At 38.3% G+C, this 144,179-nt stretch overlaps 1 protein-coding gene across 2 annotated transcripts; it reads left to right on the plus strand.

The window, feature by feature from the left end:
• Positions 1-21,784: 21,784 nt before the first annotated feature.
• si:dkey-106n21.1 (solute carrier family 23 member 2) lies at positions 21,785-115,664 on the plus strand. 2 transcript variants are annotated; one of them, XM_059334987.1, is made up of 13 exons: positions 21,785-22,854; positions 23,584-23,666; positions 62,503-62,655; positions 72,828-72,985; positions 75,737-75,920; positions 78,757-78,938; positions 82,699-82,816; positions 86,666-86,822; positions 93,526-93,779; positions 105,000-105,164; positions 107,697-107,805; positions 114,776-114,871; positions 114,955-115,664. In XM_059334987.1, the coding sequence occupies exons 1-13, from the start codon at positions 22,833-22,835 to the stop codon at positions 115,137-115,139; spliced, it is 1,866 nt and encodes a 621-aa protein (XP_059190970.1). In that variant the 5' UTR covers positions 21,785-22,832; the 3' UTR covers positions 115,140-115,664. The 2 variants fall into 2 exon arrangements, with proteins under 2 accessions (XP_059190970.1, XP_059190971.1); XM_059334988.1 differs by lacking the exons at positions 21,785-22,854; positions 23,584-23,666 and adding an exon at positions 51,787-51,909.
• The last annotated feature ends 28,515 nt before the right edge of the window (positions 115,665-144,179 follow it).

Genomic DNA, 144,179 nt, shown 5'->3' on the forward strand with positions numbered 1-144,179 from the left:
TATAGACATTTAAAAACAACCTCAGTTGACCAAAGTGCTGTACAGTTATTAAAATAAAAGAATAATAAGAATAAAATCATACACAAATAGTTATAAATAAAAACAATAAAATACTAAAAAATAAAAATAGTAATAAAAAATCAATCCAAAAACAGATAGATAAACAGATTAAAAAATACTAAAACTAATAAAAAATCCTAAACTATTATAACCTTGGTCTGCAGTGCACTAACTCACCTCCTCTCGCATGCAAACAACAACCTGGCTGACCTCAACTTGATCCTGCTCTCTGGAGCTGCAACAGACCCAAAGGAATAATGAGGAATAAAGCTCCTTTTACTGCCGCGCTGAGAGGAAGTCACTAAATGAGGCAGAGGGAGGGGAGCAGTAAAGCCAGAGGCTATCTGTCTGTTTACAGCCCCTCATATAAGAACAAGGAAGAGAGGAACAGTATATTGGAGGCCAGATAGCTGAGTGGTAGGCTCATGTTCTCTGATTTGGAAACAGATGTCCCTCCTGTGTAGCTGGTGCATTTGTGATTTGTGTTGTTTAATGATGACTCAAAGCGCTGGTCATGTTGTAAAATTCCACTACAGGGAAACAAACCAAGCTGCCAAACAAAGCTGCAAGTATTTAAGTTCAGGGCCATTTAACTCTCTGGGCCCACTGTGGACATTTTCAGCCATATTTGTCATTTTTCACTTTTGGTTTGGCAATAATTTTGGCTTTGGTACTGCAAATGACATGATTTTTGGAAGAATGATTTTTTTCTTGATATATTTTGAAATTTCAGTTTTTCTAATGGGTCTATAATACACTGTGTTAGCCTGGGTATACCCATACTGCCTTGCGCGCTCAATTTCATTTCGAACTTGCAGACAGTCTGGTGTCCATGGCCGTTTCTTAGCCCTGTTTTAGGGATCCAATCACAGAACAGGGAGGGACGGCAAGACGATGACGCGTACTATTGGACAGACGAAAGCTTGTAGTTTTCTTACGGATCCAACATGGCTGCAGCAGACGCAAAGCTCTCTTTGGATCTAGCCGTAGACAGTGTTCTAGATAGTTTAGAGCAAAATCTGATTTTAAAAGAAGAACAACGTTTGACTTTACACTCCTGTTTCACCACCAAAAAGGATGTTTTAGCCTTGCTTCTGACAGGATTTGGGAAAAGCCTAATCTACCAACTAGCCCCGCTACCGCTCACTGCTGAATGACATAAGGGGGAAATAAGGCGTAAAAATAAAGAATCTTGCAGAAAGCGAGAACTGGAGAAGCAAAGCAGCAGCAACACTCTCTCATATCAACACTGCCGGTAGACTGTGAGCTGAAACTACAGAGCAGCCAGAGTCAGAACATGCTGCAGAAAAACGTTGCAGAGGCAGAATTGAGCATTTTAGTCTCAAAGTAGAGATGGGCTAGTCTGGCTATGTAAACATCAATTTCTGTCGCTCTACATACGTCATCTGGTATAACTGATACGATTGGCTAAGAGCTACCTACAGACGCTTATGATAGACATTCATAGCGCCCAATAAACAGCCCTGGAGGATCGTAAACCACGCCTCCTCTACGGAAAAATTAATTAGTGGCATCCAGACTAGATCTCATTTGTGATATAGTCTGGCGAAATTTCAATTTTTCTGATCGGTCTATAATACACTGTGTACAAATGTACTACCCTTTCAGACCCTACGGCCTCCAAAAAAATGCTATAAAAACTTTACAGATTAATATCTTTTTTGGGGCTGAAGTTGTCTAAGAGGTTAATGCAGAAAAAAACGTAGAAAAGAATATTAAGCTGAAAAGTGTTTTTGGAGGTGGACATTTTCAGCGTGAAGGGTCTGAAAGGGTAGTAAATTTAAGTGGGCCCAGAGGGTTAAATTCTGTGTGTCACACTTTATGTCACCTTTAACTACCTCACTTCCAGTAGTAGCTACTCAACTACATCACTTCAGGCAGTTAATAACAATATTAATATATTAATAATAACTTTATTTCTATAGCACCTTTTTAAAACAACAGCTTACAAAGTGCTTTGACAGAGAGCAGTTCATCACAGAGGAGAATAATGAGGCCAAAGGACACAGTGCTGACATAAAAACAATAAAAGAGAGCAAAGGATTATTAACAAGACAATCTCAGATACCAAGGAAAAGTAATTAAGTAATAAGGACATAATTAAAAGGTAAAAGGAGGACAATAAATAGTTTAAAATAGAAGTAAGATGGGAAACATTACATAAAAGCAAGTCTATAAAAGTGGGTTTAAGAAGTGATTAAGAAGACGATACGTGCCTCATCACCTCATGCAGCCTGATGGAGAAAACCCAGTCACCTTTGGATTTTAGTTTCAGCTTTGGAAAAGTCAGAAGGACCCGAGGATGAAAGGTCGCAGGTTGGTGTCACACCGCGGTGAGGTGGTGTTTTATTTTGGTGTTTTGGTCTTGTCATTTCCTGTTTTACTTTGAAATAGTAACTCTCCTCTCATTTCAGGTCACTTCCCCTTCCTCGTGTGTCATCTGTCTGATTGTCTCCCCAAATTGCCGATTGTGTTCACCTGGTGCTCCCTTCCCTCCATGTGTTCCTATAGTCTGTGTTCACCTGGTGCTCCCTTCCCTCCATGTGTTCCAATAGTCTGCGTTTTCCCTTGTCTTGGTCCAGTGTGTTTGACCTTGTCAACATACCAGCCCATTTTTCTGGTTCATGCCACAGCCTCAGATTTCCTTGCTTCGCCTTTTTGAGTATTCCTTGCAAGAGTGATTTTTCTTTGTAGTTTATTTTTGTTTTAGCGCTAGAATTTAGCTTCATAGCTTTTCTTGTCAGACGTTTTGTTTCCCTCCCTTTTGGAGTGATTTTGTCTTCATTTGTAGATTCCTTTGTTTTCTCTATCAGGTTTGGATCCTCCCTTTTGGAGCGCCTTTTGTTTGATTAATCTTTTATTTACTAGTTTATCCCCTTTCCTAGATTAGATATCAAGCCCCACTAACTCAGATTAGAAACTTTTAGTTTTATTTATTAGCGTAGATTGTCCATAGTGTTTTTTTTTTTTCTTTTAAGGGTGCATTGTTTTTCCAGGGTCAAGGATAAGAAAGAAATCACACAGAAAGACACAAGGGACAGACATTACATTCAAACAATCATCTTAAAATACAAAAAGTTGTACTTCTAATTTCCAACATCACTTTTGAAGTGTTTTTTGCTTCTGTTGCATTCATTCCTCTCTGAACCATCAAGTGATTGCACTCGATGTGGAGGTGTGTTCTCTCTTTTGTATGTGCTGCAGCAGTATGTGTTCACTTAGCGACCTCCGTTTATTTACAACAAGCACCTGACACCTGGCACAATAAGCGATGCCTGTTTGTTTACAATCAGTGACGGACGCTGTGCACAGTTCTGCCCTACAAAGCCTAACTGCAGTAATTACGCAAAGGGTGAAACTGAGAAAAACTTCATTAAAGTTTTTTAATGTTTTTTAAGTGGCCAGCCAAATTAGTTATAGGTAGTGATAGGTTATAGGTAAGTGATATGACACTTATGTCTGAGAGGCATTTGTTTGTAAATTTTTATTGATTTTTGGGACATTTTTTTCCTCCCATATATTATAAAGGCACAAGAAAAACACTTTCTGTCATTTTAAGGGTGAATTGTTTGCATTATTGAAAGTTTAGAATTACAAAAAGTTGTACTTCTAATTTCCAACATCATTTTTGAAGTGTTTTTTGCTTCTGTTCCTCTCTGAACCATCAAGTGATTGCACTCGATGTGAAGGTGTGTTCTCTGTGTGCTTTTACTGTTCCTCCTGCGAGGCTTAATGAGCTCGCACAGGGTGTGGAGGAATAAGGTTTAGGGATGTTTTAGGTCAATAAAAGCCAACAGCCGACAGCTAATTAAAGAAGCTGGAAGGGTTCGGTTCAGGAAGCTCCACGGCTACGTTAGCCTGCTGTTCTCGCTCCGATTATGGCAGCACCGGTAGGCTGCTAATGAAGTAGCTGTGGCCCAGCAGATGGGAGGCTGCCTAATGGTGGAGGGCTGCGGGGGACGACTTCAAAAGAGCTGCTGAGGAGTGGAGAGCGGTTCGGTGTGGAGGCTCCACTCTGGGCTTTTTTATGGCCAAACAAGAATGTTTGTGTAGCCTGGTTTGTTTAGTCTGCTCAGATAACAAGGAGCGCTTACAATGGCTCTGCTGGGACGAGGTCTGTTTGATCAACGGCCCGGTGAAGAAAACCTGAGTAGAAGTCATTATTTTGGGAAAATAAAACATGCATAATGTTGGTTTCATGGTCCGATTTTCAAACTTTTAGCATGTATTAATCACTTTTTAATGCAAAAAATAGGGGAGACAGAGTCCATACCATACACTTTTACTACAAACTATGGCAATAATACAAACCCTTATTAAACCCTTTTTCTTCAATTTCCTGTTAATTCTATTCCCTGGTACAACTAAAGGTACATTTGTTTGGATAAATACAATGATAACAACAAAAACAGCTCATACGAATTTAATTTAAGAGCTGACATCTAGACATTTTCCATAGTTTTCTTGATAATAACCAAAATTATTATCAAGAAAACCATGGATTTTCACTTTGACTTCAACCATATTTCCAAAGAGTCGAGATGGACCACAAAGTGGGTGGCTCCTGTGGCTCCAGTTAATCAAAAAAAGGGTCCCAGAGGTGGTTCAGGGTGAGCTGAATACAGCGGAGAGGGCAGCCTATGCATAACTTCAAGCCTCAATGTAAATTCTATTGGCGAGTTATATAAAAAAGGACCCCCCTAACAGTTGTCATGAACAGGGAATTTAGCGATAGAGACCAAAACCTTGTTTGTACCAGACTGTAAACATCTTTATTTCTGCTGTTTATTTGAGCATTCACTTAGTGATCTCCGTTTATTTACAACAAGCACTAGACACTCATACAACGCACAATAAGCGATGCCGGTTTGTTTACGATGGACGTGAAGGACGCTGTGCACAGTTCTGCCCTTCAAAGCCTAACTGCAGTAACTACGCAAAGGGTGAAACTGAGAAAAACTGCATTAAAGTTTTTTAACGTTTTTTTAACTGGCCAGCCAAATTTGTCATAGGTAGATAAGTGATGTGACACTTATGTCTACATGTACTGACAATGTCATTTTTATGCAAAAAAATCATGACGATATGTTTGACCTTTGACCCCAAAAATGTAGTTAGTGCACTCTGGTTTTGCTGTAAAAGGTTCTAGGGCTGTAAACATTTTTATTACTGCTGTTAATTTAGGCTTTTTTACATGATTGTCTATGAAGATTGACTCACTTTTGGAGCCAGCCTCAAGTGGCCGGTCAAGGAACCGCAGCTTTTGGCACTTCTGCATTGGCTTCACTCTTCAGCTCTTGTTGCATCTTGGTCCACACGCTGTTTCCATTATATATGCATATATGCACCAGACCTTTCAGTAGTGGATGTAGCAACTGGAACTATAGTGTTTTTAAACTATGACGAGGAAATATCAGCGGCTTAGGCTTCCACAGAGTATGTGCAGTTCCTGTTCAGTGGTTTTTAGTTTGTTTTTATTGAAAACTTAACATTAACTCATACACTAATCAATTGTTTAAATCTTAATTTGAAGCCTTTGGGAAGCAGTTACCTCTCATTATTTTGCTTCTTGTAAATTTTTGTGGTCTACAAAGCCATAACAAGAATAACCACACACACACACACACACACACACACACACACAAGACAGTGCAGACACACTCTAATGCATCCACTTAACATAAAACAAACACTCTGCTTCCTCCTCTTCTTTCTTTCTCTTCCTGACACACACACACACACACACACACACACACACACACACACACACACATGCACACACAGAGCCTCCGGGCCAGCCTAAGCAGGACAGTTACTGAGGTAATGGTCCACTGGGAGAGGCAGCCGTTCTCCCCTGAGCTCCTCCTGCATTATTGAAAGGCCAGTTCATTCATGTCAACAGGAACTTCCTGCCTGTCTAAGCAAGTGTAAGGGATACACACAAGGACCTGTCCGCCTGCACACTCAGTAACCCGAGAATGCCAAGGCCTGGCTAAGAGGAGCCGCCACATCCGCCGCGCCGGACGGACCGAGTCGGGTGTACGTGGGTTGCGTAACCCGCCGGGACCTGACACGCAGACAGCAGCGACAATGGAGTGTTTGAAATTTTCTCTGCTGTGATTAGTGCTGTAGGAAGCAGGGAAAACTGAAAGGAGGCTTCAGTTTACAGGGCTTTTCAGGCAGTTTGGGATGGAGTCTGTGAAGAAGGATAACATGTTTCTAGTGAAAAACAAAAGCTGCAGCAATCCCACACTGAACTCTGAAACCAGTCTGAGAGCCCAAAACCCTACATGCTCAACAAAGTCTACATAACATGAATAATAATCTGGAAATCAGGCCTACACCTAAGAAGTAGCAGCACATTCCTGCTGTTTCACACTTCTCCATGGATCTACAGTTGGTGGCAGTTATGCACCAAGAATGGCAAAGAAGAAGAATGATAGCTGGTGAACATGGATCTCAACATTACACACAATTATTTAGACAATCTATCTATTAAGGGGCACTACAGTCCATAGACACTTTTAAAAAAGGACTAAAAACTTTCCTTTTTAGAAAAACCATTGGTTCCTCCCGTCTAGATGGTTTTTAGAGTATGTATGTATGTATGTATGTATGTATGTGTGTATACTTTTTCTTCTGATTTTAGCAGTTTTTTCCTTTTTTATCCTTTTTATAATTAGACTGTTATGCCTTTAACCTGTAGCACTTTGAGATTTCATCTAATGTAAAGTGCATTACAAACAAAATGTATTATTATTATTATTATTATTATTATTATTATTATTAATAAGTGAGTGCATTTATTTGTCCAACTCACTGTTGCTGGTTTCACAGTGCACAATCTGGATGCAAAATAAGATGCAAAGGGCATCAGGGTTGCATTTAGTGTTCCAGTTAGTCATTGATGTGTTTCGTACGATGGTGTATTAGGGCCAAATATGAAAAATATTAAATACGACCACGGGGGTAATTTTCGAGAAAAAAGTGGCAAATATATGAGATTAAAGTGGCAAATCTACGAGAAAAAAGTGGTGAGTTGAGGTTCCTTGACAAAGACAAAAAACAAATTTTCCAACTTTTTTTTCTCCTAAATCTGCGACTTTTTCTCGTATATTTGCCACTTTAAATCTCATAAATCTGCAACTTTTTTTTCTTGTATATTTGCCACTTTAATCTCATAAATTTGCGACTTTTTCTCAAAATATTACCCCCCTCCCCCGGGTCTATATATTTTTTTTTTCATTCTTGGCCCTAAAACGCCGTTGTAGTTTTGTACATAACCAATAATAATTATATAAATCATTACTCATTGCCTTTAAAAAGTTGCGCCTGCACCTGTTGCATGCTTTGTACATGGCAATCGTCTATATTCTCATATGAGCAAATGGCTTTTTTACTGTGCTGCAAAAAGAGGCCCACTCTCTTTATGTGTAATAGGACAATAACAACAAGATCTCCGGCCTAAACGACAGAATAGTTTGTTTGTCAATACCACCTATAACGAGACATATGAGCGTTTTGCTGTTTGCGGTACAGAGCGGAACGTTCTAAAAATAGCACATGTCATTTTACGTGTATGTTCGTGTTTGTTAAAAAAGTCTGCAGTTTCTGTGAATTTAGGCTACAAAACCACTGATCTAGAGTTACAAAAGACAGTTTAATTCTCAAAAGGTGATGTTTAAATCACAGCGTTTACTTTTGTTTTCACATGGGACATGAACCTCGTTCTCCTGGGTGAAAGTTTGACACTTGTTTAATCCATCCACCCGCCCCGAGTGCAAAATCCGCCAGTTTAACCCTCTGGGGTCTGATATACCACATAACATTTACTATACTCATGTTTGGTATTTGGTATTTTCTTAGCACAACTTCAGCATAATATGGCAATTTTTTTTTTTTTTTCACTTTAACCCACTTTATTAACTTATTGAGCCCAAAAATACACAAAAATCATGAAATCTAAAATAAAATTATACTATTTATGACAATAAAAACCACAAATATGCTCAATGAACTGTTTCGGACCTGAAAAATGTAAACATAGGTTGCAAATATGAAAATATAAATGTAAAATTCAAACATTATAAAACTTGTCGCACTGCTTTTTGGAGTCAGCTCTCAAATCTCATTGTACATGTGTATAGTGACAATAAAGGCATTCTATTCTATTCTATTCTATTCTATGCTAGAGCTGAAGATGTGTACTGAGGGGCTAGGTGGAAGGATAAACTGATGATTGTCAAGAAATAGCATGTAAGTAAAATGTAGCACTGTGTAATCATGTGTGTGCATGTGTGTGTGTGTTTGTGTGTGTGTGTGTGTGTGTGTGTGTGTATTAGGGTTGTCACAATACCAAAATATTTGATACTGGATACCATTTTCAATACCACAAAGATAAAAACAAAGACCCCAAAATTTAACAGAAATAGTTTTATTAACAAGTAAAATGCAACATGTAAAAATTAACAGAACCACAGGTTAAATATTCATAATAAAAAACTGCAACTATGATAATAAGCTTCAGATACTCTACAACTAGGGTTGTCAAAAGTATCGATACTCAAAAAGTATCGATACTTTTGACAACCCTAGTGTGTGTGTGTGTGTGTGTGTGTGTGTGTGTGTGCCTCCTGTCATGTGACTGGAGCTCAGTTGCTGAACATTGATGATGTTTTGAGAGCACGTTGCATGTTGACTCAGAGGTTAGTGAGCAGGCAGCCGTCACATCCTGACTCGGGGGATGAGCGTCAATTTATGGACTCCGGATATTTGATCCCAGTGCAGCGCACATGAGCTGTTGTAGTCACTTTACCCCCTGATTTGAAATGTCTTCATGTTTATCACTGAACTTGTGGTGCACTGGTTATCTCAACAACCCCCCCCACCCCCCCTCTTTGCCCCAGATCGCCTGCCCTCAAAGGATGTCATGGGATGCAGAGGGGAAGCCAAATTTAACCACAACAGTTCACATGACCGCTCAACAAACGCTGCCATTCAGGAACAAGAATCACTACAGCAAGCATGTTTCACTGTGCATGTGCATCCTGTGTACTACTTCGTCATGAGCATTTTTTTTTTTAAAATTCTGCCAGGAAAGGGGTATTTTTACCCCGGTGAGGGCTTGTATTGCAGAAATTTAGTTGAAATTTCCTGCAACAGACTCACACATGATGCTTCAAATGATGGATTTCACAACTGAAAAAGCTGACATTTGTATTTCAGACACAACAGATCAGCTAGATCAAGTTACCCGTTAGTTTGGCTGCACTATGACTGTTACAATAAGGTGGAATGGCTTTAAAGTTATATCTAACTAACTGCACAGGGAGAGGACAGACAGAAAGTAAAACTTCATGCTTTAATGCAGGGGTCTCAAACTTGCAGCCCGAGGGCCGATTGCGGCCCTCGTGACGATATTTTGTGGCCCCCACCTTGATATGAAAGTTTAATGAGAGTTTTATATGAATGGCACTTTACTGTGTTGTGTGTGGAAGGTCCCTTTAATTACTTTTTCATTTTGTGTCTTTTTTAATAATTGTGTGTCTTTTTTGGTAATTCTTTGTCTTTTTTTAAGTAATTTTGTGTCTTTTTTAAATAATTCTGTGTCTTTTTTAGTCATTTTGTGTCTTTTTTTTGTCATTTTGTGTCTTTTTTAAATAATTTTGTGTCTTTTTTGCTAATTCTGTGTCTATTTTGGTCATTTTGTTTCTTTTTTAAAGTAATTTAGTGTTTTTTTCAGTAATTTTGTGTAGTTTTTGTAATTTTGTGTCTTTTTTGTAATTTTGTGTCTTTTTTTTGTAATTTTGTGTCGTTTTTTGGTCATTTTGATACTGCCTCCAGCGGTCCCCAGGTAATTTGAGTTTGAGACCCCTGCTTTATGCATTTTACATCACCAAAAATCATGAACTCAGACAACCCCTTAAGTTGAATCTGTACCTTCGTGTGACACATTAAATTACCAGATCGAACAATTAATGATACAAAAAATGTATAATGTCAGTTGTTGTATGAACCACAACCACCAAAAAGAGTCTTCAAAAAAAGAAACAAATGTCTTTAAATTGGTTCAACTCCTCTCCCACAGCCAGTCACATGGCTTCGTCCAAAACAATAACCAAGAAAAACAACAACAACAACCACAAAAACCATAAATTAATATTGAAACTGACAATTTCTCCCCAGACAATATCAATAAAAGCCCAAAAGATAAACAGCTGATAAATTATTGCCTTGCAAAAGTTGGCCACCAAAGAACAAAAACAAACAAATGCAAGTTAACGACATAAAAACAAAGTGGTTGTGCAGAGCCGCGCTGCACAAAGTGCTTTAAAAGCTGACAGTTTTGTTCCTCTCTGGCTGCCATAAAGCTTTATTTACTCGACCTGTGAGTCGGGGTCACATGCTTGGCCTTTTAAGGCAGCACAGCTCCCATTTGAAGTGGGCCACTTGTGGAATTCCCAGCAGACCTTTCATGTTGTAAAAATTCCTGTGTATCCTGGTAAACACTGAGGAGGTTGACCTCATCCTAACAGGAAGTTCAAAAGGTCCCCATAGATTTGAGGTGGAGCCTTTATACACACACCTGATAAGCAGCAGATTACCGGCTCCGGGAAAGACTCAGTGACCTTTGAAATCCTTTCAGACTGATCATCGACCACACAGGGACAAAGGAATGTATCATCATGATGTGTTCAAATACATTAAAATGATAATAATGCACTTTATTTGTCCCCTTCTGGCAGCTCTGCAGCTACACTGTAAAAAATGTTTAAAAAATATTTTCTAAGTCTCTTCTTGTCCACATTTTTAATGGCTGTCTTTTACTTAACTAACTCATTCAGTATATGGTTTATTAAAATTACTGAGGTTACACTGAAGACAGGCTTTCAGACAGTAATATGCTTTATTTACATTTTTTAAAAATGACTGCATTGTATACTGTAACAATATTGCAACTAGCTTCAGCTCTTTACTGTGTTTTAGTCTACTGTAAAAATCAATGAAATGCAGGATTTTACTGTAATTCAGTATGTGGTTTTATCAACTGTAAAATTAAAAATCGCATATATAAGCATTGTAGACACTTTTAATTACCTTAAATCAAGCAATAGTACACAACTTTTGAAAAACTGTAGAGTACAAATAGTTTAGTCTGTGAAAAAATAAAATTTTCATGTAAAATTAATGGACAAATACCATGTTGTCACAAGGACACAGTTATTACAACCTTAAAACCTAAAAAATAAAGGGACTACTCAATCTGAATTACAGCTTTTGCTGACATTTACATTTAAATTTACATTAGAAAACCCACTCACTTTAATTTTTACAGTTAAGTTCTGGCAACGGTATTTTACCGTAAATTAAACAGATTTTTTTTTTCTGTGTACCAGACGACATGAATGGGATAACTTCTGCTTCCTAAAGCCAAGTCCCCACGGACATGTGCACAAATTAGTAATTTGGCCCCTTAACTGAATAATTTAGGTATTTCAGTTAATCATATTAAGTGATTTGAGGGCATGAATTATTAATTCATGCGTGCAAATGATCAAGACTTTCACCCATGGTAACATATCTGCCTGGTATCACATAATAGCTGCCCCACAGTAACAGCAGGAGGTCATGAAACAGGCTCACTTTTAACACCTGCAGGATGAGTCGTTACTTGACAGTGGAAAAGTCTCCTTCAAGGCCGTAACTGCAGCTTCCTGCAGCCTTTAACCCTCTGGAGTCTCCAAAAGCTCCAAATCATTCAGACTCCTTCATGACATCCAGACTAGAAAACAAAGCAGCGTGGAGCCCTACTGTAAATTTACCTCTAAAGTTCTGGCTGTAAACTCCATGAGGCCAGTTTCAGTTTGATGATGATATACCAAGTAAAACTGGAGACAAGCTCAAATATATTTAGTATAAAATGATAGAACTGGATATAACCCCCTTATATGTTATATTTGCAACCTGTGTTCACATTTAAAATTCTTTATTGAGCATGATAGTGTTTTGAAAGGACTAAAAAAGACACAAAATGACCAAAAAAAGACACAAAATGACTAAAAAAAGACACAAAAAGACACAAAATGACTAAAAAGAGACACAAAATGACAAAAAAGACACACAAAATGACCAAAAAAAGATTTTGATTTTGGGCTATTTTTTGTAATTTTTGTGTGTGTTTTTTGTGTGTTTTTTGTGGTTTTTCTGTGTGTGTTCTGTGTGTTTTTATGGGGTTTTTGTATTTTTTTGTAGGTTTTTTACGTGTGTTTCTGTGTGTTTTTTGTATTTTAAAAAAATTGTGTTTTTTGTATGTTTTTCATTTGTGTTTTTTGTAATTTTGTGTGCGTTTTATTTTTTAACGTGTTTTTTGAAAAAAAAAAAAAAAAAAGATGATCCAGTAGGTCAAAATGACAAAATAACAATCAGGTGAGGTTGAGCTGAAAAAGATGATACCAGCATGGCATGGTAATCATTATTTAAGTTGCATATACAAGCAGAATGAAAAAGAGTAAAAAAAAAAACCTTTTCACTTCTGCCTTCGCTGACCTATTTCAACCTCTCTCCCAGCCTTTGCAAAATGATCTAAGACTGCTGAAGTCAAACATCTGACTCAACATGGCATCACTGCTGAGCGGAAGCAGAGGCTTGTGAGGGACTAAAATATTGATGCTGTGAAAGGAGGCGTGAGTTCCCAGATTTTTTCATGTGCTCGGCTACAGACCAGGGACATGATGCATTTTCAACAATCCGGCGAGGTGATATGTTAGTCTTTCAGCTGAAAAAGAGTTGAAATCTTCAACTTTACATATTATTTGTTTGGTTGGAGAGAAGCTTGGTGAGCTCTAATGTCATGCAGGCAGCGATTTTTATAGAGATTTTCATTTTAAACATAAGAATCTTTAGTTTTATAGAGACTGTATCCCAAGCTTTCCGAGGTTTTTACAGTCATTTTGAACAAGATCGCCACCACCAGTGTTGATTCATACATATTTAACGATCTACGTGTGAAATTTAATTTATGTACATGAAGATTCACACGTCTAATTACAATATGAAAGTAGCTCTGATGAGAGAAAGCAGTAAGAACGTCTGGGCGACACTCAGGCAACGATCTTAAAAGTATATCTGTATTTTTAGTGTACTGTGTTTTATTTTGAAGGACAGAAGTACGGTCCGGGTGTGTTTACAACGGTGATATTTATTTGGCTTACCCAGAAACATCCAATTTCCCCAAAAAAACTCAGCAGCACCGATTGTTTTACAGTGAGGAAATCCAAGTGTTCGATTTGGGATACAGTTAGCTCGCGGCTAATTCACCGCTGTTAGCATCCTTTAGCAGACTCTGATAAACCCGAGGCTAACGTACACGGTTAAAACAATATATGGTTCGAAAGATAAGAAGTTAGACTTTAGTTTAACACCAGTTAATCAATTGGAAGCATAATATGATTATTTTTATTAGTGGTTAATGTGAAATGTTGATAGAATCTTAGCCGAACTTTGTCTGATTTGGGATACAGTTCCACTACTATAGTTTTTTTGTCTAGGTCTTTTATTTGTTTTCACAGCATCGACTCTACAAAGCACATGTGTTAAGGTTTAAAATGAAGGTTTTAGTACCTTTGCACACCTGGGGAAACTTTTCTGACCAGCTGATTATTGAAAATATTAAAGACATAGGGTGATTTGTGATCTATGGGATAAAAAAACATATTATCTGTATTATTTTTCCAGCCTGAAGTTCCTGTTACCTTGAGTCTGGTGGAGCAAGTGATAGATGGCTGACTGGGCATCAGGTTGAGGCTGAGCAAACCAACATGTTGGCCACTCAACTCATGACACCATGTGGCGGCAGCATGCAACTGTCTCACAGGTGTTCCTGTTTGCTATATATAACACACAAATAATTTACTTTTTTAGTCATTTCTAGGATTATATGCATGTAAACAAGAAGATCCATTCACACAGGATTGGAGTGTGATTATACTTAAGTCTTTCTGAGAGCATTTACTTATGGAAAGTTGCATAATACACAGAATGTGAGGCTTTGGAGAAAGTTGAGCTTGTGTAGGTATACGTGTTGTGCAAAAAGAGAGTGTGTGTTTCCAGTAAGTAAGTCTTCATGCATGTAAAGTATATTATATGGAAACTGGCTTATTAGAGGCAGCATGTTAACCCTTATGCCCCCCTCGGGAATTTTATTTGTTGATCATTTTGGCTGTGTTGCAACTTGAGGAATGAATTTTTGCAGGAACTTCTCTCTTTAGTAAAATTTTTTAAATCCATTATTATTAACCCTGACATGTCTTTTATACTCCATTGATGCATTTACTACCCTTCCGTGACCCTCGTGGCCAAAAAAGGCCACACACACAACAACTGCTATGAAATCACCATACATCAATGTTTTTTTCGGATTTTATATAATTATTATATATATCTTATTATATCTTATATATATCTTATTATAAAGTATCTGGCACTACATAAAAAATACTAATGCAATCAAATCAATTTTGTTGCTAATAATTAACATATCCAAGACTCTAACCACCACCAAAACCCTAGCTCCCTACTATTTATTATATGGAAAATAATTCACTTTTTGTGGGGGGTTTTGGAAGAATTTATGGAAAACTTCAAATATATAAACTGGCATTTAAAGGGTTAAATTTCTGAAAATTATTCAATGGTTGGTAGTCTTGAACAAGTCTGAAGTTGTTAAAGAGGTCTATGAAAAAAAATCTGAAAAAAATATTGATGTATGGTGATTTGATAGCAGTTTAAGTGTGCTTGGCCTTTTTTTGGCCAAGAGGGTCACAAGAGGGTAGTAAATTTAAGGAGGGCATAAGGGTTAACCCTCTGGAGTCCATGAAACCACCTGCATATTACTTCTTCATGACATGAAAACATAAAAATGAAGCATTATTGAGCCTTGCCATCAGCTTCCCTCTAAAGTTCTGGCTTGAAACCCCATGCCAGATTTTTTTTTGATGATATTCAGCCAAGTTAAACTGGAGATAATGTCAAATATATTCTGAATAAAAATATAGAACTACATATTATCCTCATTTTGCCTGTTATATGTAATATTTGCAACCTGTGTTCATATTTGCAACATGTTCCAACATTTGTGTGTGTGTGTGTGTGTGTGTGTGTGTGTGTGTGAAACATAATTTTCAAGATCAGATGTTTCTTTTGGGTTCAAAATTTTGAGCAAGTAAGTCAAAGTTAAAAATTAATTATCAGGACATATAGGTGAGGTTGCACTGAAAAAACTGATACCAACATGGCATGGTGAAGATCTTTTAACAGATTTTTAATGGACATAATAGATTTCAGAGGGTTAATAGTCATGTCTTCCACACAGTTACATCATGACTCATAACTAATGCAACTTCAGCTGTCATATATGTCTCCACCAGCTCTCTGTGTTCCCCTGCTGCTCCGCTGCAGATATCTGCACATTATGCAACAGGTAGCTCCAACCACACAGTGTGATAGGTCGGAGAGGCAGCACACCTGCGTGCTGATTTTGAGAACACATTATACAATCAGACTTTATGACATTTATGGTATTTTTTATGACGTGATTACGTGACAAAACTTGTTCTTCTTTCTGTTCTGTACTCCTGTTTCCTCCTCCCTCTCTTTTATTGTGATTTGTAATGCTTGTTTTGTTAACCCTTCGTTGTATGTACCACAAATGTTAACCATGCCATGTTGGTATCATTTCTTTCAGCGCAACCTCACCTAAACAGTCATGGGAAAAAATATTAGACGACCTTTGTTTTCTTCAGTTTATGGTTCATTTTAATGCCTGGTACAATTAAAGGTACATTTGTATAGACAAATATAATGATAACAACAAAAATACCTCATAAGAGTTTAATTTAAGAGCTGATATCTAGACATTTTCCATGGTTTTCTTGAAAATGGAAAATGGCTAGATATTTTTTTCACGACTGTATGACTTGATATTTATTTTTCACCTTGACTTACTGAACCAACATTTTTAACACAAAAAACATAAAACCTGATTCTGAAAATGCTGGTTTTATTCTTTCATCATGCTCAGTGAAGAATTTTAAATTTTTGTAACAAATATAACATCTTAGAGTTAAAATAGGGCGAACATCTAGTTCTACATTTTATACTAAATATATTTGACCTTATCTCCTGTTTTACTTGGCCGATTATCATCAAACAAAAACTTGCGTGGTGTTTCAGGGCAGAACTTTAGAGGGAAGCTGACGGCTGTGAAACACGCTGCTCCGTTTTTATGCCATGAGGTCATGAAGAAGTCATGATTCGTGATTTGATCAAGTCTGCACGATCTGCGACTCCAGAGAGACTCAAGAACAAACTCAGCATTTTTCTAGATGCTCTCGTCACAAACTCTATCATGTGTTGCATTTAATGATGTTGAAGTACTCTTACAGTGTTGTAGTCAAGACCACCGAGACCAAGTCAATTCCAAGACCACAGTGTATCGAGACCAAGACAAGACCAAGACCAGTCCCAGCCGTCTCCGTTCTGCTTTGCAGAATTTACAAGTTGCTGTGTTTTCTTTTTTTTGTAGTTGTACACAAATAAAACTTAGCTTCTACGCAACGGTGGAGTCTGTTCTCCTATATGGCAGTGAATGCTGGACCCTGAAGCCAACCCTGCAGAAGTCTCTAGACGGGTGCTACACCAGAATGCTGCGTGCAGTACTTAACATCAGCAAGAGTACACATGTTACTAACAAGACTCTGTATGAGGGAATACCAAGGTTGAGCCAGAAAATAGCAGCCAGGAGAATGAGACTAGCAGGACACTGCCAAAGGGATCAACAACTGTCAGCCAGCAAACTGGTGCTGTGGGAACCAACACATGGGCGCCGATTTGGGATACAGTTAGCGCACGGCTAATTCACTGGCGTTAGCATCCTTTAGCCGACTCTGATAAACCCGAGGCTAATGTACACGGTTAAAACAATATATGGTTCGAAGGATAAGAAGTTAGACTTTAGTTTAACACCATTTAATCAATTGGAAGCATAACATGATTATTTTTATTAGTGGTTAATGTGAAATGTTGATAGAATCTTAGCCCAACGGTGTCCGATTTGGGATACAGTTCCACTACTATAGTTTTTTTGTCTAGGTCTTTTATTTGTTTTCACAGCATCGACTCTACAACACCATTTAATCAATTGGAAGCAGTGAATGCTGGACCCTGAAGCCAACCCTGCAGAAGTCTCTAGACGGGTGCTACACCAGAATGCTGCGTGCAGTACTAAACATCAGCAAGAGTACACATGTTACTAACAAGACTCTGTATGAGGGAATACCAAGGTTGAGCCAGAAAATAGCAGCCAGGAGAATGAGACTAGCAGGACACTGCCAAAGGGATCAACAACTGTCGGCCAGCAAACTGGTGCTGTGGGAACCAACACATGGGCGCCGGTCTGTGGGACGTCCCACACTAACATATGTGGACGTACTCAAGGACGATGCAGGAGCACAAAGTACCAATGAACTGGCCAGATGTATGGAGAATCGGGACGACTGGAAGCGACGATGGAAGGCTCATCTGAGGACGACCTAGAGCAGGGGTGTCAAACTGATCCAGGAAAGGGCCTAGTGGGTGCAAGTTTTCATTCCAACCAAGCAGGAGCACACATGACTTTAGACACATGTGCTTTAGACCACATGTGTCAAACTGATCCAGGAAAGGGCCAAGTGGCTGCAGGTTTTTGTTCCATCCAGACAAATCAAACAAGTGAAGACAGCCCAGGTGATTAGATGGGTGGAGTCATGTGTGCTCCTGCTTGGTTGGAATGAAAACTTGCACCCACTAGGCCCTTTCCTGGATCAGTTTGACACATGTGACCTAGAGAGACAAAGAATCTTTGTGGTTCAGGTAACCAAATTTTATTACCGACAAGTTGGCTGACATCTTCTCCTGTCATTCACACGCAATTTGTGGGGGCGTGTGAAAGGAGGCGGGAGGGGTGACAGCCGTTAATGGTGACAACAACTTCAAAAGATATATGAGTCATGTTATTGGTTGTACTTGAAGCAATACGATTTACGCAAAAATCACAGTAATGATATTAACAAGTAAATCCAAAAATGCAGAGTTGTAGTCTTGACCGGTCTTGAAATAAAATCTGCTTTGTCCGAGACCGAGACAAGAACGAGTAAAAATGCAGTCGATTCCAAGACGAGAGCTGAAGCTGCTCCTGCCGGCCACATTAAAAACAAGAATACCTTCTTCATGTTCGATGTTCAACCGTGATGTTCAACCGCTGAAACCTTCAAAAAGTGGTCTTGAGACCGGTCTTGAGATCAAGACCGATCTTGAGTACTACAACACTGTGCAGTTGCATTGGCTGCAGACACTGGTTACTAGTGTAAGTCATGCAGCCAAGACAGGCAGCATCAGCAGCAGCAGCAGCAGGGGGGCAGAGGTTGGCAGCTGCTCTCCTGGAAGCACACGGCTATTTGTTGAGTTGATGATGGTTGAACTGTTTCAACTTGCTGCTGCGGCCGCTCACCCTGTGACTGTGGCAACCATAGAAACCACACCGAGTACGACGAAGCAGTAATTTCACTGCTAATTTTACTGAGTGTCTGAGTTCTCTAAATTGGGGCCTGCTCCTCTTCAGCAGCCCATTCAAAAATAAATAACAGCAGTGGGTGAGTGTTGGAAATGTGCACATTATGTTTTTGATCCATTTGCATCTGATGACGCTCATAAGACTGAATCATCTTTCCTTTTTCAAAAAAACCTAACTTGAATCTTGCATGTTTGGCCAATCATATCTATTATGTGGGTAAGAAACATACTGTAATGTCTGAATGACAGTAAATTGAAACATCTTCTGTCAAGCAGCTGAACTGTCACTGTAAATGACAACAACAAAACCGCTGTAGAAGAGGCTGGCATGGGTGTGAAAGCCTCACAACAGAGTCCACCCACTGCACCCAGCAGTCTCCTGCACTCATCTAATTATAGTCTATGTAAATGTGGATTTGACTGTGATCTCGGGGAGCTTTGGAACAATGAATCATATCGGATTTGTGAAGAAGCATGATGGAAAAACAACAATTTAAAGATGGAAAGAGTGAATCACTGCGCACACACACACACACACACGGCTGTAAACATGTCAGGTGAATCATTTCCTTTATAATGTGCCCGTAATCACCATCATTATAAAGTTATGTTGTGCAAACACCTTTTGTGACCTCCAGGTTGTAACGTTGCTCAATGCGGATGAGTCATAGTGGAAAGGTTACACCCGCCAACACCACAAGAAAAAAAAATCCACATTGCTGTGAGTCACTATTGTTACTTCGATCAAGTTACTGTCTCTCAACTTGCTAACAGTAAGAAGGGAAACATGCTGCATGGCAATTATTTGAACAAAAAACCCCTCAAAGATATTTAAAAAAAAACATGAATGCTTGTTGGTGCAAAGACTCATTTCCCGAGGTAACTTGTTAAACACCAGTTAGAGAAAAAGCACACTCTATGTGTGTGTATACTATTAATACATAAAGTTTCCCATCAACTAAAAAATGTGTGGTTTTTAAAAAAATCTTGATTCAAACATACGCCAAGCAAGCTAGATTTGGTTTGTTGCAACTTTGAAAACTCAATCAAAATCCGTAAAAGAAGCCTGCAACTTCCAATGCAGAGTGGATGACAAAAACTCCAAAGTGTGCATTTTTCCAGTTGAAAAGACCAATGAAAAGACGTTCAAAACCTGTTCAAAAGTGAAACTATTTGAAGACGTTGATTCACTGTTAACATTAGGCCATATTTCTCTCTCGATTTTCAATCGAAGAAATTTAACGTGCAAATAATAGAAAAGAATGTGCATAAATATATATATATTTTATGCTGAGAAATATGTGGTGGAACCTTTCGGAGTTGAAGTTCTGTCTTGCACATTCACATAACTGCAGAAAGCAAAATGTCTTAGTAACTTTACATTAATGTAGGCCTATAAGACTACTCCCACAACGGTGTCCTAGAAGCTTCATGTTGGCAGCACACAGTCAATATTAATTACATTCTACATGAAGCATTTAATGCATTGGCATTAAGTCTTCATGTACCACATTGTTGAAACTGCATTTTAGCTGGTTGAAAACAGGTCTTAGATGTTCTGAACCAAATATCCCCCAGTTTTCAACGAGAAATCAACGTTGAAATTCTATTTGGTGCTCACTGGGACTCTTTTTTTTTTTTTTTTTGTAAACAGTTAGTATACTTAACAACTTAGGTCCAAAATAACATCACGGAATAACCACATGACAGACTAAAATATTTAGAAATGCAGGAAAGAGAAAAGAAAAAACAAATATGGACAGCAAATTAACATTATTTGGTATGGTAGGTATGGTAGACAAGTTTTTTGTACTGTTTACATTCATTGATGTAAAAAAGTCATGTAGAATTTACTAGAACTAATTCAATTTAGAGGGACCCTTAAACGCCTCATAAACAACAATCATGTCGCAGTTGAAACATGCTACGCTGCCGGTAGACCTTGAACATATCACGGTCCATCACTCTTCTATATATTGGTTAATCACATCTGTCATTCTTCTTTTTCGGCCAATCAGTGATGAGTATTGTCATCCGAGGTGGGCGGGGCTTAAGTGAACGCAAGTCAGAGAGCACGCGAACGCTAACAGACAAGTCCACTGCCAAAGTAAACCGTTGTTTTAAGCTGAGTAACGTCTGTTAAGTAACTGTTTATATTATTGTCATTTTTATTAGTGATTCAGCGAGAAGAACTGTTGTTTGTAACAGTGTAAAAGGGGAAAATGAAGCTTGTTTGGAGCCGTTATCTCTTAGTAATGTCACTTAATTGGCACAAAAGCAGTGTCATACCGTCAACGGTTGCTAGCTGTCGCGCTCACGAGCTAAGATATGAGCACATTTAGCATTGAGAATGGTCACTACAGGTAAATTGAGTACATGTGGACATTTATAGAATAGGACCTTGGTGTTTGTGGAGTTCTGGTGGTGTTTTTCTGATGTAGCCGAACGAACAGCTACAGAAGAGGAGCTCCGGACTGGCCGTTGCATGGGAGAGGATGCTGCCCGCTACACCTGCACCTGGCCAGGGATTTAGGAGAGTATCCTCTAGCAGCGTGTGGACATCGCTGGAAAGAGGGTTTGCAAAACTGCCAACATCTTTCTGATTTCCCAAGGAGCAGCGAGTACTGACAGAACACTAACATGTGCACCATAAATATTTGTTGCACATGTCTACCATAAATTTAGCTGATAAATTACTGGGTATTCAAGAAGATTGTGCTATAATTCTACTACTTCTTAAGATAAATCAACTATTTGATTTTCAATCAGCTGGAAAATGTATCACCACAAAGCTGAAATCAGGACTGTTTTTCTAAGATCCTGAAAACCTTACATTTTAGAAATATGTAGTTCTAACAGGACAGCAATGCTACAAACATATAAAAGGATGTTGTCAGTTGTGGCGCATTGCTGTAGATTGAACTACCCAACAGTATTGGAAAAGAGTTAAAATTACCACAACCTTACTCAGTCATTCATGATCTGTGACTGCTGTTCAAAAAAAGAGTGATGAGTATAAGCCATGAAACTCAAAACAAGTTAACAAGCTCCTTCCAGAGCATAAATCAGCCAAGCTGGATAGCAAACAATGTGTATGTTGTTATAGGCCTCGAGGTGGTGGCACCCAGCTCACCAGCAAATGGCAGATGTTGCACCGAGCCTTGCCTGGTGTTGGCTCAGTGAAATGGGCTAAATGATCGGCGAACGCACGAACGTATCGGCCGATGCTGATACAAGTAAAAAACGCAAATATCGGCCCGATATATCGGCCGTCCGATGTTTTGGTCGACCTCTAATTCATACTATAATGTAGCTATGTGCACTGGAACGCATTTTCAGTATGATGGTCCATCTCTAAGACCATTTAAATAAATGTCTGCAATGCCACTATCTATTGCTAAATGAGGTGACAAATCGGTGTGGCAATGGCTGATCAAAAAGAATCAATTTGACATTCTGAAGAATGCAAACATTCAAAAAGGCAAGACAAACTACCTTTGGCATTGCCTTGCCAAGATGGGGAGCATTGAAAGAAGAAAAGGGACTGATGGCCGATTCTGATGTGGCTGGGTTTCTCTTGGATTGGTAAGTACCACTACAGTTTATAAATATAAAATGTACTCTACCTAAATTATGCACCATTGTTTCAGGGTAATTCAGTATCATTTGATAGTTATTAGGTTTGAAAACAACAAATTTAGAAGCTAAATTGGACCCTATAGCTGGTTGCTATCTGGTTGTCTTATTTAGTGTGGATGAGCTAGACACAAGCGTTCTATTTATGTGTGGCTTTGAGGTAACATTTATCCTCATTAACGCTATTGTTAAAGTTTGCAAGGTTCCTGGTAGACAGTTATGCAAGATGATTGCTTTTACATAATGTTTGCTGTGAATCAGGGTGACATAATATTAATCAGGAAACACTTGTGTGTCTTTAGTTAGACAGTTTTAAGCTTATATCACAGAATAAAAGTTCTATGGTTGCTTTGACATCATTTAGCCCTGTCACACTGAAACTATGAACAAGTTCATTTAAAGGTGGAAGCAATGACAATACATGGAAATAAATGCAAATCTTTTTCTCCCAGACTCAGAGACAGGGATGTTCAAGACATGGGGTCTGAATCATACACTGGATATGTGGCATGCAGCCAAAAGTGTCACATGGTAAGAACACAGCTGGAACAGCTTTTTTTCCCCCCCTTGGCTTGTTTGGTCATAATGATTGAGATTGTTTTATGCCATTATGGTGAATCACCATTGTCCTTTAGTAGTGGTCGACCAATAAGGGTTTTTTAAGGCCGATACCGATTATTTTGACATCAGTCTTAACCGATCCCCGATATGTGCTGCCGATTTTTTTTAGGGCCGATTCTTGAAGCCGATATTGCCTTTTTTCCCTCTGTTTACATGATAAAAATGACACAATTATAATAAATGTTACACAAGTCTCAATTTAAACAAACAAACAAAAACAATTTTTAACAAAACAAACAGTTGGATTGCAAACAATGTGTATGTTGTTCTAGGCCTCGAGGTGGTGGCACCTCACATGAGTCCACATATTTGATGTGTTTTTCTTTTTTCCGTTGTCAGCACCCAGCTCACCAGAGAATGGCAGATGTTGCACAGAGCCTTGCCTGGTGTTGGCTCAGTGAAATGGGCTAATTGATCGAACGCATGCATTTATCGGCCAATGGTCGATTATAAAAAGCAAATATCGGGCCGATATATCGGCCGGCCAATATATCGGTCGACCTCGAGTCCTGAGGCAAGGAACTGATGAGGATCTCGTTAGCATTTCAGAAGAACAAATAATGTTGATGCTTTGTTGTATTACTTATTCAATCTGTTGAAATACTTGTAAGTGATTTTTGTTGTTTTGAATCAACACAGGCAGGACTGATGAAGGATCAATCAGAGATTTTGACCTGACTAAAGGACGCCCCATCCTGCTCCTGTCACCTCAGCAATTCACAGTAGGTGGTTTTTAACAATTTTACTGCACGATAGTATCCAGCAACAACATTTGTATAGGACAAACACTGGGTATATCCCAAAAACTCTTTAGCACTTTATGAGCACACAGAGCATGTCGGGAGGTCAGAGGTTGAGCTTTATGCTCTCTGTGTGTGTGTTTATTTATTTATTTTTAAGAAGGTTTAATAAGAACTGTGTGTGTAACACAAAACATGCAGTCAGTTTATTTTTTGATTGCAGCTCATTGTAATGTTTGAAGGTTTTTTTTTCTTTCAAGTCTCGTCTCAAATTTGCAGTACACTGGTAGAAACCTCTTTGCCTTCGTGAGTTGATATTACAGCCACACATATTAAAATATTGTAATTTTTTTCATGTCTTTGTTATAAGAAGGACCAGATTCAAATAATTATTATTCACATCACAAACTCACAGAATTAGTGCAGAGCTGGAAACACAGGTGACGTGGGCTCCCACCAGAGGACCCTCTTGAGTGATGTCATCTCATTGCACTGATATATAATTTAGCCACTCTGCCTCAATGAGGTCAGATTTGTAGCGTTTGCTCTAACAAGCATTTGGTTAAAAAAAAAAAAAAAAGCAGCTCATGGGTTTTTAATGATCTGGTGCTTTGGTGAGAGCCAACGTGCTGGGGTAACATGCTGGGCTGGCTTTTCATTGCTGCAGCGTGCGTGTGTGTGTGTATTTGTAAGAATAGTTAATAACTTGAGTTGCTTTGTTGCACCTCGAGTCAAGAGTAAGACTAGGAAATGAACGTGTCTCAGCCTCTGTGCCTCTGGCTTATCTGAGGTCAGACTTGGTAATCTCTGACTGTGTTTGGTGCGTGTCTGAGTCAGATGTTGGGTGTTTCCTGCTGTCATCATGTGGTTTTTGAATTCGAATTTAAGGACAATTAGCGGCCTTAGACTTCCTGCTACCTTCTTTTGTCAGATAATATGAGCACACACTCTGTAATTACCCAAATGTCTCCTCTTTCACATAATCTGTCTTGTTTTACTCACACATGACAAATATGAGACATGTATACCTGTAGAGAATCTGAGTAGATTCTGTAATTGTAAATGTTTTGTTAAGAATAAGATTAGTTGATAATTACTTACCATTTTGTCTTTGGAATGATATCCGAAACCACCTTTAAAAAAAAACTCCCATCATGTTAAATGGGGACGACAAGTAAAACCTCATGGGTTTCAGTTTTCAACATGTGGTTCAAACTCATGGTTTGTTGGTTGGCTGTAAATGCAAAAAAAAAAAGTATTCTGAGGTTTAGGTTGGCGCCAACAAGACGTAGCATGAAATCTTTTAAATGTGCAGCAGTAAAAGCAACTTTTGAATTCATGAGCACCCCCAAAACCCCCCCCCCAAAATTCAAATATTTTTGGGTGAAAATCAGTTCAAACCTCAAATAAGGAGCCCTGTTCATTGTCTATAGAATGACATCAGCTGTGTTTCCATTCCAAGTCAAATTGAATTTCAAGGCAAAATTTTAATGTCGCACTTAAGAAAATGCGAGATTCCAAACAAAGCTTCTTAAACATACTTTGGTCAGAAGATGGCAGTGTAATGTATTGCTGTAGGCTAATCCGCCAGTAAACAGTAGTGGAAGAAGACATTAAGATTAGAATCAATTTGGCAACTTCTAATTGTTGTTTCATGTCAGAGCGCTGATCAGTCATGTGAGTTAAATGATCATTATGTCAGAATTTATTCGCAAAAATCGGTTCCATCTCCCGTTTTGCGCATTTACTATTTTTCAAAAAACACAAATTGGCATAAAAACTTTTCTGCGCATTCTCAAATGTTTTTATTTAGTTTTAATGTTGGTATTTCCATCAAGCTTTTCTCATGCAAATCTTCAAAATGTGCATCGAAATTTGTTGATGGGAACACGACTATTGACTGTAATATCGTATTTAGCTTTGACTAATCTTGGATGAGAAACTTAATTAACCCATTTAAGGCGGGAAAGCATTACCGCATTTCTACCATTAAAATCGGGGGCGCTCTTGCGTTATTGTACCATTAAAGCCGGGAAAGCGGATACGTCGTTTTGTAGTATTTCAAGTTTTTTTCACCTATTTTTGGTCTCTTGGCCAATGAAATGTATCAGAATACATGTGGGAGTGTCGCAATGCAACATGGGACTTTTCAAGAATTTAAATCATGGCGGGAGATGACTATAGCAGAGGGAGCTCAGATATAACAGCTATAAGCTCTCAAATACTTTTTGAATTTCATTTCTATCTGCTACAGAGGCTGAAAAATCGATTATTTAGTAGACGTTGACACTTCTGTTGAATTTCCAGAAAAACTTTAGGTTTTAGAGGAGTTATTTTAAAATCGCCCAGAGGTTTTACAGGCATTTTTTCCAGGCGTTTTAGGCCTAAATGGGTTAAGAGAACAAAGGTATGGAGTAAAAGATGGAGAAGGCAAAAGGGGATAAAAGCAAATTACACAAGCAAGAGGTGACTCAGTAGCATGAGGGTCATACTGAAGTCATTCTTGAGAGATGAGAGGGATTTTCAGCACATGACAGAGGCTGGAATGATGTATATTACGACCCAGTTAATGTAGACAAGGAATGGCTTTGAGGTTCAAAATGCTTTTGTAGTATTTACCATTATTATAAATAAATTAACGTTCAACAAATAATGCAGTCACCCTTTGGAGAGATCAGTACAGAATAGTAACAAAATATACTGTTTGTCTTTCTCGTACAACCCCGTGCTTTTCTTTCTTTGTCATGTCCTTTGAGCTGAATAGACGGTATATTACAGAGTAAAGACAGTGTTTGCTGATGGGAAGCTGCCGGAAGGTCTTTGAGCTCCTCATTAGAGACGCACCAGATGTCTCTGGCCTTTGGTGTGGCACGGGACTTAATGTAGGAATGGGTGGAGGTTTTTTAGGAAAACGCCTTCCAGTCACCACATCAAAGCTCCCAGCCGAGATGTTAATGCCTGTGAGAACTAACCGTCAAAGACAAACTCCGGCATGGGTCCTCCGCTGACGGCTCAGATTGATGGAGGCTCAGAGCTGTTGTGGTGGTGCATGCCAAATGTGGTTCAGGTTCATATGAGAAAATATGACAAATTGTATGAAGGGTGATTGCTTTTATAAATGGTACGTAATATGTTAGTTTAAATTATATATAATTCCTGTGCAGTTATACTCCATTTTAAAACATTTAATTTTGCTGTCACAAGCACTTAACTTCCGACTGGGATCCAATGCTATTGAAAAGCCTTTTCCTGGAACTGAAGTTCACAAATATATATATTTGTGTCTCTTTATTCAAACATGTCAAAACAAAAAGCAAAACAAAAAAAACAATAGGTGTGTTTCCACTGAGTACTTTTCTGAGTACTTTTTGGAAAGAAGTGTTTTGGCTCCGCCCACTAGTTAGTTCCCCTAGGCCTCTGTTTCCATACAGGTACTTTTGTAGCGGCTAACCAACGGGGTTCGAATGTGGCAGGCCGACGCTGCAAGCAGTGTTCCCAACTTTGAGACTTTGTCTCTATATTTAGACTATTTAGGCCCCTCTAGCGACTGTTTTTCAAAAAAGCGAGTAGCGACAAACCTAGTGACTTTTTCTGGTGACATTGGAGACTCTACTTCTTTTCTACTTTCTACTCTTCTTAACGAGTAGCGCCATCCCAAAGCAGTCACAAGTGGTCCAGTCCTCCCGCAGCAGTCTCTTCCAGCTGCAGTCAGAGAAGGCGAATTTAACCCCTCAGTGTCCAGTTTGTACCAGTCCTACCCGAGGCAGGTACTTTCTGAGCCGCTAACCTGTGAAGTTGGGTGGATCTTGGGTCGATCCTTGGGTCACTAGAGGAAAAAAGTACCTAATGGAAATGCGCCTAATAAAACAAAATAAAAGCAAAACAAACAAGAATAACAATACAATTTTCTGCAGGAATTTAGCAAAATCCCAATAAACATAATAATAAAGCTCAATTAAATGAATTAATGACTAGTAAGAAGTGGAGGACACGTGTCAAGTCTCACCCCTTTGTTTATTCAAAGCACATCAGAACTACAAAAAAGGTTTAGAACTACAGTTTAAGTCGTAAGTAGTTTAAACAATTGCTTACAAGAAAGTGATTCTCATTTTTACTTTTAAAGTGTTGAGCAGTGAGTGTCATGTTACATTTGTTCCCAGAATGATCATAAAGAAGTTATTATTCTGTCTTCTATCTGCCTGAAACTGTGAGTTCAGGATGAATGACGAATGTGATTTAAGAATGAGCAAGCAGAGTTTGTAATTATTGATGAGCTTGTCTTAGTTTGTTGTTCAGGCTGTGCGTAACTTGACATAAATATTTATCTGCTCATTTTCTCATGAATACTTCAGAGGCTTCAGGATGTGCATGTGTGTACAGGATAGAAGCTCTTTTCGCATGATTATATTTCTCATCAGGATTAAACATATGCTGCCATCAGACTCTACACCCTGACAAGTGAAATCATGCATAGAAAGAGCTCTTATGTGCTTAAAAACCCTCGGTACCAGAACCAACAAGTTGCATGTGTCACATTTGCAATGCTTACGCACAGCCGTGGGCCTCAGCAGCGATAAAGCCCACACACTGCATGGGTGTGCTTGTGCATGAGCAGGCTTGTTTACATAAGAAAACACCCCACATCAACTATATATGGTAAACAGTTTCCCTTTTAAAAGCCTCTGGTGGCACACTTGTTGCAGGTTAAGAAAAAAAGCTTTTACTGACAATAAGGTGGAAGTCCAGATTAATAAAATAGTACTTTAAATCTTTCGATCTCAAACTGACCATCCAGTTAAATATAAGCAAGGACGTGGCTTGTAAGATTAAACAAACAAAGGGAGAATTGCTCAACTTTAGACTATTTAGACCCCTCTAGCGACTCTTTTTCAAAAAATCGACTAGCGACAAATCTAGTGACATTTTCTGGTGATATTGGAGACTTGTTTCTACTCTTCTTAACGAGTAGCACCATCCCAAAGCACTCACAAGCGGCCCAGTCATCCCACAGCAGTCTCTTCCAGCTGCAGTCAGGAGAGCAGAAGCTGTTAACCCCTCAGCGTCCAGTTTTAAAAGCCTCTGGTGGCACACTTGTTGCAGGTTAAGAAAAAAAGCTTTTACTGACAATAAGGTAGAAATCCAGATTAATAAAGTAGTACTTTAAAGCTTTTGATCTCAAACTGACCATCCAGTAAAATATAAACAAGGACGTGGCTTGTAAGATTAAACAAACAAAGGGCAATCCACCCTGTCAATATCACGTGTAGATGAGAATATTGCTTCTATAATTGGTGAGGTGTGCCTGACAGGAATCATCATCCCTGATAGAGATACTAAATGCCATGATGAATAGGCTTGTCACGATAATCACTATATCGACTTATCCTTCTATATATAAAAATGGACATGATAGTTATTTTCTGGACTCAATATATTGTCGTTTACATGCGTGACTTTTTATGCTTTTTTTGTGTTGTGTTTAAAGTAATGCTGCAAATGTTTGACAGGCAGTATGAATTGCCGAAAAAGGGTTAGGGTTAGGAATTTTTTTGTTAACAGAACCTGAAAGTCTATTTTATTTGTTTTGTTTGAAGTTTATTTATTTATGTTTTATTTATCTAGGATATTTTAATATTTCTTTTCCACATTGCAATTCCGATGTTTAATATTTTCGAGATTAAAAAATTCATTGCTGTGGAGGCTGGACCATGGCGATTTCTTTACAGTTGTATATGTATCTATAATCCCACAGCACTGAAACACAATAACTTTTTAAACTAATTCCTCCTCAATAATCAACACGACCCTAACATGAGAGAGGCAGACATTATCCAACATGCTAAGTGTACTTTATGTGTGTATGAGAGAAGTGAATTCCTCTTACCCCACCTGCCACTTCACCCGTATATGTGATATCTCGTGCAGGGTCATGAAATTGAGTAGGCTGGCAAGGTGCAAGTGCTGCCACTTCAGTGTGTGTGTGTTACTGTGGTCAGCCATATGCTGTAAATAGGAGGCTAGGTTTGCCAAGGGATGTGCAAGACTGAAAAAATTGTATTTACTGGTAGGAGGCAAGCCTTATTATGGACCAAGGAGAAATGTTTGATTGATTTTGTTGGGTTTAGTTTGGTTTTGAGCTTAGCAAGTGTTGTTTTAACAGCATTTTAGCAATTTTATTCCAACGTGAAGCTCGTTGAAATAAAGAAAATCTTAAAACAGTTATGTAGACTAACTGTATACAACAGTTTTTTTGATAACTTTTCAGTCAGATTCTAGCCTGGCTAATGCCAGACTAGATCACAAATGTGATCTAGTCTGGATACTACCAATTCATTTTTCCGTAGAGGAGGCATGGTTTACGATCCTCCAGAGCCGTTTATTGGGCGCTACGAATGTCTATCATAAGCGTCTGTAGGTAGCTCTTAGCCAATCGTATCAGTTATACCAGATGACGTATGTAGAGCGACAGAAATTGATGTTTACATAGCCAGACTAGCCCATCTCTACTTTGAGACTAAAATGCTCAATTCTGCTTCTGCAGTGTTTTTCTGCAGCATGTTCTGACTCTGGCTGCTCTGTAGTTTCAGCTCACAGTCTACCGGCAGTAAATGGACAAGCTGCTGCGGGTCTCTCGGCGGCTCTGCTGTCCTCCGGCTCGCATGCGAAATCACCATGTGTGACAACACGCCATTGTCTTGCCGTCCCTCCCCGTTCTGTGATTGAATCCTAAAACAGGGCTAAGAATCGGCCATGGAAACCATACTGTCTTGTATTTCGAAATGAAATCGAGCGCGCAAGGCAGTATGGGTATACCCAGGCTAGTCAAATTCTGTCTCACCTTTGAGCTGCATATGTTTTTGCCTGCAAATGACAATTCAATGCTAACACAGCAGACTAAACCACCTCTAAAATATATTCCCTGATGTCAAATTTGTCTTATCGGGGCCTACAAAGCATTAAGGCTGATGACCAGTTGCGTATTTTTACTGGATATCGGCCGATAATGAATGGCGCCTGATCTACCAGGGCATCCCAGCACATGTCTATTTTAGTACGTAAAGGAAGCATAAATGGACCTTTTAAAGATGAAGAAGTTTTACTGGATCAAAAGTATGTTCTCTTAACTTGAATGAGGTGTTTGATCAAAGTAGTAGAGGAATAAATTGCATTCCTTTAGCTTTACAAGCAAGCCTCCTGACTGTGCCAGTAGCACAGAACACTACCAAGTGAGAGACAAACCACATCTGAAGCATTCTGCAGCCAGCTCGGCTTCCTGATGCTGGTAAACAGGACCAGTCTGAGCCAGCGGCTGCATCATGTGTGTGTACCCACACCTGGCTGCCAGGTTTACCTGGCGGTCAACATGCAGACGAGTTTGACACAGTGCTACTCTGATTCATCAGGTCTGCAGGTTCAAACTGACACGGTCAAGCGAATTATGGCTCCCGTTCCCGTAATAGAAAGACATCAGCAATCTGAAATGTTCAAACTACGCCACTTCCATTTTGAGCATAACAACAAGGAATTTATTAGCGGATTTAAACCTTTTTAAGAATCCAAAAATGGTGGCCCACTCACACTGATGAGAGTAACTCGTTCACCACCAAAGCTTTTGCATTTTTTTCTGGGCTCTTGTCATAAGCTTATTCCTCTGCATCCCCTAATCTGTGTGTTGGTTCCTATGACCGATATTAAAAATCATATAAACCCGAGTGACCTTTAAAAGATTATTGTGGTATCACATTTGCACACAATTATTAACATGTTTCTTGTAAATTTTTTATTGATTCACCCTGCAGAGATTAATACAGTAGTTTGAAAAACCTTGCTTTCCTTTTTCTTCTCCTACATTTTTATTACCCTATATGTACACACATGCACACAAGTATTTCTACATTACTGGCCTTATTCCCAATGGATAACATTCCCCCGCAGTCATGTGTTCCTGGGTGATGGCCCATTTCTAAATTGGTCTGTACACTGTACTTCCTGCTCATGTGGGACAGAGGCTGAGCTTGACAAACCCGGGGACACAGACAAATCATTCCTTCATAGCGTTTCAATTTTTAAAAAATTGTTTCTTTGTGAATCATTTGATTAAAGGGCATGGAGAAAGCAATCTAATGTGAAGGCAATATATGCATTAAAGGAATAGTTTAACATTTGATGCATGCTTACTTCTTGTTAGGTCCTTGCACATACATTGCCCAAAATGGAAATAACTCAATAAAGACAGTTCTGTCAAGCAGAGATGAGGAGCTATCGAGGTCTGATAAGCTGTCTTCTTTCCAACTCCACACCCAAGATTTCAGTGATATCCCTCGAACAACTTTCTCTTTCCTCTTCACAAAAGGCTTAAACAACTGTTTCACATGTGCAATATTACTTTTTATTAGCTACAAACAGTTTGACGTGTAAAACAGATCTTAAGACACCTAACAGAAATTGTACAGTGTAGGAGACACATTTCCTAAGTTTTAAAATGATGCGAACATTTTTTATTAGATATCTGTCAGCGTTGTTTGTGTGTCAGTTGAAAGACATGGGGTCAGACCCAGCCCAAACATGTCAATACCGTTGGGTGCCGTAGGGCCCAGCAAGCGTTGCAAAACTCTGTCGCCCACATCCATTTGAACCCAGCACAATGTGCCAGTTCGGCTTTAGACCTGCCAATGTTTACCTTTGAGCTAGCAAATGGTGTTAGTGTGTCTGCAGTGCTGGGTTTTGAGGAGGGCACAGTGGGAGGCGTGCAAAACGTCATTTTTGTGGGCGCTTGCCGACATGTAATAGGAAGGATTCTCAGACTGGGTTATGCAAGACGTTAGTCATCATGGCATGATTCATCACTTGGTTCACTCTTTCCGTCTCTTGGCCCCCTCTCTTTCATTCTTTTATTCTCCCTCTCATTGGTCTTAAGCTCCCCCTCCTTCTCTTTCATATCTCTTGGGGGAAGGACAGAAGGTGACAGAATGAGACACTGGCCTCTTTTGACTTCTTTGTGTAAAAAGTTGTTCAGAGTTAAATTAGATCCAGCAAGAAGCAAAAGGAGTTAATAAGTCAGAGGTTTGCTTTGAAGTTGCGTTCAAGTTGTAAGGATGCCATCAGCCCATTGCAGAGACTGAAGTCATAGGGCCAGGTGTCCATATGTGGACATGTATCTTGAAAATGGTCATTTTAAAAATAAATGTACTTAAATTTTTTCCTTACTGACAGTATTAGACCTCTGAATTACCACCTCAAGCTCAAAAAGGTTACTTTCATGCCATCTGTGTGGGTGGGACTAACAAACTGTTGAGTATCAAGGTCTGTCAGATGAAGCATTGGCTATGTCAAAAGAAAAAATCACAAGCCATTTTGTTATCCATCCATCCATCCATTTTCCTCCCCTTATCCGGGGCCGGGTCGCGGGGGCAGTAGGCCAAGCAGGGCATTCCAGACGTCCCTCTGCCCAGCAAAGTCCAGCTCCTCCTGGGGGACCCCGAGTCGTTCCCAGGCCAGCAAGAGATATAATCCCTCCATCATGTTCTGGGTCTTCCCCGGGGCCTCCTATAAGTTTGAAGTGCCCGGAATACCTCGACCGGGAGGCATCCTTACCAGATGCCCAAACCACCTCAGCTGGCTCCTTTCGATGCGAAGAAGCAGCAGCTCTACTCCGAGCTCCCTCCGGATGTCTGAGCTCCTCCCCCTATCTCTAAGGCTGAGCCCAGCCATCCTACGGAGGAAGCTCATTTCAGCCGCTTGTATCCGCCATCTCGTTCTTTCGGTCACTACCCAAAGCTCATGACCATAGGTGAGGGTTGGAGCATAGATGGACTGGTAAATCGAGAGCTTTGCCTTCCGGCTCAGATCCTATGGTTTATTCTTTATGTATAACCCCAACCCTGTATTGCACAGTCAAGTTAGAAACATTTTTCTTTGTTTGCTTTTGGGACAATCTGTTACAACCATATATGTACGCTGCAGTGATGCCACTTGAAATTATAAACAGTTATTTGACCATGAATACAGAAGAAGAACAAACATAGAAATTGAATCAAATCACACATTGAACAGTAGTGAAGAATACTTGGCTTATGAATTGTGTTATTTACTCTTTGGCTGCTCTAGTGGTGTAAATTGGGTTTCCGGCAAAGAGAAATGTCCAAATATGAAAATATTTTTGAATCGAAGAACAAATCTGTTCGAACGAGTGGTTCTCGGATGAGGCCCAGAGACTTTACTTTGATGGGCAGCACGGGTTTATTAACAGCCGTAATTTTAGCATTTGTCATTTTTATAATTTCCATTGTCTGCGAGAACGATGCCAGCCGTGATTAACTCTCCGCACTGAAGTGCGACACCTGTTTTTTTAACCTAATATCAAACTTAATATTAAATCAGTTTGTAAACGCTAATCCCTACTTCCTATCATTTGTATTATGTGTATCATTAATATTATAATGCTTTTAAATAGTAAAATCTAATATTTTTCTAGAGGTGAACATCATGTAGACTTTAAAATATAATTCAGATTTGATTTATCCACATAAGTTATAGAGGTTTCCATACTGCCTTCATAACATCGTACTGTATCAATTCTACTTCACCTCATTCCATCATTCAGCTCTTAAATAACTTTTAAAACCAGACAGCTACAGAGTGATGCACATTGTGTCCTTGCTTAGTTGTCTGCAGCAGTTTGGGAGGTGTAAAGAGATTTGATTTAAGTGTGGGAACAGTCTGCACAGTTTTAGTCATACTGAATGTCCCCTTATGTGCACATGATGTTCTGTAATTCTTGCTGTTTCCTTTCACCTGAAACGAGGTGTCTTGTTGTGTCTTCATGCACTTTACAGAAGGCATTAAGGAGTCCTTGTGCAATACTATAGATCTGGACAGGACACATCAAATAGGTTTGTTTCAGTCAAAGTAAATGCAGTTGGGACCCCCCCACTGCCCCCACCCCTTTTATTCTTATGAGGCGCAGTGCACCACCATTTCTACGTCAGCATCTGTGCTTCATGCACCACTTCCCCCCCCTGCAGCTTGGTAACTATTGTGAACCAAGATCACCAATAACCATTATCATCAAACTACATAAATCATATCACGATATAGTGATGCTAAGATAATCTGTACAGCAGTAAAAGGAGAGGATGTGTGCAGCTTGTTGTAATGCTCGCTCTGCTTTTTTTCATTCTCTATTTTTGTGCCATCTCGTCCCCACTTCACCTGACCTCACCCCCCGTCGCCCCTCCTCTTCTTTCGCTTATGTAACAGGGTGATCACGGCTGTCCACTGAGCCGATGGGCGAGCGAGCTGAATGAAGAGAAAATGATGAATGAATAAGCAGCCATTCTTAATCTCATCTCCCTCTCTCCGCTGCCTGAGATTCTCTGTCTCTGTGTCTCTCTCGCTCTGTGATCTGTGTGTCTCCCCGAGTCATTTTTAGCTCTTCTGTCTTGCCTTTTCTCTTTTTGCATTTCCCATTTTTCCTTCCAGTCAAGCTTTTGTTTCGTTCTTCTCTTTCTTTCATACACCGGCTCTGCATTATAGCAGCATGGGGGCTGTTGCTGTGCAGGATAAGAGCTGTAATCCTAAAACACAGGGATGCAGCACGTGCATGCTCATGTGCATGCATGATTGTCTGCAGGGTACCGGATGTTTCTGATTGCCTTAAAACATGGAAACAGCAGTGGTTTATGGCCGCCGCTCCATCCAGCACCCCCTTTCGATCATCATCAGCACCACCATCGTTATCATCATTGCTCCTTCTTTCGAGTTTTGGGGGAGGGGGCACAGCTGAGCCAATGATGAGGTCATGAGATGGTTTCTCTGCTCATTCAGGAAAACAGCAGCTGGATGAAAGAGAAGGGAGGGAGAGAGAAGACTAGAGAGCCTGAGCGGGAGCGGGAGGGGGAAGCATAAAGCATGCCGTCATCGGAGGAAATATACCCATTCAGAAAAAAACTGGCTTTGACAGAGAGAGAGGGAGGACAATGGAGAGGTATAAAGATGGGTTTATAGCAAAAGCTAGCTGTGTAATAGTTTAGTGGACTCGCAGTTTCATGATTGCAGTGGATGGAAATGGAGGGAGGGTGAAAGAGACGAGAAAGGATTTTCAGCTAAAATTAGAAAGGAGATAAAAGGAGGTGATAATGTGCAAAAGAGGATACACCTTTTATACACAAAACACCCAGTGTTGTGCAGATTTAATTGACCTAAAACAATTATCTTTCTAATGTTAATCAGCATTATGCATAGCTGTGTAGAAGCTGATGAAATGTTACTGATTACACGTTACACATTACTATACAGTAAATTTGAAAGCCTTTGGGATATGCCTTGCTTTGATGCGTCGTACTGAAGAAAGAGGCAAAAACGAAGAAGGCGATATAGAGAGTGAGAAGAGCTCAAAACATGCTGTAATAAAATGGAAAGGTTGTGATGTCAGGTTTTATCCTGTCCTAAACTACCTCATTGTGTAAAACTAACAGGATAAGAAATGACAGCAAACGGTAAAGAAGATTTGAAAGGCGTTCTGTGACTCCAGTGGAACCTCGACAGGCCTAAAGATGTAGTTCATACACTAAACTGACCAGATATTTGCACAGTAACAAAGAAAGTTTTAGTAACGTGTCCACAATCATGTCCGATCAGTACAGAGGTCATTCTCCCATTTTGTCCCCATTGCTGGTTGAATAAACTGGCTGATGGTGGAGGATTAGAAACAGTCACTAAGATGATTTGTTCATTAGGTCCAGAGTGGGCTAATAGCTGCTAAATGCCTAGAACATCAATGTAAACTAGGTCACTCAAACTCACTGAGGCCCGGGGCCATTCATGTTGACCAGTCACTGTAGTTAGGTCAGGTTAGGAGTCCCGAAGTGTGTGTGTGTGTGTGTGTGTGTGTCAGTGTTGGGGTTAAATGGATTGTTCCCTATGGTCTAATTTGTGTCAGTATTGAGTTTGTGTGTTAGCAAGGGGGGGCATAAAACAAAAACATAAACAAAAAATACCAGATATGCAAACAGTGACAGAGAATACCACTACAGATAGTGTGATTAAGTGTTTATAGTGCATGTATATTTGAAAGAGCATCATCAATGGAATAATGATGGAAAGTCAGAAATGAAAAGAACACACACCCATGCACATATTCAATACTAAAAGTCACATGAACACAAGTGCACACACATGCTCGAACAAACATGCCCTCATTTTTGCAAACACAGTTGACACATACAATACATTTACACAGCAGTATAAACATGCACTAAAACCTGTGCTGATACTCAGCACATTTCTGTTCACGTGGCTCGCCAACCTCTGTTAGCCGCAAGGTCCTAATTAGCCGCTCACTCCGGCCTCTGGGCTCTTGCCCATTTCCTGTGAACTCGTGTAAACGCTGAGCCATTACAGCACTCGCCTCGCCTGAAATGTTAATTAGTATCATCTCATTGCTCTGTCTGTCCATTTACTTGACTGAGAAGGAAATTTGAGTAAATGCATTATCTATTGTCAGTCCACATTTATTGCTTAAACAGATGAAACTGCTTTTGCCTGGTGGCCGTTTTGTGTCACTGTTGTGCTGTGAGGGTAGAGGAGCTGACCCCATGGGAGGTTAATTCAATTTTTAGATATAAGCAATTCTTAGCTGCAGTTAGAAGCATAAGCTGCACATGCAAACAGAAGACGTATGCAAGGTACATAAGCTCGGTGATCTCAGGAACTATTTTAATAAAGTTTTCAAATAAAGTTTTTTTTCTGATGAGTGGATGCACATCCATGAGAGGAAATAGAAAAATAGTGCTGTTTGTGTTTATTGGAGGTCTTGAGCCCTGGTGCTCCTTTACTTGTGCAGTACAGTCAATCCATTATGCCTACAGTTTAAAAACTGAAAAAAAAAGATGTTTTGTTAGGCATTTCAGGGTGCTTTTAAAAGTTAAAATAGGAGTTGAAAACAACACAAATTACATTGTAATTACAGGTTATTTTCTGACCTTTCTGTGTGTCTGTGAAGCTCTCAAACTCTCATCTTGGGACATCACTGCAGTCATGACACAAAAGGTAGTGGTGGTTCCCTTTTTATGAATGGCTTAATTCAGATCCTACGTGGTTTTGGTGTAGGATTACTTCAGATAATTTAACACTGCAGTGAGATGTAATGACCTCAACAGGTTATGGCTAGAGATTAGGATTTACCACGTTCGTGCTGTGAATGCACCTTTGTTAACTTTAACCTATGCATGAATGGGGTGTGTGTGTATTCAGTGAAAGAGATTAGAGAAAGCCCTACACAAACAGGGAATTTGTGTACACTGTGATACTCAATCGCTTTAATTACTGCTGAAGAAGTAGGTGAAAGATTTTTGCTGACTTGAGTATGGATTCCGTTATGGGAGTGTGTTTGTTATAGGCCCTGTACACCCATAATTTTTTTGATTAAGTAGATATTTGCTCGTGTTAAAGTAGGGATGAGTAATGCAGAGAATTATTTACTATTTTCTTAGACATTAATGTCTCACAAAGCAAGCTTGTGAGCTAAAACTTGCAGGTGATGGGAATACAGAGGATCTTCAAAATCAAAAGTACAGTAATATAGGACTAAATCTGATGTTGGCGTCATGTCATATCAAAGTGGTGGAAACAGTTTTTAACTTAAAATCACATGCAAATACCCCCAAAACATCAAATAAAAAAATCTAGTTATTCTTTAAAGCACTGATATCTGACTCCACTGACTCAAACAAATAGAGTTACTCACTGTAACCAAAGTCTGTTTTTCTGTTATTGAACCAGATTTAATACATGATTTGTTATATGGTGTTGTATTCTCAAAGCACTGTAATTTTAACCCTCATATAACCAGCTCTGCAGCCATAGAGCCGTCTTCAAGTCCTGTTTAAATCCATGAGTGCTCAAAGTTGTATCACTGAAATGGCCAATTGCTTTAGGGATTCCTTTCAGGACATTTTGAACCCTTTCTGGCCATTTTGTTTAAGTATTTCTGCAACGCTGGAGATTTTGCTTTATTAAATTACCTACAAGAAGTAGTTGATAGGAAAGGGGAAGGGAGAGATATTAGGGATATTAAAAGACAAGCTATTCATTGTATCAAGAAAAGCTATTTTGTTCTATGATTACGATTTGTTTGCACTTTTCTATCCGCTTCAGAAATAAGAAACGCCTTGTTCTTTATAACATATTTATGGAAATATGCATGCCATGTCATTTAGCCTTTTAAACCCCCTGCACTTACACAGATTGCACCAATGATATCAGTCTATCAGAGTCAGTCCCACCTGAGAAGAGATCTGATCAGGTGAGTTTAGTTTAAAAAAAAAAAACCCACCTGTTTGGATGCACCACAGCTATAGTTGTTCATGTTGCTTTGCCCATATTTTGACTGCTTTAGTGCTTCCATTCCCTAAACCTGGAACAAGATTGTTTAGATGTGAGGATCTTGTCTAATTTGCATAGTTATTGTGTTTCTCTGTGTATATTCAGCAGTTCAGTAGAGAACTGTCACATCCTGGCTTAGGATATACTGCCATCTTGTGGACCAAAGAGTTTACAGCTTTTTCTTTTCTTAGTTTTATTTTGTGGTGTGGGAATTATACCTCAGTGTTGAAAACCTATTTCAAACTAAGTTCAGTAATTCCATTTAATTCAACATTGCAGTGGAATTGTAGTTTGGAGTCAAGACTGATATCAGGGAATGGGGAAAATGTCAGTTATTTATCTGAGACTCTGTTTGGTTTATTGTTTTAAAAAGGTTTAAAATAAGAGTCCCATTTCTTTCACCAGTCTAAATAGAGCATAAAAATGTATTACAGGGGCTTAGTACTGGGTATTGTGTTTGTGTCTGTTGAGTTAAGGGAAGTTAAAGCAAAGCAAATTAGTTCCCTTTCACCCGTCATCATTTATATTGCCCTTAGGCATTGCTTATTGGGCTGTCCTAAAATATACCTTTCAAAGGAACAGCTTGTCATTCTTCCTTCTTTTATTATTAGACGGTGGGGGTTACTAAGGCCCCGTTCACACGAGGATGCTTGCGGGCAAAAACGACAAAATATTTTATTGGAAGTGCCTTTTGTTTAGATGGTGACGGCGTTTTGGGGGCTTGAAGACGCAAAAATCTGAAACCACCCTCCATAGTGGAAAAGTTAAATACGCTCCAAAACTCTGCTCAGATCTGCTCACGTCACGCACGTGTTAACGTCACATACATGCTCCAGTACAGGAATATAAACAAACGTGGGATTATTTCCATGCGTCGGACCTTCAAGCTGCTCTGGCAGCTCTAACAAACTTACAGGAGTCTTTCCACCAAATGTACAGGATATGTAGAGATAGTATTAGTGAACAGAGAAGGATCTGTAATTACCTCTGTCACATTTTGGATGCAGCAATTTGTCGGAGGTGAGCCAGACGGCTGTGAACGAGACCTGGGAGATCTAGTGATGGTGGAGAACTTTGTGGAAGGAGTAGCGGATGAAAATGTGTGGCGTGAAAACTTCTGCATGCCCAAAGATGCTCTTATCGCTTTAAGTGATGCCGCATGGAATGTATACAATCGAATTTCACACACTTTTGCGTCACCGTATGCACGCAGATTTCCTCCCGAAAATGCTTGTCTAAACGAGGAATAAAAAGTGAAGATGCGACGCCACTTTTGCGTCTTCTGTTCAGATCGTCCTCGTGTGAACGGGGCCTAAGTTTAAATGCAAAAGATTCACAAGCAAGGTTCCCCCAGTTAAAGTAGTTAGGCCCGTTGGCAAGCACTTTTGATGGGGCGGTGACAAACTGATGTCAGCATTACACAGGGCCCTGTTGTTTCTCTGTTAACCCTCGAGAGTCTCCAAAAGCACCAAAGCATGACTTCTGCATCACATCCAGACTAGAAAACAAAGCAGCGTGGAGCCCTACTGTAAAACTACCTCTTAAGTTCTGGCTGTAAACTCAATGAGGCCAGTTTCAGTTTGATGATGATATACCAAGTAAAACTGGAGACAAGCTCAAATATATTTAGTATAAAATGATAGAACTGGATGAAACCCTCTTATATGTTATATTTGCAACCTGTGTTCACATTTGCAACATTAAACATTCTTTATTGAGCATGAAAGTGTTTTGAAAGTAAAAAAAAAAAGATTCAAAATCACATTTTATGTTGGACTAAAAGACTAAAAAAAGACACAAAATGACAAAAAAATACACAAAATGACCAAAATTGTTACGCGTTATTGTAAACACACAAGACACAAATAAAATAGAGTCCCACTAGAATAAAAACCAGAGTTGAATGACAGAATCACACACAATCACAAAATCACATGATGTTGGTTTTTCTTTGTTTCTTTTTCATTCAAAATGTTGATCTAGTAAGTCAGAATAAAAAAAATAATTATTAGGCCATATAGGTGAGGTGGTGCGGAAAACCCCCCCCCCAAAAACAACACGCCATGTAAACATTTTTTAAGTGGTGTATACAGGCAGGATGAAAAGGATTCAAACATGGACAAAATAGCCCCAGACTTTAGAGAGTAAACACATTTAAAGCCACAGGGCTCTTTTAAACCATCCTCCCAGAACTGTGCCTTTGGTTGAGGTGGATCTTACCATTACTAATGAAATTATTACAAATCTCATTAGGAAATTAACTGAATAGTTGGAAAGAATACATCATACATCTGAATAATAGACTAAAAGAAGAGTGACACTCCTTTTTCTAACTAGAAATGACCCATATGGAACACTCAAAAATATATGATACCTGATCCCATGTCAGATCTTCCAGTTTGTCACAGCAGCAGAGACCTGAGATTTTCTTTTCTCTTATCAGGAGCTTTTCAGATTTCGTTAATCTAGTCTCTGTTCACAGATCTCACAACGAGGTGATACAAGGTTCCTCTATAGCTACATGTGATTGTGTAGTCATGTTATCATCCAAGATAAAGTTCTGTTCTACTTATAACAAGGTCTGAATTCATTTAGTAACGTATAACTTGGACAATGAACAATGGAGGGTCCAACATGTCCCATGATATCATGTTATGTAGTGAAGTGCTCATCCTGAATGATTTATCTGCTCTGGTTCCTGATTGGAAGCATCACACATTGACGTCAATGGCGACACTGGAATGGAAAATAATGCAACAGCGTGCTAAGTCTTCAGAAAAACTTGACTAAGTCTTCTGTAACAGGTGTCAAATAACGCAACACAGCTAGTGTGTTACGCTATCCACTGACAGCCGATTTAAATCTACATGTCATGAGCTAAGTGTCAATAGATTTGCAGTGTTCTGATAGGCTTACAGTGACATTGCTAGTTTCAGTGCAGTTTTAAACAAACTTTTACCATCCATCACATCTGGGTGTATTTGCGAGAAGCTTACACAGAAACTGACTTTTTATCCATTTTTTTTTTCCTTTTAAATACACATTTTGGACATTCTTAACTAGATCTTTTGACTGCATAAAGGACTTTAGACATATGGCATGCATTTAAGTTGTTTTCAAGGAGTCTTCTTCATTACATTACATGTCATTTAGCTGATGCTTTTGTCCAAAGCAACTTAATAAACAATAAGTGCATTCAACCTTGATGATACAAGCCTCAGACCACAGGAATCAAGTAAGTGCATCACTTTTAAGAGCAAACTTTAACCGATACAAGAGTTTATTATTATTTTTTATTATTAGCGACCATAACTTAACCAAGGTATTGTTGGAAGAGATAGGTCTTCAGAGGAAGATGTACAGGCTGTCTGATGTCCTGATGTCGGTTGGAAGCTCTTTCCACCATTTGGGTGCCAGGACAGAGAAAAGTCTGGAAGTGGTTTTGAGGCGAGTAGATCCTGGCAGGGTGGGAGTCACCAGCTGTTTGGCTGATGCAGAGCCAAACAGCTGGCTAAGCAACATAAATATTTTTTTTTTTAAAGATTATTTTTTAGGCATTTTTATGCTTTATTGACAGTGACAGAGTGAAAGGGGGTGACAGAGGGGAAGACATGCGGCAAAGGGAGCTCGGGCCGGATTCAGACCCGGCTCCGCCGCAGCAAGGCCTCAGCCTACATGGCAAGCGATCTACCAGTGTGAGCCACCGTGACGCCGCAACATAAATATTTGAAGCATTGTCTACTTTCATTGCTATATTTGAGTCTGGATGTGAACTGTATCTTGACTGGTTTGCAGATGCATACAACTGCAAGGTAGTTATTCTAATGTAAAAAACAAATAGCAGAAAAATGAAATAGAATATAATACAAATACTACAGCCAGCCTTAGCCAGCCTGTCCAATTAAAACACATTTTGGGAATGATGTGAAGCTTCAGATCCTAATTTTATAGGATCATTGTCAAATTTAGTCTTGAGATGCTGATACATGTCTTCATTACAAGCTGTTTGGACTGCTGCAACTCTCTTTTTGCAGTTAATTCAGAATGCTGCAGCCAGGATTTTGACAGCAATCAAAAAAGAGGCCTTTTAGTTGCAATGTTTTTTTAATGTTTTGTTATATGGTAAACATTGTTGTTTGTTGTATGTTTTCTCTCCCATATTGATATTTCCTTTAACCTGATGTTATTGCTTATTTTGACCAGATCTTTTCCAAATTGCGTCCAAATCAATTCAGTCTAATCAGGTCTTTCGTATTGTTGCCTTGGGTCTGTGTCAGTGTGTCTGTTATCAGAGTGGATCGTGGCAGTCTCATGATAAGCTCTGATCATGTGCTGGTTTGTGCTCCTCACAGGAGAAGAAAAACATATTTTTTAGGATGGAGAGTGTGACCTTTCAATTGTAGGGTAAAAGTTAAGTGTTACTTTCTCTTCAATATTTGCTGCTTATTCCTTTATTTGTGGCACACAATTCATTCAGATTTGGTGGCCCTAACGTTAAACAATAACACGAGTCAGCGATACTTACACTCAAGATCCAGCAACAGCAACTACATATGGAAAACAACCAATATTCAGCAATAAACCTGCTTAATTAAAATCAGGGAAAGATTAGCCCTGTCTAGTGTCTTGGATACCTTGTCCACACATCATCCACCTTGACTCTCCCATGACTTTTGCTACGCTCTTAGAACATCACGTTACTTCCTGCTATGCCTGTATAGGTTACATTTAAGCTGGTCTGCCGAGGACAGTAACACAGCTGATCACTTGCTTACACACGGGTGACTGCTACTCCTTTTACTCAGAGCGTCACACCGTCACAAGGGTCCACGGTTCATTAAAGGCCTGGAAATGAAGCGCTGATCAATTATTTTCGATGGACATCTACTCACATGTTTTATTAGTCACTGTCTGCCGTATCTGTCTTGATTGTTAGGAGCGGTTGGTAATATGTGATGCAGTTACTTTTGACAATGCATATATTAAAAAACATCTGTTGTGTCTTGAGCTAAATCAGTCAATATAAATCAATATACTCTAGTTGTTTTAGTTGCATTTGATGAAGCTACAAAGTGAAACCAAGGATAACTTTCTCAGAGTGAAAGTATTTCCACCTTTTTGGTTTTCTCACGTGAAAGACTGAACCGTGAGAGGCTGATGGTACAAAGAATCTTTTCAGTGCAAGTTCTACCATGTCGAATCCCTCCAGACACCTGCTGTACTGACTTTCAGAAGCAGCTATGTGAAAAAAAAAATCTGAATGCTGCTCTTAAATGTCAAGTGGGAATTGGCAATCATGGGAGAATAATTAACGTGTTTAACTCACCCAGGATTTATGTAAGAGTTTAAAGTCCTACAAAATCTGTTGTTTCTCGCCTATTAAAAACGGACATGAATGAGGTTTATGCATGTGAGCAGAAACAACATGGTGTGAAATACTGTTTACAGTTTCAAAGGGGTCTCTTCATGGTGGGGATGTAGGTACATGAAAAAAGTGATAAATGAGAAAATCAAAGGGTGGCCTTTGAGGGCAGAACAGTAAACGGCTTTGATGTCCATCAAGTTGGCTCAAAGATTGGGCCTCACGCGAGGCAGCATTTCTAAAGAGAACAATCGCAAACTGTTTTAGCTCCCCTTGACCTTTACTCTACATGACGCAATGATATAATATAGACAAGTTTTAGTGGTTCACTTTACAAAAGACATTTGATTAGTTTCTTCATTCAGTTTTTCTTCAAACCCTCTGCACGGTGTCTTCTCTTTGGTCCAGACTTCTTCTGGCTCTGTGCAAGACAGACATAAATTTAAATGTAAAAAGCTAGAAAAGAAAAGACCATGACCTTGATCGAAGTAGGAGTTGAAGAAAATTATGAACTAGTGACTAATTCAAGGGAATACTCAGATTGTTCATCTGTTTCAGAATGATTTTCAGATTATCTAGCAAAGGACTAAACATAATTTGGTAACACTTTCTATGAAGACTACATCTATAGTGCATTATGAGCGCATTCATAGTGAATTATAATGCTCATTATAATCAATCATAATGCATTATGACTGCATTCATAAACACATATAAAGCTTCATGATGCACTATATCAACAGTTATAAATATAGCTTATAATGACTTATAAATCCAAGTGTCTTATGAGTGCGTTAAGTAAAGTGTAACACATTTTCATTCATTTAAAAGAAGCTATGCTGCATCATAAGTCATTTCGTCAGATACCAAATATAGAGAATTACACTAAGATTAGGAATGTAACCGTAAAGCTCAGTTTCAACCTGTAGGGGGCAATCCACGTGCAAATTTTGTCCACAAAATGTATATTTTTAAGATTCACAGATTTGGAGCTCAATCAATCACCAACACTACTTAATACGTAGATATAAGGGTTTATATATGAAAACTTTGGTTTTGGGATTTAATTACAGTTTAAGGAATAAAAACAAAAAAAAACAAAAAAACAAAAAAAGAGAAAAAGACAGTACATTTTTCAAGTGTCCAGTGTGGCCACAACATTCATTGTAAGGTGCCACAGTCGATGACCCCTCTGCTTCCACAGAAATATAAATGTGAATCGTTGTACTAAAGGTTGACACTTAGTTCAAAGTTGAAAGCTACAGTATACAGTATAGTATGTTTTTATATTTGTAGAATTTGTTTTTATATTTGTAGCAGTGGTGGCTTTCCATGCCCGTTGCCTATGTTTGCTACAGTAGTTAATTAAGAAAGAAATGAATAAGAATAAGATGAGAAAGAAATTCAAACTTCAAATATTTCTTCACCACCAGATGGTTGATTAAGACTGTTTTAATTGATTGACTATTGAAATAAAGCTTGAAAAATGTACTGTCTTTTTCTCTCTTTTTTTTGTTTTATTCCTTAAACTGTAATTAAATCCCAAAACCAAAGTTTTCATATGTAAACCCTTATATCTACGTATTAAGTAGTGTTGGTGATTGATTGAGCTCCAAATCTGTGAATCTTAAAAATATACATTTTGTGGACAAAATATGCACGTGGATTGCCCCCTACAGGTTGAAATTGAGCTTTACCGTTACATTCCTAATCTTAGTGTAATTCTCTATATTTGGTATCTGACGAAATGACTTACTGGGGATTTCCACCTGACACGTTACAGCAGCAGCACGTCTCCACAGCGTTTTTGCTGCGTCTGTCAATTCACACCGGGCGCGTTACAGCAGCAGCACGTCAGCTTAGCGAGCCGGCCGTATACACGCGAGATAACGAGATCACGCGATAATCCTGACCATACGGGAGACCGCAAGATCCCGTGATAAACTTTAAACTCTATTTATGCAGTCTATGGATAAACTGTGTGTATAAAGTAAACAACAACAACAAAAACCAACTTACTTTGCTTCTCTGAGGTGAAAGATCTGTTGATCTGACCATCTATCCTTATAAAAACAATATGTTATGTCATAAATGATTGTATGATGTTCCACTTCAACAATCAGTCTCTTGTCTTCCATGTCGCCGATCCTCTGAGACCCTTTGATTGATTGATTGCCGATCTGGTGCCCCGGTCATAACATAATGTTGATGTGAAGTAGTTTTAGGCTGCATGAACTGCGTATTGTGTTTTATTTTGAAAGGGGCGGAAGTGTTTTACGCTGATTCTGAGTCGGACTTCCTGTCTGGTGTGATCTGCTCTGTTGAGATTTACGCGATTTGGCAGCGTCTCGCGGAGAAATAGAAGTCCTACCTAATGCTCGTGTAGAGACGCTGACGTGAACCTCTATATGAACCTCACTTTACTTAAAGCATACATTGATCATTTATTTTATGTTATTTATATTATGGCATCCTATGAGTCCTTATAACAATTGATTGTTGAGGTGTGTGTATAGAGGGGTATGAGTAGTTGTAATGTATTATAAGCCTCATCAGTCAGCCTGTAGTTTATAACCAGTCAAGAGCACTCATAAGACACTTGGATTTATAAGTCATTATAAGCTATATTTATAACTGTTGATATAGTGCATCATGAAGCTTTATATGTGTTTATGAGTGCAGTCATAATGCATTATGATTGATTATAATGAGCATTATAATTCACTATGAATGCGCTCATAATGCACTATAGATGTAGTCTTCATAGAAAGTGTTACCCATAAGTTTATTCCATTACTAAGTTGGAACTTTTTTAGCTGTAAAACAGAAGAAAATAGTTTTTCGGCCCCAACAGCCACCAGTACTGATCTTTTAGAGGGTATTTAAAAATGTAAAACTAAGATCAGTAGTCTGTATTTACTCTAACATTTACGATCACGAAAGCGGCACATCACGGTCTGGCTGGAAGTCGGGGAAAGCAACCTGAGCAGGTGTGTGCAAGGTGTTAGTGGCATCTGGAACCAGCTCTGGGTCCTCAGGTGGAGTAGCCATAAGGCCCTTTTATAGTGCGGTCCCGCAAATGTCCGGCTATATTGCCGTAAAGATCTGGCTGGCTTGCACAGTTAGCTCTGTAGCGGTACAGTGTGTATGCGCTGCAGCGGTATGTGTTCAGTTCAAAACTACTATTCTTTATCCCAGAGGGGAAATTCAGTTTGTCTGGTAACTCTCCAAGAATGAGACAGCCTGATGGCTGTAGGAGCGACGGATCTTTTGAATCTCTCCGTCCTGCAACGAAGAGAGAGGAGCCGTCCACTGCTGTATTTTTGGTCCATAAAGGTTTTGTGTAGCAGATGATCCAGGTATTTCAAGATGGCCTCGAACATCTTGACAGGTCATCTCTCCACCACCTCCTCCAGTGTGTCCAACCTGGCTCCAACCACAGAACCAGCTGGACCAGTCTGTCTAACCGCCTTGCATCTCTGTCTGATGCTGCCTCCCCAGCAGACTGCAGCATAAAACAACACACTACCACCACCACAGACTGATAAAACATCTGCAGCATCTTACTACAGATGTCCAGAGATCTGAGCTTCAAGAAGAAAAAGAGGTGGCTCTGCCCCTTTTTGTAGAGAGCGTCTGTGTTTAGGGACCAGTCCAACTTATTATCCAGGTATACACCTAGATACTTGTAACTTGGCACCACCTCCATGTCCACCCCACAGGTATTCACTGGCTGAAGGGCAGGCTTGAACCTGTGGAAATCTATGAGGTGTTCAGTAGGAGATAGTTCTTGTGACTCCAGTCACTGAAGGCTTTTATCAGTTGTATTTGAAGTCCACTGTCCACAACAGGAATAGAGCCAGAACAGTCCGAGTTAGCGACCTCAGTTTGTTTACAACATGCACCGGACACAGTGATTCAATGTCGGACCACATGAGAGGAGTGTGTAAGACGTCACATGCGACGTCAAATATTCTTGCCGGGATAGCCGATTCATAGTGGTCCCCGTTTCCAACAGTCCCACCAATTTTACGCCTCTGTGACAACCTCTGAAGGCGTAAAATTTTTGGGATTACTCCACATCCCGACATCCGGCTTGTGGCACTTTCATAGTGCAGGCGTTACGGAGCTGTAAATATCGCGGCATGAAACGGCACTATGAAAGGGCCTACAGAAACCAGCTTTGAAGATGAGGGGACGTCAGAGCATCCAGTCAGTGGGGGGGCTGAGGCATGTCAAGGACTTAAAATCTGCATGACAGCTTTAGAACCTGTTTCATGTTGAAATTTCTGTACAAACTGTTTTGGTACGGGAGAAGCGGAGCAATGTGGTTGCCCTTCTGTGGCACCAGGAGAGCCAATGGCAAAGGTTGAACATTGCAGGGTTGAATTGAACTTTGTAGGAGACTGATTATGTAAGAATTATGTAAGAAGCTCCGATAAGTGTTCAAATATTTGAAACATTCTCAATTACATGAATCAACTGGACACTGGCGGACTGTAATGATTGCACCTAAAATTAAACTGTGAGGACAGGAACCGTTTTGCCGAAGAGCCATAGGGCTTGGAGTTTATGAATTCCTGTTCTGTGAAAAACTGCGATTGATATTCGTTCATTATTATTTATATACTAAACAACATAAAAACCTTATAGTATACCACATAGTATGTATGGTGATACGCAAAATGCACCAAGCTTGCCAATAATGAAGGAATTTTAAGCAATATTCTACTCAGTGATGAGCCAAAGCTTTTCTTTTTTTAAGCAGTCATCCATTTTCCAGTACATGCACTGCATTCTACATCTAGTACATTCAACATTATTTATGTAGTCATGGTACAAACTGCTGTGTAATTTAGTCTGCACAAACTTTGTTAAAATTCCTCTGTGAACTGTGAGCTTATGATTCCCTACACCAAATGTACATTTTCCAACTACCAAGCTTAGTAAAGCATCAGTCCTCAGCTGCTCCTAGCCCAGCAGAACCTTTTCTCAATGACGGCCACTCTCATGACAAGTCTCCTTAATGTGCCGTGACCTGGGAGAGAATTGATTTCTCGTTCCTTTAGCAAGAAAATGGTTTCCCATTTGGCATGCGGGACTGTAATGTTAAACATAGTATTCATAGTGTATATACATACTGTAGTGTATATTTTCACATACCCAGAGCATGTCCAATTACTGTGCATGCATGACAATGAGAACAGGGAGGATAAGCACTTGCGGGTCAGATGAGTTATCGGTCGTGGACTAATTTTAAAACTTGTAGAGACTGAGTTAAAGGTTATGTAAGCTCTAAAATATACAAAAAATAGTACGGACTATTCATGTGAAACCTATTCCCTCATCCTAAATTACAGTTACATTTACATAAAATACATAAATTATTAGTCAGTGGTCCTGATAATAGTGTGTGTGTGTGTGTGTGTGTGTGTGTGTGAGTGTGTAAGGACTCAGTAGACTGACCAAAATAATTAGGGCTATAGAGAAGTTAACAATGATTTGAAGTTTTTTCTGGAAAAAAAAACAAAAAACCCTAAACCAATTACCTTAAAATTCTTAAGTGTGTGCCACTAACTATGAACAGAACCTAAAAATTATAAATTGAATGAATCTGATAATACATTCGACAGTTCCTTTAAAATTTAAAGGCCAATTTTTGGGTGACTTTTGCATCAACAAAATATTTCAAATGTGCATTTTGAAGATGAGGTTAGGATGAAAATGCGTAAATAATTTGTAAATAAGACAGCATCCTAAATAGGATAACACTTCTTTGACATTGATTTTTACTGTATAAGTATAAAATATTGATAACCAAACCGAGTAATTAACTACATTTTTCTTAACCCTTTCAACCAAATCTTTTGAAATAGATATACAGAGAATTTGTCAAAACTGAGGTTGAACTTTAATCAAATTTGATCATCTTACATGTTTATTCCTGCCAATGGAAATTTTATTTTGCCTATAGAAATTTAGACCTTTTCAGTACATTTTTACTCATTTGTACATTTCTTTAAATTGTTGAATTTCATCTCCCCCACATTTCAACTTTAGATAGGCCATACCAAATGATGACACTACTATATATATATATATAATATATATATATAATGGTTATCTTACCATGATATTCTTACCCTAACTTTAACCAGTCTCGCTCCTCATGCCTAAACGTAACCAACCAGATTAACAACAGCAACAAAAACAAGGCAAACTGTGACCTTGTGGGGAGTGAGGAGGATCTTTGACCACCTCGGGTGTGAAAAAAAATGTTCAAAAGGTCGAAATCTCTGAACTCTCAGGAATCTCTCAGGAAGGTTCTGGTATTGTCACTGTTGCAACAAAGACCAAAAAAGCCCTTTTGTAGTAGATAATCAGCTGGACAATAGATCATATTGCAAGTGTTGTGCTTTTTATCAAGTATGCATTGTATCAAAACCAATGTGCAGAGCTTCAAAGTGCTAGGATGAAGCACTCATCGCTGTGACTGATCTTTTTTGCCAGAGAAAATGCTATATGCCCTTATTTAGGAGAAGATATCAATTATGTTGTCAATAAGTACTTTGCATTCAGTATCAATGTTAAGGAAATTGGCCAAAATGTATTTTTTTTTTTTTTAAATGGGAAAACATCAAGGGAAAATTGTACTTTTGAAAATTAGTAGACCAGGAGTTTCAATTTCCAAAATGTATGAGTATTTTATCAACAGTTGGGGGTAAGGGAAGAAAAAAATAGAAAGAAAAAGAAAATATTCTTCATTTAGATTAAATTTTAAAAGTTGTAACAAAGGTGCACAATCTCGAATGAACATGAGGTTGTAGGCGAATTAACTGAATAAAGCAGCATTGTAGACATCAAGTTTTGGAGCAGAAAGCATTGATCTGTTCAAGACACAGACTGATACTAATGACAATGTCATCCTCTATAATTGTCAAATATCACAATGTTACATGTGATGACATTGTGTCCATTGTACCACAGGTGAAAAGTTTATCTAAAATGAAGTGACGCAGCCAAGAATCGCAAGAGTTGGCACGCCAAACCCTACACAATGACTGTTATTATCTGAATGTTTTATCTCCAAACATTTGGTAAGAGAAGACCCTTTTAATGAGTATGACAAATTAAAGATTCATGTGACAAACGTGCTTCTCTCCTCTCAAGTAGTTCATCGTCACACAACAGCAGGCACATGACCGTAAGTTAGAGTGACGAAAGCCAACATTGGCTTAGCACCACACCACAAATGTTTCAGAGCAGGAGAGGAGATTACAAAGCTGAGCTACTCATTCATTCTGACTGTGAAACTGGCAACGTTAGGTGCTTCGCAGGGTTTGCTTGTAGTGGAGTCCACCTTGGTCCGGAAACAACTATACACCACCTTGCCTTGTTTTTATCAGAATGCGTCTCACTACAGATGATAAAATAGAGCTGGGACTCAAGGAGCAGGGGACGCTTAATCCTGCATTTGGGGTAAGTGTAGTGTCCTTTTAATTATTTTTTCAGTTTGGCTTTGTGACACCAACAAAGTGTCAAACACTGGCTGGGTGAGGCTTTGAGTTAATTACAGATACAAATCTTTTTATATAAATATATGTGATATAGAAGTTTATATATGTGTATGCTATACTATATATATATATATATATATATATATATATATTCATTTTTTGTTTTAGCTTTTACTTCCAGACCAAGAGAAAGAGTAGTGCAGTGCTGTTTTCTTACATTACAGCTGTAAGAGCTAAAAGTAAGCCACTGTGGAATGTGAAATTACTGAAGTGTGAACTTGCTCTCCAAAGGACGGGATATTTCAGTGGAATCGATTGCATGCTTTCAAAGTATGTGGCACATATCAGTCTTGAGTGTAGTTGAGATGGATCAAAGAGCTCCAAGATTAAACTAAAAAAAAAAGCTCTTTAATAAAAACATTAAACCAGATACAGAAACGGGATAAAGGGTATTGAAGCAGGGATATTTGTGTGCCAGAATGGCAAAAAGGTCAGGCTGCATGGGGTGTGCAAGTGTACACAGCTGAGCACAGCATTAATGTTTCCCCCTTTTCTCCCCATCCCAAATAACTGAAGAATTTGGAAAAACAGGAACTCCAAACAAACAGCGCAACTTCTACTGCAGCTGGACAAGCATGTCAGTCTGTCATCATCTTATTAAACTTTCTATCATTTATTATCCCTGCATTAATGATGACCTGACACTCCAATACAAAGGCCCAATATGAAAGTTCTACCATACTATATATTCAAATATGTTGAATTAGGGTTTAAACATTTAAAATTGAATCATGAAAACTTTATCTGACTGTCAAAGTGAACTATCTCCATTGATTTAATATACTTTAAGCATACAAATATATGCCACAAACTTATTTAGAGCTCTGGGCTCTTTTACATTTTTTTTTTTTAAAGTGAGTTTAAAGTCCCAATTCAGTATGTTTAGAACATGCACCTAAAACTACGTCTATTTGGAGTTTCTGGGTGTTTTTCAGGATATTTTGGGACAAAAGTACATTAAACTGCAGAGATTTATATTAACTATATTAAAATAAATCTTTTATATACAGAAAGTGTATGAGATGTTTAACCTCTATGGTAACAGTTGAATGAATTGGAAAAGTGCTAAAGATTTTCAAGAACAAAGAGGAGAAAAAGGGATGGTTTCAGTTAACTTTACAAGAGCTCTGTCTACAGGTGTTTATTTTTATCGCTAATGCCAAAATGGCTTTATGCTTGAATGCTTAACCAAAATTCACAAACCCAAGCTAGGCCGTTAGCAACATGCTGAGGTCGGCATAACTAGCTGAGTGACATGCAAGTCTGTTGCACTATAATAATATTTTTATAATTAAAATGGTTAACCAAAGTTGCCAGTGGGCAAAGATATTATCTCAGTTCAGTAGAGCATCGTCTGTCTTTAACACGACTGGAAGATACTAAGATGGTCAGTAGCAGTTTCAGAATAAAAGACAGTGTGCATATTAATATTAAAATCACCTCTTTATGGTAAAAATGATATATAAATTATCTAAACCATAATAAAAAGGAAGCAGACAAGGATCCATGTTGCGACCAACAATTACAACAAATGACCTGCGGATGTCTGGAGTGTAATTTTGTAACTGTAGATGGACACCAGACTTAGATACAGGATGTATTTGTCCACCAATGGGATGGGAATGTAAGTCATTTTTTTGCCATTATTTTTCTTTTGCTGTTTGTACAAGTGAGCTTTTGTTGTGCAGTACAGCTTTGAGTGTAGTGAAAGCCAATTAAGGGTTTCAGATATCAACACAGGAAAGAGACAAACTCCAAAAACAATGGCTGTCTTGTAAAACACAACTTCCAACTCTCTGAGTGGCTCGCATCTCGTCTTACGTTTTGGTGGATTTTTCTCTGGATACTGGAGCACTGTCATGAGTGAGTGAGTCTGACTCTTGATCTCCTTACTGGTGGTTGTTTTTGATGTTGGTGATAATTTTGAGGTTTGAAGGTCATTCTAGTTTTTAGTCATTGTAAGCAATTCTGGGTATATGTGAAACAACTGGTGAACATTTTAGATATTTGTGAAAAAATGTGCTAAAGGTTGGAATTATAGTGCTATGCAGTTTTTTGCTGCAAAAAATGACAGGGAAGTATTGTAAACAAAACCAAAGTAAACTGCAAAAATATATAGTAATGGCAAATAAGCAGTATTTTTAAAAAAAGGGGGGGGGGTGTAGCTTATAGTAGATAGTAGGCAAGAACTATATGTGTGTTTGTTTGTTTGCATGAGAGTGGGTGAATCAATAAACACACACTCAGTCACCTGCTAGTCTGCCCGCAGAGCTCCACAGAAAGAACAACTCAGTCTGCTGACTCTCTTGTCAGTTGAAGATGGGAAAGGTAGAGCTTTTTAATAACTCAGTTCTATGTGGGACACCTTTGAGATTCTGGTTTGATAATTTATGTTAGGCAAGGACAGAAGTTAAGCCAACAACAAAAACAGTGACCGAGCACCTTACACATTAAAAAAAGGCAAATGATCAAGATATGTGAGTGGATGCTGCTGTGTTGGCTTTTAGCTTTATTAGCGCCAGACTAAACATGATCTTAGGTTTGAAGCTGATAAGTTGAATGATTGGCAAATGTGATTGTTTGAGGAGGAACTTCAGCTGAATAGTGCACCCTTGACTTAGGGAAAACACTTTAGGCACAGACTACTAGGAACCAGCATTATTAACCATTATTCAAACAGTCTCTGTATGTAAATATTACCTGTGGAACAAGAAAATAGAACAAACAAGACAATGATCTGGTGATGGAATAACCCAACATTTCAGCCTCCAGATTGTGTTGCCAATGACAATACCATTCTTCATATTAACATTCTAAAAATAGTGTTAAAGGAATGTTGAGAGGGTTAATCACGTCATCAGATTAAACACAAATCTAAGTTTAGATGTGCATAAAAGTTCACAGAAACTGCCAACAGAGATGTCAGTCATCTGGAAACCAAAACACTTGTCTTGCTGCTGCAACAGAGCATCATTGAACCAGTCCTTTAGCATTCTTCAGCATGTTTTACAGTCACTGAGGATGAAGTGCCTCTTGAAGATCATCCATGCAGCCAGCAAACTGATTGGTCTTCCCACGCTAAATTTATCCATCCACATTGTCACAGCTGTGACGTGGAAGGCACATTTCAGCACATGATGCTGTGCATAAATAATCACACTGGCCAGCATTAGATTAACCCCAGATTGAGGGCGCTTTCACACCTATCTCGTTTGGTCCGGACTTTAGGACTTTTCAGCTTGATCCGAACCTAAATTCCAGGTGTGAAAGGAACCGCACCAAAGGACCGAAGTTTGGTCCGACCAAAAGAGGTGGTCTTGGTCCGGACCAAACGAACCAAGGTCCAAATCTTTTGTAGTGTGAAAACAACTTTTTTTTATAGTTCGGACCTTCGTATCAATGACAGGAAGTTTTTTTCTTCTTCTGCTCTCGAATTACGGTACAGGAAAAGACTGCCATAACTCGCAGTGATTGCGTGCGGTTTTCTCCCCCTCTCCTGTTGACGGCGATACAGTTTTTGCATGAGGAGGCTCATCTTGCGAATACCAAGCACTCTCACGTATTGCTCATTAAGCTGGTACTGCTGGTAGCAAAAGACCAGCAAAAGTATTACCACAGGTAAAAGGTGGCTCGCTGGATTCATTTTGTGTAAACACGTTAAGGAAGTAACACTGGCGTCAGATGTCGGCCGGCCTAACATCGCAGCATAACCAAAACAAAATGAGCCGCGGAAGTACACAGGGAGATGACGTGTCCAGTAGAATTGTCTTGTAAAGTCCGTTATTCCTTTTGCAGTGTGAAACCAAAACCAACCGGACCAAATGTATACAATGTAACAGAACACGGACCTTGGTTCGGACTTTCAGGTGTGAAAACGCCCTGATTCTAGGGAGGGACCAAAAACCAGTCAGGGGGTTCCATGGGAAATCAGAAATAAAATGGCTTATAACAGCACTGGGCATGATTTACAGGCTGTTGTGCAGTGCCCTGTGGGGTGGGGGTGGGTTTACCATGGGGTTAGCAGCTTGATTGTTGCGATTAGTGTTGGTGATGGCTGTAGTGACCACCATTACTTTACAGATTAGGAAATTACCTACACATTAAGTTTACAACATGGTTGATGAACATATCTGCAGGGTCACTGTCTAGGCAGTCAAAGATCTTCAGGTAAGGGAAAGATCATGGTTTTGGCTTAATATTGAAAAAGTCGTTAGTGACCTGAGGTAAAAATTTACACTGTTATCACTCCAACAAGAGTGCCTAAGGCCAAAGCCTAAGCACAACCACAGACATGACTGCACTTTTTACACTGACTTCCACCTTTGCCAATGAGTGTAAAAAAAACAAAAAAAACAACTTTAGGTGTATTGAAATAGTCATATCATATCTTGACATGGACTATCTACAACATTAAAACACACTTTGACACCAGTAAATCCTCCCAGTATGTGACATTTATTTTTAAATTTATTTATATTTTACTGCTAATATGTGTACTATTGAGTGTGAGAATACACACTTATTACATGGATTTTTGTATCTTTTTTATTTTGTCAATGCAGCTTTTAGTTTCACCCAAATCACACACACCAAACATATTTTACTCGTTAATAATATGTTGCTATGCAGCTTGTCATTTGTTTTTTCTCTCTCCAATGTTATGCATTGTAGCCTTTTTGAATTAGAGTCCAGAGCACAATGTCCAGAGTATCAGGGATGCTGTTTGTAGAATAATAGGTTGAATTTGTTTTCTTTAAAAAAAAAAAAAAAATGAGGGAATCACAAAAGGCATTGAAAAATATTAGATATCTCAAATAAATTACAGGAAAGTATTGTATACAAAACCAAAGTAACATCAAAACAACAGTTATTATGCCTATAAGATTATTTCAATTGCAGAAAAAAATTATAGTAATGGCAAATAAGGAGTAGTATTTAAAAGCAGGGGAAAATGTGGCTTATAGTAGATTATGGTTGGTGTTTCTGCATATGGCAAGAAACCTATGTGTGTTTGTTGCATGCATGTTTGCATGAGAGTGGGTGAATCAATAAACACACTCAGTCACCTGCTAATCTGCCCGTCTCACAGAAAGAACAACTCAGTTTGCTGACTCTCTTGTCTGGTCCTAATCCTTCAGTTGAAGTTGGGAAAGGTAAAGCTTTTTTATAATTCACAGATTTATGTGGGAGACCTTTGAGATACTGGGTTAATAATTTATGCAAGGCATGGACAGAAGTTAAGCCAACAACAAAAACAATGACAGAGCACCTTACACATTAACAAACGCAAATTATCAAGATATGTGAGTGGATGTTGCTGTGTTGGCTTTTAGCTTTATTAGCGCCAGACAAAACTTGATCTTAGGTTTGAATCTGATAAATTGAATGTGGCAGATGTGATTGTTTGAGGAGGAATTTCAGCTGAATAGTGCCCCCTTGACTTTTTTATTTAGTCAATGCAACTTTTGGTTTCACCCAAATCACACACAAGAAACATATTTTCAAAAGGCATTGAAAAATGTAAGATGCAATACCCCAAAACCTAAAAAAATAAAACCACAAAGCAACTGTCCAGGATGTCCAAGTGAGAAAATATGCTTGCTTTCTTACTTGGTATGAGATAAATGGTAGAAATAATAGTTGTGGACACCTCTCCTGTGGTTACTGGAGTGCAGGTACTTAACCACTAGATGGAAGCAAATGGCTGTGTAATTTACCGTAGCAAATTCCTATGTCCACTACCTGCTAAGAACTTTAAGACGTGAGAGTGAGTCACTGTCAGGGAGGAAATGCTGTGCAGACAGGACCGCATTAGCATGCTCTCTCTCTGCCATGTGACTCTAGTGGGAGACAGATCCAACAGTGGGATGTGTACAACGTGGTGTTTTCTCTTGTTTGAAGTGCTGACTAAATGTCAGACTCATCCTCTGAGACACAGCAGGTTTCTGGGCGAAGGCTATTGCATGTGGCTTTGTTCCTGGTTATGAGACCACAATGTGAAATATCATTAGACTCACTTGAGTCTTAATTTGATCTTTCTGCTGGCTCTAGTGGGAAATATTTGAGGCCTCCAATGAGAAAGATGATGGTGAATATGAAGAAAGTTGTCAGAATGTCTTTGATCGCTAATGTTAAAAATTTGAGGGCTTTATTCTACACGTGGTGCAAAGCTGTGCACAGTGCTAGTTTCAGACCGACGCAGTTGCCATTTTCACTGCCGGCGCCAACATTGTACACGTGAACGAATTGGTCATAAACTAAGGTGTGGTCCAGCTTATTGTGGGTATCAGTTAAAGGTATCGGGTCCTCTGCTCCTCTTTCTGAATGAAATAAGGCATAGTATTCTTCAATATGAACTGCTCTTTTTTACACACTTATTAAACAAAGTCTTGGCCCCATACAAAATGTATCGATCCAATCCTGAAGGAATGTTGAAGGGGGAGATGTCTTTGCACCTCCCCAAAAATCTGCGATTCAAACGTAAAAGCTAGATTTGCTCTGTGAAAACCAGGTAAGGGCACTGAGAACTGGCTCCAAATTAAAACCAGTTCTGCACTTCAGATTTCAAAGGAATTATTAGAATATTTTGATTTGGTTTTGTTTATCAGTTCCTAAACACTTACACATTGATGTCTTGGCACCATGGAGGAGCTTTAGCCATCTAAACAAAATTAGACTTTTGTTTTGAGAAAGAAAAAATTGATGGGAAGATCAATAAGAATTGCGTGCACACCAGTTGGTTGTGCGCCATGGAGTTCAGGATTTCTCAGTGTATTGATCTTCTTTTATTTATATTGACCGCCATTTAACCTATTAAGTAAGTATGGTGTCCTCTGTCCAGGACTGTGAGAAAAACATGGAAGACTACTGGCCAAATCAGGCACTTGGCTGTTTTTATTTACTTACCCAACGTATGGACCCTGTGTCTTTTTGCTGGTGTGTCAACACTTGGCCTGCAGTAGCCTACGGCAAAGAGAGAAAAAGAATGAACAATTAATATTGAATCATATTATTTAGTAACCGCAGCCAGCGGTGGTGGGCGGTGTGCAAGATCAGATCCATGAGGGAGGAGGAGAAGAAAGATGCTTAGTCATTTAATATGTCACTACTTAATCTCTCACCTGTTCAACCTTTAAAACACCTCTCTGACACTTCAAACAGACACTTCCTCAATAGAGTTGATACAAACCCTTTGCAAACTGATCTGTCCCATGTGGGCTGTATAAGAGGGAACTGACCTCTTTGCGTTTCAATACAGCCCCTGGGTCTGTGTATATAATATATATAATAATAAAATACATAATCCTGAAATCAGAAAGTTTATGGTATCAGCTAAATTGTAAAGATTGATCTTTTTTTCTACATATCAGCCATCAATGACTCTACTTTAATAACACATATGCAACAACCAAATCGGGCATGTTGACTCCACACACAACGTCGAAAGTGTTTGTAAAGATCCCCAGGAAGCTGATCTGTCCCATGTGGCCTGTTTTAAGAGGGTGTTGACCTCTTTGTATTTGAAGGCAGCCCCTGCTCTCACATATATCAGGTGGCAGTCTTAATAGTTCTTAATACAAGATATGTTCACATCTGCCGTTGGAAGCTATGACTTTTCCCAAAGGATGCCAAAAAAAATCCCATAAAAACTCTCAACAGGCTGCCTGTCCATCACAGGGACATGGACACCTTGATGCCAGAGACCAAATATAGTCTTTAGCTTATGGAGAAAAATATGTTTCAGTAGTAGTGACATTTGAGGTTAATTATACAGAAATACGATAATAATAAGATTTCCAAATATACAGTCATGGAAAAAACTATTACACCACTTTTTCCATCAATTTCTTGTTCATTTTAATGCCTGGTACAACTAAATGTACATTTGTTTGGACAAATATAATGATAACAACAAAAATAGTTCATAAGAGTTTAATTTTTGAGCTTATACCTAGCCATTTTTTGTGGTTTTCTTGATAATAACCAAAGTCATTATGAAGAAAACCATGGAAAATGTCTAGATATCAACTCTTAAATTAAACTCTAATGAGCTATTTTTGTTGTTGTTGTTGTTAAATTTGTCCAAACAAATTTACATATATTTGACTTTAAATGAACAAGAAATTGAAGAAAACAAGGTTGGTCTATTAATTATTTTCCATGACTGTTTATGCTGCGTCTTTAATAAATTATTACAAATGTATTCTATTGTCCACTAACAAACGCCATCAAACCTGAACATGTCAAACTATTCACATATATATTTTGAGTGTTAGGGTTAACTATTTAATTTCATTTGCACTTGAAATCCTGCTGCAAAAAGTAAACTTTTTTCCCCATTTTGCATTGGCTGAATCTGTAATTATGATTCACATGTGGACGTCGCTACATTTACATGTACATATGAAGTTTGAAGACTTGTTTTTGGTCCTTAAAAACATTTCTGAGGCATAGTAGAATAGAATTTCCAAGTGGGAGAGTCATTTTTTTCCCAAATAATCTGTAAGTCTGTATAGGACATTGACTTTTGGAGAGCTTCATTGACTACTGTTACTGTATGTGGACATACTTAATTGACCAAAGTTTATTTGTTCATCTATATTTATATATATACATATATATATATAACTTGATTTATTTGTGTATCATATTTCTCACTCGTGCTGAACCTTTCTTCACTTAATAACCACCTGACCTGAGATTTATACGATGTGTCTTATCCTTGATTTCACTAAAATGATTTAAATGGCAAAGACAAACATTTCTTTCTTTGAACAAGATCATTTCCAGTAGAAGAAATAGTACTAGAAGTACAAATGAGATCTCCAGTTTCACGGTTCTTTTGGTATTTGTAAGAATATATTGAGGTTAATGTTGGAAAGGTTAATGACCTTGCCTTTGAGTTACATGTCACATAGTTTCTCTTTCTTTAGTCAACACTTAGATGTAAAATGCCCTCTATCTCCACGGCACACATTTAAGTCACTAGGGTGGAACATAATTCTGGCGCTGTAGGTGTCATAAATAAGGGCACAGAGGTCCAGACATCAGTAAATTTCTCTGCTTGCTGAACCTGAAATGAACCGAGTGGTTGCACACACTCATCCCTTTAACACAACGCACTCTCCATAATAACTGTAGCTGCTGCATAAGATTTAGGAAATTAATAGCTGGAACCTTATTATGTGCAGAATTAAAAGTGGGTTCTGCAGAACTTTATTTCACACAGTGATTTGGTGATATAGTAGAATTCAACAAAAGCTTAGATAAATAAGCTATACAGCAGATTTAGCTCTAAAAATTCCCAACATCTGACAGGTTTTAACTATTGCACTATACAGCAGTGCATGCTGGTAAAAACACCAGGGGAATTCATCTAAAGCAACATATAGGACGTGCCATTTTCCCCTGATAATGTTGAACATATTAATAGTAACTGTATGCCAATAAAGTAGTATGAAAGCTGCATCAACCACATAATAGGTGGCTTTAAATGAAGATGCTTGGCAGTTGAGGTTTTATTTTCTTTACTTTAGGGTGTTTTCTACATGAAACACTGTCTGCAAAACATTACATTAGAAGCATTACATTAACTTAATTAAAATAATGGAAATATATAACATTATTTTCATTATTATCATTATTTCCCCCATATAATGATATGAAACATGCATACTTACATGTACCAACATGCCAAACTACTCAGGAAATTATTACAATGCAGAAATATGGACTTTCATGTCTCTGTAACCCCTTACAGCATTGACCACATGGTATAGTTGTCATTTAAGTTTAACCACAAAAAAAAATGCAAGCAAATTGAGTTATACTACATAATTATATGCTTTCCAGACCTCCTCTTTGTATGTTTTTCATATACAGCTCTGGGTGAAAATCCACCACCTCTTTTAAGCCTCCTACTGCAAAACAAAAGTCTCTGAAGTCGACAGTGATTAATGTCACACTATGACATTTTCTTCCACTCTTTCAACAAAAACATTAACGTTTCTCTTTATTAGAAACATGAAACTGGATATACCACCAGAACAGCCTTAAAAACCTTCATCACCAACATCTTGTGGGATTTAGGAGAAGGTATGTTGTTCACCCCACCTGCCTTCCACTATCGCCCACACGGACGGTCCGCACGTCATTACTCACGTTAACTCCATCGCGTATGAACTGTACGCCTCTGATCCCAGCCTAAATCCCCAACAGCTCCAGATTACAGTGAAGATAGAAAGCTTTTCCTGAAATTTGGAAAAACAAAATCATTAATAAACCTTTGGCTCCGTTAGGGCCTCTGGTATGCTCACAGCAACAGTGAGTGATTTGCTTAAGGTATGTTTGTGTTGTATAAAAAAAACCTAGAGGTGGGAGTTAGTGTCCAAATACTTTGAGTGTCATCGGAATTTGTATGAAAATATTGTTTTGTGTTTGATGTGGCTTAAATGGATTGAATTACTTGTTTAACTTTGCTTTGCTTCTCTCTAAGGTCAAAGACGGTGATGAACAGCCACAGCTGACAGTCGACATTGGGGAGCCACACACAGAGGCCCGAGAGGAGGCTGTTGACAAGAGTGCAGACCTGGTTTACTCCCTCAACGACCGGCCGCCCTGGTACCTCTGCATACTACTGGGCTTCCAGGTAAATCCGTCAGGGAATTGTAACTGTCTTCAAGTGAATGTCAGTGGTCTTAAAAGCAAAATTATGTTTTCTTTTACTACAGGGTGTCCATAAAGCCTCTTTACAATTTAAAAAAAATATTACAAAGGCAATTGATGAGATATCTTAATCAGATTTGTTGCATGTACACTACCGGTCAAAAGTTTTAGAACACCCCAATTTTTCCATTTTTTATTGAAATTCAAGCAGTTCAAGTCAAATGAACAGCTTGAAAGAGTACGAAGGTAAGTGGTGAACTGCCAGAGGTAAATAAAAAAAGGTAAGGTTAACCAAAACTGAAAGATAATGTAGGCTACATTTCAGAATTATACAAATAGGCCTTTTTTCAGGGAACAAGAAATGGGTTAACAACTTAACTCTATGGAGTCTTGGGCTATTTTGTCCATTTTTGAATTCTTTTCATGTCTTTGTAAGTCATTTTGTGTCTTTTGGTGTCTTTTTTTGTCATTTTGTGTCTTTTTTTTGGTCATTTTGTGTCTTTTTTTTGTCCTTTAGTTCAACATAAAATGTGATTTTGAATCTTTTTTTATTTTCAAAACACTATCATGCTCAATAAAGAATTTTAAATGTTGCAAATGTGCATTAATTTCAGAGTACACTGAGACATTAAACTGCATCATTTTTAATTAAATTCTGGAAAAGTTGGTGTGTTCTAAAACTTTTGACCAGTAGTGTACTTTGTGGTTATTTTAAGTTTTTATTCACATTGCATTTGTGTATTTCAGGTACAAGAGGTGGGGGAAAAAATCAGTACAGCATAGTATCGTAGGGTTGTCACGATACTAAAATTTTCAACTCAATACCAGTACTTAGGAAAATATTCGATACTCGATACCATTTTCGATACCACAAGGATAAAAACAAAGACCCCAAAATTTAACAGAAATATTTTTATTAACAAGAAAATAGCAACATGTAAAAATGAACAGACATATTTTCCTTGTTGGTCGAACACAGACGGTAGAGTCGGCTGTGTGTGTTGCTGTTTGGTTGCAGGTCGACTTTTCTCTGCTTCATTCTGGGACTTCAAGAGAGAAAATAACACTTTTCAGTCACCAACATTTATGTAAACTTATTAACTCTATGCTTATGTATACTGACACTGTGTCTATAAACGTAATATGGGCATACTACGTGCCTGATTTATTTACTTATGTTGTTTATAATCATTAACGTGACGTCAGCCTTTGATTGCTAGCTGCGGCTAATGGCTAATAATAACACGGCCAACATTAATGCGGGCCACCGGCTACGATAACATCAGTAATAGGTAAGTTGGATACTTTTGAAAATGAGTATCTTATCCGGATACGACTTTTTCGTTCAGACATTTAATATTTACAGAAACCTGACTTTGGTGGAAAAATCAAAATCAAAATCAAAATATTATAAATATATTATAAAAGAGCTGGAATAACAACAAAAATATAAACGATTGAAAATGGATAAATCACAGATTCAAAACATTCAACAGTAACATACTTAAAATTAAAAGAAACCTGACTTCAGTGATGAAAAAAAAATAATTTAAAAAACATTTAAAAAATTCAGCATATTAATGAGGTGGAACAACAACAAAATTAATGGATTTTTTTTACTAAATAAATGGATGAATCCGACATTAAAACAGAGTATCGATACTTTTGACAACCCCAATAGTATCCTGATAATTTGTGTGCCAATATTGTATCGATTCATGGCCGCCAAGTATCGATATTTAGTGTTTATTTAGCATCAGTATTTTCACATTTTTTCCCGAAGGCCTTACCGGGCTCACTTTTAGGAATATACTGGAGGCACTGGTTTTATGTGAAACTAAAAGATAGATCTAAGGAATCTATGACATATGTGTGTCAGGATATCGTGTCGGGAAGTTGTCGAAATAATGCTGCAAAATAACAAGTGTTTTAGCTATTTGCTTAAGACACTGGAACCCAGGTATGTGACTCCTTCGCCACGTTATTTCACAGACACAGCTGTATCGAAGCTATACAGTAGCCTGGCTAACACCAGACTATTCTCAAATGAGGTCTAGTCTGGCAACTAGCAATGGATTTCTCCGTAGAGGAGGTGTGGTTTACGATCCTCCAGAGCCGTTTATTGGACGCTTAGAATGTCTATCAAAAGCGTCTGTAGGTAGCTCTTAGCCAATCAGATCAGTTATACCAGATGACGTAGTAGAGCAACAGAAATGGATGTTTGTTGTGTGTGTGTCTGTGAGAGAGTGTTGCTTGCTGCTTTGCTTCTCCAGTTCTCGCTTTCTGCAAGATTATTCATTTTCACGCTTTATTCCCCCTCATGTCATTCAGCCACACACATCCACTGATTTTATGGGCAATAATCAAGCTGCTGCGGGCCTCTCGGCGGCTCCGCTGTCCGCGGTAGCGGGGCTATTAGCCGTTAGCGGCTATTAGCTATTAGCCGCTAACGGCGCTAATAGCCGCTAGCGAAGCTAATAGCCCCGCTACCACGCCGGTGATCTCAGCGGAGCCGCCGAGAGACCTTTCGCCTTTCAACTTTCGCTCTAAACTATTTAAAACACCATCTGCAGCTAAAGAGAGTTTCGCGTCTGCTGCAGACATGTTGGATCCGGAAAACTACAAGCTTCCAAGTGCCGAGTAGTACGCGTCATCGTCTTGCCGTCCCTCCCCGCTCTGTGATTGGATCCCTAAAACAGGGCTAAGAATGCTTCCTGGATTCCAGACTCCGCCGCAGTTCTAAATTAAATTCGAGCGCGCAAGGCAGTCTGGGTATACCCCGGCTAGCTATACAGAGCAGTGAAGCTGAAAGTTGAGGAAAGTTTGAGAAAAATGCAGCAATTGTTGTCAGCCATAATGTTTATATCAGTTAGGTTCAATTTGACTGGAACTTGTTGTGTTGTCACTAGACTTGGGTCGATCCAAGTTAGTAGTCCACAGAGAGTTGACTTTCACTTGAAACCTGAAATCATTTGATCCAGCAGTTGTCAACAATTGACAAACGTAATTCCAAAGTATGTTAGTTTGTGTATTATAGTGGACATCTAGGGTGAGGGAAGTTCAGATACTAGACTGGGTTATGATAGAAAAAGTCTTCCTTGAGTTTACATAAGAAAATCAGAAGACCAGAAGGTCATGAGTTTGAGCAGCCGTGACATTTGAATCATGCAGTGAAATTAGTTACAATGAAGCCCTGTAAAATGGATAAACTTTGAAGAGTTGGTCATGAATCAGCAATTTAGATATTTTTTCCGAGTGTAGTATTTTCAGTTTTCTCGTGTATTAAAGGCCCTCGATTGAACCACAGACAGGGTTATGTGGTACCTTATAATAAATAAACGTCTTTTCCATTCTGCAGGGAGTATTCAAAAAAAGACTGTTGCTATAATTGTGTCCATTGGCTGCTCAGTTTTGTGTTTTTATTCATGTGTATTTCTTTGAAGAAAACACGGAGTCAGCTGATCTTTGATTGGAGCACATTAATGGTAAAAACCAAAAGCCTTGAGGAAGTTTTTCAGTGAAATACTGGTAATAAATTCCTTGCACATTGTTGATTATTCCAGCATTTCTGTTCACAGTTGTTTGTTTTATTGTTGGTGTTTTGGCTCTTTTTTGAGCTGGCTGTGTGATATGAAACCTGGATTTGAATAGTTGGCCCCAATACAAGTCAAATCCAACTGAAAGCTTTAAACACAAAATGACAGCTGCAGCAACAACATCCATTTCCCAGGAAAAGAACTACAAAGTACATGGTTACTAAAACTTTCTGGAGTAATTGTGTTGTAATAAAAAACATATTTATCATATTTCAGGGAGAACAGCCATTCCTCCAAATGTGAGTATTTACTTAGTTGTCATTCTTTGGATCGTAAGCTGTCTTTTGGGCTTTGATTGTTGGTTGTATCTGTCATTTTGTTTAGAAACATAATGCATCTGTATCTAGAAGTATGCTGTATGCTAGAAGTATGAAGTATGCTGAGACTGCCCTGCTAGTTTATTGATGAGGTTGGAGGGTTTCTTTTGGCGGATACTGATGCTTTTTGTAGAAAGAGGCCAACTTCACAAGCATGGAGTGTCTCCCGTCTCCATGTTTTTGTTGTTGGTATCGTGTCTAGTCTCAGTTATGGCTGGTTGTGTTGTTGTTAAAAAGAAGAAAAATGACAAAAACATCTAAATGAAACCGTACAGATGAGGGCAATGACCGGTTTGGGGGCTATTAGCAAAGCTGTGTGCTTGTTAACACCAGAGGAGGCATCCTTTATTGGGCACTTTCAAGAAAGCCTCTTCTAAGCAGGAAAGACATAAGAGGAAGAGTAGACATGCTGTAAATTCTCCAGTGGTTTGCAAGCTGTAAAATGCCCAGGATGACTGAAACAAAGTCAGAAGACCACATGTGTCCATATTATCAGGGTCAAGTCAGAGTCGAAGCAAATGCTTGGATGTTTGACCTTATCGCGTCATTAAATAGCATGTGTTAAATCTGCATGATTTTGTTAGACAGCACGATTCTCCTAGCCACCCCATGGGAATGTTGTAGGGTAGGGATTCCCAAAGTGTAGTGCGTGCACCCCTGGGGGTGCATGAGCTGCTGCTAGGGGGTGCACAAGATGAAAAATGTAATGGTGGTCTGATAATGACACAATTACATTTTTTTCCCCACACAATAAAGACGTGTTATTAATTAATCAATAAATACAGGCTATTCAATTTTGTGTCATTTTTTGTTCATTTTTGCATCTATTTTGGTCATTTTTGCATCTATTTTTTGGTTGTTTGGTAATTTTTACATGTATTTTTTGTCAATTTGTGTCTATTTTGATAATTTTGTGTCATCTTTGGTAATTTTTGCATCTATTTTTGGTTGTTTTTGATCTTATAATTGAGCGTAGAAGAAGTTATCTTCTTGTTCTTGTATCATTTTTCCAACCTGTGTTATGATGACGTGGTTGTGTTCACTCCACGCTCATTTAAATTTGCTGCAATTTTTGTTCAACGCAGCTCAAAATATTATAACATTTTCTCAACTGATCTGCTTTCTGCCTCTGATCTGATCATCATCCACCTTTAATTTGGCTATAAAAAATCTTATTGCATTTTGTTTTTTTGAAATGTTTTGATTGGGGGTGCGTCAACCCGGTTGGAACATAGAAGGGGGTGCACGGCTAAAAAAGTTTGGGAACCGCTGTTGTAGGGCATGTCACCAGGGTCATCGGGCTGTCTTCTCCTTGCATTTAATTGGATTTACACCATGATACTTCTAGAAGGCTCAGAATCTTTTTCCAGCATCTTCCCAACCTTTAACCTTCCAATTCTTAAAGCCCTTTACATAGTCCACAAGAACAGATACATTTCTTCTTCTTCTCAATGTGGCAAGAACAAGAAAAAAGTTATTTCTGGCCAGGATATTTCATACTTCACGAGAAACTCCACTGAAGAACTCCTGGGAAGTCGTCACAGGGCCCTCTCGCTGCAGCACACGCCTCATTCAAATTCAAATTTTTGACCAATCAAACACCACACAAGAACAAAGTTCTGCCCAGATGATGTGTCAAGAACAGAGACATTTGTTCTCTCTTCCAGGGCTGCAAGAACAAAATGGCATCAATCTGTTTCTTGTGGAGTATGTATTAGCCAGTCCTCTAAATGTCTCCAAATAAACAATTATCCCTGTGAGGACTACTTACTACTACCAAGCTTCCCGGGATGTGAAATGAGCAAAAACCCAAAGCATGTCTAAAAACCTTCTGACAGTCCTACTGTGGCATTGAAGACAGAAATCTTTGAAAACACAGATAATTCATAGCACAAATATTATCCCTAAAACATCCAGGCACTGCAGTTTCAGCAAACATTATTCAAACAGGACTAGATAGTGCATTTGCCACTGTTTACAGCCACAGATTAATACATATGTGGTGTTTTAGTGAGCATTTCCATCATGTACTGCTCAAAAGTTTGGGGTCACTTAGAAATGTCCTTATCTTTGAAAGAAAAGCACAATTAAAATAATTGTTAATGTGGTAAATTACTATTAAACCTTTAAACAGCTGATTTTCTTATGAAATATCTATTATATATTGTCCTGTGGTCCAGTGGCACATTGTGTTAATCCACGTTTGTAGTGTTGAAAGGCTGATTGATCATTAAAACACCTGAGCATTATGTTAGCACAGCTGAAAACTGTGAAGCAATACAATGATATTTCCTCAGGCTGCTTGAGTATGTAGAGGTAAAGTTGGAGATTTGTACATGTTAAAATTATTATTTCTATCCTTGTCAATGTCTTTACTATGTTTTCGATTCCTTTTGTAACTAATTTCATGAATAAAACAGTTTGTTTCCATGGAAAACAACACAGCAGTGACCCCAAACATTTGAGCGCAAGTGTATGTGGGATTTAGTTGAAATTAACTACAACTGACATTTTAATGGTGCAAATAGGACATGCCAACCACTGTAACAGTGTGGCTCATTGATGTGTTTTTCATAGTTACATACAGACATGCTTGATAGAATCAATTCATTGTACATTTTTAGCTTTTCATTGGATTTGTTGACAATAACTTAAGCTTCATATGGAATTCTAGGTTCTTATGGGACATAGCCCATTCTATGTTGTCATTTTCGTATTTTCTACATGTTTGATATGCTCTTTGGGAGCATGTGAATATGGTCTTGTGGTAATTTTATAGAATTTTATAGAATTATGACCGTGCAGAGCCTCTCAGACATAGCCACTTGGATGAAGGCATATCATCTCCAGCTGAACCTTTCAAAAACTGACCTGCTGGTCCTCCCTGCTAAACCTACAATACGACTTCAACATCAACATTGACTCCCTGTGTCTTGCCCCCACCAGGGCGGTGACAAACTTAGGTGTGATGATTGATGACCAACTCACCTTTTCCAGTCATGTCGCCTCACTTACCCGGTCATGCCGCTTTGCACTTTACAACATCAGAAAAATCAGACCTTACCTAACTCAACATGCCACTCAACTCTTGACACAAGCTGTCGTCATCTCAAAACTTGACTACTGTAACGCCCTTCTGAAGGGCCTCACAGACTGCACAGTAAAACCGCTTCAGATGATCCAGACAGAGTGGCGTGCCTGATCTACAACCAGTCAAAAAGGTCACATGTCACACTGCTGCTCATCAAGCTCCACTGGCTACCTGTTGCAGCCTGCATCAAATTCAAATCTCTAATGCTAGCCTACAAAGTTGTCTCCAGTACTGCTCCTACCTACCTGAACTCCCTGATTCAGACATATGCTACCTCACGACAGTTGCGGTCTTCCAATGAATGGCGCCTGGCTTAGCCCCCCGTTGGTCCAAACTCTTTGCATTTCTTGTTCCCCGTTGGTGGAATGCACTACCAGTTCCTACCAGAGCAGGGGCGTCCCTCTCCACCTTTAAAAAACTCCTGAAGACCCAGCTCTTCAGAGAGCATCTTCTCTCCTAGCACCACACGATAATTCTACTCCTTAAAGCAGGGGTTCCCAAACTTTTCCATGCCAAGGCCCCCCAAATAGCATTAGCTTCTGGCCGGGGACCCCCAAACCCACCGACAGTGCTACAAAAAAACGAGTCCTCCACGGCAGGGCTGTTGGTCTTCTCCTTTGGTCTTTTTGTTGTCAAAAACCTGTCCATTTTGCGCTAGCTAGCTACACGCTAGCTTGAGGAGCAGAGCAGCTTGATAACAACGGTCTACACAGATTATGATGTCGTTATGCCGAATTTGCAGCTGAACTTGAGAATCCGACGATTACGGCAGTTTACGTATTGTACGGTTCAGGACAAATGGTTATTAAAAAAAAAAAAAAAAAAAAAAAAAAGAAATAATTTTTTTTTTATTTTTTTTTATTTTTTTTTCATCTTCCCTCCAATTTTCTGAGGCCCCCCTAGCGCCCCCTGGCGGCCCCCCAGGGGGCCGCGGCCCCCACTTTGAAAACCACTGCCTTAAAGAATTGTCACCAGCACTTATTGCTGCACTAATGGCTCTTACGGCACTATACCTTGATTGTCGCTTTGGATAAAAGCGTCTGCTAAATAACTAAATGTAAATGTAAATTATTTCGTGGTTATTGTCAATAAAACAGATAACATTCAACAGGGAAATAAATTGGTCTATCGTCACAACCACTAAGTTTATTAGTGATACCTCTACCTAGCAGGGGGATCTTTTAAAGTATCTTGAAAGGGAGAAGTGTCCGAACTACACAACCTTTCCACTGGGGTGCCTCAAGGATCAGTGCTAGGCCCCCTTCTCTTCTCAATTTACACCACCTCACTTGGCACAATCATCCGCAATCATGGCTTGTCATACCATTTTTATGCCGATGATACCCAGCTGTTCTTTTCCTTCCCACCAAACGACCCCACAGTCTTGGCCAAGTATCGCACTGACCGCTCAGAGTCCTAAAAAGCACTTGTGTCCTAATGGACTCAAACTTAACCCCCGGCACTTACTCTCGTTTTTTTACTTCATCCTTGCTTGAGTTGTATTAACTCTCATTTGTACGTCGCTTTGGATAAAAGCGTCTGCCAAATTATATTGTAGAATTGTAGATAGATTTTTAGATTTTTTATTTTTATTTTTTAACAAAGTATTATATTGGCAAATGTGCCATTTTAAAATCTTCGTCTGTTTTTGAGTCGTGCCTCTCTGTATGATTTGGGAGATTTGGGGTAACTACCTTGTGCCACAGACAAAAACACAATTTTAAGCCATGCTTTTTCAGTTCACTAACTTTTTTATTTTTACAATAACACTGTACAAAAGTGCTATTTCCTACAACCCCAATTCCCAAAAAGATGGATTGCTGTAATAATGCAACAATTTCCTAATCCCTTTATGATATATTTAATTGAAACCTGTAAAAAAGACAGTTTGTTTTGTGTTCAAACTGATAAACTCATGTTTTATATAAATATACACAGATTTCAGAATCTGTGATGCATTTTGTTTTATTTACACAGTGCCCCAAATGTTTTGTCAAAGTCGTAAAGAGGAGCTTCTGTCAATTTAAGACAAATATCAGCCCACATCCACTGGAGATAACATGAGGCCTTTTAAGCAGCCTTCTTCCTGAAGGAATTCTGCCAGTTTCCTGTCATGAAACTGATCTGAGGCATCTCCATTTGACTTATGGGAGTTTTAGGTTTAAAAATACCCTCGTAAATCTGGTGAGGCCTATCAACATCTGCCTTCAATTGTTTCCCCTTTATCTAAATTCTTCTGGATCAATGAAAGTCTCCACAGCCACCAACACCCCCCACCCGCCTCAACGCACACATGCACGCACACGGTTGTGACTATGGAAGTATGTTGAAGTCAAAACATTTGAGAAATCTGAAAACTGAGTGTGAGTCAACAATGATTGCAAACTGGATAAAAGACGGGCTGGTTTCTGAGACTGTTCTTCTGAGTTTCCCTCGCTGTTTTGGCAGCTTCTGAAGCCCTTGACTTAACATGAAAGTACCACGGCCATTATGAAATATAGCTATTAGCTACTTTTCTGGCATTAAACTGAAAATAATAGATTGTTTTTCATTCAAATGTCTGCAAGAGTTCAGTAATAAAATTGTCAAATATTGTCATTTTAAAAAACTGTCTTTCAATTTTGTGTTTAAATGAAACTTTGTCCCATCTATTTTCTCATATTTCCTCTTTACCTCTACATTCAAAGTTTAACATATGAAGGGAATACTAGTAAAGCACTATAAAATAATGTAACAATGAAATTTGCATTTTGACATCAAAATGTCATCATAATTAGTTTTGTTTTAATTGAGGAGAAAACCTGGAGCTGCTGTTTTTGTTGCAGTTCATTTTATTTACCAAACAGGACCTGTGCAACAACCTTATATGTATTATTGCACATTTGATAAAATAAGGTTCTTGATATTTAGATGTATTTCTGCTTTTTTGAAGGTATTTGTGTCTTATTTTTCCATCATTCCTTGCTCGAATATTTCCCAAAATATTTTTAATAAGAAATTTCCAATTACAGGAATACAATTATCCTTTTCTTATTTTTTAATGCATATATATACATGTACTTGCTTGAATATTTAACATAAAAGAGAACAGTTCTGGGTTTTTTTACTCCAAAGAGTCCCCACATTGATCCACTTCTGTCTGCCTCCGCAGCATTACATCCTCGCGTTCGGCGGCATCATCGCAGTCCCGCTGATCCTGGCCGAGCCGCTCTGCATAAAGGACAACAACATCGCCAAAAGCCAGCTCATCTCCACCATATTCTTTGTGTCGGGGATATGTACGCTGCTCCAGACGGCTGTCGGCACCAGGTAACTTCAACTAATTGTCTCGCAGCAGTGACCAGAGAAGTATGTGTACAAGTGTGGGATTTTACAAGATCTGGTTTGTCAACTCTTTAAGTATTCCAGCCCTCTGTGGAATGGTAGTAGTTGGTGTGTATGTGGGTTAGGGCTGGGGGGCTTGAAGGGTGGGAGTGTGTTCACATTTTATGTAGTGCTGTCAGTCAGGTTAAAGATTTACAGCAGGTACAAACTGAGGGGCTGCCCCGGTTAAGAATTTTTCCACTCCTGATGACGAGGACAAGGAAGTATTTACATCTTAATTTATTGACACGACAGTATATCTCTTTCCTCCAACGCTTGCCCAATACTCACTGGCTCTCTGCAATGGGGTTGGTTAACAGCCATGCCCAGCCAGAGCAGCACTGCACTGTGTTTTTAAAAGCCTGAAGCTCAGCTTAGCTAATGCAGAGACCCCTGTGGTGGTTCATGTGGAGTTAAACGGTGAGTTAGTCTACCAACAGGCTCTACGTAACAGTTGAAATAAGATTTACCCTTCAGGATAAGTCCTGAAACTTTCCTTAAAGCCTTGTGATCTTCAAAGTTTACCCAGCTTAATTCGTGGATTTATTTTCATAATAGAGATGGGAGCTGCTGAGCACTTTGATAGGAAAATCCCTCTCAAACCAATGCATCAATCTCTGTGCCTTACTGCAGTGCAGCTACCTCCCACTCAGTACAGTACAGTACAGGCTGCCACACTTCCCTGCCCTCACCGCTGCTCCAGTAAGCCTGAGCAAATAGCTAATGCTTTTGTTTGAGTCCTCCACCTACACAGTTTGGCAAACGCTTAAAGGGATCCCTGCAAACACTTTGACATTGAATAATAAGCAAGTTAATCTTTATTTTTATTCCACCTTTCAAAACTGCGGCATGAAGGGCTTTGCGGAACAAGGGAACATGAGGATAAAAATTCAAACGCCTACAGACAAAACTGCTATGAAAAAACATGTGCTGCCACACAACAAGCCAAGGAAATAACAAGGCAACAATACATACCAGAAGTTCCTGTAATCGTTTATATATCTCATGCAAATCGCTGGATATATTCACCTCTTCTTCCCTTTGAAGGTATCTCTCTGTTGCTTGGTTTGCTGATAATTGGTCACAAGTAGACATTGGTTGGAAACCGCTACTGTAGCTGGCCAAAAAAACAGTTACAGGTGCATCTGAAAAAATTAGAATATGATGGAAAAGTCAATTTCCAGTAGTTCAAGTCAAATAGCCTCAACCAAGTATTGAGTCATATAGATGGACATACTTATCAGAGGCCACCATTTAATTTTTTTTTTTTTTAAGATTTTTTTTGGCGTTTTGTAGCTTTATTGAGAGGGAGAGATATTGAGAGTGAAAGGGGGAGACAGAGGGGAAGACATGCGGAAAAGGGCTCCGAGCCGGATTCGAACCCGGGCCGCCCGCTTACGAGGACTGGGCCTCTGTGGTACGCGCCCTACCAGGTGTGCCACCGGGAACGCCCCAGCCACCATTTAATTTAATTTAATTTTTCCATTTTTTTCAGTTCATTTTATTAATTCTTCTTTTCGAACCGAAAAAATAAACAACAACATAAACTACAACAGCGTAGGCTAGATGCATATACATATTCATACACATATACATACACATAGGCAGCATTAAACAGATGTACACAAACATATAAACATTTACACACATACAGTATATATAGCCCTATACATAAACATGCATCTGCCCCGTCTAAGTAATAAGATAGAAATAAGAACCAGTTAACTTAATATTCAATACGCATTTTCATTTATCATTTTGGTCCGAAAAAAAAGAGAGTAGGCTGAAGTAAAAATTACTTATCTAGGCCTAAACCCTGGTACTCAACACTTCAGATAAGACATTTTCTCTCTATATATAGCCACTTAATGTCAAATAAATATATATTTATTTTTTAATTTTTTTAATTTATTTTCTTATCAGTCAACCATAGTATATCAAACAAATTAGATCTGAGAATTTCTATTACTCCCGCAAAGAAAACAAACGTACAAACAAACAACAACAAAACAAAACAAAACACTGAAGGCAGTTACAAGAACGTCCTCATCCAGTTTGCTACCTATACTTTTTTAGCATATCATTTTTCATAAGCCTTTTTCCATATTAAACATACTTGATTTAACTACAAATTGGTCTTTTGTAATAATACATTTTTTTTGAGACACTATTTTTTTGGTCTTCATTTAATGTAAGCCATAATCATTATAATTAGAAGAAATTACATACATTAAGACATGAAATGTTTCATTCTGTGTGTAATGGATCTATATAATATGTTATTTCCACTTTTTGAATGGAATTACTGACATATATAAACTTTTCTTTGATATTGTAATTTATTGAGATCCACCTGTATTTTGTTTAATTAGAACCTAAATCTCTGTATCATGTTGGTCTGAGAAAATGCTGCCATTATTGTGTAATATTGTGAAGATTTTAAGCAATTTTAAACTCTGGTATCTCATACAGCACCATCTGTGAAAACCTTCAATTTTTCAATCACCTGGTTTTCTCATGGGATTCATTTTAGACACTTGCTTCTTGACTGCACTGACCAGAAAAGGGTCAGTGAGGAAACGTATCCTCATTAAAATTCTCAGCTCAGGGTCATCCCCGTCCTCAGAGACCTGACATCATATTCATCATAGTCTTGTGCCCCCTGACCTTTAACCCCATCACCTCACCAACTTCCAGGTTACCAATCCTCCAGGGTGGGACGTTCAGTTTCATCACACCGACCCTGGCCATTCTCGCCTTGCCCAAGTGGCAGTGTCCGGCCCCCAAAACGTCCGTGATGATGTCCCTGCAGCTGCAGAACAGCACCAGTCCGCTGCAGATGGAAGATTCTGATGAGATATGGATGTCACGAATGCGTGAGGTATGTAGAATATTCACTCGCACCACAAGATGATTCTCACCACCTCATGTGCCCTCTACAGCAAATCAATTTGGGCACCTTACCAGCACTAACCAGGGGAACGATAAAGACCCTGTATCAATCTCAGTATGACCAAAGAAGCAGTCATATGGTTTATAACATTTGATTATCTGTATGCATCCAGAAAGCTTGCACAAAATGGATCAATTTAGGAGATTTGCATGCCAAACTTAGCAAGCATTGAAGTAAAGACTGGTAAATCATAAGTCCAGATGAGAAGGAACATTGCAGGGTATTCACAGGGAATTAAAAAGTCTATACCGTATTTCCTCAATTTAAAACCGGGCCCCTATTAATGACCGGCCTCATTTAGTAACCGGGTGTAAAAACAACTTTTAGTAAATAAAAGCGGGCCTCTTTTATAAGCCGGGTGTCTTACCGGTGTTATGTCAAAGTCTGTTCCCCCGTCGATATGTGTCCCCCTTACCTTAACCTGCACCAACCTGACCCCTGACCCCAACCAGTCCTCCTTTAAGTTGTTAACATGAGCCCAAGTTTACCTGAACCCCAAACAGTTCTCTCTACAAGGCCTAACCTTAAACTGAAATCCTAACTCCAACCGTGGAGGTGATGCTACGGAGAACACCATTCAGGAAACATCATTTGACGGTAACAGATTTCAACACAACACCTGTATTTTGACGTTTGGCCACACGAGTTAGTACTGTAGGTAAATATGGTTGTTTCTCCCGCTGTCCTAGTCATTCTCTGTAAAGTCGAGCAGTTTACACACGTTCTTCTGGGCTTTTTAGAAGTTTAGACATTTTAAATCCTGTTAAAATGAACATTCAGCGTGCTGTTCATTGTTTGTTTACATTCGAGTACTTCCACTATGGCCGACATCCGGGTAACTGGCTACAATGCGCTGTGTAAAACACTCTAAAAAGTGCCGGTCAGAGCTGCTCTGATTTTCTTTTTTTAATAAAAGCCTCCTTCAAATAATAGCCTGCCCCGATTATTAGCCGGGTCCCAAACTGATTTTTTATTAATAGAAGCCCCGGCTACTATTTGAGGAAATTCGGTTTGAGTTAAAGACCTTAAAATATCTACAATTATCTTAAAATCTCATAAAATGTCCTAAATATGATTTTGAAATGTCTTAAAAATGTATTAACATTACGTTCATTTAAAACAAATGCAGTTCTAAACAAATATTAGTTCACAATAGAGAGGCTTCTGACGTTTTTAGTTGGATTATTAGGGCATTTTTTATTCCAATGTAAAAGAGCTGTGAATTAATTGATATACTTTGAAAGTAATTCCGGGCCTCCGATTTTCCTTCATGTCTTTAGTACGAAGTCGGTCTTAAATTGCATTCATTATGGTCTTAAAAAGTCTTAAAAAGTCCTAAATTTGACCTGTTGGAAACCTGCAGAGAACCTGCTTTGTTTTACTGCACATTAAAGTGTGTTTTTTGATTAAAATTTGTGGTGGATTAAAAAAAAGTGGTGAAGGACTTGAAATAAAAAGGTAAAATTTGACCCATGCAGTGTGTTAAAGTGAAGGAATGCATGATAAAGTGATTCTAAGGTTAAACAAATTGCTAAAAAGGTTAAAAATGGAAAGTGTGGTCTAAAACACAAGACTCATAAATTGGGTTAAAAAGATCACATAAAAAAAACGTCTATAAATAAAAACCTTAGAAGGTAAAACATGACCCAAACTCGAAATAGAAAACAGAAATATGTTAAAAACATTGACATTTGGGCCAAATTCCTCAAGAAAAACGCAGCAAATTTGGTGAAGTGCAGCCCAGAATGTCAGATATAACCCCAACACTTCTTTTTTCTTTTTGGCTTAAAGGCTTTAAATTGGTTCAGACATGTAGGGTTTTTATCAAAAAGTAAATTAATAAACAATCCACATTTACCTTTATAATAAATAATCACATTCATTATAATAATGCAGTATATGTCGTGCTTGTCTGCAGAGTTTTGCGTGAGACATCTTTCTCATTAGCATGTAATGATTCATCTGTATGTCACAGATGTATGTTTCAAACGGGACAGATTTTACAGGTACCACACCTTTACATTCCTTTTAGAAGGAGAGATTGATAAAGTGCTTTAGTTCAGCAGGTTTCTATAGCAGGTTATGTATCATCAATTTCACATGTGCTATGAAATTTACCTTGTGACTCAACATGTGTGTGAAACTACCAGTTCTCATGGAATAGCTGAGAAGCCAGTGCAAATTAGAAAATCTATAAGAAGGAAGATGAATAAAACACAACAGCTTTTTTATTTCTTACCTTCACTGTTTCACCTAGATCTGCATAATAATAATAATAATAATAATAAATAGGCCTTTAAAATAGAATAAATTATTAGAAATATGTCTCTTTTTCAGATCTGTTTAATAATATAGGCCTAGCAAAAGGAAAATAAAGTGTTTTTACAGTATGCAGATGCATATCAAGATCATGCAGGCATCTCTTAGTCTTTCTTTACTTTTTTCTTACTCAAAAGTCAACAAAACATGCATTTGAATAGAAAACGAAATTTTGCAAGGCAACAGTTTCTGCTAGCCATAATTACACTTTTCAATCTTTCAAAATTGGATATCAGAAATCCTACAATGCTCAATTTCTGTTACACGAAGAAATTCACACATGAATGGCAACTTTGACTATGTTCAGGTTCAGCCTGTGATGTAAACTCAGCTATTTAGAGCACTGCAAAGCATTGAAGTTAACTTTAAAGATGGGTTTACTATAAGATGCACCAAAAACCTGCCATATGTATCTCAATTATGTCCTTCTGACTGTTGTCTACAGATCCAGGGGGCCATCGTGGTGTCCTCTCTGCTGCAGATTTTCCTGGGTTTCTCTGGGCTGGTGGGTCTGGTGCTGAAATACATCGGCCCGCTGGCCATCGCTCCCACCATCAACCTCATCGGCCTGTCGCTCTTCATCGAAGCCGGGAAGAAGTCTGGAGGTCACTGGGGGATTGCTGCTCTGTGAGTGGACACGATAGAACTGCTGGTCTATAAAGTATACAGATAGGTGACAAATTAGAGCATGGGTCTCAAACTCGTGGCCCGCTGGCCAATTGCGGCCCTCGTGACGATATTTTGTGGCCCCCACCTTGATGTGAAAGTTTAATGTGAGTTTTATATGAATGGCACTTTACCTTGTTGTGTGTGGAAGGTCCCTTTATTGCTCCAGCTGGAGCTTTGTTTCACTTGTTTCTATGACGACGTTAACAAAAATGAAGGCAGCTGCTACCGGACCATTTATTATCTGCCGAAAGTGGAAGTGGAAATGTTATGTAATGTAATTTTGTGTGGTTTTTTGGTAATTTTGTGGGTTTTTTAAATAATTTTGCGTCTTTTTTTTAATTTTTTATATATATATATATAATTTTGTGTCTTTTTAAAAAAATAATGTTGTGTCTTTTTTTTGTAATTTTTTGTAATTTTTTTTAGTAATTGTGTGTCTTTTTTTAATAATTTAGTGTCCTTTTTTTTGTAATTTTGTGTTTTGTTTTTTTTTTGTAATTTTGTGTATTTTTTTTGGTAATTTGTGTCTTTTTCTAATGATTTTGTGTCTTTTTTGAGTCATTTTGTGTATTTTTTTGTGTCATTTTGTGTCTTTTTTTGTAATTTTGTGTCTTTTTTTTAAAAGTAATTTAGTTTTTTTCTGTTATTTTGTGTCTTTTATTTAGTAATTTTGTGTCTTTTTTGGTCATTTTGATACTGCCTCCAGAGTCCAGGTTATTTGAGTTTGAGACCCCTGAATTAGAGGAAAATTCAACATAAAGAGTCACTTCACTGATGGGATGGACATCATTCCGCCCATAAAACTTCCCCTTACTTGGTGTTTTTATGTCCCCAGCTCATGTCCAAAATCCCCCACACATGTTGAATTGTGCAGAGATCCAGGGACTGTGAGGGCTATAGGCATATGATTCACATCATTTTTATGTTCAATGGGGTTGGGACACGCTCCAGTTTTGCCTTAATATCAAAACCGGCCTGAAAAATGTTCCACCGTCAGGAACACTCAACACCCTGAATGGAAACATCTGTATTTCTCAGATATCTTGTGTCATTTATTAATAATTTATTGGCGTTTTACATTATTTTATTATCTGTTATACATCTGAGCCTTGATGTACATTTCTTATGTAGAAGATGTATCTTCTGTCCATATGCTTTTACATAGCAACTTTAACATTTACAAGTACAATAGAGTAAGATAAGATACATGGAAACACATGGGGACACTAATAACATTACCAGAAACAGCAGTCTAATCTAATTTATGTGCTGCAGAATGTCTGTATTCATTTTTTCCCTCCACTTTCTTTATCAAAGAAGTCATGTCCACAATTTAAATCATCCTAATCTCCACAGCTACTGCTACTGCCACTAACTGCTCCACATTACCCTCCTTTCATTTACCTTTGCTCCTGACCTGTCCAACCCCATAAAATCTGCTTTCATTTACTTCCGCCATCTCCAGATAATGCAGACTAAAGTCATTACATAGAGTGATCCTTGTGGGTTTTAAGAGGTTCAGCACATCCACCTCCTGCTGCCATATATGGATGGTAATCAGTCATATCCTTCTTAGCCCCGGTGTCCTGACACCGACACACTCTCTGTGAAAGATATATAGCAGCTTACAGGCACAGAGACACAAGACATCTTGTGTTTGTAATTCAATACGCCCAACACAGGAAAAATACTTCAGCTCGGCCAGTGTGTCATGAGACACAGTGCATGGGGGGGATGAAGAAGTCCATCTCCAAAACATAATCAATACGATCAGCAAAATATATAAGAGGCAAGGCAGGTTTATTTGTATAGCACCTTTCAACAAGAGGGCAATTCAAAGTGCTTTACACTAAAACATTAAAAGCATTTAAAAGAGACATATATGAAATGACATTCAAATATAAAACTTTAAGACTGAAAACAAGCAGGTACAATATTTAGGACAAAATATTAAAGCACATTCAAATATAAAACTTTAACTTGAAAGCGAGCTGATAAAATATATATATTTTTTAAAATATCAAATTCTCTACTTATGTCACTAAACGAGAGGAGTCCCTTATTCTATTCTCTACTCATATTGCTAAACGAGAGGAGTCCCTTATTCTATTCTCTACTCATATCACTAAACGAGAGGAGTCCCTAATCTATTCTCTACTTATATCACTGAACGAAGGAGTCCCTAATCTATTCTCTACTTATATCACTAAGCGAGAGGAGTCCCTTATTCTCTCCTCTATTTATATCACTAAACGAGAGGAGTCCCTAATCTATTCTCTACTTATATCACTAAACGGGAGGAGTTTCTTATTTTATTCTCTACTTATATCACTAAATGAGAGGAGTCCCTAATCTATTCTCTATTTATATCACTAAACGAGAGGAGTCCTTATTATCTATTCTCTACTTATATCACTAAACGAAAGGAGTCCCTTATTCTATTCTCTATTTATATCACTAAACGAGAGGAGTCCCTAATATATTCTCTACTTATATCACTAAACGAGAGGAGTCCCTTAATCTATTCTCTACTCATATTGCTAAATGAAGTTAAGTTTTTCAATTCAAACCATGTTTTTTCAGTACTTACAGCTACATTTAGGATGTCGAGGCTTCATTCATAAAGATCAACATGTCATTGATTTTATGCCTTTGATTTCATTTACATTTTACAAGATAAGCTGCATGGTATAAATTATGATATAACTGCCATATTTTTTTTATTTGTTATGTACCACGCTGAGGCCACGAGGTCCAATTTTGACAATCATGATCCCGGTTTTGATTACAATCATTGAAAATCTTAAACTAATTACCGATTTGTGTCATCTTTTATATCAAAGTATAAATGATGGAGAGGTTTTAGAGGCCTGCAGCAGAGCTCACGGGACTGGAAGCTCATGATTCTCACAGCTGAGGCAGATCAGCCAGTCGATCACATCACATGCTCCTCTCTCCCATCCTGCATCACATCTCCTGCATCTTCCCACGTCCAGGCCTCCTGACCTCCTGCTGGCCTCTCATACAACATCTCTTCCTTTTTTTTTTGTTACATGCTCAAGCACATATTCATGCTCTACATTTAATTAGATGTTTAGAGTGATTTTACTGCCGCGGTCATAAGTTTAATCTGGATTTGCTGCCATGTAAATGTTTAAATTGGATTTAAGTGACTTGCCCATTATGTGGAACAAAGTGGAGCCGAGAGATGCACAAAGAAACTCGTTCTTTTCTCCACAGTAGAATAAGCCGTCGTCATTGCCAGTTACTTTGTCTGGAAGATTTTTTTAAGTGTTCACCAGGCTGCAGACCTTAAAAATAACACGCTCAGTGACACTCGCGTTGGTCCAGAACAGTGTTTCACGCACAGTGTGCAGTGTTTTCATGCACAGCTTGAAGTGCTCCACTCGCAGCATGACATGCCATTCAAAGGCAAGCAAGTGAGTCTGAAAGTCTTTTTACAATGTTCAAATTGCCACTATCGCTGCACTTGTACTGGAACTCAGCCATAACCCTTTACACAGTGATAATGTTGGCATTCCTGCTGTGTAAAATGACATGTTTTCACATGCTCAGACCACCCCTCACTCTGATCTATGGTAGCATGTCATGCTTAAGCACAATTAAACTAATAGCGGTGAGTGAGGGCCAAGCCCTAGGGGGGAAGCAACTGTGAGTGACACATTTTTTTTTCCTCCTGTCTTCTATTTTCCTACAGCACGGTCTGTCTGATCCTCCTGTTCTCTCAGTATCTCAGCAAGGTCGACGTTCCTATGATCGCCTACAAGGATAAGAAGTGGAAGGTTTTCCAGTACCCGCTCTTCAAGCTCTTCTCTGTGAGTTGACGACATTATCCAGGTCTCATGCTTATCCTCCATCTCGAAAAAACCCCAAAACATTTTAATGTCACCACCTTCAGCGCATGAAACCTGTTGATAATATCCAGGCCTTCCCTCATAACAAAAGATTTAATGTATATTTAATATGCCACAAAATCACCCAGAATCGAGCCAAGACATCCAGCCAAAAGCGTTATGACTTGGATTCTAACTACATGGTTTTAGTATGTAGTTAAACATTTTAAGTAAAATTTTGCTCAAATTTAAACAGCCAGTGGGCAACGTAATCTCTCTATATCCAAAACAAGTGCAATTTTTTTTAGTTCAACTATATAAAATAGTAACTCAATATGTGAGAATATGATGGAAAAGTCCATTTCCAGTAGTTCAAGTCAAACAGCCCCAATCAAGTATTGAGTCATATAGATGGACATACTTTTCAGAGGCCAACATTTCCATATAAAATATACTTTTTTTAAATTGGTCTTTTGTGGGGCGTCCCGGTAGCTCACACTGGTAGAGCGCTTACCATGTAGGCTGAGTCCTTGCTGCGGCGGAGCCATGTTCGAATCCGGCCTGAGCTCCCTTTGCAGCATGTCTTCCCCTCTATAACCCCCTTTCTAACTGTCAATATCAATAAAGCAAAAAATGCCAAAAAAATAATATTAATATTTTTTTGAGACGCTGAATTTTAGGTCTTCATTAAACGTAAGCCATAATCATTATAATTAGAAGAAATTAATAAATTAAGATATGAAATATCTCATTCTGTGTGTAATGGATCTATATAATGTGTTATTTCCACTTTCTGAATTGAATTACTGACATAAATAAACTTTTCTATGATATTCTAATTTATTGAGATGCACCTGGAGATCAAAATTTTAAGTAACATTTTGCTCATATTAAAACATATTAAAAGTTGGCTTGAAAATCTTCCTATATTCAAAACAAGTGCAATTTGTTTTACTTCAACTAAATATGTCTTCTTTTTTGTCACACACATTTGTCTTTTTACAGTGTAAATGGTCTTAACTCTATTCCTCAAGCATCAGTGCAGATATTGCTGCCTTTAATTTTATATCCTATTAGAAGTGAAGTTTATGGGAACTCAAAGTCCACTTGAACAGCAACTTGTTTGAAATAAAATAGGTTTGTCAGAGGTTTGTTTGGCCTCTGAAAGTAGTTAACTGGTACAAGAAAGCATACAGATGTGGAGAAGTCAGTCAGTAGAGCTGACAAGATGCAAATAACAAATTACTTAATGTGTGAATACAGTTTTGCTGAACACAAATAAAAGTTTATAAAAACGTGTGAAGAAATGACAGGACAGACTTTTCTGTCGGGAAGAGGCTCTGTTCTGGGCTTGTGTTTGACTTGAGTAAACACAACTTCAGTCAGTCTTCCGTGTGATGGTTTGAGGCCGCTTTCTAAACCCTTTTAAATATACGATCCTCTGACAACAGTTATTAGCTGTCAGGTAGAGATCGCCTGTGGTCATGCACCAACACAGAGAATGTTTTTTTCTCAACCTGTATTTATCCAAGGATGGGTTTTAGTCAAACCCAGATATTCTTTTAAACATCCGCCCTGCTTCATATTCATGCAGTTACATACCTGAACAAACTGCTGGCCGCTGTCAATCACAATTCAGCGGTTAAATCTGCTGAGAGAGAGATGTACACCTGTGGCAAGTAGGGTTGTCAAGATACTAAAATTTTCAACTCGATACCGATACTCAAGACCCCAAAATTTAACAGAAATATTTTTATTAACAAGAAAAATGCAACATGTAAAAATGAACAGAACCACAGGTTAAATATTCATAATAAAAAACAGTTGTGCATAAAAGGAACTGCAACTATGATAACAAGCTTCAGGTCTGAGGTAGTGCAAAAAATAAATAATTACAATAAACAATAACAATTAGAACAATATTTTGAGGTTGTAGGCTGTGCACAATATTAGGCAAGCTTGATAAAAAAAAAACAACAATAACTTAGGTGTTCCCTCCTTGTCTAGGTATCGATACTTTTGAAAATGAGTATCCGGATACAACGTTTTAGTATCAATACTTTTTGGAGTATCGATACTTTTGACAACCCTAGTGGCAAGAGATCCTTGTATTTCAGACAATACAATGCGGTTAAACCGTTTGCCATCAGCTGACGGACACATTAGTTTCTATTGAACAACGGCCAAAAAGAAGTGGTGGCAGCAGCCTGAAGGGAGGGTGGCCATAAATTTGGATGATGAACAGAATGCTGTGATTCGATATTGTACATCCTAATGACTTTTAATTACATGCAGAGTCAATAAATTAAGGTTTGGTGACAATGACACAAACAAAAAAAATGAATGCAGAAGCTCCTCCAAAAAAAAAACAGCAGCCTCTGAGTCAGTTTGTCTTCAGGGTTGGAATGCTCTATGTCAGGCCGAATGACTCACCGCTTATGAAAGCCTAAAAAAAAAAAAAAAAGAAATGAAAGAGTCTTGATCTTACAGTAAACAAAGTTGTGTTTTTAAAGTGACTCATCAGTGTGTTTCATCAAATGAAGCCATTACAAGCATAAGCCTGGTGTTTGTTCAGCATGGAGGAACAAAGCCTAGAGAAGAGCCCCTCTTCTGTATGGGCTTATCCAGTAGGATACACAGTGCCTTGCCAAGTTCAATCCATCATTAAGTGGCCATATTATCTGTGACATGCTGAAGAGGCCACGGTGGCATCAAAGAATAAATCAAGGAGAAAGATAAATATTTTTCTGCCTTGTTTTTCTGCCCTCAAGCTACTGTTTGACTCTCCTGAAGAAAGAGCCCTTCATACGACAAAAGCATTCCTGGGTACAGCTCAGCCCCCCTGTAATCCCTCTACAAATCCATTTAGAAGTGCACACCAATCCTCAAGGGTTACGTTCACAATGCAGGCAGATGTGGCCCAAATCCAAATTTTTTATTTATTTATTCTTTTGCTCATTTTGGACTCGGGTCAACTTTTTTTGTGAACAGCACAAATCACATGGAATCTGACCTTTTCGAATCAGACCTGGGCCTCTTTATTAATTAATTAATTTCTCTATTAGGCCATGTTCACACTGCAGGCCTGATAAGTGATAAGTAAGCAGTGTTGCCAACTCCTTAGTAAGGAAAGTAGCTATTGGCTGTCCTAAATGTCTAGAAGTCGCTAAATGACGTCATCACCTAATTTGCATCATTTACCATGTGCACGTACTTGTAATGGACGCTGTAGGAGAGAGGAATAACGTGGGACAGACAAAAAGTGAATAAAAAAAAAAAGCCTTGGGCCGCTTGTGAATGCTTTGGGATTAGGGAGGGGCCGCTGGCAGCGGCTAATTAACACGAGTAAGAACAAGTCTCCAATAACACCAGCAAAAGTCGCTAGAATGTCGCTAGTCGCTTTTTTAAAAAAAGTCTGGGGGGTTCTGAAAAGCCACAAAATCTAGTGACAAAGTCGCTAAGTTGCCAACACTGTAAGTAAGTAAAAGTATTCACTGCTCCATGAAGATGCATGCACGCTCAAATTGAACATGATAAACAGTACAACAGCCCATAACCCAACATTAAGCATAGTTATTGAAACATCTTCGTACTGTTCAAATAATGCTCCAGAAGGGTCCTACTCAACAGCTGTGGTTGCATTTAGATGAGGACCTATTCATTGGTTTAATACATAACTTGCAGGACATGTTGGTTATAGTGCTCAAAGTTTATATTTGGACTTAAAACCTGCAGACTCCCTCATCAGGCCTATTTTTACTATTGTTTCATATTGTTTGAACCTCAGATTTAAATGTACTGAGACACTCTGTATCTGCATCCATCTTCCAGGCTCTGTTCGGGATGTGTGGCGGCTGGTTGGTCTGCTTCTTACTGACCATCTTCGACGTCTTTCCTTCAAAGTCCGATGAGTATGGCTACTCAGCCAGAACCGACATCAGCCTAGATGCTGTGGCAAATTCCCCTTGGTTCCATGTACCTTACCCAGGTAAGTGCATAAATATTCAACTTTAACAAATATACTTTTAATCCTGGACACCTGATTGTTTAAAGCCAGGGACATTTAAACTCACAGATTAGGGTTGCACCAATAGATGGTCTGGACATCGGCATCAGCCAATTATCAACTTGTTGGCTTCCATCAGCTGTCTTTAGGTGATAGAGCATGGGTCTCAAACTCGCCCCTCGTGACGATATTTTGTGGCCCCCACCTTGATATGAAAATTTATATGAGTTTTATATGAATGGCACTTTACCGTGTTGTGTGTGGAAGGTCCCTTTAATTACTTTTTTTTGATAATTTTGTGACTTTTTTTGGTAATTTTGTCTTTTTTAAATAATTTTTTGTCTTTTTTGGTAATTCTGTGTCTTTTTTTTTGGTAATTTTGTGTCTTTTTTTGTAATTTTGTGTCTTTTTTAAATACTTTTGTGTCTTTTTGGGTAATTTTGTGTCTTTTTTAAATACTTTCGTGTCTTTTTTTGGTGATTCTGTGTCTTTTTTTTGGTCATTTTGTGTCTTTTTTAAGTAATTTAGGTTTTTTTCTGTCATTTTGTGTCTTTTTTTTAGTAGTTTTGTGTCTTTTTGGTCATTTTGATACTGCCTCCAGCGGCCCCCAGGTAATTTGAGTTTGAGACTCCTGTGATAGAGGAAAGAACATTTTAAACTAGGTGATGGTGACCCCGTTTCTAAATCAGCCCCATGCATCTTTTCTGTATAATATGTCTTGTAAAATAGAGTTTTCATATCATGCTGACACAGATAGATAACGATAAATGGCTGTGGTTCAGTTGGTAGAGCGGTCACCCACAGATTGGATGGTTGGTGGTTTGTTCCCTGACCGTGGCAGCCTACATGTCGAAGTATCCTTGAGCAAGATACTGAACCCCAAATTGCTCCTGATGCTGCGTTCATTGATGTATGAATGAATTCCCAATGGTGGCAGGTGGCACCGTTTAGGGTAGCCTCTGCCACCAGTATGAATGTGAGTATGAATGGGTGAATGAGCGCAGTCTGTAGTGTAAAGTGCTTTGAGTGGTTGCAAAACAACTACAAAAGCGATATCTAAGTGCAGGTCCATTTACCATTTATATCAATCGATCCATCGGTTTTGCTCTAGCGAAGATGGTGCGTTCACTCCAAGGTGCAAGCAGCAGGTGCCGTTTGTAAATCATCAGAAATAATTTTTGAAAGACATTCCAACAGTTGTATAATTTTATTATAATAATAGCACATGTTCCAAATGTTCCACAGAGGAATCCTGCAGGAGTTGTTGCCAGTTCAAGTTTAAGTCAAAGCCAACTGGCTGCCATGAGGCTTCTTGTTCCAACCCCCAGTGGGCTTTAATCTGTCATTTAATAGATCTTTAAAGGTTATAGTCACTGTTATTTTGTTTGGCACTTCAGCTGCTAAAATCTACCTTAAGTCCTTTGTTTCATAACATCAAACTAGATGTTATGAAACAAAGATTAGATTCGATTAGATTAGATTAGATTCTGTGCTGACATGCACCAACTTGTTCTGGATAAATGTTGGGTTGCCTATTTGTGGTTGAACATGGACAAAATAGTCCTTTAAAACAGTATATTAAATTAAGATTCCCTTATTAGTCCCACCACGGGGAAATTCAACTTCTGCATATAACCCATCCTTTTTTACACACCAGTGAACACACCATGCTTAGGAGCAGTGGGTAGCACAATTCGGCGCCCAGTGGGGGGTTAGGTGTCTTGCTCAAGAGTACTTCAGTCATGGGATTCTAACCGGCAACCCTCCAGTTACAAGCACAAATCTTTCACCTTTAGACCACAGACTGCCTTGAGTGCTTCATGATATGGGGAAAATGTGGTAACATAGTTGAAGATCCCAAGAACAATATTGTGATAAATAGACAAATTGAAGTAGAAATTAAAGTAACATTCTTTTATTGAACTCAAGACAGAAGGCACCAATAAAAAAAACAATGGAAGCAACATTCACAAGTGCTGATTTCTACTTTAACTCTCTTTCAACCAACTCAAAGTTTTCACAGTCTTTGCATGTGTTTTTCCCACAAATTGACATCTCGGTGAGGATAAGCAAAAATAGTTTGCAGCTCTATTGTATATTAATTTTTACATTCATTTGTCTACCTCAGTGCTGCAAATAGTTCTGCAGGCGTTAACAAACGGCAATAACAAACAATCTGTTGGTTATTGCTGTAAGTGTCCTAACTGTCAACAGTCATTTCAAACTGCCGAGTACTAAGGATTCTACAGTTTATCTCATTTGTCTGCCAGCCTTTCTTTAATTTCATATTTGACATACATCCAAACCAAATAATACAGAGGGAGAATCTGCAGCTTGCGCAACTGCTCTTTAATGATCAGCCAAAAATGTCACTTCTTCTATGAGTGAATAAAACATTCCTCCGTAATTGTTTTCTCCTAATAATATTGTGTCTGACATGATACAATGATGGAGGATCTATTAAATGACACATTAAAGCCCACTGGGTGTTGGAACAAGAAGCCTCATGGCAGCCAGTTGGCTTTGACTTAAAGTTGAACTGGCAACAACTTGTGCCGGATTTCTCTGTGGAACATTTAGTTTCAAGGAATATGTGCTATCATTATAATAAAATTATACAACTGTTGGAATGACGTTCAAAAAATCTTTTTGATGATTTGCAAACGGCACCTGCTGCTTGCAGATGGTGCATTCACTCTTACCTCAGAAGTGATAAAAAAAATATCACAGCATGCGCATCCCTTTGAACAAACAGTAAAATTTTAGTTTTGGCTGGATATTGTTTCATTCAGGGCGCATAAACTGGTAGCAATTAAGGATATTTACAACAACAGGAAAATCAAACCCAATCGAGCATGTAACATGCTGATTTCAATATTGATCCTAACATAAAACCAATGTATTTTTTATTCATGCGTGTCTGGGTGCGATTTGTGCGTGCATGTTTTTGCATGCCTCTGCAATGTGCTGATTTTAAGCCATTAATCTGAAAAATCTGAGCATCTGATCGTCAACCCAAGATGTTGGCATATGTGCTTTAAAGGTTATGAAACACTGTTATTTTGTTTGGCACTGCAACTGCTAAGATCTACCATAAGAATAACTAGTGCTTTGTTTCATAACATCAAACTCTCTCAAATAAACTTTGATGAGAATCGTATTATATATTCAAAGAGAAATTTGATTCTGTGGTAACATGCTCAAAATAATTAACCTGAAAAAAAAAAATGTCACTAACAGAATACACACACATTCAACGCATCCCAGATATAATACTAGGACAATTTAGAAAATACATTTAACAGCCGACCACAGCAATTTACACAGCATTCACAGCAAACTGCTTAGGGATTTAAAAAAAGACAAGCCAGCTGATTTTCAAGGACTTACCAATACATGTCCACATGGGTGGGATGGGGTTTGCATTTGAGTATTTAAGATTGTAATTATAGTTGGTACAACAGAGCTAAATATGATTATTTTTTATGAAAGAACCTGCAGGAGATAGTTATGAAAGGAGTCTGCTTTAGAAGCCCAGAGTCCAACTGATACAACTAGGTAAGAGTTTTTAAAATGCTTCTATTTTCACCTTTTTATGTGCATTTTAATTTGTACATTGAAAACCGTGAAGAAAAACGAAAGTTTCAGCATTGAAATGTAATGCCTTTTAAGTTTTTACTCTTGGCTGAGGTGGAAAGGTAATTATAATCTTCAGATTACACCCAAATCCTTCAATTCCTGCTTCTGCCTCTGCCTCTTTTACCATAGATAAAGCTCTCATGTCCTGTTACATAGAAGTTGGACCTCTTTTATGCTCCTTTTACGTATGAAAACTAAATCTGTAACAGTTACAGCCAAACTTCCATTTTTCCTTTATGTTGGTGTGAATCTTAAGTAATCTGTCCACTAGAGGGCAGCACGGCTGAGGCTCAAACGTTTCAAACAAGAACCAACATAGCAGTGGTGGAGGAGGTTGTCATTATGTGGCTCCTGTGAGGCAAATAAATACATTTCGACATGTGGATGACAAGAGTTTTTTCTCTGATATCTCCTCCAAGTTCTGCCATTTCCAAACTTTATTCGTTGTGTCCTGTAGTTATGTCTCGCTTTAACTATTTGCCGGTGGAACTGCTCTGTTTTTGTCCGTGTCCTCTCAGGAAAACAGTGCAGAAATGTGGACTACAGAAGGCTCCATCAATATCTGTATGAAATATTCAGCATAAAAGAGCCCTTACAGTCCTTTATGGCAGTGGTTCCCAACCTTTTTCTTGAGGGACCCACATTTTTATCATTGTAAACTTTGGCGACTCCCTCACTATCTTATCGGACAGTGGTACAGTTTTAAATTTGTTAGCCACCTGCGGTCCACATAGTATCTCAGCCATTTTAATGCAAGCAGGTTTAATGGGGTGGCTGTGGCTCAGTTGGTAGAGTGTGTTGTCTTCTGATTGGAAGGTTGGTGGTTCGATCCCCGACCATGGCAGCCTACAACCCCAAATTGCTCCTGATGCTGCGTTCATCGGTGTGTGAATGAGTTCCCAGTGGTGGCAGGTAGCCTCAGCCACCAGTGAATGTGTGTGTGAATGGGTGAATGAGCGTAGTGTAAAGCGCTTTGGATAAAAGCGTGATATGAGTATATAAGTGCACCCCATTTGCCATCAGTATTACCCCAATGTTGTGTGGCTTTTTGGCTTGCGCAATAAGGAGAGAGTACTCAAAAGAGCCTTTGACTGCTTCTGGTCGCTTCCAGGTTCATTAAAACTGTCCATAATGTTTTGGGGCCTGTTTGTGACAACAAGTTCTGTTTTTCTGAGGAAAAACTCTTTGGGTTTACCCACCGTCTCGGGATACTTAGTTGTCCGGTGTCGCTTCAGCTTGCAGGGTTTCAAACTTTCATTTGCCAGTTTCTCACTAAAAAAGATGCATTCGGCTCTAATTTTGTCCATTGCTTCTATGAAGCCGAACTCAATATAACTTTCATGGTACCCTCTCTTTTTCTTTTTGAGATATTCAGCATTCTTGCCTCCTTGACGCTTCACCATTTTTCCGTTAGCTCTCTGTTTCTGTTGCTAGGTGAGGTTACCGCTAGGTGAGGTTACCGCTAGGTGAGGTTACCTCTGTATACTTCAGGAGGGATGTTACACATGTCCTTATTCTCGCGATATAGTCTATATTTCTAAACTTTTCTATAGTGATTTTTTATTTAAATAAATGAATAAACGTTTAATGTAGCCCTTATTTAGTTGTTTTTTGTCACACTAATGGATTTAATGCTGACTCATCTATATTTAACACATTAGATTTATGACGTCCCTTAAATCAAGAGGGCTTCACGACCCCCGTGGGGTCGGGCCCCCCCTGTTGGGAATCACTGCTTTATGGAACTAAAACTAAAATGACTACAAGTTTAAATGAACAAAACATCCCAGAATCATTGTACTAGCTGCATGTTGGCTCCATCTTTAGTGGAAAGCAACAATTCAATGCCTTGATGTATCTTGTATTAATGCTCAATAAATTACATAATCATGTCTTTTCTTAAATAAATGTACCGTAGGGGGTTCATGACCCTAACACACATGCCCAAGACAACTAGCAGGAAGATCAAAATGTCTCCATGCTGAGAGTCATATGGTCTTACCGCCTTGATATCAAAAAGATCTTCAATGCATTTTTAATCCGATGCTTTTGCACATAATTGGAAGGAAAAGAAGAAAGCCTTATTTTAGTAACAACTAGACCAGCAGAACCAGCATTCCCATTTATTAAACAGACTGAGGACAGTTGACATGAGTTCATTTAAACCTTTGATGCTTTGTACCATGAAGTCCTTCAGTGGTTTAGGAGGAATTTTTACATCCTCGTATTATTGCTGTGTGTTCGCCATTATTATTCAAAACTAAATGGGAAACATTAACTTAATCTGTTATCCACAGCTGAAACAAACCTCTAAAATTATTAAAATTGCTCGAAATTTAGTCTTAAAGTGTAGAGCTGTGTGTCTCTAGCTCTACGTATGGAAACTCCAGGGTTCATACGGGTGCTTGAAATCCTTGAAAATGCTTGAATTTTAATGTTTAATTTCAAGGTTTGAAAAGTGCTTGGATTTTGGATTAAGTGCTTGTAAATGCTTGAAATTCTTACTGTATTTCTCTTGCAATCTGGCTATAGATAACCGCATTTTAAAAAAATATATAAACTGAATAGCCTATAATCTGAAATGAAGACCGCTCCGCCTGCATCTTCTTGTTTCTGAGATGTTTCTTGTTGCTCTCCCCTGTATCTTCTTACTGAAGGCAGTTTTTCTAATTCCTAGTGGATGTGAGGGTCCTGAAGTAGCCTATCTGTGGGTCTTTCCTCCTAGTTTGGGTCGTGTATAGTTCCACCAGCTGCCGGTTGATGATTTTTGTGAGCTTACTTTTGCTCCTAGCCCCTAGATTCCCATACCAGTATGTTTTATGAGAATAGCAAACTACTTTTACTTGTTAAAAGTGTAATACCATTGCTGGTGGTACTGTTAAGTGACATTACCCCTTTTAGTATCGAAGTACTCATCTAAAACATGCCATTTACAACCGTTGAAAGGTCCTGGAAAAGCTTGAAAATGGACCTTGAAAGTGCTTGAATTTGACCACTGAAAAAGTGTACGAACCCTGAAACTAAAGAGTGCCTGCTCTCTTCATAGGTCAGTGGGGTGTCCCCACAGTGAGCGTGTCTTCAGTCTTGGGTATGATGGCGGGCGTCTTGGCCTCCACCATGGAATCAATCGGCGACTACTACGCTTGTGCTCGGTTGTCCGGCGCCCCTCCTCCACCCACTCACGCCATCAACAGAGGCATCGCAGTGGAGGGGATCGGCTGCATCCTGGCTGCACTGTGGGGAACTGGAAACGGCACCACCTCCTACAGCCAGAACATCGCTGCTCTGGGCATTACAAAGGTATTTCTCATTACATTCTCCTCATGTGTTTCTTTGGACTCATTTTTAGCTTCATTCATGTTCCAGCCAACCACATAAATGTCACATTCACTCTCCTTGTAGCTCAGTTTTTGTCTCAACCGACCTCCAGAGAACATATCTGGCTTTTTTGCACCGTTGGCGAAAAAATCTTTTCCACTGCTGGGTGATTCTCATGAAGCCAGTCTAAGTTCTGTCTGTGAAGATTATAAGGACATACTTTATTAAACTAAATATATTTCACTTTTATATGAATGAACAATATAACCAAAATGAGGCACAATGCATTGTTTTGTGTTAAAATAATATTTTCTATATTTTTAAACATATTTTTGATTCACAGTGTCATTACTGTAATGCGTCCAGATAAAAATCCCATGGTTTCCCCACACTTAAACTACGTCACTTAAACTAAAATATTAGGGGGGTAATATTTTGAGAAAAATTTTTACAAGATTAAAGTGGCAAATCTACGAGAAAAAAATGCGCAGACTTATATTTGATGTATATCATATTTTTTCTCCACTTTTTTCTCATAAATCTGTGACTTTTTTCGCACAGGTTTGCCACTTTAAATCTCTTAAATCTGCGATTTTTTTCTTGTAGATTTGCCACTTTAATCTAGTAAATTTGCAACTTTTTTCTCGAAATATTACCTCCCCCCTCCTCCCCACAGAAATCCATGTGGTTCTACGACCAAACAGAGACATGGGGACCCCATTTTGATATCCACTGAAGTTACCAAATATAGTTCTTCGCTCAATAAAGGGTTAACGGGGCCCATGACCCATACAATATGTGGTTGTCTGGTGTAATCATAAGTGTTTCAATAGACAAGATAATCTGGTGGTGTCCACCTCTCAAGTTAAACCTGATGGGGTTGACGCTTTAGTGGCCGACAACTCGACAAGGTATGCACGGCAAGGACGCATAGTTCCTCGAGGTGTTAATCCACCCGCATACCCATGATGAAAACACATGAGAACAATAATATAAATGCTCTGTAAATCCAAAACTGACTTAAAAGATGCTCAAATCTATCTGTAAAGCTGAAAAACTGGTGTGAATTGTAGGGATAAGCGTATAGAGAATTATCACCTTTCACATTACTCGCAGCCATTATACAATAAAAAAAAAAAAAAACATTAACTGAGCTTTAACATCACTTTGTGTAGGACCATGTGCTATCAGAATTATTCCAAAGCTATTGTAACAAACACCAGCTATAAGCCTCTTCTTCACATCCATCAAAGCCTAATACTGCCCATGTCAAGTTCTGCTTTTAGTTATTTTAAGAGGAGAAAAAATGTACTGTATCCTGACAGTCCAATGCTTGTCACTTCTTGCAGAGCGTTGTGAGGGTTAATTGCCCCATGGCAGTTCCCCTCTGCTGTCTCTAGTTCCGGTACGTTATAATGAAAGCTCAAGTGGACTTTAGTGAGATCAGCCCGTCAGTCTGCGCTGTCATCTCTTAGAAGTTTCTGCACTTTGCAAGATGGAACGTCAAGTCGAAACTCATTCTAAGTGAATAATTATACAGGTTTAAATGTTAGGTAAGTGGTTTATATAGTAGGTATAATTTGCTATAAGTCTTAAAAATAAATAATTGGCCCTCAAACAAGGCATGTTGGAGGGCAGGCGGTGTCACAAAAAGGTGATTCTCATGAACATGGTGCAGCTCATAGCTAAAATCCAAGAGCATTGAATACATATTTTATTTGACCCTTTATAACATATACAATCTAAAGTCACTGTTTAGTATGAATTTATATTCTATTTAAAATATAATATATAGATTTTTTTTCAGTTTTTTTTCTTTGGCAAGCACTTAAATATGCTCAGGAATAGCTGGCATCACCAACATGTATTTTATCAAAATATACACATAATTTAATGCAAACAATTCTATCATTAGCGTAACATTTAACCATTTTTTCTCATCAATTTTCATTCAGATTTTGTTCTTTATACATTGTTAAAAACCATTATGTTTGATTATATTCTGTTAAATTATACATTTAAAAAAAAAAGTATATTTATTTTGAATTTGTGAATCAAAAATATGTTAAAAAATATCGAAAATTTTATTTTAACACAAAAAACAATGAATTTTGCCTCATTATGGCTATATTGTTCCTTCATATAAAAGTGAAATATATTTAGTTTAATAAAGTATGTCCTTAAAATCTTCACTAACAGAACTTAGACTGGCTTCATTAGAATCACCCAAGAGCGTCCCCGTGTCAGCGTGGGTTCTCTCCGGGTGCTGAAACATGCACTTAGGTTTCATTGGTGACTCTAAATTGCCCGTAAGAGTGTATGAGAGCGTGAATGGTTGTCTCTCTCTATGTGTCAGCCCTGTGATAGTCTGGAGACCTGTCCCAATGTCAGCTGGGACCGGCTCCAGCCCCCCGGGAACGGAGAGGGGATATTAGGTGAAAAATAATTAACAAATGTTTGAGGGCGGGCAGGGTCACAACAGGGTCGCCGGTTCGACTCCGGCATGTGGCTCTTCTGTGTGGAGTTTGCATGTTCTCCCCGTGTCAGCGTGGGTTCTCTCCGGGTGCCCCGGCTTCTTCCCACAGTCCAAAAACATGCAGTTTAGGCTTAATTGGTGGCTGTAAATTATAGGAGTGTGAATGGTTGTCTGTCTGTGTGTGTCAGCCCTGTGATAGTCTGGAGACATGTCCAGGGTGGACCCCGCCTCTCGCCCTATGTCAGCTGGGATCGGCTCCAGCCCCCCGCGACCCCAGTCCCGATTGACGGTTAATGAATGAATGTTTCTAGAGCTCACTCATGAGACAAACTGTGTTATGTATTCCTTCTGTACATCATCCACACAGTTATAAATCACTGTGATGTAAGGGTGTGCCATATCGTTTCTTTCATGATAATACCGGTATATTTTTTATATGATTAAATGGGGTTGTCACGATACTGAAATTTTCAACTCAATACCGATACTCAGGAAAATATTTGATACTTGAATACCATTTTCGATACCACAAGGATAAAGACACAAAATGACTAAAAAAAGACACAAAAAGACTAAAAAAAAGACACAAAATGACTAAAAAAAAGACACAAAATGACCAAAAAAAACCCCACAGAAGACACAAAATGAAAAAAAAAAAAGACACAAAATGACCAAAAAAGACACAAAAAGGATTCAAAAATTGACAAAATAGCCCACGACTCCATAGAGTTAAGGCATTACTACTACTATAGTGGTCTGAAATGGACCATTTTGCACAAGTAATAGTTTAGTATATTTTGATGCTAATACTAATACTTTTACAAAAGGATAAAAACGAAGACCCCAAAATTTAACAGAAATATTTTTATTAAAAAGAAAAATGCAACATTTAAAAATTAACAGAGCCACAGGTTAAATATTTATAATAAAAAACAAAAACGAAGAAAAGCGAAAAGAAACTGCAACTATGATAACAAGCTTCAGGTCTGAGGTAGTGCAAAAAATAAATAAATACAATAAACAATAACAATTAGAACAATATTTTGAGGTTGTATGCTGTGCACAATATTAGGCAAGCTTGATAAAAAAATAACAATAACTTAACTTAAGTGTTCATTCCTTGGCTAGGTATCGATACTTTTGAAGATGAGTATCATATCCGGATACAACGTTTTAGTATCAATACTTTTTTGAGTATCGATACTTTTGACAACTCTACAAAAAATGCATATCCCTATATTGGCGACATTCCTACTTCTTAATATAGTGACGTGAAATCATTCAGAACTTACTGAAGTTAAAGTACAAAAGCACCAGCAACAAATTGCACTTAAAGTAACAAGGGTAAAAGTACTAGTTATGCAGAATGACCCAACTTAGATTGTTTTATATTCTATATTTATTGTTGGATAATTATTTTTCATGCATTTATGTAAGCATAATTTTTACCGTCATCAAAGGCTTTTTTTTTCTTATTCACTTTTTATTGAGGAATTTTTAACATTTTATACAGAACAAAGAACAGGAACAGTTGGGGTGGGAGGTACCTATACCACACAGCATCATCATTTTCACTTAGCATCATCATTTGCAGCAGTCGTCGTTAGTTAAACGTTAGTTAAAAGACAGCTTTATATAAAGTCAGATCTTATAGGCTTGACATAATTTGTCCATTTTGGCCAAGTTTTGTAAAATAAGTCCATTTGCAATTTTAGTTGAAAAGTCACTTTTTCCATTTTGTAGATTTCTTGTATAATGTTAATCCAGTCCTCATTTCTTGGTTGCTCAGGCTTGAGCCATCAAAGGCTTATTTTAACTACTTAATATACTTTTGAGGTTTAATTTATAAAAATGTCTTAAATCTTGATGTGAAAAGTAACTAAAGCTGTCAGCTAACTGTAGAGGAGTAGAAGTGTAAAGTTGCATAAATGGAAATACTTAAGTTGAGTACAATACTTGAGTTAATGTACTTAGTTACATTCCACCACTGACTTTTTCAGTATTATTATTTTTTTAATTATTTTCTGAAACTTTCATTTTGCACTGAAGAGTCGAGAGTGATTTTTTTGTATTTGGCAGCTTTTGAAATTTAGATTTACGGTTGATTTTTATTCATACAAACTCAAATAATTCAAATATACATTTGTCATAATGTCAAAATGTCGTTATTGCAAAAATGCCCTGAAATAGTGTGATATAGGGCCATATCTTTTAGGACTGAATGACTTGCGGAATTCATAAATAATGTTGATGCATGGTGAATTCATGTGTGTCTAGGTCTTATGGCAGTGAATTTATATTGATGGTGCAGATTCCACATACAGTTGAAACCAGAAGTTTACATACACTATATAAAAAGACACATATGCTTTTTTTCTCACTGTCTGACATGAAATCAGACAATCACTTTTCCTGTTTTAGGTCCGTTAGGATTACCAAAATTATTCCTATTTGCTAAATGCCAAAATAATGAGAGAAGGATTTTTTTAGACAATTTTTTTATTACTTTCTTCAAAGTCAGAAGTTTACATACACTAACATTATTATGCCTTGAAACAATTTGGGAAAGCCCAGATGATGCTGTCATGTCTGTGGAAGCTTCTGAAAAGAAACATAAAAAAGACAGATTACAGTTTTGTCAGACCAAAAATTAAGGTCTTTGTCCCTGTGTGCATTTGCAAACTGTAATCTGTAATTTTTATGTTTCTTTTGGAGTAATGGCTTCTTCCTGGCAGAGTGGCCATTCAGCCCATGTTGGTACAGTACTCGTTTCACTCTGGATAATGACACACTCTTACCAGCTTCAGCCAGCATCTTCACAAGGTCTTTTGCTTTTGTTCTTGGGTTGATGTGCACATTTTGGACCAAAGCATGTTCATCTCTGGGACACAGAACCCGTCTCCTTCCTGAGCGCTATAATGGCTGGACATTCCCATGGTGTTTATACTTGGGTATAATTATTTGAACAGATGAATGTGGAACCTTCAGGCATCTGGAAATTGCACCCAAGGATGAACCAGACTTGTGCAAGTCCACAATTATCTTCCTGATATTTTGGTTGATTTCTTTTGACTTTCCCATGATGTTACACAAAGAAGCAGTGTGTTTCAGGTGTGCCTTAAAATACATCCACAGGTGTGTCTCCAATTAACTCAAATGTTGTCAATAAACCTATCAGAAGCTTCCAAAGACATGACAGCATCATCTGGGCTTTCCCAAATTGTTTCAAGGCATAATAATGTTAGTGTATGTAAACTTCTGACTTTGAAGAAAGTAATAAAAAATTGTCTAAAAAAATCCTTCTCTCATTATTTTGGCATTTAGCAAATAGAAATAATTTTGGTAATCCTAACGGACCTAAAACAGGAAAAGTGATTGTCTGATTTCATGTCAGACAGTGAGAAAAAAAGCATACGTGTCTTTTTATATAGTGTATGTAAACTTCTGGTTTCAACTGTATAATGCATCATCTGTGGGCATCATCCAGGCATTTTATAGCTCTAGGAATAGAGCATGACGGTAATCAGAGTTATGATGTTTCCATTAAAATGAAAGCTGATACCAGTGACATGTGAAGTGCATTTATGTTTAAGTTCTGCCCTTAAGTAAACTTTTGAGGTATCTGAGTTTACAAATTATATGCTACTTTATAGTTCTACTCGAATACTTTAATATTTTACTTGCTTATTTGACAACATTATTTTTTTTGCAGATGATAACTAACAAATTAATAATGCTGTTTTTATTATGTATTGGGTTATTTTTAGCTCATTTCAAATGACTTAATAAAAACAGAATGCATCATTATGTCACAAAAGACAAATAATCACATTATGTTTTATTTAGACTTTTGACAATGAGGTTGTAGATAAAAAAGACAGCTCCACCTTTACCAGATGCACCTTTCTTAATGCTTCCACATTAACCCTCTGGAGTCTCCAAAAGCTCCAAATCCAGACTTGTTGACTCCATCCAGACTAGAAAACAAAGCAGCGTGGAGCCCTACTGTAAATTTACCTCTAAAGTTCTGGCTGTAAACTCCATTAGGCCAGTTTCAGTTTGATGATGATATACCAAGTAAAACTGGAGACAAGCTCAAATATATTTTGTATAAAATTTTAGAACTGGATGTAACCCTCTTATATGTTATATTTGCAACCTTTGTTTACATTTGCAACATTTAAATTTTGTTATTGAGCATGATAGTGTTTTGAAAGTAAAAGAAGATTAAAAAAATCACATTTTATGTTGGACTAAAGGACTAAAACAGACACAAAATAACCAAAAAAGACCAAAAAAATGACCAAAAAAAGACACAAAATGACTAAAAAAGACACAAAAAGACACAAAATGAGAAGACCGAATGACCAAAAAAACCCCACAGAAGACACAAAATGACAAACAAGACACAAAAAGAGCCTCGTGTCATCATTAAATTAATACCATTAGGCCAAGAAACATATTCGTTAGCTCGAAAACTGCCATCTGGGGCATCAGCTTTCATCCTTGCCTGGAGTAAGTCTTTCCCTTGGAGGATCTGCAGGTCTTCGTTCCTACTCTTCTTAATAAGCCGCGGGGGCTGCCGGCGGCCTCTCACTCATCCCAAAGCACTCACAAGCGGCACAGTCCTCTGCAGGAGTCTCTCCCATCTGCAGTCAGAGCCGGAGGGGATGTTAACCCCCTAGCATCCAGTCTGCAAATCGCGCATGATTCCAGCATAATAGAGAAACGTGCCTACTTGTCTCTATCAGTCCTGTCCCCACATCATCTCTCCGTGTGCGTCTGTGTGTGTGCAGAAGCCGAACTCAATACTGTCGACCTGTCCGGGCCTTCAGATCCAAACACACTGTTGCATTATGCTGTTCGTTAGCTGCTAGCTAACAATTAAAGTTGTTTTAATTTGTTTTCACAAACACTGCTTAACACATGCAGCTTTCAAAATAAGAGGAGAGTGAGTTAACAGAATCTACCACAGAGAGACTCTATTTTGGCCAAGTTTTTTATTTTTTATCTTTCAGCACTACTTCAGAGAGCACCGAGTAGTCAGAGCACTTAACTTATCATTTAAAAACATATTGGTTTTATCATTGAACAATTAATTACATTAAGTTAATTATATTAAAAGTAGCTCACATTTGTGCTGTGTGGACATTTCAATTAATTTTGTAGCTGTAAACTTAAAAAAATAAAATGCTGTTCATGTTATATGTACCTCTTTTTGTCTCAGTTAAAATAAATGTCAGCTGCTTGACTGACTGACACATACTGATGTGCATTGTTTATGGGAACGACATTCATGGTTTATTATCTCCAGAACTGTATGATTCAACTTGTTTGTTTGTTGAGGAAAGGAAATTGCAATTATTGATTATATCGAAGCGCAAAACTTGTAGAATCAAAATGATCAAGAATCATGATACAAATCAAATCGGCACCTTAGAATTGTGATATAATCCAATCGTGACCAAAGCATATGGTCCCACCCCTATAAGTTAGTCTGTTGTCCATCTGTTTCTTCGTGTTCTTTTTTTTAACTGCACTGATCTGGAGTAGCTCTCCTAATTTCGTTTTTGATGCTATAATACAATGACAATAAAACCCCACAATAAAAAGTATTATTGGGTTCACTTGTCAGTTGCTTTTTGTTGTTTTCTTTCCTCTGTGAATGATGGCCAGTGTAACATTATTGTCCTCCTCTTTTGGTCTTTTAACCCATAAGAACCCATGGTGACACGGGTGCAACACTTTAAATGTTCTATAATCTGCCATATTCAGCTTTATGCTTCACCTTAACTCATTAAATCCCTAAGCAAGACTGTGTGACTGTTTGACTGTGACAAGAAGGGACTTCTCCAAAATGTGGCTGTGACTGGAAACAGAAATGTGAAAAAGTAGCTAATTTCACAAAAACCTGTATTGACCATATTTCCTGAACAAATTAATATAAAACAAGTAACAAAAATATCGCTGTGACGTCTACGTCACATCAGGCTTTAAACCTAAAAATAGTAAACCCAATGTGACGTATTTATCACAATAACAAAAATGGTAATAAGCCACTCAATTATTTTCAATGTTTATTTATTTTAATTATTTTAAATTAATATATGCTCCGCTGTTCAATTTAAAGTATATTTGACCAAATATAAACACAAAACAATCCTATCCTATCCTGTCACAAGTTTGATATATGTTGTGGAGATGCAAAGAAAAAGGCAAATTTGTGTTTTGTAAGTAGAAAAGGTGTGCAGTTTATTTATTTTAAAATAAGAAATATGAAATGCTCAAACTATTAAACATTCAAAGATTTTGAGGATTTTAACCCTTTAAATGCCAGTTTGATTGCATGATGCCACTGATGTTTTATATGAAAAAAAACACAAAAATGTAGTTATTTTTCATATAATACATTTTTTTTGGCCGGGTCACTGGTTTTTATCACAGCCTTGGATATGTCAAAGATTAAGAACAAAATTAATTTTGATACATTTTTAGTTTTTGTGTAGTGTCAGATTTAAAATGTAATACCCTTTCAGGCCAAGAAATATCATAAACATAAATTCCATAAACGCCCAATGCATCGTATATGTCACATCACAGATCTTTGACATTTAGAGGTAGTATTTTTTTTTTAAAACATCATAAATGTGTTCTATGTGGTCCACTTGGTCTGTGGTATACCCCCCATCATTTTCATTCAAGGATAAATAGGTCTGGGTTCTTATGGGTTAAAATTCAGTGTTTTTGGTAAACTAGGATGTGAAAGGAGACACTGAACAGGGTGAGAGGGTTCAGATAGATGTTCGCCTGACCTTGTGATTGTGGTATTATAGGAAAGCCTAAAATTTAGGATGATTTACTGATTGTGCGTGCAGTTGTTAGTCTCACTGTCTGAGCTGCCGACCAGACTGACACTTTAAATGATGGTCATATAACCGGAGAAACAGACTCCGCTTCAATTTCGACTTCTTTACAAGCCTTTTTGCTTTTTATATCTGTGGGCTGAGATAAAGTTCGTTTTAGTTAGTGGCTGATGTCAATAAATTTGATTCAGTTTGTAATAAGACGTAGACATCGTGTCTTCTTCCTCCACTCGCACGATGTGGATTTATTTCCAGATGACACCGATGACCTGCTTCTCATGGCCAATGGCCCAAAATCACCAATAATTTCATGATTTAGTATTTTTAAAAACAAGTTCATAACCTTTAGTGAAGACACACCTGGGAGTAGGAAATGCTAGAGGTAGATACTTTAATATTTCAGAGCTCTGAGCTCGGCAAATCTAACTGACGTCACTATTGGTAATGCATTATTATATTTAGCATTAATCGCTGACCCTGTGACCTGAACAAGTAAAAACAGAAGATTCCTATTGGGATCAATTAATAAAAGTAAGTTTTATTTAAGAAACCCAAAGTTATTAAAGGAAAAAAAAACATACAACAAACTGTCTTTTAAAGATTGAGGTAAAAGGATGAGTATTCAGTAAAAAAAAACAAAAATAATAAAGTATTCATACTATTATGCTATCTGCATGCATATTTAGTATATTTAGCATTCATCACTGAACACAAGATTCCTATTGGGATCAATTTATAAAAATCAGCTTTATTTGGGAAGCTCAAAGTGATAAAAAACAAACAAACAAACAAGGTAAACAATTCAAAAACCAACAATCTAGCTGAAAAAAAAAATTAAGTCAATAAAATTCAGTAATAACACAACATATCAAACTGCCTTTTTAAAACTGAGGTATTTTAAAGAATTAAATCTTTTACAAGCACAGTCAGCTGTGAAACACCAGACTATTGCTCTCTTTGCATTGGTAACGCAACAACGAAAAAAGAACAGTTCTGAGTGCATTAAAAATGCAAAACACAAATATATTTGAGCTCTTATAAAGCATTTTGCCTATAAATTAAAATTTGTGAGATCAGATTTGTCATATTATTATTTATACCCAATAAATACAAGCGTGTCACCTTTAAAGGGCTATACCGCCACATTATTTATCAAAGTGTGTAGATTTTGCTCTTATTTAAATGAAAACAGTTGTTCGTTCTATTTTCAGCTATAATTTCACTGAAGAAATAATGCATACTTTTTTTTTTAGTTCTCATTATCAGCCTGTACTTTATCAGCCCTCTATATGATGTGCATCTGGCAAAACCCCCTTTTATATGTCTTTGACTAATAAACCGCCACGATTACATTTTCTGGCAATATTGAAAGAAAAACTGTCCAACCAGAAGAATCAATAACTTTAAATTAAACCACATATGGATGAAACTGCATCGCACGCACGAGAACATCATAAAGATTCCTGTTTTGTGTATTTCTTTTGGCACACTCTAACAACATTAACGTTGAAGTAAGAGACTTGGCGTGTATTTAGTTGCATTTTTTATGGAGTATTTCACTAAAATGGCATCCAAAAAGTATATAGCGGTGAGGCGCGTTGTGTCAGTTTGATGAAGTCTTAAATTACAGTCTTTAAGCAGCGCGGCAGCACAGATTAAAGCGATGCTGAATGTTTTATGACCTCTGCAGGCTTGACCTGAGCATTCTTTTTCTGACGCAATTTTCTTCGTTATCTAAATGCAACTCACACTCGCCGTCCCGTCTGAGATTGATGGGGTCCTTGTTGAGACTTGTTGTGTCTCTCAGAGGGTCCCTGCATGGTGGGAATGATGAATGAAGTCCCTGTGCTCTTTTTATTCCAGGTTGGCAGCAGACTGGTCATCCAGACAACCGGCATTCTGATGATCGTCTTGGGGATCTTTGGGAAATTTGGGGCAGTTTTTATCACCATCCCGGACCCGGTCATCGGAGGCATGTTCCTCGTTATGTTCGGAATGATTGCAGCAGTGGGAATATCCAACCTCCAGGTAAACACATTTAAATATTCTAACATATCATGTTTTATTTGTTGGACACTTTTATACCAATCACCTCCTGCATGGAGCAACAAGAGCCCTGAACCCTTGAACTAGAGACTGAGCGCTGCTCCGGCCCTGAGCCTGAACAGGCAGAAACACAAGATTCCTGTTGGGATCCATTCATAAAAATAGGTTTTGTTTGAGGAGCTCAAAAGAAAATAATAATACATTGCAGATTAATCAAAAACCAACAAATCCATAAGGTTATTTAAGCAACAAAATATCAAACTGCCTTTTTAAAATTGGGATAACAGATGAATATTACGTTTCTAAAGGAGTTAAATCATTAAAAGTATAATGTAATGGTATATTTAGCATTCATCACTGAACAGGCAAAAATTCACAAGATTCCTATTGGGATCATTTCATAAAAATAAGTTTTATTTGAGGAGCTCAAAAGAAAATAATAATACATTGCAGATGAATCAAAAACCAACAAACCAGCTGAAAGATAAATGCATAAGGTTATTAAAGTAGTATATTTACGATCATCACTGAACAGGCAAAAACTGAAAATTCCTATTGGGATCAATTAATAAAAATTGCAAAAAAAAAGTTTTTTTCGAGTAACTTAAAATGACACAAAAAAGATAAAATAATAATAATAATAATAACTAGAAAATTTCCTCTGGGGAAATTTTGAAAGGGCCACAGGGGGCTACTGCCGGTGTGTGTACACTATGATGAGATTCTTCAGAGATTTCAAACTATGCCCTTTAACCTCAAAGTGTGTGTGTGTGTGTGTGTGTGTGTGTGTGTGTGTGTGTGTGTGTGTGTGTGTGTAATTAAAATCACAAAAAGTTACTGTGTGTGTGCGTGCGTGTGTTTGAAGCATGTGTATGCATGTGTGAGGAGTGTGCGTGCTTATGCGCATATGTCATGTATGTAACTGTAATCACGTCAAAGATCAAAGGCAAAACAAATATCAAAATGCCTTTTTAAAACTGAGGTATTATAAAGAATTAAATCTTTTACAAACACAGTGAGCTGTGAAACACCAGACTATTGTTCTCTTTGCATGCATACTGAGTATATTCAGCGTTCATCAGTGGTATATTTAGTCCCGGCCCTCTAGAGGCTGAGTGAAAAATGCCTCCATGAGAGTTTTCTCGGAGTAGTTTCAGACTGCAGTGTAGTTGGGAAACGGTCCAAGCAGCAACAGTGAGCTGAGGTCGGCACTGATCCTGTTTCCTGGCACCAGGTCTCACTGTGATTAAAGCAGGAGTGCCGGGCCAGGACCTCAGCACCGTTACCCATTAAAACAACCTGCAAACATACCTTAGTTAGTGCTCTAATGCACTGAACATATCTTAGTTAGTGCCCTGATGCACTGAACATATCTCCTCCTAAAGCTCACAGCATGCTTTTTAAACTGTGTCAAACACTTGATATAAATATTCAATATTTCAGCTCTTTTATTAGTTATTGGCCTCAGCTTTCCTTAAAGGGGTTCACTTTTATATGAATGGACAATATAACAAAAATGAGACACAATTCATTGTTTTGTGTTAAAATAATATTTTCTATTTTTTTTTTTTAAACATTTTTTTGATTCACAATTTCGTTACTGTAATACGTCCAGATAAAAATGTCATGGTTTCCTCACACTTATATTTAATAAGCTTCATAAAAAATACATATACATTTGTTTGAAATGTATAATTTAACTGAATATAATCAAATATAATGTTTTTTGACAATGTATAAAGAACAAAATCTGAATGAAAATTGAGGAGAAAAAATTGTTAAATGTTACGGTAATGATAGAATTGTTTGCATTAAAAATGTGTATATTTTAATAAAATAAATTTTGGTGATACCAGCTACCCTTGAGCATATTTAAGTGCTTGCCAAAGAAGAAAAAAAAACACCCTTTTGTTGTTTTTTTATTTTATTTAAGAATGTTACGGTAATGAATTTAGCTCACAGTGTCTCTAAAAATGTCAGAAAATACCTTAACGTTCTTTAAAAAGATTATGAATTCATATTAAACAGTGACTTTAGATTGTATAGGCTATAATGGGTCAAAGAAAAAATGTATTCAATGCTCTTTGATTTTTGCTATGAGCTGTACCATGTTCATAAGAATCACCCAGGAGGTCCATGTGAGTATGAATTTGACTTAAATTAGGATATTGACAGCAAATTCCTGCTTCATTATTTAGCTTTTCTGAAAGCAGAATGAGAAGTCTTTATTGCGAAAATGCAACAGAATAGAGTTTAACCCACAACTATGTATAAACATAGATATATAGAGTATCATGGTCATTCTGTGTAGCAGGGCTGGATAAATGTTAAGATAATCAGTCCGAGACATTTATAGACACGGCTGGCTGAGCTGACCTGTCATGACTAAATTAGTGTGAATACAGAAATAGAACTCAGGTTCCAGATTATATCTAATTACATTGTAGTGAGAAGTTCCCAGACTCAGATGAAAGCCAGCTCAGACAAAACAACAGTCTCTCTCTTTCTCTCTAGTACGTGGACCTGAACTCATCCCGTAACCTGCTCATTCTTGGCTTCTCCACCTTCAGCGGCCTCGTGCTACCAACCTGGTTCCACTCCAACCCTGGCATCATTGACACAGGTGTTTACCAGACACACACACACTCATGCACCAACACACACAGAGCATGTCTGAAATGGGAACAATCCTTGGCATTGTTAAAAAGAAATCTATACATATAATGACTATTAACTCTATGGAGTTTTGGGCTATTTTGTCCATTTTTGAATCCTTTTCATCCTGCCTGTATACACCACTTAAATAATGTTTGAATGCCATGTTGGTATATATTTTTTCACCTTTATGACCTAATAATAATTGATTTTTTTATTCTGACTTACTGGATCAACATTTGGAACCAACATAAATGTGATCTTGTGATTGTGTGTGATCCTGTCATCCAACTCTGGTTTTTATTCTAGTGGGACTCTATTTTATTTGTGTCTTGTGTGTTTAGCATAACAACAATTTTGGTCATTTTGTGTCTTTTTTTGGTCATTTTGTGTCTTTTGTTTTGTCTTTTTTTGGTCTTTTTCTGGGGTTTTTTGGGGTCATTGTGTCTTTTTTTTTGTCATAATGAAAGACTGAGGTCCAGACTTTGGGGGACAGGTAGAAAATGATTAGTTAATTTGTCAGGTGACTGTCCTGACCAGATGATCCAGACTTGATCATTTTCAGAATGGGCCCAACAATAGTTTTTGCCTCTCCTGTCCTGTCCTCTCCTCTCTGCTCTGTGTAAACAGATTTTCAGTGAATATTTGTCACGTGGATGATTTTTACGTTTGCCTACTAATTAACTGTAACCACGTTAAATGTGTGTGTCTTTGTTATTCAGCTTTAAACTTTAAACATACTTTACTCCAAATGTACTTGCAGTAACTAAATGTTTGCCTAACGTGTAGTGTAGCACCCAACAATAGTTTTTGCGGGGTGCTATATTTTGTTCAAACAATAAGTGACGGTCCTTCTTATTGAAACAAAATGCAGCTTGTTTCTCACCGTCAATGAGAAATGGACACCTGCAGGCTGTAAACTGTGATCATGGATGATGTGAGTGGGAGGCCGTGTGTTCCCACTGTTCCACTTACAGATTACCCTTGAAAAGATGGCAGCGGTTCTGCCAGCCTAAGCTCCTCAAGCCAAGGTGTTCCCAAATCCCACAGGCCCAGATGGCAAATACTTGGTACCCTTTAGCCTTTAGCCTAGATTTGATAGTGGCGAGGAGAGCTTTTTTTTTTTTTTTCTTTTATTGTCTTACCAGATCGAACCACATGGGTCACTTAATGAGCTAAACACCGAGCTGGAGCCGTGCCACAGTCGTAGCTTAACTTTTACACCTTTAACACTTGATGGGTGATTCTCATGAACATGGTGCAGCTCATAGCAAAAATCCAAGAGCATTGAATACATATTTTCTTTGACCCTTTATAACATATACAATCTAAAGTCACTGTTTAATATTCATTTATAATGTATTTGAAAAATTTTAAGGTATTTTCTGACATTTTTAGAGACTGTGAGCAAAATTCATAACCGTAACACATTTTTAAATAGAAATAAAAAAACAACGAAAGGTTGTTTTTTTTATTATATGTATAATCTTCACAGAAATAACTTAGACTGGCTTCATGTGAATCACCCTGATGTTGATTCTTGAAACGTTAATATACGACTTGTTGATGGTCATTAGGCTGAGGGTGTCATTTTAATTTAAAGGTAAATAATGTGGCTGTTTGTAAAGGATTCTTGTTGTGATCATGTATGACATTAGCTACCTGTGGAGTGCAGATTGTTGGAAAATGTCAAAAAGGGGAGTTTATTTTTGAAAAACACCATAGACACATTCAAAAATATCCAGCAGGATTACTTGTCATATTTCTGTTATACAGTAAAGTGTGCCCACTCATTTTTGGACCGGTTTTCTTTTTTTAAATGTTGTAGTTTTTCTGCTGATAAGAGATTTGACTGATTGGGTGGAAACTAAACAAAATAGTATAGGTTTCCCTGTATTCTCCCTCCAGAGTGCTTGGCAGTTTTTTGTTTGTTTGTTCCTTCAAATTAATTTCCTTTTTCTTAATATTATATTTCGTTTTATTTGGGTTTATTGTATTTTGTTGAGCTGTGATGTTAATTGTTGTGATTGTGGCAAGTAAATACTGCTCGGACAGTTCAATAACAAGATTTTAAAAAGATTTTTCCTGATTCCACTGATTGATTATTTAGCAAAACCTCCTTAATTTTTGAGTGCAGTAATATGCTGATGTTCATGACAATAATTGCCATGCTGCAGCTATTCAGCTGTATTTTGGTGAACCCATCTGCTACGTCTCATACAGTCATGGAAAAGAATATTAGACCATTGTTTTCTTCAATTTCTTGTTCGTTTTAATGCCTGATACAACTAAAGGTGCATTTGTTTGGAGAAATATAATGATGACAACAAAAACGCTCATAACAGTTTAATTTAAGAGCTGATATCTAGACATTTTCCATGGTTTTCATGATAATAACCAAAATCATCATCAAGAAAACTGAAAATGTCTAGATGCGTAATCATTTTTTTCAATATTTAGTTTCTAAAGGAGTTAAATAATTAAAAGTATAATGTAATAGTATATTTAGCATTCATCACTGAACAGGCAAAAACTGAAGATTCCTATTGGGATCATTTAATAAAAATGAATGAATAAAAACTTGAAAAAACAAAGTTTTATTTGAGTAGCTTAAAATGATTAAAAAATAATAATAATAATAATAATAAGTTGCAGATGAATAACAAAAAGACAAAAAACAACAATTTAACTGAAAAATAAATAACCAAAATATAAAAATGCTTTTTAAAAAATTGGGATAGAGGGTGAATTTTTAGCTATATTTTAAAGGACTTAAATCATTTATATAGTATAATGTCAGATATTAAATACCATACTCTTGGGCTCTATGGGGGGGGGGATTACATTTTCAGAAAAAAAAAATGTATTGAACTAAGTTAAACAGCTCTTAAATTAAACTCTTCTGAGCTATTTTTGTTGTTATCATTATGTTTGTCCAAACAAATGTACCTTTAGTTGTACCAGGCATTAAAATGAACAAGATATTAGAGAAAACAAGGGACAGTGTAATAATTTTTCTGTTAATTCTCCGTTTGTAACCAGGCAGCTCTTGACAAAAGTTTGAGAGAACATTAATGTACTCGGGTGACCGAGGGCACATTGGTCACACATCGCCATCCGGGTTTAATCTGGGTTTAATCCAGGTTTAATCTGGGTTTAGTGGTACCACCAGGTTGGTTTTATGTTCCAGTGTACACCAATGGTGGATTATGTCACCTCATTAATGTCACAACTGGTTGGTCGGGTAGGTAGAACAATCTAGAAGACAAGTGGGAAACCATATTATTGACGGGTAAAACTACAAAAGTGACATTTTTTTTTTATGCAAGACGAGAAATTCTCCACTTTCCATCCCATAAACACACACATGCACTGGTACACGTACACACATGGACGCAACAGGTAGAACCCAATTACACTAATCCAGCCGTAAAACATTAATCCAGCAGATGAAATGAGTCCATGTGGAGCTTTTAGAAATATAAATCTGATCAATCGGAGATCTTAGAACTAATCATGAGATCAATCGCAGGCCACCAGGTGACGATTCGCCACTTTTGACGACACATTGATTGGCGGCAGAGCGCCTCTGTGGCCGCCTCCTATGAAGCGCCATCAAAAGAGCAATCCTCAAGATTAAACAGCTCTTCTCTGCAGACATAAGACTTTGATCCTATGAGTCATGTGATGCGAGTGTCTCCCAGGAAAGTGCTAATCCAGAGTTCAACACTGGGCATGAGGGTTTGTCTGGTTCTCTCAGGTCTAGGCTGCTTACCTTCCAATCCTCTTGGCTAACCCCCATGTCACTGGCTGTAATCTGCCCGGCTCAGATAAAGCACTCTTTTCCCCGGAGTTTTTCTCAACACTCAGCTGATAGCGCCACACAAGAGGAGGCCTGTCGGCGCTCTTTGTAAACACACTGCTGCGCCTCCAGACGTCTTTAGATGTCCAGGCTGTGGGCTTAAAACCAACTCAGCGGGTGCATTGAACTTTTGACTGCTTCCTCTCTGGGCAGGAAATGTTTGTGTGCCTACATGAGTTGGGGACGTGCTCTATGAACAAGACTACGTTTGTTGTTTTTTTCAAACTACGTCAGCGCTGTTTTTTTATTATGATTTTATTATTTGATTAAATTCTCCCAATTTCAAACAACTTAATTAGGAAATTTACACATGAACAACATGACCTCATGAAAGGACTTCCTCTGACTCAGGAAATTGGTAGTCTGCTGATTGCGGGGGCTGCTCCTACGCCAGCTTTTATAGGTCCAAATATCTGGAAGTCTGTTGACCTGCAGTGGTGGCTTAATGCTTTCTGTTTTCATGACTCTGTAACCTTGCCAGGCCGGCCCAGTGGCTTTGAATACCTTTCTCTTTGAGTTTTAGCGTTATCTAGTCTTCACTTCACTTCAAAAGTATGTTAGAATACCTGAAGTAAGATAAAGAATTGCAGATCAAGAGGTCAACAGCGGGACGTGACTCTGAGAAAACCCTCCTGGTATCCAGCCACTTTTCATTTTACTTTGTTAAAGGGGCTTGAGACAGAAATGTCAAACCAGGCTGCCTTTCTAAATGTACAAAACTTTTGCAAGTTCCCACAAGTAGGAATAGGAATAAATAATCAATATTCATTTGATGGTCGTTAAGAATTTGGTCGATCATGTGGAATTTTTAATCGGTCTGTGTATTTTTTAATGTTAATTTTATCTCTGAATGGTGTCAGTATCACTGAACTGAAACACGCCAAGTGTTCAGTTCTGCGGCCGTACGTCAATGAGCCAATGAGCTGAGAATTAAGTTTGAAAAAGCTGCAGTTTGCAAACAAAAAGTTGCAATAACAATTAACAACAAATATTGGTAACAACAAAACTAGCTTACTGTATCAAACCTTGCTAGCATGAATTACTAGGTTTAATTTGATCCAAAACTTATTTAAACAACAAACACACTTAAATATGCAAAATTTCTGTGAAAACTAACCTCATGCCTCTTCAGGGGCTAAAACATAAAACATTGAACTCTTTGATGTTTTCTTTACAGTCTAATCTCACTTGAGTGAGTGATTGAAAGGATCAAGTTTCTTTTCGTCCTTTCAAAATAAAATCATCCGTTATCAAAACTTTTTAGCGTACTGTGTATGTATATATCTTTAATTTTGCTCAAATATGCATGCAGCGATTAATCGATTAATTGATCGTTAATGTTATAGATAATCGAGTTGGCAGGTTTCCTCCAAACGCCCATCCCTACTCACAAGTGTCATGAATATTGAGAGAAAAAATTGTGCCTCCACATATTGTACAAATTGAAGTATGGTCATGTTTCCAGCCTCCCCTGTCCTCTCCTCTCAGCTCTGTGTAAACAGCCTGTCCTCTTCTCTCTGCTCTGTGTAAACAGCCTCTCCTGTCCTTTCTTCTCTGCTCTGTGTAAACAGCCTCTCCTGTCCTCTCCTCTCTGCTCTGTGTAAACAGCCTCTCCTGTCCTCTCCTCTCTGCTCTGTGTAAACAGCCTTTCCTGTCCTCTCCTCTCCTCTCTGCTCTGTGTAAACCGCCTCTCCTGTCCTCTCCTCTCGGCTCTGTGTTAACAGCCTCTCTTGTCCTCTCCTCTTCTCTGTGCTCTGTGTAAACTGCCTCTCCGGTCCTCTCCTCTCAGCTCTGTGTAAACAGATTCTCAGTGAATATTTGTCACGTGACCGTTGGTCTCAGCAGAATCAATCATGTCTTCGGTGTCTCTGAGGAGCAGAATTTAATGTTTTTAACAGGATCTGGTTAGTACAAAGGCTTTATTTTAAATGACACAAGTAGAATAAAGAGACTCTGACACAAATATCACAATTTTAAGCTTCGTTTTGGTCACTCTTTCGAACAGAAACATTCGTAACCTATGAGCCTTCAAGGACCGTTGGAAAGTTCAAATTCAGATGATAGTACCTGTTTTCACAGTTTCCCTCTGGGATTAACTTTGTCATTTTGCCAACTCTTTAGAGAAAACATTATGCAGTGTTAGGTGTACTTTATTGGTGGTTTGCTTCAGGTACTGGTGAGAGAAAGAAATATGACCCACGAGATGCAGATTAAGTAGCCCGACAACATTAAAGGAGTAGTTTCATCCATATGTGTTTCATTCACGGGGCGTTCAAGTCAGTTGGAACTTGGCCAATGAGACACTGGTCCAAGTGGAAAGTAAGTGTGTAAATGGATGATTTTTATGTTTGCCTACTAATTAACTGTAACCAAGTTAAATTTGTGTGTCTTGTCGTGTGTCTCCAAATGTACTTGCCGTAAGTAAGTGTTTGTCTTACCTGTAATGTTACACCCAGATACGATGGAAAGGTATCTGTTTAAATCTGCCTTTTGAGATATCTTTCATTTTCATGTTCAGTTGCTTTCCAGAGAAAGCAACTGGAGATTTTAATCCCCTCTTCCATCCTGTCTCAGAGACAGATATCTCAAAAGGCAGATTTAAAAAAAAGAAAAGATCTGCATAGTTGAATTGATCCTAATGCTTGTTGTTTCTTTTTACTTAAAAATGTCATCTCAAAAATGTGTCATTGAATGGAATTATAGTCTTTTGTCTAGAGATATACTACGTGATGTTGACAGTGTTGTTTTTGGACATGTGGAGGCGGTTAAAATCAAAATAACACAGAGATATGGAGATTGTCTGGTCAAGAAAGCTAGAACGCAGGTTTGAGATCTTTCCAATCGAAGGATCAGAGGTGGACTGTATCTGGATCGGCTGTTATCCGGTCCGACAGGATTTATTGTTGCTGTTGGTTCGAGGAAGCTTGTATTTCTTTCAGTTTTTGAACTTTGTTGGGAGGAGGTCAGGGCAAAGAGAACCTGCCTGACAAGATTTATAGTTGTTATTTCACAAGCTGCTTGGTTCTGGATAACAAATGACATCCCTTTCCTCTTCTTTTTCTCTTTTTGTTTGAAGGAATAAAAGAACTGGATCAAGTGATCGTGGTGCTCTTCACCACACACATGTTCATCGGAGGATTCTTTGGGTTTATCCTGGACAACACCATTCCAGGCACGGCAAAATACTTGAACGCTTATTAAACAAGCTGTAACTTGACCACCAGCTAACCTTGTCTTTTCTTTTTTTTTTTTTAGGCACTGACAAAGAACGAGGAATCAAAAGCTGGAAGGACAAAGTGCAACAGGGAAGCAATAATATGTGTGACCAGTCATGCTACGATATTCCTTTCTGCAGCGGTATCTTCAAACGGTTTAGATGTTTCCAGTACCTGCCTTTCCTCCCTTCTTACAAGACAACCGAACAGGGAACATCCTTTTAAAAAAGTGTAACGTAGATAAAGGCAAACAGCAGTTGAGGTTCTGTTTAATAAGTACCAACTAAAACCTTTAGTCGAAGTTCAATGCTGTCGTCGTAAAATAAAGAGTAAAACAATTAACATTTTGTTGAATTTCTACGACCAAGTTAAGGAACTGTGTCTCCTCTAGAGTTGGGATTCAACAAAATAAGCACGAAGCTGCACAAAACCCCACTGTTCAGGTGTTCGAATGTGTAGTAACCAATGCGTTTCCAGTAGGATCATTACTACCTCATCCAGAACAGTAACCTGCCGAAACGGATCAGTGGAAGGCTTATTATGTCATGTATGTTTTCATTAACATTTAATTATTAAGGTTACTGCTTTATATGTTTTTACTTTGTGTTTTGTCCCTGTATAGAAGTTTAAATTTTTACATATGTTTTTGAATTTAAAAATATGTAATTTTACTAATTTTTGTACTGCAGTTTCCAATCGGTCCTAAACTGTGACCGGTTGTTGTTGAATAAATTCTGAAGTTAAGAGAGACATTTTCACCTTTTCATGTTTTTTTTTAAAAAAAATGACACTTCATCCGATTATGTGTGTTTTCTTGTGTGTATGTTTAAATTAAAAACCACACCACATTTTCACAACATTCAAGGTTTTAATGTTCGAGTATGACATTGACAAAATATGTTCCCTTGTGAATATAAAGCAGAAATGAAACGCTTGGTACTTTTGTAGTGTTTTTTCAAAACCTGCAAAATCTATGGCCATGCTGAAAGCTTTGTGTAATGTTTGCCATCTTTAATAAGTGTTTTAACATGCAAACATTTGAAATTTAGCACTGAGGACAAAGTGCAGCTGAGACTGATGGAAATGTCTTTTATATCTAATCATTAACCAGGGAGCAGTAGGTGAATTTCCAAAGAAATTGCACTTAAAGTGTTTTAACTGCCCCTGTGGCGTCAGCCAACCTGCATATTGGCTGAGAGTCATAATGCCATCAGTTACTGCGAATACGGGCGAGGTTCATTCACTTTTAATTCGTTTTAATTTTATATTATGCCAAAAGATACTTTAGACTATGTCTGCTCATGTCTGGTGAATGCTGGGGACTTATGATTAATAGCGTGTTTAGTGCTAATGACAACAATTGCACACACACAAAAAAAAAACAGGCTGTTGGATGGATTCTCAGTGAGGTAAGGCATTTATCCTTAATTTCAGGCATATTTATGCTGGTTTCTTCAAAAAGCATAACACAAACAAAGTCAAGATATCTGCGGGGGGTCTTAAAAAGTCTAAAAACGTCTAAAATCCTGAATTAAAGGCCTTAAAATGTCTAAACTTCTCTTAAAATCTCATGAAATGTAAAATTAAAAACTATTTTGAAGGTCTTAAAAATGTTACTTTTATCGAAAACAAATGCATAAACTTCAGAACGCTATAGGCTAACATAACTACAATTCATAACCAAGTACCCGTGCAGCTCGGTCAAAATTTATCGAACACAATCAGCAAGTGTTCTGCATGCGTGCATTACAGGCTAGCATAACAGCGGAGGAAACTTGGAACATTGGGCATCAAGGCATTGCAATCCCATGGCAAAGTGCCAGCAGCAAGCGCTTTCAATCAGTAAGTATTGTTCCACATTTGTAGTTCCACAAGTTGACTTGTTGAAACCTGCAGAGACCTGGAAATGTAGCAGTACAACTTGGAAAATGCAGATGCACTTTAGCCAAGAGTTCAAGCAAGACACATCCCGTAGGACATGAATAAAATATAAAAATGGCAGGGCTTTTGTGGAGATATTAGACCATCATCTGCTGCCTCTTTTTGTGAGTCAAGAGGTACATTATTGTATAACCTTGTCCACCATTACCATGTTTGTTTTCATCAGAAACTTTTGTTGCTGCCCTCTAGTGGATATATTGCTTAACATCCATCTATGTCTCTAATTGCATCCGTAAAGGGAGGATAAATTATGCTTGCATTAAAGGAATTTGAATTTGAGATGCCGCTTTGTACCCTATAGTCCTGTTCTGTTTTACAGTTGGTATACTGGCTGAACAGAAGGTTAATTTGTTAAGATTAGGCATCTCGTGGTGAATTTGAGGTTCTGTGAATGCAGAATGCAGCAGAGACCCTCACAACTTCAGTATTATACAGGTGTCTCTATGTGTTTGGGTTAGCAAATAGATCCATGAGAATTCTTGTCTTTAAAACAAGCTTTGTTGTGTGGACATACTTGACTAATGTTTCATCTTTCTCTTCATTCCTCACTGATATTGAAAATCTTAAATCTCTTCCTTTCTTGGGATAAGGGTGTATTGTAGATCCGACTGTACAGATTAGCTTCTCAGTTGGCCTTTCTTAGAGTTAAAAAAAATTTTAGGTGATCAAAAGGTCTCTGCAGTCTGTAATCTCCTGATCACACACATCATCTTTCAAAAAAGGTCACAGGTTTAATCCTCTGTGGCATTTACTGTCTATCTCTTAGTGCCATGTGCCTTTATAGTATAAAGACTATCTTTGATAGGAACAACTATGAAATACATTGATCTTTCCAAACCCTTTATACTTGGAATCAAGTGATCATAATCAGTTCATTCTTATAACAGATTTATGACTAGAGTGTCTTTACCATAGACTGTATAAATAAGGTCTTTACGCACAGCTGAGCTGCATCTAGAATTAAGATGGTATACACCACTTCTATGTGGTGTCTACCATTGACCTGTTATCTCCCCCTTAAAATCGCCTGTCCCCCATCCCTAATGTTCTATAAAAGGCGCCATAACTTTAAGGACTTGATGGTGAAAATGATGATGTATTGATTCCCTCCCAATACCTTTTAGATGAACACCCTTTTGTCGTGTGCCCTTGTGAAGTTTAGATAATGACTCCCTTAAAGAAACATCTCTTTCAGGAAAAATGTCATTGGATTTTAGAGCCACACATGTCATTAGATTTTAGAGCACTCAAAGACCGCATAGACTGCTGGACTGTAGTGAATTTTTAATGTGTGAAAACTGGTGAATTCTCTGGGAAGATAATATGGCCACCATCTTAAAGGGTAACTTCGGGAATTTTTCAACCTGGACACTGTTTTTTACATGTGGACAACAACTTTTGAAATTGCTCCACTATTGAGCTGTAAGGGCAATTGACCAACCCTGCTCACCCACTCAACGCCCTGAAGGGGATCAATAGCAACACCATTGATCAGCACGATCCAGGAGGTCTTTTATAGCAACTGCAATAAGGTTTTATAATGGACAAAAATAACTTTGCACTTTTGTCTGTCTTGAAACAGCTGTGACAAAAATTCCTGTAAAGGATTAATAAAGGATCCATCAATTGCGCTGCAGGTCTCTGCCAGTTTTAGACAAAACGGTCTCTGATCTGAGTCCTATGTCATCCATTCCACTTTCCTGCACCCAGACATTAGCCACAGGCAGGCTGGGTCGTGGTCCAGATAGAGCCAGCCTAACTTGATAGTGCCGGGACATGCAGGAAAGGGCTCAGAGCCGGATTAGAACCCGGCCCACTTACAAGGACTAAGCCTTAGTGGTATGCACTCTACAAAGTGAGCCACTGGGGCGCCACTAGCCAGCCTTACTCTTATCTTTGCTCTCTTCTCTCCCTTCCTGGGGGCACACCACCCTTGGTACATTCTGTCCATCTTAGTGGTCCGGAGATGCCATGAGTAGTAAGATTCTGCTGCACTAAATCCAATCCCATTTTTTCCTCTATCCTAGTCCATATGCTTGGTCCATCATAGTCTTTATTCTTGCTCCATCATAGTCTATACACTTGGTCCATCATAGTCTATATGCTTTCTCCATCATAGTCTATAAGCTTGCTCCATCATAGTCCATACACTTGCTCCATCATAGTCTATATGCTTTCTCCATCATAGTCTATAAGCTTGCTCCATCATAGTCCATACACTTGCTCCATCACAGTCTATATTCTTGCTCCATCATAGTCCATACACTTGCTCCATCATAGTCCATACACTTGCTCCATCACAGTCTATATTCTTGCTCCATCATAGTCCATACACTTGCTCCATCATAGTCCATATGCTTGCTCCATCATAGTCCATATGCTTGCTCCATCATAGTCCATATGCTTTCTCCATCATAGTCTATAAGCTTGCTCCATCATAGTCCATACGCTTGCTCCATCATAGTCTATATTCTTGCTCCATCAGAGTCTATAAGCTTGCTCCATCATAATCAATATGCTTGCTCCACCATAGTCCATATGCTTGCTCCATCATAATCAATATGCTTGCTCCATCATAGTCTATATGCTTTCTCCATCATAGTCCATACACTTGCTCCATCACAGTCTATATTCTTGCTCCATCATAGTCCATACACTTGCTCCATCACAGTCTATATTCTTGCTCCATCATAGCCCATACACTTGCTCCATCATAGTCCATATGCTTGCTCCATCATAGTCCATATGCTTGCTCCATCATAGTCCATATGCTTGCTCCATCATAGTCCATATGCTTGCTCCATCCTAGTCCATATGCTTGCTCCATCATAATCCATATGCTTGCTCCATCATAGTCCATATGCTTGCTCCATCATTGTCCATACGCTTGCTCCATCATAGTCCATATGCTTGCTCCATCATAATCCATATGCTTGCTCCATCATAGTCCATATACTTTCTCCATCATAGTCCATACGCTTTCTCCATCATAATCCATGTGCTTGCTCCATCATAATCCATATGCTTGCTCGTGTAACAAATATAAAAAGGCAAGTAAAAATAGAAATACAGCTAAGTTCATGGGAGCCACTGGAAACAACATTTGCACATCTTATTGATAACAATTTATCAGGCAGCCGACTTCGAGCACTGCAAGCTAGTGTTTTAGATAAAGGAAAAAAGTAAATAAAAAAAAATTGTTTCAATTGAAGCATTGTTTTGTAAATTCCATATAATTAAATTTACTGCCATCCATCTGCACCAGCTGGTTACTTACAATATTTAAATAGAAATTACCTGGTGCAGCATATGTGAAAGTCATGTGGCCGGGACGACTGCCAAAGTTTATCACCAAGCCCATCACGTCGTCAGGGAGCACGTTCGTTGAACAGATTCAAAGTTCAGATGGTCGTCTAGCCTTTCAACTTGGTTGGCGCATATCTAACGGGATTACTGAATCCTAATCAGGATTGAGTTGTATCGACAGATGCTAGTGTTCATTAAGTGAAGAGGCACCTTCAGCCACAATGTTCTGAACTTGGGGTATTAGAGAAAGTCTTTCAGGGCATTACCTGCCCCGGGTTTAATCATCCACTGCAAACGTGACACTTCTTGGATGCGTGCCACCTCTGAGCTGAAGGTTTCACATTTTCAGACGGTGAAGTTAAAGGTGGAAAATACCGAACTAAGCCTGTCAACTCGACGCATAGAATCTAATCAAGTAGAAAATCAGCTTAATACTAACCATAACAAAACAAATATCTTAAATGATATAAATACTCCCTACTTATTCAAATAAGTAGAATTAAAAGTACATCCATACAAACATTCTTTATTAACCCTCAGATTGAAAATGATTTTCTCTTTTATCATTCCCAAAAGCCACCCAAATTCAAAACTTCACTGTTTGTAACTGAGACATTATGAAACTAAACCCTGTTACCTAACATTTCATAGCTCTCATTACAGACACAAAAGAAAATTTGAAGATTTCGACACATTGTTTGGAGCAGCAAGAAAATAAAGGAGAGTGAAATAAATTCATGTCAAGAACCAACCAAGACCAATAGATCAGGGATCAGAACAAAAGATTTGTTTCCTCGTGCTTAAGCTACTTTATGCAGCTTTACTCGAAGGAACACTATATTGAATTAGTCCATGGGGCCTAGAAGGCTGGAACCTTTTATTTATTGGTCTTAATAGGGCCATGATGTCCAAGTTGGTCACTATAAAAAGGGATTATGTCAATTCTCTTCCCTCCCTGATTTAGAAATGTGTAGAGCTCTGTAGAGTCCTGCATCTCCCATGCACTTATCTGCACCAATTCGTTAAAATACTTTACTTACTTTACTACTTTATCTTTTCTTACACCAAAGAAAGAGTAAGTTTACAAAATTGTATTCTACAATTTCAAACCCAGTTTATTTGAGACCAGGTAATTTACAGTAAATTGCACTGAATCTGATTAATTACTTAGTGGTTGAAGCAGGGGTTGGCCTGCTTTTGCTTGCCGTCTGGTTCACATAGCACCTGACCCCTACACCTAACCCTGCAGGTGGTGGACCCTCAGGGTGGCGGACCCTGAAGCAACTACAACCCATGGACCCAGGCCTGGACGACCACCAGATGCTCGCCAGTGTGCTCTCCTCCCAGATCTGGCCCTGGTTTACCCATGCTGGGCGAGATACATTGTCCTTTCATTGTCCGCTTCATAGAAGTCTTTGAATGGCACTTGGTCTTGCCCCTCCTCTGGGACCACTTTGCCTTGACCCTACCATGAGCTATAGCCCCTGACAACACAGCTCTCAGGGTCACCGGGGTGCACAAACCTAAACATGCGCTAACGTGGCGATTGTTGGAGGCCCTGGGGAAGACCCAGGACACACTGGAGGGATTACATCTCTCGCGTGGCCTGGGGTCACCCAGGAGGACCTGGACGTTGTGGCTGGCCTTGCTGCCCCCGCGACCCGGCCCCATATAAGCAGATGAAAATAAATGGATGGGTGGAAAGTGTTACCTACTCTACTGGTGCGATCTCGCGTCATCCACTGTGTTGACTGCACCCTTAGTCCGTGGCCTAGAGGTTAGGAATCAGGCTTGTAACTGGAGAGTCACTGGTTCGAATCCCAGTACTGACAGGTCTAGGATTGAAGTGCCCTTGAGCAAGGCACCTAACCCCCCTGCACAGCTCCCCGGGCGCAGTAATGTGCTGCCCACTGCTCCTTGCATGGTGTGTTCAAAAGGATGGGTTAAATGCAGAGGTTGAATTTCCCCATTGTGGGATTAATAAAGTAATCTTCTTCTTCTTATTTTTAAACCGCACACACACAAAACTGCCCTTGTGGAAATTAACAACACACTAAACTGAGGTGGGGGAAACTAAAAATAAAACAAAGGCCATCTACACCTATAGACTCTATATGAAATAGCTTGACAGTAACATTAGCAATCTTTTAGGACAACTATAGTCATCTTCAGCCATCTTCCTGTTTAGCAACAACGGTCATTTACAGAACTGAGCAAAACATTTTATTCGTCAAAAAAAGAATTGGCAGAAAGTATGACTCATGTCAAAATAAAAAGAATATAATATGTCAAAAATACACTGGAGGTGGGCTTTAAAAATGCAGTTTTGTCTCCACACTGACGCTCAGCACCATGGACAGGACCACATCAAGCTTTGAATAAATGAGGAGTTGCATATAGATTTTCAAGTACTTGTACTTTCCAATACTGTCTGTACTTATTTATATACAGAAGAGTAAAAACAAATGTTTTCATGTCAGTATTATGTTTTAGGTCATAGAAGATCATATATAATCACACCACCAGAGAGGAGGCAAAACAATGTTGTGTTACTCTTTGTCCGGACTCTTTGCCATAGAAACTGGTCTCCACCTTGAGCCTTCTGAGATAAAGGCCTATCATAATACCAAACCATTACAATGCACACATCGCACATTCCTTTGGGTCTAATTCACCCCGACTCCTCTCAGTGACACTCATATGGAAGAAATTAGCACTGGCTAAAACATTTAAGGAGGAAATGTAATGCAACTCAGATTGCATTCACTGGCAACATTTTGTTCTAATGCAGGAGAGTAATGTGACGGTTCAAAGGAAGATGTCAGGGTCAACGTCTACTGCTTGCTCGCGTTGCCCTTTCCCAAATTTATCCAACTGTTTTAGTTTCCTGATCTTAAACACATTGTTTTGATTACCTGGGAGTAAAGGTTTTTCTTCCCACAAGGCCTTGTGTCGGGAATATCAAGTAGGTCGCCGCCTACTTCATGCCCCATCATGACAGGGAACGCAAAATTTCCTTCACACACTTTAATGTAAAAGACAGAAAATTACAACACTAATGCCATATTAGGATAACCAAAATGTAAGACGATATTTAATCTCATATCACAATTACTACACAGTATAAATATGTTGTCCAATCCTAATCTGAAGGATGTCCTTGTATCTTTTAGACCATGTTTTGCATTTTCACGATGCATAGAAACGAGACGGAGAGTTGAGTTAAATTTCCAAGAAGCCCAGAGAACATCTCAACCCCCGGCTCCTCCTGCAGAGTTCATCTGAGCCAAATGGGGCTTTAGTGAACTCTGCTTTTAAGATAACACCCTGGATACCACTGCATCATGTTACATTATGAATTAGGAGTTTACAAGTCTTTGTAAAACTGGTGGCATTTTATTCATAATTTAACTGCCACAGCGGCCACCAAACAACCTGTAACTATCATAACAGCAGACAGTTCAGTGTACTGTGGTAACATATTGACGGAATTAAGCCACATGCACCAAAAACTCTGAGCTGTTGCGTGTGAAGTACGAGAAAGATGATTGCTTGATTTCTTTTAATGATAATGAAGAACAACACATTGTACAGGTTGGTGAAGTGTATCTAGTTTGATAGGGGAAGATATTGTGCTAACACAAACATGCATCCTTTACCAGATCTGTCTTGAGCCACATTCAAGTTCACCAGCACCCATCAAAGAGAGTTACAGGAACATATCCAGATTGATAGGGGTGATAATGAACTAAAAACAAACATGCATCTTTTACTGTCACGGTTTTGAGAAAAAGTGCAAAGAAAATCACAACAACATTTCCAGATATGACGTGCTGGGTTGTCAGTTGTTGCTTTTTATTCAATTCTTATTCCTTAATATACCTGCCATATGTCCTTCACTATAATAACCTCTGAAGGGTCTGCAGAAATCAAAATATGTAATCTTACTCATTTTGTCGGCTATGATATTCACATACACGCACAATCAAACAAGCCAAGACCTTGAACTTCAAACAGAATGTGCATGTATGGTTTTCATCAACAAAAGTGCCAAAATACACTGGAGGTGGGCTTTAAAAAATGCAGTTTTGTCTCCACACTGACACTCAGCACCATGGACAGAGCCACATCAGGCTTTGAATAAATCAGGAGTTACATATAGATTTTTAAGTACTTGAACTCTTGGAACTGTTTATATAAAGAAGAGTAATAAATGTTTGGTTTTGTATCCTGTTCCAATAATGTTAGTATACTCATATTACATGCTTATGATGAGGAAAACTTCACTTGATTAATAAAATAATAACTTTATAAACCTCAGTTTACCTTTAGTCATTATTGTAACACAAATCTATCTAGATATCAGAGATGATCTTGGTACAACTTGTATGGAAGGATGAAATCATACCAAAGGCTTTAACATAACATTGGCTGTTATTACAGTATTATGTTTTAGGTCATAGAACATCATATATAATCACACCACCAGAGAGGAGGCAAAACAATGTTGTGTTACTCTTTGTCCGGACTCTTTGCCATAGAAACTGGTCTCCACTTTGAGCCTTCTCACATAAAGGCCTCTCATAATACCAAACCATCACAATGCACAAATCACACGTTTTTTTCTGCCTAATACACCCCGACTCCTCCCAGTGACACTCATATGGAAGAAATTTGCACTGGCTAAAACATTTAGGGAGGAAATTTAATGCAACTCAGATTACATTCATTTCACTTTTGTTCTAATGCAGGAAAGTAATGTGATTTTCCTACAGCACGGTTCAAAGGAAGATGTCAGGAACAACGTCTACTGCTTGTTTTAGTTTCCTGACCTTAAACACAATCTTTTGATTACCTGAGAGTAAAGGTTTTTCTCACACATCTGCTGCATGTTTAAGTAGGCAGCTGTTGGCTAACATGATGATTTTAAATAAATCATCAGTACAAGAACACCTAGAACAACAGTCTGGTAACTTCAGAAAATGATATCACTTAAATGTAAAAAGACTCAAAATATATCTCTCTATGTATATATAAATTAGGGCCGGGACTTTAAAGCGTTAATTAGGATTAATTAATTACACAAAAAATAACGCGTTAAAACATTTGACACATTTTAATCACACTTATTTTTGCACCGCGGAACGTTTCTCACTGGATGAGTTTCAGGCGGACCGATTATACTGGAGCACCAACTAGCGTTGATGAGTTCAGACAACAACAAACCACAGTGAACATGAAGGAAGAAGCTGATGAGACCTTTGGTTGGCCCCGTGGATGATGGGACATTTAGTTACTAAAAACCAACGGATGGAAGCGTCCATAAGAGCATGGTTGTGTTGCTATGCAACAAGGAATTCACATATCACCGCAGCACATCCAGCCTCAAGTATCACCTCAATGCTAAACATATAGCAGCTAGCGGCTAGTGTGGTAGCCAGCGTGGATTATGTTTTACTTAAAAAACCAAAGTATTCTAGTTTACAGAAGGTCTACCTACCTATAGGCTACCTGGATTTATGAAATGTACTATATTTCTAAATATGCTATTGCTACACTTAATGGCAAAAATTGCACTCGTCTCTTGGACTTGAACAAAAATAAACAATATTTTTGTTGCTTAAGCTTATTCAATGGTATACTAAAAATCCATGTGAAAAAAATTACTTCTCACTGTTCTCAGGTCAAATATTTATATGCGATTAAAATGTGATTAATTTTGATTAATTAATTATTTACAAAGCCTCTAATTAATTAGATTTTGTTTTTTTTTAATCGAGTCCCGGCCCTAATATAAATATTGATATTTAGTGTTGTATCACAATAACTATACAATGTAAATTTTTGGTGAGACTTGAGTTCACCAATAAAGAAAAGCTCCCTCTGCAAAGTTAATCTGGACCAAATGGGGCTTGAATGAACTCTGTTAACACTGTATCATGTTACGTGATAATTTAGAGTTTACAAGTATTTGCAAACTGGCAGCATTTCATTTCATGATTGAACTGAATAACAGCAGACAGCACTGTACACTGGTATACTGCTGGAATTAAACCAAAAACTCTGACCTGATGCGTGTGAAGAACAAAGACGAGATATGTGATTGCAACATGTTTGTTAACACAACATGCCTCTATTACCGGATCCCTTTTAAGCAGAATTCAAGTGCAACCGCACCTTGTCCAACAACAACAATTCCAGTAATGATGGGCTGGAATGTGTTATTAAATCTTAACTGTTGCAAACCGTAACGGTAATGGTCGGTTGTTAATTTTATTCCTGCTTCTCAATATTACTTCACTCTGCAGAAATGCATAATATGTAATATTTGTCAAATTATGTACGATATTCACATACATGCATGACCACATGAGCCAAGACCTTGAGTTGGAGAGTGCATGCATTGTAGAATTTGTTTTCACATTTTTAGTGTCACCACCCATTTACCAATAATCTTTCAGTAAATCATCACTGGCCATCACAAACACAGTGGCACCAGACAGTAATCCAATAATGTGTAGCCCATGTGACTTCCAAACATTCAAGCAATTGTTAGAGTGTAATCACATTAACTGTGCAAACCATTTAGTGGTGCTATTTTGGCAAAAACATATTGTGTGGCTGCCCTTTGTTTAAACTCTCAGGACTCTATTTTAACCAGATCACATTTGTTTTTACGTGGAAATGTATGCACCCCTTGAAGAAATTCAGGTTGCTTATTTGTTCCTGTTCATTTAAAAAAAAATTCTTCATGTTGTAGCTTTCTGCTTAAACCATTTAAATTAATTATGTATATTTCTACACTCAATATCTCAAAATGGTAAGGCAAAAAAAGAAGATTTTTCCAAATGTATTAACTCTATGGAGTCTTGGGCTATTTTGTCCATTTTTTAATCCTTTCCGTGTCTTTTTTGGTCATTTTGTGTCTGTTGTTGTGTCTTTTTTAGTTATTTTGTGTCTTTCTGTCATTTTGTGTCTTCTGTGGGTTTTTTTTTTTTGGTCATTCTGTCTTCTCATTTTGTGTCTTTTTTTTGGTCATTTTGTGTCTTTTTTTTGTCATTTTGTGTCTTTTTTTTGTCATTTTGTGTCTTTTTGTGTCTTCTTGCTCATTTTGTGCCTTTTTGTGTCCTTTTTTTAGTCATTTTGTGTCGTTTTTGGTCATTTTGTGTCTTTTTTAGTACTTTAGTCCAACATAAAATGTGATTTTGAATCTTTTTTTTTTCTTTCAAAACACTATCATGCTCAATGAAGAATGTTAAATGTTCTAAATGTGAACAAATGTTGCAAATATAACATATAAGAGGGTTCCATCCAGTTCTATCATTTTATACTAAATGTCATTGAGCTTGTCTCCAGTTTTACTTGGTATATCATCATCAAACTGAAACTGGCCTCATGGAGTTTACAGCCAGAACTTTAGAGGTAAATTTACAGTAGGGCTCCACGCTGCTTTGTTTTCTAGTCTGGACGTCATGAAGAAGTCTGGATTTGGCGCTTTTGGAGGATTCATGATTTGGAGGCACGCACCTGTCTATATAAGATCTCACAGCTGACATTGCATATCAGAGCAAAAACAAGCTGAGGGCAGGGTTGCGTCACCTCAGGCACAGATGTTATGATATGCTGTCATAAAAGAAACATTCTTAGGAGCACAATGGCCTCCATATTTCTTTAATTTTGGAGCCGCCAAGATTCTTCTGAGAACTGGAAAAAATGATCTCTGTAAGAACTCTGACCAAGAACTTCATGGTCTCTGATCTGGGCTTTATTCCAATGCAGACTGGCCAGATGGAAGCCTCTCCTCAGTAAAGGGAAAGGAAAATGAAAGAAACTCTACAGGAGTCTCAGGTGTGAGAAACAAAATGATCTGATCTGGTAAAACCAAGATTGAGTTGTTTGGCTGAAATTCTAAGCATCATGTCTGGAGGAAAACAAGGCACCACTCATCACCTGCACAATCCCATCCCAACGGTGAAGCATGGCAGGTGGCAGCATCATGCAGTGGGAGTGTTTTTAGCACCAGGGTCTGGGGGACTGGTCATGGTTGAGGAAAAGCTGAATGGAACAATATACAGAGATGTGCGGCTGTGGCTCAGCTGGTAGAGTGGTCTTCTTCTGACCGGAAGGTTGGTGGTTCGATCCCTGACCATGGCAGCCTACATGTCGAAGTATTAGTGGTCGACCGATACAGGTTTTTTAATGCCGATACCGATTATTTTGACATCAGTCTTAACCAATCCCCGATATGTGCTGCCGATTTTTTGGGACAAAAAAAGAGACATTTATTAACAAAACAAACAAAACATATTAACAGCTGGATAGCAAACAATGTGTATGTTGTTCTAGGCCTCGAGGTGGTGGCGCCTCAGATGATCCACATATTTGATGTGTTTTTCTTTTTTCCGGTATCAGCAGCAGCTCACCAGAGAATGGCAGATGTTGCACCGAGCCTTGCCTGCTGTTGGCTCAGTGAATTGGGCTTATTGACCGGCCGATGCCGATACAAGTAAAAAACGCAAATATCGGCCGATATATATCTGCTGGCCGATATATCGGTCTATCTCCACGAAGTATCCTTGAGCAAGATACTGAACCCCAAATTGCTCCCGATGCTGCGTTCATTGGTGTGTGAATGAATTCCTAATGGTGGCAGGTGGCACCAGTGTCCCCTGGTAGCCTCTGCCACCAGTATGAATGTATGTGGGCCACTAAACTGGATCTGAACATTGACCTCCCCATCAAATTTGATGGATTACAAGAGCATCAGCAGAGAATGACACAAAATGTACTGCACTAGTATTTTACAAATTCCAACCAGTCCAACAGATGTTAGGATGCCAGACACCAGAACCACTTTATACTGCAAAACACAGAAGACTTTCCCTGGCAGCGTCAGGCTTAATAAGAAATGTCTGAACTTGTTGGCCAAGTGCTTGAATTAGGGAGATAGACTCCAGCTTTAAGTGTCGCAATGGCAGGAAACTTTCTCTCCACGTGACATAAGTGATTTCTTTTGGTGTTCAACCATCCTCAAAGTGTATTCACTGAGTCAAGTGGGCCTGTTGTTGTGCTTATTAATTCCAGTTTCCATGACTAGAAAAACAAAAGCTTTTTTGATGGAATTATGAATCATCCGTTTTTTGAAGACACTTTGCGCAATAGTGCAGTTTGTTCAGACAACTTGCGAAAATAACTCAAATTCCTCAAGTCAAACTGGCATGACTCTTGAACTTCTTGTGAAAAACGTTCACTAAATGCTCCCGCCCATTCCCACAGATTCTGGCAACTGTTACTGGCAATCAACTGAATAGTTTTGGTAAGAGATCAACACTCCCAATAATAATTTGGCACACACGAAGACACAATCAGAATGTTAAAAACAACTGTCCAATTCAGCGTAATTATCAGGTTAACTTAAAGCTTCAAAATCTTCATGTCATTCATTCGATCATTTTTTATTGAATGACATTAGGACGCTGCTCATATGATCATGGTAATGACATACCAATTATGTGCAGGCCTGGTTGGTCGTGACATCCTCAAAGAAAAACAAAATCCATGTCAGCCACGAGAGCTCTTCTAATTTTTGAGTTTCTAGGAAAAAACCATGAAACGATATCAGTTACACGCCTCATGAGAGGAAGAAATGCAACAACTCATGACTTCTAAAACAGATAGGGAAATTCAGTTGGAAGTGTTGATCACTAAATGAAACAGGGCTGCACAGTGATGTAGTGGTCAGCACGTTATGCTCACAGCAAGAGGGATAATTTTGGTGACTCGAAATTGCCCGTCGGAGTGAATGAGATAATGAATGAATGGCTGTCTGTCTCTACATGTTAAATCCTGTGATAGCCTTGAAACCGGTCCAGCGTGTACCCTGCCTCTAGCCACAGTCTCAGCTGGGATTGGCTCCAGCCACCCATGACCTGAGTTAGGATAAATAATGAATGACTTTATATTACAGTCATTTGAGAATTATCAGACTTACTTGCAGGTACACCAGCTAAAATGTTGCATAGTCATTTAGGGAGTCATTTGTTAAACATTTACCATGATCTTTTTTTTTATGCATACAGTCAAGTCTTGTTACTTGTATGAAGTCAGAGTCAAGAGCCGCTGTGAGGGTGATTTTGGGCTATATAAATAAAATTGACTTGACTTGACTTGACTAGGAAGTTTTAGGTCATGGTCTTTAATTTCCTTCCATCACAGCAGAAAGTTTACTGTCATCAAGTCATAAATATAAAAAGCTATTGAGGTCTTTTCATCCAGAAGCTACCATCCTTTTAAATGATGTACAATTTGTCTTAAAACATGACATGTATGGGACCCCTGGTTTCTGGCTTCTTCCTATGGTTTTCCCAAGATGATGATATGTGACAATGGGCGCTTTCCCAACCCAAAGTTTAGTCCGTTTCAATCAAACTCCGGTTGTTAAAGCATTGTTGCAGTTTGTTTGGTCGGTTGTGAACAGTGCAGAACAAAACAGCCGGTCCGAGACCACTTGAGGGAGAGGGTCTCAGTCTGTTTCCAAACAAACTCTAGTCCGGTTCGATTGCACTGTCAACATTTTTCGACCCAATCAAACCACCAACTTTCCAACCAATAACAAAATTACACTGCAGGTATATTTCCAGCCCTCCGCCCTCCTACACACCCCTCGGCAAATCTTTTTTTGTTTGGGTTCTGCTTACATTTATGCACGATGAAAGCAAACCAGACTAAATACAAAATGAACCAAAAGTATCAATTTCACTCGGGTTTGGACTAACCAAAACAGACTTGGGGTGTAAAATTGCCCTATGTTTTTTTTTAAAATTTAAAATCATCATTAAATTGACTGTTTCCTGAAATAGAAAATTCCTTGCAATGTGCCTCTGGGTTGGCTTATGTCTCTTAAATTTCGTCTAATGCATGCATGTGTTTACACTGAATCGTTAGTTAATGTATTGACTTTTTGACCCCAGCATTGGATTGGCAGACTCCGCCCTTCACAATGCAAGCCATATAAAGAGATAATGTCAGTACAAATCTTTTTTATTGGCTGTAGAGGTATCAGTGCCAGCCATTCAGTACATATGCTTGAATTTAGTGTGACATTTTTAAGCTGTAAATTCACTATATCAATGTAAAAGCTTTTTTTTATAAATAAATTACATGAAATAATAATAAACTATAGCTAGTTTTTTAGCCACATATACAGAAACTAAGAATTTCTACTGTATTTGTTGGATATTAAGTGTTGAAAGGGTTAACAACACACAAAGTAAAGGGTAAGTGAAACATGAGACGAGATGCTGGGTGATTGTCAAGGAGTCCACAGCGAAAATAATTCCTTAGAAATAATTGCTGGAACAGGATCCATATCTCATGTCTGGCAGTCAGTCTGCCAGAGTGAGGCATGTGATTCACAGGAAACTGGCAGGTAAAACATTAAACTATTATCTAAGGCATTAACGGCATTGCAGTTCTCTGGAGCCAGCAGTGATAAGATAAAGTGGCTCACTAGAATTTCTTTGGCTGAGCACTGTATTAAGGCTGTGATGCAATAATTGGATTATAATGATTTATTAATTTGTTGTCATTTTTGGTCTGAAGGTCACTTGCATATTTGATTTGTAGACTGGTCTCGACTTAACGGTTGTTATTAATATATCTTTAGATATTTAGGATATCCAGTATTACGCCATGATGGACAGATAGTGGGGACAATCGATATACAGTATGCGGAAATCTAAATTTAGAGATGAACTCTTATCCAATTTTTTCTATCGACAATCTTTTTTCTTACTTCAAAGCCTTACAGATGTCTGGGTTATCGCAGAAATCCAGAGGACTCTTTGGGCCTGTTCTTGTCAGCTTATTTTTATGAAGTACAACACTGCATTGTGATTGACTGCCAGAAATTCTTAGACAAACTTCAGAACATTAGAATTTCATGTGTATGTTCTCATATCTGTAATAAGTTTTAGTCATCAGATTTCTGTATTTTAAACCACACTACATTTGTTTTGACCATTTTTAGCAGTGGGAGCTAATCAAAGAAATGGAGATTCTGATACCGGGTGCTCAGACGAGACAAAGACGAAAGATTGAACACGTTAACGTTGTTTAGTTTTTGCTGCTTGTCTGTCTACCCGTGGATCTCCTCTGTAAGTCCCTGTTGGTGGCTACTACGGTTCACTGAACTTTTTTTATCATTTTACACTTTGCACCATGTAGTAGTTTCTTAAGTGCACATAGACAACCTTTACACCGTCTTCCTCTCCGACGTAAACATAGTTGTACCTCCTCTTACCCACTTGACCCTGTTTCTCCCTGAGTCCTGAAAGATGGATTTGAGACTATTTGGTGTGTTAATATTAAAAAATCATTCTTAGTTCTGTCCAAGTCCCAGCATTTCTTGAACATGCAACTCTACAGCCAAAAAGAACCCCATCACAGATCTGTCAAACTGTATTCCTCTCCAAGATATTTGAAAAGGTTTTTCTTCCACTGACTTCAATCATTTTTGAATATTTTTCACATTGGTTTCCAGAGTCGGCACTTATCAAAGTCAAGAACCACCTGCTGCTTTCTGTAGAAGCCAAAGACAATATTATGTCAATGCAATATTACTGCTGTTAGATCTCAGCACCTCAGACGAACTCAGCCTTCTGAAGGCCTGGTGCACTGGGTGGGCATTTCAGGCCACTCACTTAACCCTGTAAAACCCAAATATAGAAAAACGCAAAAAAAATAAAAAAATTCAACCATTCAGATGTTTTTGTAGGAGGCCTTTGGAGGTGAAAATTGAGTTTTTTTCGAAAATTTTATGTTTTAGTAAGTTTTTACGGAAATGTTGTAATGTTGCGACATTGTGCTTAATGGGGAGCAGAATCTCCTGTATTTCCACTCATTGTCTGAACAACAATACAGAACTAAGGATTAATTTGCAGGGTTTTGCTTTTCCCAAACCAATATATAACATGAATAATAATCTCAGTCATTTGCTGTCAGTGGTTTTCCTCTTTCCAAGAAAAGAGAACCTTCTCTGTTTCCTTTGGTGGTTCATCACAAAGACTGGTCTCCCCTGAAAAACGACAATATAAGGCGTTTGCAGAGGCAGCAAAATATGAGTGAAAATGGCGGATGTCACAGTTGGCAGGGAGAAGAGGTGGATGCGTCAAACAAATGGTTGACTTTCACCAGGAGAACGGGGTTCATGTCTCGTGAAGAAAAAAGGAAACAACTTTTCTATGTAAATTTGGTTTTTTATGTAATTCCATGGCTCACGTCACCCTCGTATCTACTTCTACATTTATTTCCTGTCTTATATAATGCCTTAACGGGGAGTTTTTCGCCCCGAACCTAGGTTAGTGCTTTTGTAGCCTGCGGCCAAATGGCCTATACTGTCGTTTAGGTTAATGATCTTGTTTGGTATACCACAAGAGTAGGTGCGTCATTGTAATTTTATTCTCTTTGTAAATGTTTAATTATGAAAAAGCATGGACTGTTGTATCATTGACACACAGTTGTAGCTCCCTTTGAGAGCTCATGGCCTTGATGAGCTGAGACACCCGATCTTAAACAGATAACAGATAACTGTGGTTATAAAGTCATCCTTTTATCATCATAGAGTTTTGAGCACATATTTTATTTTGGAAATTTCAAGACAGTAGTCCATGACAATAACAGCATTGTGAGTTGCTGCTGTTAATAGTCTGGTCTGGTCACTGGATCATGTGAAAGTTATTGTCTTATTTGAAGAGGTTTTGTTTGAGATATTTGGAATGTCTATTCCTGTATTCTGTTACTAAAAAGCCTTTCTTTATTCATCCCGTCAACCAAATTGTACGTGCCCGGTGTTATATTTCTTTTATAAACTGGATGGAGCGTGTGATTTATGGCTTTATGTGTGAACGGCACCGCTCTGGCTCAAATACCACAGACTTGCTTGACCTAGTTGGAGTAAGATGCAAATCTTGGCTTCTCATTCTTAGTCAAGAATTTGGCCTATGCTTGGAATTTTGTGTAGAATGGAGGAAACTTGGAGACAACAATTACCTGCCAATCAAACAAACAAAAAAAACAAAGACACAAGCAAGATAAAGTCAGGTATGTAACCTTAACCTATTAAGAGTGAAGTTGTGCATTCTCAGTGTTGAAACAAATATGTTGTACTTCTGCAGCAGTGCTGCATTTTAAGGCATTTTTGCTGTTTCTTAAAGTGTCTCTCAGTCAGTGACATAACTAAATATAGCTTGAGGGGCGCGTGTGTAAGGATTTGGTTGATGAAAGAGATAAACTGCTACTGTACAACGCAGACAGCTTAAACAGTCTTCACTCATCAGCTTCCCTCAATGAGCAGCAGCAGTAATGACTGATGACTGAGGGAATATATCACATTTGAAACAAAATGCATTAGATTAGATCCTGTTACTGCTACTTTAAAAGTTCCAAATACTTCTCAAGCCTCACTAATCCCTGCAAACAACCCTGTCAGCCTGGTCGGACTGGGAAGAAAATTCGGCCCTGGAAATTTGCATATGGACCGGTCCGTCAGCCAACACCCTCCCCACCCACTCCGCCCACGCCCTGGCAGTTTCTGCACATTGACCTGCAGCAACCTGCACCTCAGCAAGATTTACAGCTCACATACACATCGTTAATGCAGACAGCATAAAAGGCAAACATTCACCTGCTTCTCAACAGGGTTTAAAGAAAGTATACTCCTTTGAATCAAACAGAAAATGAACAAAATGCAGTGCTCTCAATCGCAAATAAGACTGCAAACTGCCGCAGCTTGTAGTCTTTTGCATAGCATTGGCTTAACCAACAGAATAATACATTTCATTTTTAACCCATTTTGCAGCATCAACCTCAAGATAGTTTTTTCTTTTTGTTGCTGACATTTTCTGCACCACCCTTTTTGCTCTTTCGCTCCATAGCTACAATTTCATTGTATTTTTATTCAAATCCAATCTTTCTCTCTTGAATTAATTTGATTATTTCCGGCTTCACTTTGGTGAATAACACCTACTGTTCAATCACTGGCTGCTTGAAGCCCGCCAACATAAACAACCTGCACCTCCACCTTAGACGGGGAGTCGCCAGTCACGTAGAGATGACCAAGGCCACCAGTGATGAACGCCAACTCCTCTACGGATGTGTACCCCCGGCCCAACAGCTGAAGTCCAGGAGAAGCTTTCTCAGCCATGTCCAGCCCCTAACAGAATCACAGGAAGAAACCAGACTACAACTATGGACAAAAAGGCTTGTATTCCTCCTTCTGAAGCCATTCCCCCAGACTCAGAAGTACCATGTGTCCAGTGGAAGACGCTCAACCGCTGCCATGGCCAGATGAAACTGGCTAAACCACCTTTGAATGTGGAAAAGAGGACCATACAATGAAGCACTGCCTTGTCTGCCTACTACTACCCAACCAGTGCAGCTCAAAGGATCTTGCAGTGTTCAATAAAAATGCAAAGGACTGTGTAAAGAAATGGGAAACTGTCATATGACCAAACACCTCCAAAGACACGACTTTGGTGGGTGGAGGTTACGATGGTCAATACCACTGCTTGCCTTACAGTAGCTACCCTGGTGGTGGCTCTTCATCCCATCTGGCATATACATACAGTAGTGTTCAAAATAATAACAGTCCAATGTGACTAACCAGACGAATGCAGTTTTTTTGTATATTTTTTATTGCTACATGGCAAACAAGGTACCAGCAGGTGCGGTAGATTCTCAGAAAACCAACAAGACCCAGCATTCGTGATATGCACGCTCTTAAGGCTGTGTAATTGGTTAGTCATCTGATTAGATTCATCTGGTTAGTCACATTGGACTGCTATTATTTTGAGCACTACTGTATAAACACCTTGATTTTGAATTCCTACTGTACATTTTTGCACAATATCTTGCCTTAAAATGCTAGCAGTGGTAGAATCTCTGAATATAATAACAAAAGAGTAGGGCTGGGACTTGAACGCGTTAATTAAGATTAATTAATTACACAAAAATGAACGTGTTAAAAAATTGACGCATTTTAATCACGCTTATTTTTGCACCGCGGAACGTTTCTCACTGGATGAGTTTCAGGCGGACCGATTATACTGGAGCACCAACTAGTGTTCATGAGTTCAGACAACAACAAACCACAGTGAACATGAAGGAAGAAGCTGATGAGACCTTTGGTTGGCCCCGTGGATGATGGGACATTTAGTTACTAAAAACCAACGGATGGAAGCGTCGATAAGAGCATGGTTGTGTTGCTATGCAACAAGGAATTCACATATCACCGCAGCACATCCAGCCTCAAGTATCACCTCAATGCAAAACATATAGCAGCTAGCGTCTAGTGTGGTAGCTAGCGTGGATTGTGTTTTACTTAAAAAACCAAAGTATTCTAGTTTCCAGAAGGTCTACCTACCTATAGGCTACCTGAATTTATGAAATGTACTATATTTCTAAATATGCTATTGCTTCACTTAATGGCAAAAATTGCACTGGTCTGTTGGACTTGAACAATAATAAACAATAGTTGTGTTGCTTAAGCTTTTGTATTCAGTCATTATTCAATGGTATACTAAAAATCCATGTGGAAAAAATTACTTCTCACTGTTCTCAGGTCAAATATTTATATGCGATTAAAATGCGATTAATTTCGATTAATTAATTACAACGCCTCTAATTAGATTAATTTTTTTAATCGAGTCCCGGCCCTACAAAAGAGCAAACACAAAGAGACACTGTTGGTCTCACACACATACAGTCTCATCAGTGTGTGGTTTGAGATGCAATGAGGTGTGTAACGAAAGATGACAGATGATCTGGTATTTATGAATAAAGAAATTAAGTACGGATCTGAGATGGAGATAAAGTAATTTCCACAAAGCACAAGGTTAGACGAGGTCAGTCAGACATCTTTTATGCCATCCAGCGCTGTCGGTTATAGGCAGTGTGCTTTTCACTGTGCTCCATTAAGCGTGCACGCGTGAAAACATCTGTGTCCTATAAGGCTTCTTAAAGGCATGAGAAAGAAAAATCCTGCATCACAGTTGTCCTTGAATTAAAAGTAAAGTTATGTCCAAACTTACGTCATGTTCACATAATGTGTTCGAACGTATAGAGTGACCTCAGTTGGAATGAAACTTCTACTCTGAATTATTATTCCAGGCTGACCCTGGCCTGTGTCAGAAGCAGTGTGAGTGAAGGAGTCTGAAAAGAACCAGTCTCCCTGCCGAGGCTAAGCAGAAGCTCTACAACTTGAGTTATTGAACTGTAAATAATAAGGATGCCTGTTGTTTCTCCATTTTTTATCCTTTCAGTGTCAATTTCTAGGGCAAGTTTTTACATTTGCAGCTAAAGCTTTAATATTTTAGTGTTGTTCCCAAACAGTTTTTTTTCTAATAAAGTACATCTGTGGTTAATGAGCTCCCTGGTTACCAAACAGTCATGAGGATACATACTGTGGTTGGACAAAATAACAAGCACTTCTACCACATGCACATAAAATGTCTCGCTGTTGAAACTTTTCACTGATCCGTGACATGATAGGTACATAGTGTACGAGGCCTGATTATTTTTCTTCATGAGGGAAGATTGTCTGTCCTGATTGAGGGTCAGAGCACTGCAGCTGTGGTACAAACTAGCTGTAGATCTGAGGTCTGCCCAAACGGTCAGCTCCTTTAAATCAGGACTAAAAACACTATTGTTTACTGCAGCGTACTCTTAACTTTAACACTTATCTGCTGTCCTCTACTGACCTTACTTTTTAACTTTTTGACTTGTGCTTTTTATTATTTTATCTATTTTCTTATCCTGCTGTATCTTATTTTATCTTATTTGTATTTTTATTTCTATTTCCCTGTTTTAATTGACTGTTTTTACTGTTTTCAATTGTGTCTTGCTGTTTTAATGTGTATGTAAAGCACTTTGAATTACCTTGTGTTGAATTGTGCTATACAAATAAACTTGCCTTGCCTTGCCTTGGTGTTCTCTGCAGATTCTAAAGCCTCTTGAGGTGAATTTGAAATTTGTGATAATGTGCTATATATTTGACTTTGGGGGGGCTTGAGGTGTTAGCAGTTCGCACTTTCACCGCACAGCAAAAGGTTCACAGGTTTAAATCCGGCCAGTAGGTGTGAATGTGGATGACTGGCTGTCTGTCTCGTTGGCTACATTCAGACTGCAGCCAATAATGGCCCAAATCCATTTTTTTTTGCCCATATATGACTCAGATCTCATTTTTTTTTTCCTCTACAAGAGTGTGAAAGGCACAAATCTTTATTGTTAAAAGGATCTCCGTTAGCTGTCACCAAAGCGGACAAGCTAGTCTTCCTGCCTCTTCAGGCGACTTTTACGTCTCTCGAAGGAAACTCTTGGGGAGACGGGTCGGTAGTCAGAGACATCCCGAAATTTTGGATACACACACATGCACGCACGCACCACAACCAATCATTGTTAAGAATCTTGCTCCATTGCTCCTCATTCTTCTTCTAGTTGACATCTGCTCATAACTTTGCTGGCTTCCACTGCACATCAACTTGCTTGGAATCAGGCTTGTAACCGGAGGGTCGCCGGTTCGAATCCGGCCTTTAGGTGAGATTGTGGATGATTGGTTGTTTGTCTCGATGGCAAAAGTGGCTCATATGTGACTGAGATCTGATCAGTGTAAATGGCACAAATCTACGACAGCGTATTAGGGCCAAGTGTGAGAAAAAAAACAAAAAAAACAGCCCCTGGGAAGGGGAGTTATATTTTGAGAAAAAAGTCGCAAATTTACTAGATTAAAATGGCAAATCTACGAGAAAAAAGTTGCAGATTTACGAGATTTAAAGTGGAATCTTTGCTTGAAAAGAAGTTGCAGATTTATGAAAAAAAAGTGGCAAATCAACAAATCTTTTCACGTGCCATTGTGGCTGGGTTTATTGATTTTTTATTCCTCTCTGAAGTGTGTGTGTGTGTTTGTGCTTGCACTTGTGGTACCAGACGGACCCAGTGAGGCATGGACCATATCCTACTTCGCCCTTAACTCAATAGCAATAGCTCTTAGAGGGTGAAGCTTATACAAAATATAACGTTAGTTACGTACTGTAACTCCAGATTCTTTGAGTATAAGTGCAGCCCTGAGATCTGGGCCTCACTGGCTCCATAATGGCTGAAGAAAAAGTTATTTGGGGAACCGATTGCCCGGACTCACTGCAATTTCTATGCGTATGTTCTGTACTGCTGCACCTCTTCACTGACGTGTCCCTGTGGAATCCCCTGCTTTCCGGGTGGCGTCAGTGGTTGTGTTGAGGTTTCTTAACAAATACAAAGCACCATTTTTCTGACTTTTTTTTATCATAAATCTGCAACTTTTTGTCACGCAAATTTGACACTTTTAATCTCGTAAATCTGCAACCTTGCAAATTTGCCACTTCGAATCATTACCCTCCTCCCCCGGGTCCGTATTCTTCTTCTTTTTTTTTCACACCTGGCCCTAATACGCCATCGTACAAATCACATAGAATCCAATTTTCTAAGACTCCAACTTGGGCCTCTTTCACATGTGGTCCTAAATTGGATACAGCAAGGCACCAAACCCCCCACACAGCTGCTGCCAACTGCTCCTGAGCATGGTGTGTTCACTGGTGTGTAAAAGGATGGGTTAAATGCAGAGTTCCAAAATAACTAAATGTTAATCTTCTTCTGTGGACGCGGGTCAGTTCACACTGGAGTCCAGTGTTTCCCATACCATTATATTAGGAACTGCACCCCCACCCCCCTTGACGATCAAGTTAAGACAATCTTCCTTTTATTTAACAATCTAAATAAGCTTATCTTATTCTCCTTTACAATAATTAATTAAAATATGCAATGATTAAGATCAGTGTATATAATGGAATAGTGGCATTAGAATCTGCGAAAGGCCACTAAATTTGGGCTTTTTATGGAGAAAAAAAATTGGGATGAAAAAGATTCTATGTCACGGTATCTCCTGACTGTGAAAATGTCATTTAGCTCTCAAAGTGCATGAGATTAATGCATTTAACTTAACCCATAAGAACCCATGGTGACACCTGTGTAACAAACACTTTAATCTTCTAGAATCTCCCATATTCAGCTTTATGCTTCACCTTAACTCATTAAATCCCTAAGTGACGTATACTCAACACCCTGGTGTGGTGGTCATGTGACTTTGACAAGAAGTGACTTCTCCAAAATATGTGTGACTGGAAACAGAAATGTGGAAAAAGTAGCTAATTTCAAAAAGCTTATTTTTTGTTAAGAGGTAACTTACGAGGAAGTTTAAACCAATTTAACAATTCTAATCCGTTAATAGTTTGTCCTGTACTGCATTTAATTTGTTCTGACCATATTTCCTGAACAAATAAAAGTCACAATTTTGATATATGCTATAGCGATGCAAACAAAAAGGCAAATGGTTATGTGTTTTTATTTATTATTGATTTATTCTTATTTTGTTACTTAAAAACAATTCAGAAAAATTATTTGTTGTTAAACAGCACTATTAATTTCACAATTTTAATATATGTTGTGGAGATGAAAAAAAAAAGGCCAATTTGTGTTTCTGTAAGGAGAAATTTTGTTTTTTTGTTTTTAAATTAAATGCACGTTGGAAAATATGTTGTCTGCCCCAAAAAATGCTGTAAACCAAGGTGAAACACTGGGAGTCTGATATAGGCCACATCTTTAAAATAATGCAAACAGCCAAGAACAAAAAATCAAATGTGAGCCAAAATCCAAATCCAGCACTGAGACCTGAAGTGTGAACGTAGCCTCTGTGTAGAAGAGAACCAGGGGAGTTACAGTCCAGCTGGGGATCTTTACCTAAAGTCTGTTCTATGTAGGTTAATAAACTTAATCCATCCTTTCCCACATCTATCAAATGCATCACTCTTGAGTCTCAACTTCAATGTTAGTTTCCATTACAGACATCACATTAAACCAATCTACTTATGTAGGTGGATCTTTTTTGTCGTTCTGTTTTGCAGCTTTACTCTGTATGTTTGCTTTAGAACAGCCAAGAGGACGAGTCGGCATCTTACCCAAATATGAAACTTGGAAGCAAAAGTCACTCTTAGTTCCTCTGACTGACTTCCAGTAGTTTTATAATATCAGAACAATTCCAAAATACATGATGATGATTTGCTCTGGCAGTCTGCCACTCTTTTTAGAGCTGGCTTTATAAAAACAATCCGACCATGTTTTTCCAATTAAACCTTCTCCAAGTCAGTGAGTTAGTTGACTTCCACTGTTTAGCATTTAGGTTCTCCCACTCCTTCACTTACATTACAAATGTCCCACTTCTCTTTCATGTTGGATTTGTTGAACAAAACAACACATACAGAAATGTATCTTTTCAGAAATCATGAGCCTTTTACTTCAGATAATCAATGCACCTTTATGTGAGCAGTTTCATGTAGGAACTATTAAGTATTCTACCTTAAAGAGACATAGCTCTTAACTCACACCAAACAGTTTATATGAATAAATAGCACTACATGTAAGAGATAAAAATCCATATTACATATTTGGTAGTGAACGTAGAAATATTGATAAATGATGGTTTCACTTGTTTTCTATCAAATGGTTTGTATCACTTTGGGAGATGACGTTTGAGCAATTTAAACTATATACTGGAGCATACATTTTAATTTGCAAGTTTTTAACAGCACAGGCTGCCAGCATGCATAAAGAAGAGCTTTTCCAGCACAGAGTGAGCACAAGGACTAATAAAGAATTTCATGGAAAAACAAAAGTATTGATCGAGGCAGCTGGCAAACAAAATGTGCTGTTCTTTTATTACTATGGTGAGTCATTGTATGGGTACACAGTGACTTTAAATCGAATCAATCAAATGTAATCAGCGAGAGACGATACAGATTAACAAGATCCGTTCCTGGGAATTAAACTTTAAATCCAAGCCAAATGTTATTGTGAGGATGTATCATATGCCAGATAAAACGGATATGTATGTCAGTTTGTGATCCCAACTCCAGCAAAGGCCTCAAACCTTTAGGAAGTTCGCCTTCATGGCCTCTGCGTTTAAATGGCTTTTGTGAGTTTAAGTGTTGTTTTTACATGATGGACCGGCTCCGGTGTTGTCCCATATAATATTTTATTGGACACATTCATGGCTCTTTATGCAAAAGAGGCCAAACTGTTTTTATCAGCCATAAGCAATCAGTCCAGTCCAAAACAGGTTAATGTGTACTCCACACAGAAAAATGCTAATCTTGCTGAAAAAAGCAATTATAGTGGCTGAACATAGGGCTGGGCGATATATCAATATAAAAGATTTATCTATACATTTTTTAAATGTGATATGGAATTAGACCATATCGTATATATCGATATAGTTCAATTTTTTTTCTTACTTTATATATAAACTAGTGCAGTGCCCGTAGGAAGAAGTGAATAAAGCTAAATCTCCGCTTAGCATGCTAATCGGGCATAACAGAATTTGCACATTACATGCAGACTACTACAACGTCTGCAACTCCATAAAACACTTTTCATAAGTTACGCACACCATCCAGCACATACACATTGAACATTGATATTCGCTGGAAACTATTGGAATATTATTGAAAAATCGAACCTTGTAGCAAGTTAGGTAGGCTAAATAGACTTAGAGATGAGATGAGTCAGGGTGGAGATCCAGAGTGAATTGTGTTAATGACCAGGTGTAGGCCTATCACACAATGGGGCGGAGCTCCCCTAAAAGGCGTCCGATCGGAAATAATGATATTTTGAAAAATGAATTAAAACATCTTCAAAATTGAGGATGCACACCTTCGTGCCATGCACAAGCCACATACGAAATCTGAGGTCAGTCTGACTAACTGTCAGCGAGATATGAACTAGACACACACACACACACACACAGACGCTTCTTGCTTTTATAGATAGATGTTGCCCTTACTAGGGTATGTGATATTTAGTTCTTTTGTAATGTTTGTTATTCTTTTCCCATATAAATACATTTATTTCAGAAAAAGAGTGGCCTATTTTATTTCATAGGCTATTTTTATTTAAGATTTTTTTTTTTTAAATGTGCACTTTATGGAGCTTTGATTTTAAAAAAAAAAAAAAAAAAAAAGCTACTCCTGTTGTTACACAGGATTTATGTTCACTTAAATAATAGATAAATGGTTCCAATAAACTACAGTGACTTGTCATATTTGACTGACTGAACATTTGCTCTCACTTTGCGATAAAAATATTGGGATATATATGGTATATATCGATGTTCAGCCTAAATATATCAGGATATGACTTTTGGTTCATATTGCCCAGCCCTAGCTGAACATTTCTTTTCTTTCGTGTCATTTCAACATCGACTTAGTCACTGGCTGCTCCCGCTCACTCAGTCTGTATTTCACTCACAGTCAGCTTTAACATGTAAGAGCAAGATCAGAAAGAGGATTGTTGTAATATATTATTTTATTTATAAGTAAAAGTAAAAAAGTTTTGTTTTTGTTAATGTTTCCCTTTGATGTGTCGTCTCAGATTCGTTGCGGATGCGGCTGACGTTCCAACTTGTGTTTTTGGAGAGAAAAAAATTGCACTCTGCAATCCTGTAATCCAACTCGTTTTTCTTGTAGCGTGTGAGTTTATTTTTTTTGTGTCTTGGCTGATCCATTTTGCTTTTGTGCTGCCGTCTTGGCCAGGTCACACTTGAAAAAGAGGTTTTAAATCTCAATTAGTTTTTTACCTGGTTCAGTAAAAGGATATTGATTCATCCTCTTCCTCTTGCATTGTTATCAATGCAAGAGGAAGAGCAGAAAAAATAGTTTCCACCACCAAGAAGTGCATGATCAGAGTGAGAACACAAAACATACAGGGAGTCTGACAGCAGTTTTTTTTGTTGCTCTCAAGTACAACTAAAACGAGGACAAAGTAAAAATAATCTTTCGAGCACTATAAACATCTTAATACGATGCACACATAAATAAATACACTCAGATTCAGAATACTTTATATATATATATATATATATATATATATATATATATA

This window comes from Centropristis striata, chromosome 6 (assembly GCF_030273125.1).
Source record: "Centropristis striata isolate RG_2023a ecotype Rhode Island chromosome 6, C.striata_1.0, whole genome shotgun sequence".
NCBI lineage: Eukaryota > Metazoa > Chordata > Actinopteri > Perciformes > Serranidae > Centropristis > Centropristis striata.

What these genes read in the sequence shown, in the direction of transcription:
- si:dkey-106n21.1 (XM_059334987.1), top strand. Translation starts at nt 22,833, where the DNA reads ATGCAGCCAAAAGTGTCACATG. An exon ending in CAGACGGCTGTCGGCACCAG is followed by an intron (nt 72,986 to 75,736) that starts GTAACTTCAACT and finishes ACCAACTTCCAG; the next exon opens with GTTACCAATCCTCCAGGGTG. An exon ending in GTTCCATGTACCTTACCCAG is followed by an intron (nt 86,823 to 93,525) that starts GTAAGTGCATAA and finishes CTCTCTTCATAG; the next exon opens with GTCAGTGGGGTGTCCCCACA.